General features: G+C 43.3%; 1 protein-coding gene and 1 non-coding gene across 4 annotated transcripts; both read left to right on the top strand.

Annotated features, from left to right (window-relative positions):
- Positions 1-9,869: 9,869 nt before the first annotated feature.
- On the top strand, positions 9,870-78,730 carry DPY19L3 (dpy-19 like C-mannosyltransferase 3). Of its 3 annotated transcripts, XM_047710937.1 has the most exons (19): positions 9,870-10,089; positions 11,812-11,953; positions 15,101-15,234; positions 36,261-36,351; positions 39,690-39,811; positions 40,735-40,880; positions 43,020-43,143; positions 43,686-43,820; positions 52,724-52,855; positions 54,456-54,557; positions 56,708-56,781; positions 56,959-57,117; positions 59,995-60,117; positions 60,492-60,603; positions 61,461-61,517; positions 65,689-65,771; positions 73,336-73,468; positions 75,746-75,904; positions 77,344-78,730. In XM_047710937.1, the coding sequence occupies exons 2-19, from the start codon at positions 11,833-11,835 to the stop codon at positions 77,503-77,505; spliced, it is 2,169 nt and encodes a 722-aa protein (XP_047566893.1). In that variant the 5' UTR covers positions 9,870-10,089; positions 11,812-11,832; the 3' UTR covers positions 77,506-78,730. The 3 variants fall into 3 exon arrangements, with proteins under 3 accessions (XP_047566893.1, XP_047566895.1, XP_047566894.1); XM_047710939.1 differs by lacking the exon at positions 36,261-36,351; XM_047710938.1 differs by lacking the exons at positions 60,492-60,603; positions 61,461-61,517; positions 65,689-65,771.
- LOC125090120 (U6 spliceosomal RNA) lies at positions 13,978-14,084 on the top strand. Its single transcript, XR_007124204.1, has one exon. It is a non-coding gene; the product is annotated as a U6 spliceosomal RNA (small nuclear RNA).
- Positions 78,731-144,179: the final 65,449 nt, after the last annotated feature.

Consider the following 144,179-nt stretch of genomic DNA (forward strand, 5'->3'; position numbering starts at 1 on the left):
GAGACGAGACTAATGACACAGCACAGTTCAACCTCACCCCTCGGAAGAAAGTACCTCCCGCATGAGCTGCGGCAGACGCTCCCACGTGTTCCCCAACACCTGCTCTCTCCCATGGCGGGAGGATTTCTAGAAGGGCGCACGGGGCTAGCCAGCTTCCCAATCTTCCTTGTGGCTTAGGCAAGGCCGTGTGACCAAAGGAAGGCTAATGGGGTATGAGCAGAAGTGACATGGAACTACCGGGTTGAGCTCCCTCCCCTTCCCTTCAGTTTCCTGCTGTCTGTCTTGTGACCGTGGTGAAGAGCTGACTACAGGAACAAGTGTGACATCCTGGGGAGAGCAGAACGCTGACACAGACCCAGGGTCCCTGAGACTGTGGAGCTGGGCTGCCTCCGTGACAGAAATAAACGTCTTCCGGAAGCCACTGTTTTTGAGGTGAGGCTTCAGCCAGCTAAGCCATACTGATTAATACTGAATCCTCAGCCAGGCTTCTAGATAAATGACCTGGTTGGCAATCATTGCCGGGAGAGTAGGATACCATTGCCGGGAGAGTAGGATACCACTGCAAGCGCTTTTCTGGTATCCAGACTGAAAATTCAAAAGGTCCTCAAGAGATTTTGAGTAAAAACCTCTCCGAGGTGGCTGCATCTGCTCCCTCATCGTGCGGGGATCCCTAAAGTGCTGAATACACCCAGTTCACACTCCACATGGCTGCGGGGGTCCGGTGAGCCCTGGCTGGCAGGGCTGGAGAGCTTCGGCCATACCTGCGAATTTTCCACAGAAGGAGTCCCTCCGGCTGGCTTACTGAGATTCATGGGTGGACTCAGGAGGGCTGCAGAGGAACACTTAGCATTAGTGAAAAATCCAGCCCCATGCTAGATTAGCCATAATTGAAGGCAGGATAAAATAACTTAGTTTGAGAGTGTTAGAAACATATATATTTCTGGCTCAAAGTCCTACTTCTTCCTACGGAAAAACTCCCAAGCCAGACAATACGCTTTGGCATCCGTTGGTAGGAAATGTGTACTTCTAGGAGTTCCGACACCTGTTGTGTTGTGCCTGTTGCAGGGAGTGACATTTGAGCAGTCCAAAGGAACAAACTGGGAAGGCCAGCCAGGGCCACTGGTTTGTGGACCAGAACAGTCAACATCGAGGAATCGTCACATTTGGCAAAAAGCTTATATGATAAAGAACCACCATCTGCTTTAATTGAATAACTTGACTATTCATGTCCTCATTTGAAATAGAGAAGTACAACAGTTCTTCTAACCATGGAAATGGAAAAAGAAGGTGTAGGTGGGAAGAAGAGACAAGGAGACGTAGGAGTAGCAGGTATGAAGAAGGATAATGAAACAAAATCGGTAATGCTGAAGTACTGTTAACGTTAAGAGTCAGTAATTGTGGGCGCTCAGTGGGTTAAGCCTCTGCCTTCAGCTCAGGTCATGGTCTCAGGACCCTGGGATCAAGCCCCGCATTGGGGTCTCTGTTCAGAGGGGCGCTGCTTCACCGCTCCCTCCCCCTCCTGCCTCTCTGCCTACTTGTGATCTCTCTGTTAAATAAATAAATTAAATCTTAAAAAAAAAGTCAGTAATTGTGCACCAATGCTGATCTGCCTGTGAGTTTCTCTATTTTATTTTATTTTATTTTTTATTTTAGGGAGGTTCCATATCCAACATGGGGCCTGAACTCACAACCCCGAGATCAAGAATCCCATGCTCTACCAACTGAGCCAGTCAGGTGCCCCTGAATTTCACTGTTTAAACCACTACAAATCTAGTTATTACAAAGTTGATCAAAGGGAGAAAAAAAAAATCAATACTAACAATATTTCATAATGCTTTTCTAAAGAATCTCACAGGGAAGGAACCATATACTGACAAATACCTTTTTTTTTTAGAGAGAGAGAGTGCCCTATGAGTGCAGAGCAGGGGTAGGAGTAAGGAAGAGGGAAAGAAGAGAGAATCATAAGCAGGTTCCAGGTCCAGCAAGGCATCTGTCCTGGGGCTTGATCCCATGACCCTGAGATCACAACCTGAGCCGAAATCAAGAGTCGGAGACTTAACCAACCTAGCCACCCAGGCGCCCTTCTGTGGACAAATGTCTTAAAAGAGGGAAGGCCTTGAGTGTAAGGTCAATTCTGTGCAGCTCTGTAATGATTTGTAAGCACTGAGGAAGCGTTCCCTTGGACTTGGCACAGCTTCCCTAAAAGGAAGCACGCCGAGCCGTGCTCAGAGGAGGGCTTCAGGCATGGCCCGTCGCCGCAGTCTCGTGTATGGGTCTTACACAAGGAATGTATAGAACAATCCGTTGGCATGCAGGCAGAAAATACTAGGATTTCCATTTATATTTACTTTAGCTAAATATATGTATGTGTCTATAATTTTTATCCGATAAAGGTCTGAGAGCAAAAAGTCTGCTCTTTTATCAAGACACCTGAAAAGTCAACCCTTATAGAAAAACAGGAATTGGGGGCGCCTGGGTGGCTCAGTGGGTTAAGCCGCTGCCTTCGGCTCAGGTCATGATCCCAGGTCCTGGGTTCGAGCCCCACGTCGGGCTTTCTGCTCAGCAGGGAGCCTGCTTCCTCCTCTCTCTCTGCCTGCCTCTCTGCCTACTTGTGATTTCTCTCTGTCAAATAAATAAATAAAATCTTTAAAAAAAAAAAAAAAAAGAAAAACAGGAATTGGATGAAAGCACGGTTAGAAGAACACAGGTGGCTGGCCAAACTGTCCTCGCCTGAATACACGTTCCTATAAAAGTATACCCAGCATCAGAAAGATCTCACTTCGCCCAAACGTTTCTATGCATTTTATACGATGCCAGTAAAAACCTCCATGGATTCTTTGTTGAAAATTGGTAAATAACCAGTAAGGAAGCAGCAGCAGAAGAAACCAAGGGAATGTTCCCATGTACAACCGCACCCAAACCAGGGAGATACTAGGAATAAACCGAACCAAAGAGGTAAAAGATCTGTACTCTGAAAACTACAGAACATGAAAGAAAAGCAAGAGGACCCAAAGGAATGGAAAAACATTCCATGCTCATGGATTGGAAGAACAAACACTGTTAAAATTTTAGTCTGTGCTATGCAAAGCAATCTACACATTTAATACAATCCCTACCAAAATACCAGCTGCGTTTTTGACAGAACAAACAATCCTAAAATTTGCGTGGAACTACAAAAAAACCCAGAATAGCCAAAGCAATTCTGAATAAGAAAAGCAAACCAGGAGGCATCATGATTCAGGACTTCAAGCCCTATTACAAAGCTGTCGTCATCAAGACAGTATGGTACTGGCATAAAAACAGACACACAGATCGATGGAACAGAATAATGGACCCACAACTCTATGGTCAGCTAATCTTCGACAAAGCAGGAACGAATGTCCAGGGGAAGAAAAGATAAGTTTTTGCAACAAACAGTGCTGGGAAAACTGGAAGAAGTGCAGAATGAAACTGGGCTGTTCTCATACACTATACACAAAAATAAACTCAAAAGGGATGAAAGACCTAAATATGACACAGGAAACCATCAAAATCTGAGAATACAGGCAGCCTCCTCTCTGACTTTGGCCATAGGAACTTCTTACTAGACACGCTGCCTGAGGCAAGGGAAACAAAAGCAAAAATGAACTACTGGAACTTCATCAAGATAAGAAGCTTCCGCAAAGCAAAGGAAACAATCAACAAAACTAAAAGGGGGCCCACGGAATAGGAGCAGTATTTGCAAATGACATATCTGATAAAGGGTACTTCCAGTATCTGACTTCATACTTCCAAAATCTATGAAGGACTTATCAAACTCAACACCCAAAAAAAACAAATAATCCAGGGGCACCTGGGTGGTTCAGTTGGTTAAGCATCTGCCTTCAGCTCAGGTCATGATCCTGGAGTCCTGGGATTGAGTCCTACATCCGGCTTCTTGCTCGGCAAGGAGTCTGCTTCTCCCTCTGTCCGCTGCTCCCCCTGCTTGTGCTTGCTCACATTCTCTCTCTCTGACAAATAAATATACAAAATCTTTACTTTTTTTTTTAAAGAAAGAAAAACAAATAATCTAGTTAAGAAATGGGCAGAAGACATGAACAGAGATTTTCCCAAAAAAGACATCCAGATGGCCAACGGGCACATGAAAAGATGCTCAACATCACTCATCATCAGGGAAATGCAAATCAAAACCACAGTGAGACACCACCTCACACCAGTCAGAATGGCTAAAATTAACAAGTCAGGAAATGACAGGTGTTGGCGAGGATGCGGAGAAAGGGGAACCCTCCTACATGTTGGTAGGAATGCAAACTGGTGCAGCCACTGTGGAAAACGGTATGGAGGTTCCTCAAGAAGTTAAAAATAGAGCTACCCTGTGATCCAGTGATTACATTGCTAGGTAATTACCAAAGGATACAAAAATACAGATTCAAAGAGGTACATGCACTGTGATGTTTACAGCAGCATTAACAACAGCCAAATTATGGAAGGAGCCCAAGTGTCCACTGACTGATGAATGGATAAAGAAGATGTGATACACACACACACACACACACACACACACACACACACAGTAAAATAACACTCAGCCATCAAAAAGAATGAAATCTTGCCATTTGCAACAACGTGGTTGGATCTAGATGGTATTGTGCTTAGTGAAATAAGTCAGAGAGAGACAAATATCACATGACTTCACTCACAGGTGGAATTAAAAAAAAAAAAACACATGAACATAGGAGTGAGGAAAAAAGAGAGAGATACACACAAACCAGAAAACAGACTCTTAACTATGGAGAACAAACTTGAGGGCTGCTGGAGGGGAAGGGGTTGGGGACATGGGCTAAGTAGGTAATGGGTATTTTTTTGTCTTTTTTTTTTTTTTAAAGATTTTATTTATTTATTTGACAGAGAGATCACAAGCAGGCAGAGAGGCAGGCAGAGAGAGAGGAGGAAGCAGGCTCCCTGCTGAGCAGAGAGCCCAATGCGGGGCTCGATGCGGGGCTCGAATGCGGGGCTCGATCCCAGGACCCTGAGATCATGACCTGAGCCGAAGGCAGAGGCTTAACCCACTGAGCCACCCAGGTGCCCCATAGGTGATGGGTATTAAGGAAGACACTTAGGATGAGCACCGGGTGTTGTATAGAAGTGATAAATCACTCAATTCTACTCCTGAAACCAATATTACACTATACGTTAACTAGAATTTAAATAAAAATTTGGAAGGGGGAAAAAAATGAACAAGCCAAAAAAAAAAAAAAAAAAGACAGAAAAAACTGGTAAATGATTATAAAGTTCATCTGAGCGAGTAAATACGAAAAACTTACCAAGACATGTTTAAAAGAAGTATAATAAAGGGGCACTTGTTCTCGCAAGTATCAAAGCTTTCTATAAAGAAACAGTAATTGCGAATATGTTGAACTGTTCGACAGAATTCCTTTTTTAAGTCACTTAAACATAGTGAAGTGAGTTAACAAACAGGCCATAGACATACGGGATTAGGAGGTGACAAGGTAATTCAAAGCAGTAGATTAAGAATAATGGTGAAGCAGCCAACCAACCAGCTAGAAAGAAATTATGTCAGATCCCCATCTCACCCCATGTATTAAAAAGATGCCACATTTCTAAAAATTAGAAGAAAGTATTTTTAAAATTTTACCATCTTGCAACGGGAAAAGTTTTCCTAAGCATGATGGGAAAACCCAGAAACTATAAAGGAAAGGTGACAGATTTGACAACATAAAAATGGAAAATTGCTACGTAGCGAGACACCTGGCGAGGCATTCGAGAATGAGGAAACATCTGCGGGGCATAAAACTAAAGGCGGATATCCGAAATCTGGGAATAATCCCTTGTGTCAACATTAAATCAATGACCGGTCAAAGAACACAAAAAAGACAAATCCTAGAAAAAGAAACGCAAACAGCCAATAAACCCCTAACCCCACTGTCTCCGCCTCACACAGAGCATTTTAAGTGATCCCTCACCTGTCGAATAAGATTGGCCAAGATTCAAAGTATCCATTGTTGGCAAGGGTGTGAAGAAATCAGCACTGTGATACACATCCATGGAAGTGTAGAGTAAGTAGAGTCATTAACCTTTTTGGAATGTCGTTTGCCAGTGTTTATCATCATTTAAAATAGGACGTCTAGCAATTCTGTTTCCTGAAATATGTCCTAAAGAATTACAAAACTATAGTCTCTACAGCATTGCTTGTAATAGGATAATGCTAGAAATCACCTAAATGTCCAGAGGGGAAGAGTTAAACAAAACCACACAGAGGAATACTAATGGACTGATTACCTATCATTGTGTAACAAAATTACCCCCAAACTCAAAACCACAATAAACATGGATGATCCCATGGGACGCCTGGGTGGCTCAGTTGGTTAAGCAGCTGCCTTCGGCTCAGGTCGTGATCGCAGCGTCCTGGAATCGAGTCCCACATCAGGCTCCTTGCTCGGCGGGGAGCCTGCTTCTCCCTCTGCCTCTGCTGCCACTCGGCCTGCCTGTGCTCACTCGCATGCTCTCTCTCTCTCTCTCTCTCTGGCAAATAAATAAATAAAATCTAAAAAAACAAACAAAAAAACCATGTATGATCCTTATTGTTTCCGGTGAGGTATTTGGGAGTGGCACAGATGGGCATTTCCAGCTCGGGATCTCTCATGAGGCTGCAGTTATCTGAAGGCTGACCTGGAGTTGGCTGACCTCCCTCCAAGCTGGCGCTGGGCCAGAGGCCAGCTGCTGCCCAGGTGGCCTTCTCCACTGGCTGTTTGAGTGTCCTTGCAACATGGTGGTTGAGGGCCCTGAAGTGAGCAATCCAAGAGAGGCTAAGGCTGAAATTGGGATGTCTTTTAAGCCCTACAACGTCATTTCCACCATACCCTAGAACAGCTACGGTTCAGTATGAAGGGAGTCTACAGAGGGTATAAATACCGGGCAGCAAGGATCATTGAAGCTGAAATTCAAAGACTGAATAGCAGGGAAGTCAGACAAAGAGAGTGCAAGGAGACACCCGCAAAAACCTTGAAGTTTACAAAAAGGAAGTAGGGGTGAGGCTGGATAGGTAAATGGAAACTGATTCATGGCCATCATTCTAACTGTGTTTAAGAAGCTTGATTTTTATATAAAGCCACAAAGTCACCAGCAGAGCTCTGTTTTAGTAAGACCACTCTGGTCTTACTACATGGTCTTATTACATGGAGGGTGGACTGAGTATACAAGGACACAGGGCAGGGATGGAGGTTGGGGCGGGGATGCAGGTTAAGCCATCAGCTAAGAGGCCATTAAAATGATCCTGACAAGGAAATGGTAACTTGGCAATAGAAGGGGAAAAAAGTCAGGCAAGTTCAGAGATATTTAGGGTCAAGTCCAAAGGACTCAGTATTTAGACATATGGATTACATGACAGGGGAGAAACCACGTTTGGCTCCTAGGGCTTTGACTTAAACAATTAGGTGATTAGGCACAAGGGATGAAAAACAGGTTTGGGGGTTAGAAAAAGTTTTTTTTTAGCAAGTTGGGTTGGAGATGCTTGCACACATGGAAATGTCGAATAGGCATTGGCCACATGGGACCTGGAGGTCAGGAGCTATGCCTGGGCATTAAAAACTCATGAGCCATCAGGATATCAGTGGAAACTGGGAGCCATGAGCCAGAGAACCGTTGCTTTTAAAAGGAAGAGTTTACAAGAGACTGAAAATTTCAAGAAGGCCAGAAAGGTAGATGGGAGAACACCAGGAGAGGCTACTGACATGAAGATAGCGGTGATCAAGAGTGGTCGCACTACTAAGCCGAGCAATTTAAAACTGAACAAACATTGTACAGCAACTAAGAAAAAGACCATAGAGACAGAGAGCTTCCTCCCTTTCTGGGAATGATGCGATCAGCATTGATGACTTCTGGTTTGATGCTTCTCAAAGTGTGACGTACATATAAATAACCTGGGGATTATATGAAAACACAGATTCTGGCTCAGTAGGTGTTGGAGAGGGCCTGAGATCCTGTTTCTAAGAAAGTCCCGGGTGATACTCCCCGACCACAGACAATTGGGATAGCAAGGCTCTGCTGTGGCTCTCCAACTTGACTCACACAAAGTTCTTAAAAACAGATTATTGGGCCTCACCCCTACAGATTATGATTCAGTAGGTCTGGGGTAGGATCTAATTTGCATTTCTAACAACCTCCCTGGCAACGGTGATAGTGATGCCATGGGTCCCCAAAGATCACAGTTTGAACTGCACCCTTCTAGAGGACCACCACTTACCTACTGCTGGCCACAACACAGCGAAATCCATTTGGATCTCAAAACAATGCAAACAAGAGATATCCCTGTGCACCACTGCAGTCAGTCCGTAACCAGAACTCACCGAGGGCAGAGCCTACTACTTGCTATCCATCACTCTCATGGTTACTGTATCCCAGCGAGGACGCCTTCTGATTTGAAGTATCATCATTCTGAAGATTTAACTCTCAGCAGTGGGTGCCTACTTTTTACAGGTCTCAAGGTTTTATCTTGCTGGTAAAGCCATTTCCTGGTATTAAACCAAGCAGCTGCTCATGAGCACTACTTCCTTTACTCGGGATGTACATTGCACCACAGACACATTCTTCCCCAGAGGGACACAGTTTTAGACAAAACCCTACGCACAAAAAGGGAAAAATTTTATTTAAGGAGGACTCAATTCCCCTATGTATTTATTAAGCACCCAGATGTGTTTTATGTAAGGCACCTAAACACGAAAGAGATGGATTACAAATATAAGCCCTGCTCTCAAATCCCTAACATCAAAGCCACCAACGGTCAAGTTAAAACATGACAAAGGCCATCTGAAAAGAGAGCTGACACATTTTTATTCAAGCCACCCAGCAGATACCTCAATCCATTTGCACAGAATGTGCGCTTGTTATTAAAAGCAACAGACACAGGGAAGAGATAATACCCAACAGGGGTGACCAGGAAAGGCTTCCTGGATGAAGTAATTTCGTACTGGAAGGAGACAGATGGACAGTCTTTTCACAGGTGCAGAACCCAGAAGACCAGACCATTCCTTAAGAAAAATCAATTAAACATGTGGCTTGAGCATCTGCTGAGAAAAGGCTTCATCTACCACTCCTCGCAGGGTGAGCCACAAGAAAGATACCCAGGAAAAAGCACAGTACCTGCCCTCAAAAAAGGCTTACGCTCTAGTTTGGAGAGCAAGGCAAGCATATCCTTCCTTGAAGGCGAAATTAAGGATCGAGCGCGCCGCTCCCACCCCAACACTAGGGGGGAGTCTAGGGCGAGGCGAAGCCATCTCCAGGAGGCCTCATTGGCAGTCAGGAGACGCGGTCCCAGCACACGCCAGCGGCCTCCGGGGCCTGGGCGGGGCGGCGAGACCGGGGGTAGGGGGGCGGCCGAGACCCACGGAGGGGGAGCACGGGGCCCACCGACGCGGATGGCGGGGAGAGGCTCGAGGGGTCGCCCTGCTTCGGTCCGCTCGGCCCTTAGCGCGCCCCCCGCACCCATCAGCACTGGGTAGGGGACAGGCGGCCACGGGCGCCAGCAAGAGGTTTCCGCGGCCCCAAGGCGCGCCCCACTCTCAGCCCTGGGGCCACCCTTCCTCGGAGCCGGGCTCCTCCTCTCCCTGAGCCGCTGCATCTCCCTCTGCCCCGGGGCCGACAGGAGTCTGTGGGGCCGAAAGCAACCTCAGAGCCTCAATGTCGCCAACCCCGGGTCGCAGCGTCGTGAGGACACGGGGGCGGGGCCGGAGCGGCGAGCGGAAATGCGCTGCTTCCTTCCGGCCGGCGGCGCACGAGACGGGGCGGGGCGCCCCGGGTAGGGGCGGGGGCTCACGCTGACGGACGGCTCCCGGGACCTATGGGTGCGGCCGCGGCGGCCCGGCCTCCCTGGCGCGCCCCTTCCTCGCGGCCGCGGACGCCCCCCCGGTCCCCCATTTCTCGGGTGTCGCGCAAAGCTCCGCCGCTGCCCCGGTGGCCGCTGCCCGGTCCTCTCTGTCCCCACGACGCGTTGCGGGCTGTTGTGAGGCCCCGCCCCCGCGGCCCTAGACGCCCCCCGGCCGGCCGGCCTCCTTCCCCGCCCGGAGCCGCGCGCCAGGACGGCTGAGGCCGCAGGTCTGTGACTGCGTGTCGGGCCGCGGGCGGCGCGAGGCTTGGCGGCGGGCCGCGGGGAGTCCGGCGTCCCGCCGAATGCGCCGCGACCACCGGGAGCTCGCGGGCCGTCCAGCCGCGCTGTGCAGTCGGGGGGGCGCGGCCCGGGCCGCGGGGCGTCTGGGGGCGCCCGGCTAGGGGACGCGGCGCCCGCTGGTCCGCGCGAACTGCGGAGCCGGGGGCGGCAGGTCAGGAGTGAGGAAGTTTGCCGAGGGCGGGGCCGCGTTCGCGGGCCACTTCTCGCTCCGGCCGCGCCGGCCTGGTCGGTGCCGGCGGCCGCGCCACGGTGCCCAGCCGGAGCGAGTCCCCGAACTTGGGCGGCCACCGCCGGCCCCTCGGCGTCCGCTGGGGACACCCGGTGCTGTGGGGCTAGGGTGCGGCGGGAAGCTGGGGGACGTGCCCTGCAGCGCCCGGGACGCTCCCTGCGCGCCGGCCCTGCGGAGTGGAGGGCAAGCGTCGCTTTCTCTCCCTTCCCGTGTTTGAGATGGCATTCCCTTTCCTTTGGTGGGGAAACTTTTGTTTCGTAGTTCGTACGGTTATCGCGGTTGCCCGACCCCGAGTTGGCGCGTCAGTGTTTGTGGCCCTTCTGTCTTAACTTGTTAGAGTGTATCGGCTCTGGGATATTTACAACTCCTTCCCGAGCCCTTAGAAAGGGCATGATTCCAGAATAGAGTGATTGGGAAACGAGCCCATCGACCCCAGTACGACTTTCTGCCTACACTCTTTTTTCCTCCCTCGCTGCTCCAGGTTCTCCATTTTCATTGTTTGTACTTAACTGTTTTTGCGTCTCACTTTTTTTTTTTTTTTTGTATGAATGAACGAACGAATAAATTGTATAATTTTGGTTGGTTGGTTGGTTGGTTGGTTCCTTCTATAAAGCAAGTTGTTTACCTTTAGGAATTGGTAAACTGCCCAAACAATGGTGCCCGGCATCTGGTCATATTTCGTAGTAATTAGTAAAACGCTGTTCATTATTCAGAGGAGGGAAGCAAGATGTTCCGGAGGACTGTAGCCAGCTTACTCACTGCCACCACTCCCTCGCCTCCCACTCGCTGCTTCCAAACCAGGCTTCTGCACCCTGCCTTTACTCCCACTTTTGCTCCCTGGGATAGCAGCTGCCCTGATTGGCACACCCCCGCTGCCATCACCACTGAGGCGTGTTCCTAAAGCTTCCAGTGTGAATTGTTTTTAAAGAACACCAGTATTAAAATTCAGGTACCTGAGACCAAACAGTATGTCACTTCTTCGGAATCCGGCTCTCAACAATTTACTACTGAATGCCTCCTCCCGTGGTAGGGAACTGTAGGACATAATCTAAAACTGCATAATGAGGTGACCAATTGCAAGGTAACTGCAGTGGCTCAGGAAGGAGAAAGCACCAGCAGCAGCTGGCACAGGCACAGACAGGAAGCCTTCTTGCAAGAAGGGGAGGGTCTGGTCTGGGATGCCCACCTGTATTCTTAACTCTTGACAGCGTGTATTAAGTAAATATTGGTGTTGTGTCTTGACAGTAACCTTGAAGGCTGGTTAAGATTTGATGGGAAAGTGGGAGGGCATGCTAAGCCAGGGACAAGGCTTCAAGTCACTTAAGCACAGATGCGCACAGGGTGTGTTGGGGAGAGGGTACTGGCATACGGACAGGCAGTTTACTTTTCTGTAGGCAGTTTACTTTTCTGTCGTTTGTAGGAGTGGTTGGAAGAACAATGCATGTATGTCTTTGACACCATGATATCCATCAGGCAAAGAAAAGGAGTGAAAACCACAGAAGTTTCTGAGGATTATGCAGCACAAGAAGCAAATGTGAAGTTGGGAAATAAATTGCCATCTGGTAGGTGATTTAAATTAAAGCACCATTTGGGATTGCTTTTATTTTCTGCATATTAAAATATCACTCTCCAATAGAATAAGAATTTGGTGAGACCTGACAGTTGGGGAGACTTGTTCTAATACCCTGATGTTTTAGTTCCACAAATGATTTGATTGTACTTTGATAATACTGGCTTTATAGTTATTATCAGATAGAAGGTGAAAGAGCTCTGATTAGAACCCATTGTTTCTCAGCTTTCTGTTCAGTAGGTTCTGGTTTTGCCAATCTTTGACTTCCTAAAGTAATGCTTTCCCCCACGGTTCAGATTTTAGTCTGTTTCTAAATTTTCTGGTTTGTGTGTGCTGTTCACTCTGCACAGCCTTACCTTGGGAGATTTTCTCATTTCATGAAGGTATTGAAAATGAATCAAACTTCTTTTTATTCTTTATATGAATTCCTGAAATTTTCTCCTTTGGTTTGGGGAGGGAGGACGGTCAAAATTGGGTGAGTTGTTTATATAATGCTGAAGATTCTTGCTAAGCTGTACATCAAGTGATATTAATTACCAACTTCCTGACTCCATATTTGCTTTCTTAACTAAGCATGCTCAAGGTTTTTAAAAATAAGCATGAAGAGGGGCGCCTGGGTGGCTCAGTGGGTTAAAGCCTCTGCCTTCGGCTCGGGTCATGATCTCAGGGTCTTGGGATCAAGCCCCGCATCGGGCTCTCTGCTCAGCGGGGAGCCTGCTTCCCTCTCTCTCTCTCTGCCTGCCTCTCTGCCTACTTGTGATCTCTGTCAAATAAATAAAATATTAAAAAAAAAAAAAAAGCATGAAGAATTCCATGTCTGTCAACCACTTTGGATATCTACAGAATTTACATTAATGGCAGCTATGTTAATTCTTATCAGCCAGAACTAGTAAAGTAATTTGGGGAAACAGTTTTATAAAATAAAATTAATCTATATCAAGAAGTCATTCCATCCAACTCTGCTATCAGCAATTTTGGACAAGACAGCATACTTTCTTAAGGCTTAACCAATGTAACTTCAAGTTTGCTTTTTTGTTTATTATTTTATTTATTTTTTAAAGTATTTTTTTAAAATTTATTTGCACGCACGCAAGAGAGAGAATGAGCAGGGAGGAGAGGGAAAAGCAGGCCTTCTGCTGAGCAGGGAGTCCACTCAGGTCTAGATACCAGAACTCTGGAATCACGACCTGAGCTGAAGGCAGATGCTTAACCGACTGCCCCAAGTTCTCTTTTTTATATTAAAACATAATTTTGAGGGGCGCCTGGGTGGCTCAGTGGGTTAAAGCCTCTGCTTTGGCTCGGATCATGATCCCATGGTCCTGGGATCGAGCCCCACATCCGGCTCTCTGCTCAGCAGGGAGCCTGCTTCCTCCTCTCTCTGACTGTCTCTCTGCCTGCTTGTAATCTCTGTCTGTCAAATAAATAAATAAAATCTTTAAAAAAAATAAAAACACAATTTTGAGGATTCTTCATTTTGCTGAAGCAGTATTTATTTGTGTCAGGAAAAAAAACCTGAAAACTAAAGAAAAGAAAAAAGAAAATCCTTCCACAAACAAATCGATCCTGAGAATACCACCCATGAAATTTGATCTTGCTGTCTGAATGTCTCTGCAGGGATATAAATGCAAGCATTCATATGTAGTTTTACAAAATTGAGATCCTAGCTGTTTTATAACTTGCTACATTTCTTCTTTTATGTTAGGAACATATCTTAAGTCAGTCAATGTAGTTTAAAATGTTACCAACATAGTCATTGTGTGGCCATAGCATAGTTTATTTGACTCATTCCTTGTTGAGTGTTTAGATGGTTTTAATCTTTTACTTAGATAAACAGAACTATGAGAAATATACTGTGGCCAAACATTTGTATACAAACATTGCATATGCCTGGATTTTGAATTATTGGTCAAATTGTATGCTCATTTTGGTAGTTTATTTTTACTAGTTATTGCCTTGTTGTGTTCCAGAGAGTTACCAAGTTACTTTCCCACCAGCAATGTTTGAAAAATACTTTTGGTGCTCGCTTCGGCAGCACGTATATTAAAATTGGAACAATACAGAGAAGATTAGCATGGCCCCTGCACAAGGATGACTCGCAAATTTGTGAAGCGTTCCATATTGGAAAAAAAAAAAGAAGAAGAAGAAGAAGAAAAATACTGTTTTGTACCCTTATTAAAAAAGGGTTAGCATTTTTAAGTTATCAAATTGGCCAGCATCTAAAAAGTTACAGCTTATCGTTTTGATTTGCATTTCTTTCTTTTTCTTTTTCTTTTTTTTTTTTAGAGAGAGAATGTAGGCCAGGAAGTGAGGGGGGCAGAGGGAGAGGGGGAAAGAGAAGCAGGCTCAAGGGCCAGCACAGAGCCCAACGCAGGGCTCAGTCTCAAAACCCTAGGATTATAACCTGAGTTGAAGATCAGAGGCTCAACCGATGAGCCACTCAGGTGCCCCAATTTGCATTTCTTTAATACTGAAGAACATGAATATTTTTTTCTATTATTGGCCATTTTTTCTTTTGTGCTTTGCCTACTCATAAGTTTAATCTGTTTCCAACTGAAATATTCATTTTTTAAATCCTGAAAGTGTTCATCCTGTATTAAGGTTACTTAAACTTTCTTATATGTGCTATAAATATTTTTTCCTAGTTTAAGTGTCCTGTAACTTGAGTTGTGATGAATTTTTCTCCCCTGATGGGTTTTTGGATTTTAAGTTGTCAAGGTTTTTGGTAGCTTTTAATGAATAAGCCACAAATTATCTGTAGACCATCTCAAAGACTTTTTATATCCTAGACATGTAACCCATTTACTCCTCCAAATTTCATAGGTAAATTATAGTTACTAAGCTATGCCAGACACAGACCCTAGTTATTAAGATGAATAAGGTAAGGTGCTTGTCCTCTGAAAGCTCATGCTGTCTCGCAAAATGGACAAGTGAACAGTTAGATAGAGTTAGGTAAAAACCGTGATAAAGTATGAAAACAGGTCTCCCAAATCACAGAAAGGAACCCCTAAGTGCCTGCCTGGAATAGGGGACGCTTCGACAGCGGCAGGCAGCGGAGCTTAGCATACCTGCTAGGCTGAAGTAGAACTAGTCAATGCTGCATTCTTTACTGACTTTGCTGTTTGTTTTGTTTTTCTAAAAGGTTATACCACTAGAAGGTTGTGGAAGCTTCTGTCATTCGCAGTTGGTGGAACCATTGCCCTTTGCATCGGACTTCTAACATCTGTCTACCTGGCCACTTTACATGAGAACGATTTGTGGTTTTCTAATATTAAGGTATGAAGTTCCTGTGACCCCATGTGGTTTACTCGTCAGTGTCTCCAGTAGTTTACCATGTACATGAGTGACCAAGATAACGCAGCTTTGCCATAAAGAATCTAATCTCTTAAAAAGCTTGACTCTAGCGTAAAGAGACTTCATTAGTTTAAAAGGGCATCAGAGTTTTTGTCATCAGTGAGTTTTCTCAGTTTCTTTCTTTTTTTTTTTTTTTTGTAAACATTTTATTTATTTATTTGAGAGAGAGACAGTGAGAGAGAGCATGAGCGAGGAGAAGGTCAGAGGGAGAAGCAGACTCCCCATGGAGCTGGGAGCCTGATGCGGGACTCGATCCAGGGACTCCAGGATCATGACCTGAGCCGAAGGCAGTCGCTTAACCAACTGAGCCACCCAGGCGCCCAGTTTTCTCAGTTTCATTAACTTTCTCCAGTTACACGGTGGTTACTCTAAACCAGTGTTTTTCAACCTATACATTGTGAAATTGGCCCAGTCAAATCATGAGTGACGTTTTTCTAGTTAAAGAAAGATGCAAGAAAGTATTATGACAAATACACTAGGGCTGAGAGTTATTTGTGTAACTATTAATTGTATATTGTTATATAATTAATAGATATATATAATATTAAATCTGTTATATATATATGTATGTACAAACCGGGTCACAGTAGAAACTTTTTTTTTCTATTGGGTACAGTAAAATAGAAGAGAAATCAAAAGCCAGTGCTCCAAACCATAGGGCCATAGATGACCTCAGTGTTTCATACCTTTCTAAGTGTAGATGCAGAGGTGAGAGGACAGGGGAACCCATATTTTTCTGAGGAAAGGAGCCGTAATTTTCATCGCGTTCTCAGGAGGGTCTGTGCCATCTTAAACACCAATCCTTGTTCTCTTTCTTTCCCTTTTTAAACATTTCTAAATATCTTTTAATTTGCCATTGTTTTCAGAACTAGTGTATCACTTATGCAAGGAAATTTACACATTGCCAGTATTTTTCATCTAGTATATGTGCTGCCGAAGCGAGCACAGTATTTTTCATCTAAATATCCTTTGTTTTTGATCCAAAATGTTGTGCCCTTTGACCTTTTTTACTATGGCTTCTAATGACTAGTTGTTGATAAAGGTAAAATTCACTTTGAAAAGGTCAAGTATTTATCATCTGTCTGAATATTCAAAAAAGTCTTTGCAGAATCTAAAGTAGTTCTCAAAGAGCTTTCTTTCTTTTTTTTTTTTTTTTTTTTTTAATTTATTTGACAGACAGAGATCACAAGTAGGCAGAGAGGCAGGCAGAGAGAGAGGAAGGAAAGCAGGCTCCCTGCTGAGCAGAGAGCCCGATGCGGGGCTCGATCCCAGGACCCTGAGATCATGACCTGAGCCGAAGGCAGAGGCTTTAACCCACTGAGCCACCCAGGTGCCCCTCAAAGAGCTTTCTAAAATATGTTGAGCTTTGATTCCATTGTTGGAATGAGTCTCCAAAGGAGACTACTTTGAATGACAAATTTAATTTATAGGAATAACTTCTAATATGTTTATTTTTAAAACTTGTCATATTACTGTATAGGTGTAGTGTGTGTGTGCATGTATACCTTCATACAAATTATCATGGTACAAAAAATAATTCTCCTTCTGGGACAGTGGGGAGTTTTTCTTGTGAAGAAATATTTTACTCACCTTTATTTCTTTAAAATGGAGGGCTTACAAGTAGATTTCTTAGAACTACACAATATAATACTTTTTTATCCACACAAGTATTTTGAATAAAGACTGAAATATCCTTGTGTGGGCATATGGCTGAAGTTAAGTGCTAGTAACTCTGTAGTAGGGACGAGATGCTGAAAGGGATCACATAACTTATTTTCAAATTGTAATTTTAGCTCCTCAGAGTTTTTAAGTGGCCTTGCTAATAACCTTAAGTAAATACACCCCCATCATTACGAAACTTGAGCACCCTTGATCTGTCTCTGAAATCTCGCCAGGTTAAAGAAGGCATTACACTTTGACCTAGTATTTTTTTTTTTTAAGATTTTATTTATTTATTTGACAGAGAGAGATCACAAGTAGACCGAGAGGCAGGCAGAGAGAGAGAGAGAGGGAAGCAGGCTTCTTGCTGAGCAGAGAGCCCGATGTGGGACTCGATCCCAGGACCCTGAGATCATGACCTGAGCCGAAGGCAGCGGCTTAACCCACTGAGCCACCCAGGCGCCCCTGACCTAGTATTTTTTGAGCACCTCTTCTGTAGTAGCACTGATCTAAACGCAGTGGGGAACATGGCAAGAGTAACAAAGACTAATGAATTTGCCAGCAGATGCTCCAGTGTAACATGTTAATTCTGTAAGTATGTGTTGAGCACCTATGGTATGCCAGCCAGCACCGTGCTCAGCTGTAGCAATACTGCCAACTGAAACCAGGCCCCTGCCTTCAGAGCGTTTACGCTCTTGAGGGTATAGGCAAGTACACAGACCGAGACAGCCCATCCAAAATCAATACGTTGTTGGAGTAGGATAGAGTATTGTGGGAGCACAGAGCAGGGGTAGCCTGTCCCAGTTGTGGAAGGTCAGGGAAGTAATGGTTAAGGAGATCTGAAGGATGAGAAGGGTTAACCAGACAAACTGGGGAGGAAAGACGAAAGTCCTAGGGAAGGGACACGTACAGGAACTTCGGGAGGCAAGAGCATTGAGAGCGTTCAGGGGCTGGCAGCAGTTCAGCCTGGCCAGGGGGCAGATGGGGAGAGAATGTACTGGGATGGTGAACAGAGGCCAGGTCACAAAGGAACAGCAATGTCATCATCTTGTTTGGGAAAGATGGCTCCGGCTACAGTATGGAGAGTGGGTTTGAGAAGGATAGCACTAAAGTGAGAGGAAACCACCAAGAAAATCCAATTCAGTGGATTCATTACTATCTGAATGTCAATAAATGCATGTTTTCTGTGCGCTAGACATGGAACTAGGCCCTGAGAGTACAGCCTTTGAATCCGATGCGGAACCTAATTCTGATGGGGAGGGGAGAAAAAAGAAACTAACAAAAAATTATTATAGGGGAAACCAGACAGTGTGGTGACATAGTTATTGGGAGTGGGTGTTATTGGGAGTTATTGGGTGCGTGTTAGTGGGAGTTATTGGGAGTGGGTGACATAGTTATGTGGGGACATAGTTATGAAACTGGGAGGGAAAGCAGATAATTTTGAAGACAAGACCTACATCAACACTTAAATCCTAGGAGCCAGTCAAAAGCCGAGGGAACAACAAGTGAAAAGGCCCTCGGATAGGATGAAACTGGTCAAGTTGAGTAGCAGAGAGAAGGCACATGGGGCCAGAATTTTATGAGCAAAGAGGAGAATGGAACCAGAGAAGCAAAGACCAGATCCTGTTGGAGAGAAGTGGACAGAGTCAGAACTCAGAAAGGATGTAGCGATTCATCATTTGTGTGGTTGGTGATTGAGAAGGAAGAATCATCGGTAATCATCTGCTTTCTGCCATTAGCAGCTGAATAGATGGGTGGGTACGCCGTTCACTGTGATAATGAACCCTGTGGGAAGAACAGATCTGGAGTGCAAAAGAACTTCTGTCACCACCTACCTAGAGTTAAGCCGAACTTGACAAGTGAAGGGCGTAGAGTCTGCCACAAAACTCCCCTCACTTTTGACCACCACTGAAAGGTTTGGGGGTCCTCAGACTACCCTCACTTCTGACCACAAGTAGACTATTAACTTGGGGATACCCACCCCCCTCAGGTTCAGTAATTCACTAGAATGCCTCACAGAACTCAAGAGAGCCTTATACTTACGATTACAGTTTTATTTTGATGGATATAAATCAGAACCAGCCAAAGGCAGAGACTCATTGAAAAAGGATCCCAAACTCGGGCTTTCCATTGTCCTTTCCCTGTGGGGTTAGGACACATTGTCTTCCTGGCACATTGAGAGGTGATAATGTGTTGAGTTTTGCCAACCAAGGAGGTTTACCTGAGCTCCTGTGTCCAGAGCTTTGACTGGACTTCCATTATGTAGGTATGATTGATGGAGTCCTTGGCCACAGTGTTGAATTCAAGCTCCAATCCCCCTCTCCTCCCTGGGGGTTGGGCCAATATCAGCTGGCTCCAAGCCCCAACCCTCTAATCACACAGCTGGTCTTTCTGGCTTGGTCAGCCCCCATCCTGAGTCATCTCCTTAGAACAGAGTATCAGATGTCATCCTGAGGAACCCACCATGAACAAAGACACTGTTCTCACTTGGGAAATTCGCGGATTTACTGGCTACCTCCCAAGAACTGGGGACAGAGGCCAGCCAAATTCTTTGCAGGGGACAGCGAGACAGCAAATGATACATCCTTGTTTGGATACGTTATGAGTCACTTTTGAAACAGTCCAAGGAGAGAGATGGAGTAAAGGGAGCTGGATTCATGGATCTGGAGGCAGGAGACCCATCTGTGTTGGAAATGGACATTTTCGTATTACCAGCTTGTAGATGTGTGGGCAAGAATGTTTGAGGAGTGTTCAGAGTGAGAAAGAGACCCGAGGCTAGTTTCTGTCTGTGCCTCAGATACCATCTGGGAGCAGCTATAAAACAGGAACATCCTCGAATCTAACAGGTTTCTTTCCACCAACACCCCCGTCCCCTGAAACGTACAATTGAGCTCAGTCTTGTGGCATTTTTTTCTCTTTATTCAAGCAATAGCTTGTAGCACAGAATTTTCCCCCCTCTCCATCATAAGAGGAATCCTCAGATGTTTCAACTACTTCTCAAACCTGACGATACCTCTGCATAGGCACTTGGTTTATCTTTCCTCTTAGATTATATAAACCCAGTGCTGTCCAAGAAACTTTCTGCAGTGAAGGAAATGATCTATTTCGGCACTGTTCAGTGCAGCAACCACTAGCCAAATGTAGCTGTTAAACACTTGAAATGTGGCTACTGCAGCTGAGGAACTAAATTTTACATTTTATTTAGTTTTAAAATGTGTATACATTTTCTGTGAATAAACCAATGAAAATGATAGCCATTAGCGATCAGAGACATTACTCAGCCAAAGGAAAAGCTCGTTTTCAGAGTTTATACGCCTTCAGAAATTTACTCCTTAATTTATACCATTTTCATATTGGGGGATTATGGGAATATTTGAGAAGTGTAAAGCTGTTTTCTTTTTATACTTATGGGTTATAACTTACCAAAATTGCTAGGCTATTTTTTATGAAGATACTTTGATCCTTTCTGAACACTTTGAATTAGTTGTAATTATTCAGAGAGTAAAAACATTGTTTCTAAAACAAATCACACATTGAGTTTATGCATTCAGAACAATGCTTTAAATGTTAGTTGCTAATCTTAACAATGTTAGTATTTGAATGTGGGAACTCTGGACCAGAGAGCAACTGGAAAGTTGAAGATGTTGGTTTAAATGGTCGTGGAAAATGTATATATACTATCCTTTCTTAGAATATTTTTTAGTTTATTTTTAGTTTTTATTTAAATTCCAGTTGACATACAGTGTAATACTAGTTTCAGGTGTACAGTCGAGCGATTCATCACTTTTATACGTCACCCAGTGCTCGTCACAGTAAGCGCCCTCCTTAATCCCTGCCGCCTACTTCTCCCAGCCCCCGCCAGTTTGTTCTCTACAGTTAATAGTCCGTTCCTTGGTTTGCCTCTTTCCCCCCATGATCATTTGTTTTGTTTCTTAAATTCCACATATGACTGAAATCATAGGGCATTTGTCTTTCTCTGACTGACTTATTTTGCTCACCATTATACTCTCTAGCTCCATCCACGTCATTGCAAATGTCGAGATTTCATTATTTCTTTTATAATTTTATTATCTTTTTAAGATTTATTTTTATTTGAGAGCGAGAGAGAGCAAGAGACAGAGCATGAGGTAGGGTTAAGGGCAAAGGAAGAGGGAGAAGCGATTCCCTGCTGAGCAGGAAGCCTGATGTGGGGCTCCATCCCAGGACCCCAAAATCATGACCTGAGCAGACACTTAACTGACTGAGCCACTCAGGTGCCCTCCCCCGCTTACTGAATGTCTACTGTGTGCTTAGCACTGTTTTAGGTACAATTTAAACATTTTATTTAATCTGGCTGTCTGCAAAGCCCAAACCTTTTAACTCTAAATTGACTTTTAAATGCAACATGCTTTTCTGCTGCCCTTTCTTACTAACAAAACACACTAAAAGGGTTCAAAGCCAATGCTCTTACTTGCTGTCTACCCTTACGGTGCCCAGCCCATCATCAGCGCTGAGCAACAGTGATCTGTTTAGACTGGGCTTGACCTGTACAGGTGAGGGAAGCGTTATAAGGAGGAGAGAGGGGAGATGGGGACAACAGCTGCTATAAAAGATCTGGGCTGGAACTAGAGCAGAGGGACACAGCTTTTGGAGCTTGCCTTCAGAGATAGGATATAGTTAGTCCTGGCAAGTAGGGAGCTAGTCAGTGCTTTTTTAGTGACTTGTGTTTAGTAGATGCTAGCGTAAAAATATATATAGTGTGACTCTTTTTATTTTTTGAACACGTGTTGTGTTACTTCTTACAAACTATACCGTGACAACAAAAACTTTAAATCAAAAACATTACTCAGTATTCATAACCCTTAACAAAACCCAGTTTTTGTATTTCTCTTCCATGCTTCATCCTGTATGTGCATATATTTCACATACTTATGACTCATGACCCTGAGATCAAAACCTGAGCTGAAATAAGTCAGATGCTTAATCAACTGAGCCACCCAGATGCCCCTCCAATATACTTCTAATAAACAGATTTATCTGATGTTACATCATATGCTTTTCCCATATATAAGGTTACATATGTAAATGAACTTGCACAATTATTATGTAAATGATTATGTTTTTGTAATTTAATATTTTTTGATATTTAATACTCTTAGTTATTTCATTATTTCTATGCTTCCTGATTTGGGATAGATTGTTCCTAATGGTGTAGTTAAACCCCTCAAATTGCTCATTACTTCTTGTTTCAAAGTGGTAGTGTAAAGATGTCGGTTCCTTCATCTTTTTAGAATTACCTCAAAGCAGTTAAGGAAACTGAAAAGCAGATAGGCATTTTCCATCCTTGATGAAACTAAGAAAGGCCTATGATCTAGACCGGTGTGTGAGGGAGGGCCACCAAACCCAGTGAAACTCGGAGGAGCATGGAAAGGTACCGGGAGAGGACTCTCAGAGCTGCAGGTGTCAGAGGAAGTCGCCAAAGCCCACTTCTCCGAGGCTGCCGGCACACCCTGAGGGCTGAGACTGAGGTCCCCCAAGGAGAACCATGGGACAGGATGCGCGCGGTAATGGCGGGAGCTTTCCTGGAGACCTTCCGGTACGAAAGAGAAGTAAGCTAGGCAGGCCGAAGGCAGTAATCACAGGGACAAGCCATTTTTGTAAAAGTACTATTTAAGAAAACCAGGATAAAGGGAGAAAACTGTGTGTTGAACAGCTCTGAGGCTGCCAATCTTGATTGGCTAAAATGAGGAAAAGAATAAAGGACTCGCTCTTGTAAACTACGCCGTATCACAAGGAGAATTCTTGCTGGCCTGACCGGTGGCCCTGGCCTGTCCCCCACATAAACTTCCTGCTGGTTTGGTAAGAACTGGCCAAGTTAAGAAATGGCTCACAACCAGAAAGGAACTAGCACAGGATCTGTATAGTGAAAATGCAAGAAGAGAAGGAAGAGAAAAACAGGAACAGATGATAAGATGAAGAATAGTCACCAGAAACAATTCCTAGCAAAGACCTGAAAATTGTGACTGAATTAAAAAACGTACTCACATTAAAAACTAGCATAATAAGCATTTACCACCGTGGAAGATGAATTCAAAGCAGGGCTGTAAGAAGGTATAGACCGTCCTCAAGGACTTACAGGAAGGTAACAAGAGGAAATGAAAGATGAGCTGGCAGAACTTAGGCAAGAAGTCGAATTAAAAGATAAAACCATAACAGAAATCACAACGATCTTGGAAGCAACACATAGAAGACTAGAGTCTGTAGAAGGCACAGAATAAGAAGTGTTGCCCTGATAAAAGAAAACAAAATGGGGATGCCTGGGTGGCTCAGTGGGTTAAGCCTCTGCCTTTGGCGCAGGTCATGATCTCCGGGTCCTGGGATCGAGCCCCACATCGGGCTCTCTGCTCAGCAGGGAGCCTGCTTCCTCCTCTCTCTCCGCCTGCCTCTCTGCCTACTTGCGATCTCTGTCTGTCAAATAAATAAAAATAATCTTTAAAAAAAAAAGAAAATACCGTTAAAATAGTGGAGAGAATCTGACAGATGAGTAAGACAACAGCAAACATGCATAATTTGTCCCAACAGAAGAGAACCAAAGCAGTGAAACAAGGGAGAATCGTGTTTAAAGACTTAATTCAAGAAAACCTTTGAAAAATGAAAGATGATTTGAATCTACAAATTGACAGGGCACAATGGGCCCCAGGAAAACTTGGCCTAGAAAAGTCATTAGCAGGATATAGTTCTGTGAAATTGCTGGGCTTCAATAGTAAGAAACCCCTGGACATCCTAACAAAAGATCCCTTTACCTGTAAGAGAAGTCAGTGTGGCTTCCAACTTTTCCATGGTAACGTTTAATGCTTAAAGGCCTGGAATGATCCTGCACAAGACTCACATGAGCTAATGTGCTTTGTATATTTTAATCCAGTCATTCTATCATGTATAAAAGCACTACACAAATTGTCCTGATGCTGAGGAAATATATTTTTTTAAGAACAGCTGAAGAAACTGGTAGAGGGAAAACTTTATCCAGCTGAGAGAGAAAAGGCAAAACCATGGCAGAAAGACTGCCTTGAGGTGCAAACATATTTAACTGTGGAACTAGCACTAAATAGTTATAGAACAAAATAATATGATGGAAACAACGTGGTAACACCTAGCAGTGTTAGAACTATGAAATAATAACAGAATAACAATGTAAAAATGAGTTAGAAGAGGAAAGAAAAGAAAAGGTAGAAGATGGTGGAGGAATCCATTTTTTTTTTTTATAGACAGAAGTCAGGTTTCATTTCAAAATGAGAAGTCCAGAGGCATGTGGGTGGCTCAGGCAGCTAAATGTTCAGCTCTTGATCTCATCTCGGGTCCTGATCTCAGGGTGGCGAGTTCAAGCCCCATGTTGGGCTCCATGCTGGGTGTGGAGCCTACTTTAAATAGTCAAGAGACAGATGTATAGTGTTTGTAAAAGAAAATTCCAAGAAAAATATCAAGTAAAATGGGCAGGGAAAAACTATAAATTTCATGATTATCATTACTTGTTATATAGAAACTCAATAGATCCTGTCCGTAGAAATAGAGAATTAAGTTATCCTTCAAAGTTATAAAGGTAGCTCCTAGAACAAAAACAAACCTTCCAAATTAAAAGACACACATACACCTCAGACACAGACCATACCATAAAGGATTTGTTCTAAAGAGTAAGAAAAAAATCTGATACAACATGTATTAACAGAAATATGCCAAAATATTTTTATATAAATAAGTCTGTCTGCTTTACTCACTTGATAAAAACCGTATCATAAAGCAAAATCCAAATCACGTACTATATGTGTAAGACTCTCACAGAACAGAGTTCCTTAGAAGGATTAGACCAAAGGTAGATAAGGATTTGTTGAACTATTTCCCCATAAGGGGGAAAGAAAGTCTTAGACAGAAAGTGTTAAATGAAGTGAAGAAGGGCAGTTCTTCAGTGATAAAGATGCCAGCCACAGATAGGACTATCCATGTGTCAGATAACTTACAAAATTTATAAAGCAAAAAGCACTGGAAATACAAGAAGAAACAGAGAAACACATTAATGCTGGGTTTTAATTCTTTCTCAGTTCATAAAAAAAAAAAAAGCAAGTGGTCAAAAATAAGAATATAGAAGGCCTAGGGAAAATAATAAGGGTTTTAATCTATAAATATCTAAAGACAGAACGTATGTTGTTTTTTTTTTTCAAATATCCACAGAGCATTAACTAAAATGTTGATATGTTAAGCCGTAGAGAAAATCTCAGATCCAAAACTACAGGCGTTATTTCCTTATTGCAGTATGATAGTGCATAGTCTTGGCTTGTTCTTGACTCTGGGGATAATGGTCACAGACTCAACATTATACTCTTTTCATTCATTCATTCATTTAAATTAAAAACTGAAGATAACTAAAAAGAAAAAGTCACTTTCTAGAAATCTAAAAATATTTCCTAACTTTTTGGTCACAGGAAATTAAAACTGAATTTACAGAAATTATAAATGAAATCTAGAAGGAGATGAAAACCGTATTTCAGGACTAGGAAATACAGCTAAAGCAGTATTCAGAAGAATTTGTAGCTTTAAGTATTATATTAGGAAATAAAAATGAATAAACAAACAAAAGTATTCCACTTATGAAGTTGGAAAGTAAAAATTTAGAAATGGAAGGATAAAGGTAAAAGGAGAAATTGATCAATTGGAAAATAGGAAAATAATTAATGGTTATTTGGGGAGTGAAAAATAAGGATAAGGATGAGGTAGGAAGTATAAGTACCCAAATTAAGAAATAACAGAGAAGGGGCGCCTGGGTGGCTCAGTGGGTTAAAGCCTCTGCCTTCGGCTCAGGTCATGATCCCAGGGTCCTGGGATCGAGCCCCGCATCAGGCTCTCTGCTCTGCAGGGAGCCTGCTTCCTCCCCTCTCTCTCTCTGCCTGCCTCTCTGCCTACCTGTGATCTCTGTCAAATAAATAAATAAAAAAAATCTTAAAAAAAAAAAAAAGAAATAACAGAGAAGTAATTACAGAGATCATGAAATGTGGTAGCAGAGAAATAACCATAGACCATGAAATAGGAAAGCACCAAACAAAGCACCAAAAATTCTGTTTGATTCAGTGCAAATTAGATGAGTGGATGAAACATGATTTTCTGGAATATAAATTACCAAAAAAGGCCCCAAAACATTATTATTTTTGCAGGTGTAGCAGAGAAAACTTGGTAAAGAGCTACCCGTCCTACACCTCCCCAAACAGCCAACCCCATTGATTTTATGGAGGAATTTTACCAAATAAAATATTCCAGTACTATTTCAGCTATTTTAGAACACCAAAGAGAAAGAAAACTTCCAAATTATTTTTATAAATCAGATGTAACACACTGAGACTGAGAATCAGAATATGAGCACAGTCAGCTTTCCTTAATCCCCAGCAGTTACGTTCTAAGAGTCACTGAGAACGCTGAGTAAGAGAATACCGAACCATTGCTCCTGGGGAAGTGTGTGTGTGTGTGTGTGTGTGTGTGTGTGTGTGTGTGTGCGCGCGCGCGCGAGAGAGAGAGAGAGAGAGAGAGAGAGAGAGAGAGAGAGAGAGACACACATAGGTCTTAAATTCTAAAAGCACTTCCTGGTAGTTTCTATTTTCTTTATTTTATAAAAGAGAAAATGAGGTTCTGGAGGGTCAAATGACTTGCCAGGGCTGCCTCACTAACAGGTACCAGAGTTGGATTCCGACTCCATCCATGGAGGCTCAGAGCTGCGGTCTCTGTTTGCACTCACTGCTCCTTACTGTATTCCTCTTGTGATCGTTTCTGTCTGAGAGCCGGAGCAAGAGGCAGAGCACACGTTCAGGTCTGCGCTTTGCTGCAAAAACACAGCAAGTGTTAATGCTGTCAATTTGGTGGTTACAAATTTTAGCTAGTAGGCAGATTGGCGAACTAGAAATCTGCAAATAGTGAGAATCAATTGTATATAATCTAGATAAAAAAAAAAACAAAGCTCAGAAACTAATCCCACTTACATATCTTGAACCAAAAATTCTAGTTAATATCAAGAGAATCTAGTTGCATATCAGAAATATAATGCACCATGAAAAAGTCATTTTTATGCCAGGAAACTAAAGGAAATTGTTGGGAAATCTAGTAATATACTTGTTTGCTATCTCAGTACTTGAAAAGATGCAAAAAAAAAGGGGGGGGGTATTTGAAAAAATCTATTATTTCCTTGTAACATATGTAACTTCAAATTAAGAATAGACCAGATGAGCCCATTACATCACTGGAATAAAAGACAAAAATCACATGATTGTCTCAAAAGACACAGAAAAAGCATTTGGTAGAATTCAACAACTCTCCACAATAAAAAACACTCAACAGACTAGAAATAGAAGAGAACTTCAGGGGCACCTGGGTGGCTCCAGTGGGTTAAAGCCTCTGCCTTTGGCTCAGGTCCTGGGATCGAGCCCCACATCGGGCTCTCTGCTTGGCAGGGAGCCTGCTTCCTCCTCTCTCTCTGCCTGCCTTTCTGCTGCTTGTGATCTCTGTCTGTCAAATAAATGAATAAAATCTTTGAAAAAAAAAAAGATTTAAATAAAAAAAAGAGAGAGAGAGAACTTCAACCTCCTAAAGGGCATCTGCCAAAAATCACACAACTAACATCATATTTAGTGGTGATAAATTGAAAGCTTTCCCCTCAGATTAGGAACAAGACAAAGATGTCTGTTCTAGCTACTTCTATTCAACATTATACTAGAAGTCCTTGTCAGGGAAATTAGGCAATAAAATGAAACAGAAGGCCTCCGAATTGGAAAGGAAGAAGGAAAACGGTCTCTGTTTATAATAACATGATCTTCTACATAGAATTCACCAAAAAGAACTATTAGAACTAATAAGTCAGTTTATCAGGGTTGCAGGATACAAGATTGATATACAAAAACTGATTGTATTCGTATGCAGTAGCAATGAGCAGGCCAAAAATGAAATTAAGAAAATAGCATCATCTCAAGTAAAACCTCTTTAAAAATAAGGAAAATAGTTTCATTTACAATAGCAACAAAAGAATAAGGTACTTAAGAATAAATTATGCAAAACAAGTCTAAAGCTAAAATCATGTTCATGAATTGGAAGACAGTCTGGTTAAGATGGCGTTGGTGTCCAGATTCAAAATTATCCCTCTCAAAATCCCAGGTGGATGTTTTTGCAGAAATTGACAAGCTGACCCTAAAATTTATATGGAAACTGAAAGGACCCAGAATAGCCAAGGCAGTTTTGAAAAAGAAGAACAAAGTTGAAGGACTCACACTCCCTGATTTCAAAACTTACTCTTAAGAGTACAGTAATCGAGACAGTGAGCACTGGGAGGAGGAGAGATGAAACAGAATTAAGAGTTCAGAAATAAACCCTTACATTTCTGGTCAGTTGATTTTCAACAAAGATACCAAGACAATTAAATGAAGAAAGAATAGTCTGCAACAAATGACCTGGGGACAATTGGATATTCATGAGCAAAACAAGGGAATTGGGCCTCTTCCTCCTACATACACACAGATTAACTCAAAGTGGATCAGAGACTTAAAAGTAACTATGAAACTTCTAAAAAAAGAAAAAAAGCATGAATAAATTATCATGGCCTTGGGTTAGGCTAAGCCATCCTGGATACAACACCCAAAGCTCGTGCTAGAGGAAAAATAGTTATATTGGACCTCTTCAAAATTAGAAAGTTTCGTACTCCAGGGGATACAGCCAAGAAAACAAAAAGACGCCACTTAGAATAGGAGAAAATACTTACAAATCATATTCCTGGTAAGAGATTTGAGTCTGTAATCTACAAAAAACCATAATAACTCAATAATAAAAATAGAGTTCAATTTTTTTAATGAGCATAGAACTTGAATAGACATTTTTCCAGAGATGATCTGCAAATGGGCAAAAAGCTCATGAGAAGATTCTCAACATCATTAGCCTGTCAGGAAAATTCTAATCAAAGCCACAATGAGGTAACACTTCACATCCACTAGCAGGGCTCTAATAAGAAGACATGTAATAAGTGTTGACAAGGGCATGGAGAAATTGGAACCCTTCTACACTGCTGGGGGGAATGTAAAATGGTGCAAACGCTTTGGTAAAGGGTCTGGCAGGCCCTCAGACAGTGAAACGTAGTTATCGTACGATCTTAGCAATTCTACTCCAAAGAAAATACCCAAGAAAAATGAAAATACATCCCCACAAAAACTGGTACACGAGTATTCATAGCAGCATTTTTCATAATAGCCAAAAAGAGGGCACAAATCTAATGGATGAATGGATAAGTAAAATGTGGCATATTCATGGAATGGAATATTGTTTGGCAATTTTTTAGTGAATTAATGATACATTAGAGGAGCCTTGAAAACATGCTAAATGAAAGAAATCAGGCACAAGGCACGTATTGTATCATTTCATTAAAACGAAATGTCCAGGATAGCCAATCTAAAGAGACAGAAATTAGATTAGGAAGGCATGAGGGATTTGCAGAGTGACAGCCAGGGGTTTGGTGTTTCTTTCTAGGGGCAGTGAAATAGTCTAAAATTGATGCTAGGGACACGCGTCCAACTTGTGAATACAGTCAAAGCCGTTGAATTGTATACTGTAAATGGTGACGTGTATAGTATTCGAATTCTAGCTCAATAAAACTTAAGAAATAGATGCATCTTTTTTTTTTTTTTTTTTAAATATAGCATGCATACTTCTCAGACCAAATGCTAAGACCTTACCCATTAGGGAAACTCTAGAACAGTGCTATCTAGTAGAACTTCGTATAATGATGAAAAGTTCTTTGTGCTGAATTAATACTCTAGCCATTAGCCAAGTGTGTTCAGGAACGGAGAAACGAAATTTTTCATTTTAATTAAGTCAGCACGTGTGTCTGGTGGCATCATGGCATTAGAAGCATATTCCAAGCCAAAGCGATCTGTTCATACTGTTTAACATTGCTTTGGAGGGGCCAGCAACATAAACATGAGAAATAAAAAATACCAACAGGTGGGAAGAAGAAGGTGACATTATTTGCAGATTGTGTCATTATATACCTGGAAACCACAAGAGAATAATCTTTAAAAAAATTTTTTTTAAGATTTTATTTATTTATTTGACAGACAGAGATCACAAGTAGGCAGAGAGGCAGGCAGAGAGAGGGGGAAGCAGGCTCCCCGCCGAGCAGAGAGCCCGATGTGGGGCTCGATCCCAAGACCCTGGGATCATGACCTGAGCCGAAGGCAGAGGCTTAACCCACTGAGCCACGCAGGCGCCCCAATCTGAAAAATTATTACAAGCAGTAGGAAAACTCAGTAAGTAGCAGGGAGTAAATCTGAAATTAAATATAGAGATGCCAAAATATTTTTTAAATTTCTCAAATTGAAATTAATAAGGAAGGAAAACCTCAAATGTGCCTTTTTAAAAAGTTTCCTGGCAGTCCTCTTCCACTTCCTTTGTCCATGTACTCCCCACCCCCAAGCTCTCCTGGGATGATGAACTTTTTCTTCCCTCCTTTCTCCCCCAGTACTTGACTGTCATCTGTTGCACTGCTTCCTGTTTCGCTGTAGAGGGGTCCCCCTGCCCTCCTAGGTCCTCTGGCTGGGGTCCTATTCACTGAACTGACAAAAGACAGACTAACAAGAGAAGAGCATCCAGATTTACTTAATACAAGTTCTACGTGACACTAGCACCTTCATAAGGAAATGAAGACCTGAAGAAAGGGTTAAACCTGAGCATTTTTATGCTCGATTTGACTAAGAGTAGGAAGTCATGGAAAAGATATAATAGGACCAAAAGGTATGAGGTAGGGGTAGTGAACCGAGGTGAACTTAGCAAGGCCTGTTGGTTCAGACACCTGCCCTGTCCCTCCGTCTCTGGAGATAAGGATGTTCTTTCCTCCAGGGACGAGGGGTACAGCTTTCACAAGAGAGTCGGGGGAGAAGGGGGAGGTCAGGGAGTCCTTCAGCCGCAAACACCCAGTATGCCAGCCTGCATGTTCAGAGGTAGCGTGTTCCCAACTGAGAAAGGAGAGGCGAGCTGAAGAGACCTTCCACGTGCTTCCACCCCGCCTCTGCCCGGATGTCGTCCCTGGATGCCAACTTGTCCCCACACAGGTGTGAGGCCCTCTCCCTCGCCTCTCCCGAATTCCCTCACTCCAGCTGTCAGGTCTCTCCTGCCTTCTCCCATGCGGGGAGCGGGGGAGGCTGTTGGAGCCCCACTTTCTCTTTCAGCTGCTGTCCCACCGTTCCTGCTCATCTTCACACCCAGCCTCCCCCCAGAAGTCTGTGAGCCCGTGGTCTCTGTTCCTCTCCTCCCGCTGTCTCTCTTGAACCCACTCCAGTCAGGCTTCAGCCTTGGCCCTGCTCTTGAAAGATTCTGGTTCAAGCCACTGAGGCCCTCCGGGTTGTTCAGTTTAGTGGTCCTGTCTCAGTCCTCGTTTTCCTTGGGCTCTCAGCAGTTTTCTTGGCTCTGGGACACGGGTTCTCCCGGATCTCCTCCTACCTCTCCAGCTGATCGTTTGGCTCCTTGACAGGCTCCTCCTCAGCCTTCTGACTTCTTGTTGGCAGGGAACCCAGGACTTGGCTCTGTTTTTCTGTCCGCTCTCATTTCTAAGAACAGTCTTATCCATAGCTTTACATACCATCTCTGTGCTGATGGCGCCCAAACGTCTGTCCCTGCTCAGACCTCTCCCCTGAACTCCAGACTTGCATGTACATCTTCTGACTTGGCCACCTGAGTTTGGATGTCCGGTGGGCATTTCAGACTCAAAAGGTGCAACATCAACCACCTGACCGTCCCTGCCCTCACGTGTTTCTCCTGGTATCTCCATCTCTGTAAATTGCAGCTTCCTCCTTCAGTGGCTTGGCCTTCTGCCCTCACACAGTCCTGGTTCTCAAGTCCCACCTTACAGCCTCAGGAAGTCCTGTCAGGTTTCCTTTGACAGTATCTAGAATGCGATCACCTCCCACAACCTTTATCCCCACCTGGATTTATTACAGCAGGTCACTCCCCACTCAGAATCCTTCGCAGTCCAGCTCAGCATGTCTGAAACCCCCTTCCTGACCTCCCCCTTCCCCGGCTCCCCTCACACACACCTAGCTCAGAGTGCAAGCCTAGAGTCCTTGTCACCTGCCAGGACTGGGTGTCTGACCCCACGTTACCTCTCAGACCGCTCTGCACTGCCGCTCCTGACCTTCCTTCCTCCCTCCAACTCAGACCACGCTGCCTTCCTCATTATTCTTCAAGGTGTATTTGGCTGTCCTGTCTGGCTGGCAGGGTCTTCTGCACATGACTCACCGCCTCACCTCATCTCTGCAATTGTCCCTTCACGGGTGCGGCCTTCTTCACACATCTGCAAGACCACAGCACCACCCCACCCTCGCCACCCCCCTTCTCTGCTTTACTTCTTATACTGTACTTGTTTACTAAGCAAGGAAATTCTTCCCTCTGTTCTAGATTAAAAATCCTGTGAAGACAGAGATTTGTGTCCCCTTTTGTTCCCAGCTGAATTTCTCAGCCGGTGAATGCTTGTCACTTGTTGGTCAGTAGCTGTTTGTTGAATGAATGAATGAATGAGGAAGATAGAGCAAAAAAGAGACTGATGAGAAGCACAGAATGCGATTGGGGCTGGGTTAATAGTTCAGGCAAAAGGCTCTTCCTTCTCTCTAATTGATACCCTTCCTTGAGTTGTCATTTTCCTTTTTAAAAAATGCATTATTCTTTCTCATGGAAACATAAACCCCTCAGGATCAAGGACTGAGGTTTTATACCTTTGTTTCCCCCAGCAAATAAATGTTGAGTGATAAGGAAAGATCATTCTCATTTGGCTAAAAAAGCACTCCTGTCACTCAATTTTTGCCAAGTTTGTACAATCCTTTCTTAGGCTGGTATTTTCCACTCTTACTGTCATATTGGCTTGATATTACAGAATTTGCATATCTTCCCACCGAATGAACGCGCCTGCTCAGCAAGGGCTCTTTAGACTAACCAGGGCAAGTCCCGCAAAGCGGTGACTTCAGGTGCTCCCGAGGACTGGTGGTGGCTTCTGTGTGAGCCCCACGGGTGCCGGTCCCCACAGCAGCCGTCTAACCTCCCACACCCCGCTTGGCAGCGCTCGCACATCACGGCATTCATCAACTCCAGGGCAAGAACGGTTCGATTCCAACAGACGGACAGGAATCGAACCGGACCATCATCCATGTATGTGCCATAACTATATTCGCTAAGGGCATGATTCCCAGTGCAAAACGTCGAGAACAGCTGTCTTTATCCTGAGCTCCTGTTTCTTGGTGAGATGATTTGTGCCCTAATTCTGAAACAGATGACATGTATGAAGTTCATCTTTCCCTGGCTTCCCCTCTACCAGCGGCCTCATCATTTGGGGTGCAGTTTCTGTAAACAAAAGTTACTTTCACGAGATTTTAAAAAACTAACGAGAGGTTTCCTTTGGCAGATTTGGTGTCATTTGTCTGAAAGGGGTTGTTACATTTCGAGTGTTTCTAGGGGATGCAGATTAAGTGTGAGCATTTTTTAATGCTTTTTCCTTTGAGTACTTTTGTTAAATTACAATATAAACTACTACTTAAATGGTGTTAGCTATACGGCTCCTTAAAAATACAATGCCTTCGTCTTTATATTTCTTTCTGTCATTGTCTTCAGAAAAGATCCTTTCATTCTCCCGACATTGCTTTCCCTGTGGAACTGATGCAAATTAAAATATGAAGTATTTGTTCATTTTGCATTCTTCAGAGGGTAGCTTCTCTTGGTGTACATTTTCACTAGCACAATCCAGCAGGCAAAGTGTAAATTGCTATAAAACTGGAAAAGTGTTTGAATGAGTAAAGCAGATGTTCTCTTAGCATGAAGCAGATGTAAAACTTGCAAGTGTCTGTCTAATAAAGTCTAGCATTTGGTTCCATACAGCTGGTGCCGAGATTACCAATTAATCACGTTTGAATGCTTTTTTACTAATTAGGACCCCCTCAGTTCTTTATACATTCTGGGTATATTAAAAGAGCGGGGTGGAGCACAAAAGCTTTCTACCTTTGTACTGTGAGCAGTGGGTTCCCCCCCCCATCTTTATAAGGTCAGTCTTCTTTTATCCTTAGAACCGTGTTGGCTGTGAAGCCCCCTTCATGTAAATGATTGATCTGCCTCTCCAGTTTGATTTGGGGATATAGGTTTGACATTAGAATATTCCATTGAAGACAGCCGTACTCTGAACACATGAAGCAGCTGGGGAGAAGAAAAGGAATGTAATTAGACTTAATAGGTTTTTTTTCCCCTTACTTGCATGAACAAAAGCTAACATTAGCTCAGTTAACATTAATTCACAGCCTCGGTGGCTCCTTGACCAAGTAGGAGTGTGAATATTATAGAAACAAGTGATACCAGTCTAGTTTTCTGTTAAGAAAAGCAATAGAACAGTTTTTCTCAAAAATTAAAGATGAATGTTGATATGACTGCTAAGAATTGCCTTTACTGCTGTGAAAGAGACAACACAAAATCAGTAGCAAAGGCATAAGCTAAGAGAGCACCATCGTTGTATATTGTCCTCTTTATAGAGCAAGTGTGCTAATGAAAGTAAATTTCAGAATCTGACTGGGCCTTTTTTCCATGTTTGCTTTCCCTGAGATAAACCTGTTTTCTGTGGAAGGAAGCTCATTATATAAGATTGGCTACTCTGCCCCTCCCTCCTGGTTTTTTAAAAAAGAGTGAACAATGGTAAAACATAAGTTTGTTTCTCAAGGTCAGTAGTTGAATGTACTCAGGGAACTGAGTACTTCTTCAGTGCTTTATTCATGAATCAATTTATAATAGTTTTTTAAACAACAGGAGAAATATTTAAAGGGTAGAAGAGACACATGAAATAATTTCAGACCTGAAGATAAGTAGCATGAGTGGTTCTTTTCATGAAATGTTTATTACAGTTTGAAAAGTCGTTGGAGGTAGGGGAAAAAAAACCAAAGGTGTGTTCAGAGAAGCTGATTCATTAGAACATGCCATGTTTCATGTTTAGCATCCTCCCCCGTTAAGGTTGGGTTTGTGGAATAGGGATCTGCTATGGTAGGAAAAACAGAGATGGAAATATGCTTTAGACCCCGTGTGCCAGATTCTAGGACCTGACTTCTTAGACACTGGTGTAACGACAAATTACCATTTTCTTTCGTTTATACTATTATGTGTAGAGAAAGAGAGATAGATATCTAGATATATATGTATGTATGTGAAATACAGTATCTAAGAATATTAATATGATTATTCCAGGATGTCTTCCCCATCCCATCCTCACCACCAGTTGCCTCCAGAGTTTATTAATGATTTAAATTTTACATTTTATAAAAGCATCTTACAATCAAATTGACTAATAGCTGTCACTTTCAATTTTCAGTTCTTCTAAAATTGAATACTTATTTAAAAGCGGTTTACTGGGCGCCTGGGTGGCTCAGTGGGTTAAGCCGCTGCCTTCGGCTCAGGTCATGATCTCGGGGTCCTGGGATCGAGTCCCACATCGGGCTCTCTGCTCAGCAGGGAGCCTGCTTCCCTCTCTCTCTCTGCCTGCCTCTCTGTCAAATAAATAAATAAAAATCTTTAAAAGGTCAGTTCCTAGTTATCCTACCCCAAAATATTTCCCTTACTGAGCTAACATTAAAAAAAATAAATAAATAAATAAATAAAAGCGGTTTACTATTGTATCCATTTGCCGACATGAGCATCTTTCCACCAGGGTGACACTTGGCAAACTAAAATTCACATGTAAAAGGTCTGCCCCTTTTCATTCAGGCTATCTTACATTCTGAGAATAAATGGGAAGTTATTAATCTTATATAATACTGTTAGTTTTTAGGTAAGTATCTAATGCAATTATAGTTCTTTTCATTTGGGAGGTTTTTTATTCTGTGCCTATTTTGATTCTCCCTAGTATTCCATAAAATTGGTGGTGTGTGTTTTTTTTTAAGTTTTAATTTGTGTGAAATAAAAGAGAAATGGTAACTGTGACACGTCAGTGTAAATGGAATTAGTTGTCTCTATTTTGTAAAATGGTTTGTTAATGGAAAGTTTAAACAGTCACAAAAGTAGAAAGACTCATATAATAAACTCCTGTAACTCCCACCCAGCTTCAACATTTACCAGCCTTCTATTGTTTTGGTTTGCCAAGATTTCTTAAGACTATATTTTGAAAGCGTTTTTTTTTTTCCTTTTAAGTTGTAGTTTTGGATCCTGTTTCTGCCGTGACAATAGATATTTAAGCAAAAAACAAAAAACTAGGTCATGTAAACCCAGTAGACCTAACTTTATTTCAGGAAGTGGAGCGAGAAATCTCATTCAGAACAGAATGTGGGCTGTATTACTCCTACTACAAGCAAATGCTACAGGCTCCAACCCTCATGCAAGGTAATTACAACTAATAGCTTTATGGGGATCTCCTTCTTCCTTTGCAATATTTCAGCCAAACCTACTTGTGCACTAAAGCATTTTATAAATGCTTTCTAGAACTTGCGTGCCTTTTTTTTTTTTTTCTTTTTTTTTTCTTAAACTCGTGTACATTTTCCCTGCTCAAGTAACCAGTGTTTGGCTCTGGAAGGAGTTCTGTAATACCTAACATAACTCTCCTCTCCTTAGCTCTACTCCATCCCAAAACTCATCTGTTTGCAATTTCTTGGTTTTGCTGCTGTTTTTTTTTTTTTCCCCCATAATCATTTTGGAAGAGGTCTTTGCAAGTGAAAGGAGTATTGTCTAAAAACAGGAGGCATTTTGGTGAGAAGACAAGAAGTACAGTGGTCCTTCTTGTCCCCGGTGTCCCCATTTGGTCCTTTATTTTGCAATTACCATTTTCCCACATTTCCGCTGTTGGTGAGTGGTTTAGAGCTCAGCCGCTATTACTCATCTAAGCCCCGGAAGGGAACTCTCCTACTTACTGTGTCCTTTACTGGGCTTTGCTTGGATTTGGATACATTTTTGGCAAAAATCCTTCATGGGTGATGTTTTGCACTTCTGGTTCTGTCACAGTAGGAGATATGAAACGTTGGTTATCTTTCCTTTTGCGCTCGAAGTATCAGTCAGTTGGTTCCCGTGTAGATAGCCAGGTTCCCCCATAATAAGGTTACTACCCATCAGCCTTTCACTTAGTGGTTTTAGCAGCCATTGATGCTTATTGCCTATATCTGTCATTTCAGTAGTTACAAATGTGACCTTCAGCATTCCCCTTGTGTTTGTTAGCTGGAACTCTGTTATTTAAGAAGCCTTTTTCTCATCAACTGTTTGATGACCCTGAGGTCCAGTTTATACGACAAAGGCAGGTTAGGTGTTGATTTTCTTTCCCTCTGCAGTTGATCCTTGTTATTCATGGAGTCCATATGTGCAAATTCACTTACTCAAACCTCTTTGTAACCCCAGAATCCGCACTCATGGGGCTCTGCCAGGCATTCACGGGCTTGTGCAGAGCAGCGAGAATGCTTAGTCACCTGGCTTGCATGTTCCCAGCCGAGGTGGAATGAGGTGATGACTGCCGTCTCCTTTCAGCTCTCCTTCTACAGTGTCCTTTTCATAGTCTACCTAGGGCCATGCTTTTTGTATTTTTCTGCTTTTTTTGGTGATTCTGTGGTTTGAAATGGCCCCCAGCATAGTGCTAACGTGCTGTCTGGAGTTCCCAAGTGCACGCAGGCCGTGAAGAAGGCATACAGAGAAAACACGCGTGTTAGATAAGCTCTGTAGAGGCATGCGTTAGTGTTACTGGCATGTGTTCAGCGTTAATGAATCGCTCATATATACTGAAGAAGGTGTCTTTAAACAGAAACACATAAATCAAGGTCATGTGTTGATCAGTTGATGAAAATGCATGACCAGAGGCTCATAAGAACATAACCCTGCTAATTCAGTGTTCACTGCAACTTTCTGGAACATAACTACTGAGAATAGTGAGTCCGTGAATTCTCAAATTTGTGATTTGCTTCTCTAGCATCCTCTAAAGCAGTGGGTCTTACTGAGGGACACTTGTCTCTCTCGGGGACACTGGAAACATCGAGATGCGCTGTGGGTCGTCCCAGCTGGGGTGGGTTGGGGACAATTGTGCTGCTGGAATGGGCAGAGGGGAGGGATGTTGCTAACCATCCTACAATGTCTCAACAAGGAATTATCAAGCCTCAAATGTCAAAATACCAGTAGTGTTAAAGTTGAGAAACTCTGCTCTTAAAGATGAGAAATCTCATTCGGGTATTTTCTTACGAATTATCACCATTATTATCTCAGTGGTTCATCTGTTTCATTTCCTCTAAGTCATTTGTTAAGATCTTCCTTCTAGAAAATTTCAAACATATAAAAGGGTAAAGAGAATCCTCTGGACATTTTCGTATGTCTGTCACCAGCTTCCAGAGTTACCAACTCATAACCTATCTTGTCCCCTCTCTATACCCCATTTTCAAACCGGATGATTTTGGAGAAACTCCAAGACAGCATATTTCTGCATTTGTAGACATATCAGTATATTTATGTAAAAGATGGCAACCCCTTTTCTAAATATAACCACATTGCTATTATCACACTTAAAGCATAATTAGGAGATTTCTGTCAAATATCTAGTCAGTGTTCCTCATTTTTATGATTGTCTTCCAGAGTTTTAATATAGTTTTTGAGATCCAAATAAAGTCCAAGCATTGCAATCATTTGCTCTGTCTCTCTCTTTTTTTTTTTTAGATTTTATTTTTAAGTAATCTCTACACCCACATGGGGCTCGAATTCACAACTCCAAGATCAAGAGTTGCTTGCTGTACTGACTGAGCCAGCCAGAGCCCTCTCTCTGTTTCTTTTAATCTATAGATTTCCTTCTATCTTCTATTCTTGTAATTTTTTTTGTTGAAAACATGATTCATTTGTCCAATAGAGGTGGGGGCACTTGACGGGCGCAATCTCTTGTAGGGTTGAGACTGGTCTGTTAATAAGTTCTCAGTTAGCCTTGCACCTAATGGGTTAGCACCATCGGTGATCATTACCTGAATCTGTTAACTTCATAAGGACTATAAAATAGAGGATGTTGTCAGACTTCTTAATTTTCTTCCAAGCTGGTAGGTGAGAAATGGTATAGTTCTAATTTGTACTTTCCGTAGGCGCAAGGTTGAGCATCTTTTCATATGTATCGGGACTGTATGCATGTTCTCTTCTGTGAACCATCTCTTCGAACCTTCTGTGAATCAGTTAGCTTGGTTATAGCAGCAGATAACCTCAGTGTAGCCACGGAACTCTATAACAACAGGTTTATTTCTTACTTTTATTATCCCGCCCTTATTTGGAACCTGCTGTTGTCATGACAAAGGTAAATAGCCACATTGCTGGTGGAGACACGTGTCATCTTTTCTGAAAAAGAAAAAAAAAAAAAAAAAAGAAAACCCATAGGCTGCTTACAGCCCCCAAAGAAGTACAGGTCTCATGGCAGGAAGGGCAGAGTGAGGGTATAAAATCCTCTTGGCCTGAATTTCTGTAAAAGAACATATGGGTTTTTTGTTGTTGTTGTTGTCCTCACACAAATTATAATTTACCTGTATTCATGTAAACATGTGAATGTCCATCTAATATACAGTAAGCTGCTTGAGGGTGGGATGGTGTTTTTTGTTTACTATCACATCCCCAACGCCTAGCACATTCTCTGGCACACACTAAAGAATCTAGGAAAAGTCTTGAATAATTGATAATTTATAATTGTAATTCTTTTTTCCTGATCTTTCAAATACCAACCTTAGGTTTTCATGGCTTAATATATGATAACAAAACTGAGTCTATGAGGACAATTAACCTTCTTCAACGAATGAATATTTACCAAGAAGTTTTTCTCAGTATTTTATATAGAGTCCTACCAATACAGGTATGTTGTGTTCTGTGACATTGAATTGTTAATATCACACAAAAGTCAAAATCTGCTGTGGTTTTTTTTTTTAAAGATTTTATTTATTTATTTGACAGAGATCGCAAGTAGGCAGAGAGGCAGGCAGAGAGAGAGGAGGAAGCAGGCTCCCTGCTGAGCAGAGAGCCCGATGTGGGGCTCGATCCCAGAACCCTGGGATCATGACCTGAGCCGAAGGCAGAGGCTTTAACCCACTGAGCCACCCAGGCGCCCCAAAATCTGCTGTTTTAAGTTGCGACTTCCACATATGTTATTCTGATCTTCCACTGGCTTGGTAGGAAAGCAACAAAAATCCTAATTTTCTCCGGATATGGTGAACTTTGCTCTTCATATATGTTTTTATAAGTTTTTTTTTTTTTACACATAGATGCACCCTGGCTAATAATACATGCATGCAGTCTAGAAGCTGATATATATTTTCATTGAGAAGCATGTAATCACTTGTCCCTTATCTTTAAATTAAAAAATTGGAAATTAGCCAATCACAGTGACCACTTCATGTGGACACAGTTAGATGTGAAGCTTGTCTAAAGAATGAAGCCAGAGTCCAGGCCTTCCTTCCCTTTCCCACTCCGCTAGTGAGAAGAAAGGCCGCCAGCACACTTTTGCCCAGAAAGGCTTAGTGCTTGTAATCAATACCCAGTTGCTGATTATTAAATTTCCACTCTCATATTTTTTGTTTTTTTTTTTTTTTGTTTGTTTGTTTGTTTGGGTAAGTAGGCCCCACATCCAAGGTGGGGCTTTAACTCTCGACCCTGGGTTAAGAGTCACACCTTCTTAGTGACTGAGCCAGCCAGCTGCCCCTCATTGTCATATTTTTTAAGTAACAATGAAAAGCTAATGAGGGTTCCATAACAAATATTTTTTATTGTTCTTTTTTCCAGAAATATTTAGAGCCAGTTTATTTTTATATTTACACCTTGTTTGGACTGCAGGCGATCTATGTCACGGCCCTGTACACAACCAGCTGGCTCCTTAGTGGGACATGGCTGTCGGGGCTTCTAGCAGCGTTCTGGTACATCACCAATAGGTGAGTTGCAATCAGTATCCCTTCTCCCTTCCTAAGATGGAAGTGAAAACAAAGGTACTTGATTTCCAGGTCAGAGGAAGTTACTCAGCCACACTGGTTTGTATGGGAGTATTTTCTCTTTGGTTTCCCTAGTGGTATTTACTTGTCTTATCTAGCAAGGTGGAAAGTCCTGCTTACATATATATTTCCAGCTGAGGAAGAGAACATTAAATGACAGACCAAGAGAATCATCGTGATAAATCTAGTTCTGTTCCCAGTTGGATGTGTGATCATTATTTCTCTGGCTACATACCTCCTCTCTTAAAGACATTTAACAGTATCTTTACTATCAATCTTGATAGGTTGTGTGTGGCTTATAATTAGCAAAGCATAAAGCACTGTACAAATATAAGGAAGTTCTTATATTATTTAGTTAATATCTTTATTGTAGATACTAGAGCATGAAAGCATTTTTTATTTTTGTTTTTTTTTTTTTAAGATTTTTTAGAAATTTATTTATTTGACAGACAGAGATCACAAGAAGGCAGAGAGGCAGGCAGAGAGAGAAGGGGGAAGCAGGCTCCCTGCTGAGCAGAGAACCCGACTCGGGCTTGATCCCAGGACCCTGAGACCACGACCTGAGCTGAAGGCAGAGGCTTCAACCCACTGAGCCACCCAGGCACCCCATGAAAGCATTTTTTAAAAAGACTTTATTGATTTATTTGAGAGAGAGAGAGCACGAGATGGGGGAAGGGCAGCGGGAGGAGAAGCAGGCTGCCCACTGAGCAAAGAGCTCAACACAGGGCTTGACCCCAGAACCCTGGGATTGTGACCTGAGCCAAAGGCAGACGTTTAACCAACTGAAACACCCAGACACCTGAAATAGCATTTTTTAAAAAAACATAGTCAAGATACACGAATTATTGCTTGACCTACAGTAGCAACACCAGTATTCAGTAGGAGTCTTCAAACTTCAGCGCCAAGTTCTAATATTGATTTTATTTTATAATCCTAAGCAAATTACTTCTTTTTATAATCTTATTGAGTGCTTATTTTATGTTAACCACTTCACAAAATGCTTTATCTATATTCTTTTAACCATCCTACAGGATAGATATTATGACCATTTTAGAGATGATGAATTTTTTTTAATACAAGTTTTTATTTATTTATTTGAGAGAAAGCAAATGTAAACAGCAGGGAGGGGCAAGGGGAGAGGGAGAAACAGACTCCTCGCTGAGCAGGGAGTCCGCTAAGGGGCTCCATCCCAGGACCCTGAGATCATGACCTGAGCTTAACCCACTGAGCCACCCAGCTGCTCCAGAGGGATGAGGAAATTAAAGCTTAGTAGGTTAAGTTATGTATGTGTGTGTGTGTATGTATATACACGTATATACATACACATACGTGTATACACACACACCTACACACACTATTACTTAAAAAGTAAAGGTGTGTGTATGTACACACACACACACACACACACACACTCTCCAGCTTATTCTCCATCAGAATTCAAACACAGTTTGAAAACACTGTTATGCTACCTCTTAACATTTTAACATAGTATTCTTGCTAGGGGTAAATGAAAAGTCCAATTTGTTGTTCTATCAGGAGGAGAGAGAAGACATTTGCTGGATGCCTAGTCCGTGCAGGGATGCTTGTTGGTTCTGGGTGTACAGAGGTGGAAACTTAGCTATATACAGAGGTGGAAACTACCGTCTGGTAGTTCACATTCCAGAGGGACGAGAAACTTTTACAAATTATTCCCACTGACAAATTTAAGATTCAGATTTACACACCAAAGAAATAGAGGGAGAATGAGACACACTGCCAGTTTGCACTAACGAACTTCGAGGGAAATAAAAGTTCAAAGCAGTGAGGCATGAGTGCACATTTCTGGGTTTTGGCATCACCCTGCCATGGCTTGGAGCCCAGTTCTACCCCTTAGCTAGCTGCGTACCTGTGAACGGTTTCCTTAAATTTTCTCAGTGCCACTTGATGGTACAGGGACGTTGACGGTAAGGACAAATCATTATAGCTGAGAAGTAACAACCAGAATCTTAAGTGTTTAATGCCCTACGTCTTTCACTCTAGGAAATCTTTCAGGTAATTACAGTAAAAATTATTCCTGTGGCCATTTGTGTTTTCTCTGTGCAGAATAGATACCACAAGAGTCGAGTTTACCATCCCGCTGAGGGAGAATTGGGCTCTGCCATTCTTTGCAATTCAGATAGCAGCAATCACGTATTTCCTGCGACCAAACTTACAGCCTCTCTCTGAGGTAAGTTTTTATGATACTTTATATATTTTTTAAATTTCTCCAGTTTTGTTGAAGAAGCTTCAGAGAATGTGATGTACGTGGTGTCTCGTCGCGTGTGAGTAGTTCTTATTCCATGACCAGTTTTTTTAAACTTGAGTTAAGTTTTCCCTTTCTGAGCCCTTTCCCACTTTGCAAAGAAAATGTTTTCATTTTTGATGTTAAAAACGTACTCTACATTAACTGTCCTCAAATAGTTGCAGTAAAGCCACATATAATTTCTGCAGAACTGTCAGAATCCTTAAGCCACGGCCCTGGAGATGTGACTTGGCGCATGGCCGGCTCCCAGGTGCTGCGGAGCACACACACCTTACGTGCATATTTATGTGCCCGGTGTCACCTGTGGATAGTTAGAGCTTCAGTAACAAATGCAGGGGTTTTCGGAGCAGCAGTTCATGGTCTCTCTGTTTGGGTTGTAGAGATATTGGCTGCCCTTGAGGGAACTTGTCTGCAGGGTTCTTTACGACTAGAGACATGGAAATTACACGAAGGTTTTCTTTTTACAGAGGCTGACCCTTCTTGCCATTTTCATATCAACTTTTCTCTTTAGTCTGACATGGCAATTTAATCAATTTATGATGCTGATGCAGGCATTAGTGCTGTTCACGCTGGACTCCTTGGACATGCTGCCGGCCGTGAAGGTAAGCCGCGCCCTCTCCTCTCGTTTGACGCAGCGCTCTTTAGCGGTTTCCGTCACACAGTGGGGCAGGGGGTTCAGAATGTGCACGTGCTTAACAGTCAGGTCGAAGCTGCTTCTGAGTTACAGCGTACATACACTGGGGTCGATTGAAGTCGAGTAACCTGTGCAGCCTAGTTTGGCCATCTTAACTTTTATTCTGTTTATTCTACATTAAAAGATGGGTTTATCTGAAGCACAAATGTCTTAGATCAGTTGTCCTTTACAGAGCTGTCTTAAATTTTAAAATACAAGATAGCTGTTGTAAAATGTCGTACTGTGTACTGCCTTTGTCCCCCAAGGAAATCAGTGGGTATAGAACACCTTTCTTTGGTACTTCATAAAATTTTCATAGTAACATCTATCAGGCTTGAGATGGCAATCCCTATTGCTTGTCCAGATGCCACACATGGGACGGTGCCATATTAAGGAAGCTGTTGTTTGTCTCACAGTGTGTGCTGTGTGTCACTTTGTGGCAAGGTGTTTCTCATGTGCAGAAATGTTTTTTAATGTATTGTGGATGTTTTAAAAGCTCTTCATCGTTACTATTTTAAAGTAACAGTAACAAGTATTTCCCAGTATCATAAAATATTATTTCTAATTCTAAGGGGGCAAGATAGTGTAATATTGAAGAGTCGCATACATTTATTCCTTGTTAAAATTGATGCAGCAGGGGCGCCTGCGTGGCTCAGTGGGTTAAAGCCTCTGCCTTCGGCTCAGGTCGTGATCCCAGGGTCCTGGGATCGAGCCCCGCATCGGGCTCTCTGCTCAGCAGGGAGCCTGCTTCCCTTCCTCTCTCTCTGCTGCCTCCCTGCCTACTTGTGATCTCTGTCTGTCAAATAAATAAATAAAAATCTTTATTTAAAAAAAGAGAGAGAGATGCAGCAATCTTTAGAGACTGGCTGAGTCTGAATTAGGAAACATGAAAGTCTGCCAGCAAGTATTCCTTGTCCCTCTTCCCAGGGACTGGAGAGGCATGACAGACTCGCCACCTGTAGGAGATGTCGTGTGTGTGCTATGATGGGAAGTAAACATTTGAGCAGCTAACAGTTAAAGGTCTGTATGTCTAGAGAGGTTAATCTGTAGTAATAAGAAGCGCTAGAAGATGAAGAAGGTTCTTTGTAGGCTAGAAAGGTTTCACAAAGGTGGGAGACTTGAGCTGGGCCACAAATGAGAAGAGTAGAATTTGGATGGCGTGTCGGGGGAGGCTATGACGGTAAAATACAGGGAAGAAAGCAAGTAGAAGAAAGCAAGTAGAGCAGAGGAAAGGGGTGTGTGTGTGTGTGTGTGTGTGTGTGTGTGTGTGTGTGTGTGTAGGGCATATATATAATACTAAATAATGGTAACCGAGCTCCGGGTGCCTCAGAAAGCCTCATGCACAAATGAAGTGGAGTCTGTTCATATTGGCTTTTCCTGTTTTGTAACCCTTTGGACTTTGGTCATGGTGACGTGGAAGCTGCCTTTCTCCACGGCCTGCTCTCCTGAGCCAGTTGGTCTCCCTTTCTCTCTTTGTATGTAATAGCGCATTTCCCCCCTTTCTAGCAAGCACTTTCAAAGGAACTCTGTATGTTGTCACATAAAAAAAAAATATGTTGTGCCATTTTGAAAACAACTGTATAAAGTTTTTCTGCAGTGTAATTTCACAGAAAAGCCTAGAAATGTGTTTTCCCTTTCACGGACACTCTCACCTCTAGAGATTTAGCCTAAGGAAGTAATCAAACATGTTCATTTTAGTTGTACTGTAATAAGAAAAAGCTGGCTGGAAACAACCTAAGTCAGTAGCAGTGGAGTATTGTTAAGTAAATATGGTATAGCAGTGTAACAGTATCATGTGACCATTATTTTCCCCCTCTCTTTTTTAAAAATGAAATACGTATGGGGCACCTGGGTGGCTCTGTTGGTTAAGTGGCCAACTCTTGATTTCGGCTCAGGCCATGATCTCGGGGTCGTGGGATCAGGCCTTGCACTGGGCTCTGCCCTCAGCATGGAGTCTGCTTGTCCTTCTCCCTCTGCTCCTTCCCTGCTTGTGCTCTCTCTCTACCTCTCAAATAAACAAATAAAATCTTTTAAAAAAATAATAAAAATAAAACACATACAGGAAAAGTGAGAAAGGTTTCCGAGAAGATAGACATCAAAGTATTAGCAGTCAGCTGACCGTGATTGATGAGCTTGATGTTCTAAGTTCTTGTCCTTCAAATCTTTTGACTTTTTTTCATGGATTACTTTTTCTGTTTTCTTTTAAAATAGAAAACAATAAAAGATACTGTTTTGGCACACACACCACAAACCTAAAGAAGAGTACAGGTAATTTACATCATATTCAGTTCTTTACTTCGTTAAACTTTCATAGTTGAAACTATGTTGATGTTAGTGGTAGTAGCTGTAGGCATCAGAATTGGAGGAGGAGCAGCACAGTAATGAAAGAATCCTGAGTTGTACAACCAAGCTGCCGCCACTGAGTATGAAAACAGTTAGATTTTTAAAGTGATGTAACTTCTTGGGGCCTTTGTTTCTTCATAAACTGGAGTCACTGACCTCTGATCACGTCAGATGGGAGAGTCAGAGTAGTTGGTACAGAGGAAAGCAATGCAGATTCAGAGTCCAATGTGCTGACAAGAAGCCGTATCCTCTTCGGTACATTTCCTCTTTTCCTGGGTAATGGCAAATTTCTTACCATCAAAAGCTCAGGCTTCACTCAGGAATGTGTCTAGGCCTTTTAAATATAGAGCAGAGTAGTAGATGGTAGAAGGCATATACTTTGGCTCCGTTAAAGAATATGAAGGCTAATGAAGTTTTATTAACCTGTTGTGAAAACAGCAAGACACATGAATGATCACTACGTAAAAGGAAATTTTAGAGTACCCCGTTTGGTTCCAGACCAGATGGAGGGAATGCACTTGTCCTTGTTCCTCCCACTTAGTGCAACTAAAAGCCCTGGACAGTGTATATAAAACGCACAGAAGATGATTTCGGGTGGGGAAGGAATGAAAATAGGCTGCTTAGAGCCCTGGCAGCCACAGGAAGGATGCGGCAGTGAGGCCCTTGGATTTTCTTTCCACCTCACATATCCCAGAGTAGGTGCTGGAAAAGTCAGCAACCAGGAGACACCAATGGAGCCAGGCAGAAGCCCCAAGAAAAGCCAAAAGGATCAGGAAAAGGGAGGCAGTGTATCTCTAGCAAGAAAGGAAACATTTGGTCATAACTGCAGTACTTCAGCCAAACAGCACAGAAAGAGCTGCAGCTTCACTCCCACGTCCATCAGCAGAGGGCCGGTGGGGAAGCCACACTTCCACCCTCACCAGCTGCAGCAGGCCACTCGCTTTCTGCCAGGGCTGTGTCCGAAGGCCGCCGTCTCCCAGAAGCATCAGTGAAGGCCGCATGGAGAACCTTTGGCCCTCATCCAGGGTCGTGAGATATCCCCTCCCCTTCCGGACAGGATGGTGTCAGAAGAGATCAACAGGGAAGCCGGGCTTTTAACCACCATTCAGAAGTAACAAGCCTCCCTCTCTCCCTTCACCCTCCCCCTCCACACACAGTGTCACTGAAGGCCACGGGGAAGTGCAGTTTAATGAGGCGTCCCTTCCCTTCTCAGAGCCTCGTAGGGAGCCTGAACTTTCCCCATGTCCCGGCAGTGGGACCCCCTTCTCTCCTCTCTCCCAAAAGTCAGTGGAGGCCAAGAAGAAAACCTAGACATCTAACCCCATCTGGAAATAAGGAAGCAGCATCCTTCTTCCCCCACTGGCATAGCACTAGTGTGGGGTCAGAGGAGACCTGCCGACACAGAGATTTTAAAAAGATCCAGAGTCCCATGACATAGTACAATGCAACTGAAGATTACTTCTTATACTAAGAACAAGCAAAATCTCTCTTGAGTGAAAAGAGACAGTCAACAGATGCCAACACCTGACACACACAGAACTTGCATTACCTGATGAGGTATTTAAAGCAGCCATAACAAATTTTCATCGAGCAATTACAGACACACTTGAAACAAAGGAAAAATAGAAAAATAAGGAGCAAATGGAAATTTGAGAGCTGAAAATCTCTAATAATGACAATTAAAAACCCAGTAGATGGGCTCAGCAGGAGAATGGAGTGGCCAGAAAAAAGAACCAGTGAACTGGAAGCTAGAACAAGTTAGAAATTACCTCATTTGGGGCGCCTGGGTGGCTCAGTTGGTTGGACGACTGCCTTCAGCTCGGGTCATGATCCCAGAGTCCCTGGATCGAGTCCCGCATCAGGCTCCCAGCTCCACGGGGAGTCTGCTTCTCCCTCTAACCTTCTCCTAGCTCATGCTCTCTCTCACTGCCTCTCTCTCAATAAATAAATAAAAATCTTAAAAAAAAAAAAAAAGAAATTACCTCATTTGACAAGAGAAAATAGCCAGTGGTCGGGGGCGGGGGGGGAGAACAGAGCCTCAGGGACCTGTGGTACTAAACAAAAACTCTAATATTCTTACAATCAGAATCCCTAAAGGAGAGAAAGAGCATGAGGCTGAAAAATGTATTTGAAAAAGTACTTTTCAAAGGAATGTTTGAAAACGTCCCAGATTTCACAAAAGATAGGAACTTAGAGAATCAAGAAGCTGAGCTACTGTCAAACATCGGATCTACCACTGATAATCTAGACTTTCTAATACACAGTACTGCTCAATTTTACATTCTGGCCATTTACCAACAATGTTTCTTACGAACCTAGGATATCATTACATTTATAAGAATTATGTGATCTTGTTGTGACTTAACTGTTCTTTTCTCTAGAATTATGCCTACTTGATATAAAAAGAACTGGCACACCAAGAAACACCATCCTTCAGGAAGGCAGACAAAAAATTGTTTTATCTTTTTAAGATGTATTCATGAGTGATTTGTTATCCTTAAAGAGGTCCTACAAATCAGTAAGAAAAATATTTACCCCCCAATAGGAAAGGGAGCAAAAGATAGTTCCTAGAAGGAAAAACATTGAAAAGAATCAAACACTTAGGTATAAACTGAACAAAAGAAGTGCTTATGCTTATACTCTGTAAACTACAAAACACTGAAAGTTTTAAAGACCCACATAAATTGGAAAGATATTGCATGTTTATGGATTGGAAGGCTCACTGTAGTTTAAGATGGCCGTACTCCCTAAATTATTGTACAGATTCAACACAATTCCTCTCAGAATCCCAGGTGAATTTCTTGCAGAACTTGACAAGCTGATCTTAAAATTCATGTGGAAACTCAAGGGACCCAGAATAGCTGAAACAATCATGGAAAAGAGGAATAAAGTTGGAAGACTCCCACTTTCCAACTTCAGAACTTACTTCCAAGCTATAGTAATCAAGACAGTGTGATACTAGTAGAAGGATGGACACAAATCAATGGAATAAAATTGAGAGACCAGAAATAAATCTTCAGAAATAAACAGTCAATTTGATTTTCAACAAGGGTGCCAAGATAATTATGGAGAAAGAATAATCTTTTCAACAAATGGTGCTGGGATAACTAGATATCTACATGTGAAAGAATGAAGTTGGACTCCTCTCTCTCACCATACACAATAATTAACTCAAAATAGATTGTAGATCTAGTTGTAAGAGCTAAAACTATAAAACATTAATTTTTTAACTATAAAACATTTAGAAGACAGGAATAATTTTTCATGACCTTGGAGTAGACCAATCCTTTTTATAAGGCTCCAGAACCAAAAGCACAAATGACTAAATTAAAAATAGATGAGTTGGACTTCATCAAAATTTAAAACTTTTGTGCTTCAGAATATACCATCAAAGTGAAAAGACAACTCACAAAATTGGAGAGAATATTTGCAAATCCTATATCTGATAAGGCAGTTCCAGAATATATAAAGAACTCTTACAACTCTCTCAACAATAAAATACAGGCAGACGATTGGACAGGCATGTCTCCAGAGAACAAATGCAAATGTCCAACAAGCACATGAAAACATGCTCAGCCTCGTTACTCATTAGGGAAACACAAATCAAAACCAAAATAAGATACCATTACCTCCCCCCACACCCCCCATCCCGAACTCAGATGGCTAAACTCTAAAAACAACAGCAAAGACAGATGATAACAAATGTTGGCAAGGAGGTGAAGACTTTGGAGCGCTCATATATTGCTGGTGGGACTACAGAATGGCGCAGCCATTTTGGAAAACAATTTAGCATCTCCTCGCATGTTAAACATAGAGTTACCATGTGATCCAGCAATTCCACTGCCACGTCCATACCCACGAAAAATGAAAACATAGCCATGTAAGAATTTGTACATGGATGTTTGTAGCAGCATGATTCATAGTGGCCAGAAAGTGGAACCCACCCAGTGCCTGTCAGCCGGTGGGATGTTGCAGAGATGACGAGGATAGCTTAAAATTAGATTCTGGTGATATTTGCACAACTCTGTTAATACTAAAATCATTAATTTTAATAGGTGAATTTTGTGCTATATGAATTATATCTCAATGAATGTATTAAAAAAGAAAAGCAGTTTCTTCACTAACCAGTAATTGTACTTCTAGGAATCTGTCATTTGTTCCTCCCATATTTATCAGGTGACACTGTTCTAGTGGATGTTGTCTTGGGTGCTAGGGTACAACAAGGAATGAGTTAAGGAGTGACAGTAGTCCCCACCCCACCCTCACCTCATCTGCGGTTCCAGTTCTGTGTAATCAACCCCAGTGAGCAGCAGATAATCCACCTTCTGACAGACGGTCAGTAGTAGCCCAACGCTGTGTCACCACGCCTCTCGCACTCACCTCCATCTCATCACCTGGCTCTTTTACCATGTCCCATCATCACAAGAAGGGTGGGTCCAGTATAAGAAGATATTTTGAGAGAGACCACCTTCACATAAACTTTGTACAGTATATGGCTATAATTGTTCTATTATTGGTTATTGTTGTTAGTCTCTTACCGTGCCTCACTTATAAATGAAACTGTGTCGTAGATACGTATGCTGTGTACAGGGCTCAGTACTCTCCACGGTTTCAGGCATCTACTGGGGCTCTGGGAACACATCCCTGGCAGATAAGGGTGGATGAATGTAACCAGATACCATGATCTGAGAATTTTTTTAAAAAGACGTTCATAACGGGCGCCTGGGTGGCTCAGTGGGTTAAGCCGCTGCCTGCGGCTCGGGTCATGATCTCAGGGTCCTGGGATCGAGTCCCACATCGGGCTCTCTGCTCAAGCAGGGAGTCTGCTTCCCTTCCTCTCTCTCTGCCTGCCTCTCTGCCTACTTGTGATCTCTGTCAAATAAATAAATATAATCTTTAAAAAAAAAAAAGACGTTCATAACATTAATTTCAACAATAATAAGCTGTAAACAAATGAGCCACGGGCAGACAAATCATGGCATCTGGTAGAATGTTATGTAACCATTTAAAATTAAGTTTTCACAGAATAGTCCTTGACATGAGAAAATGATACAATGTAATGTGAAATAAGTAAAATGTTACATGAAATAATCACACACCACTATGAAATCAATATTATTTCTGTAGCTAATGGTGTTAGATTTTGATTTTAGAGCCCACCTTTCCATCCATTACTATTTCTTTTTATGTTTTCCTGGATTTTCTAAATCTCCTACAATAAAATATTGTATCTTTAGAATCCTAAATTCCAAGTTTCTGTTAACACCAAGCAAAAGCACTGAACTGTGGCAGGCCAGGCCTTTAGATGCTAGAAAGAGGTTTGTTTCCTTTGAGGCGAAGAAAACAAAACTATGAGGGAAATCTGATTTGCTGCTGATAAGAGCAGAATATTTCATATGCCAATAAGAGTATGGAATTGTCCAATTTCAAAGAGGAGAGAAAGTATCAAGTCTTGGGGTGCCTGGGTGGCTCAGTCAGTTAGGTGTCCGACACTTGATTTCGGCTCAAGTCATGATCCCAGGGTCTTGGGATCGAGCCACCTCTGGCTCCGTGCTCAGTGGAGAGTCTGCCTGGGATTCTCTCTCTCCCTCACCCTCTCCCCGGGCCCCTCGCTTACACACTCCTGCATTTTCCCTCTCTCTCAAGTAAATATATAAATCTTTAAAAAGAAAAAAATGTATCAGCTCTTTATTAGAGGCTCTCATTTTTTCTTTGTGGCATATTTTCTGTGTTGAAGTTGGTTGAGTTTTGCATCTGTCAATATCAACCTGTTAGCACTTCTCCTACACCAAGAGCTGTCTTTAGTGAGAGCTCATTGTGTGCTAGGCATTTTAAAACCTCACCGCATCCAGTCCTTATACCAGGCCGTTACGGCAGCTCTGAAGAAGGTGTCATCACCCCTGTTCTGCATGAACCCCAGCCAACCTGTCAAGGCCCCACAGCTGGTTTGCATCAGAATCGGCGCTATAGCTAGTGCAGGTGCCGGTGACCTCAGGGCTCACGTTTTTGACGGCGGCGCGGGGAGTCAAAGGCCTCACCCTGGGAGGAGTTGTCTGTCTAATGGAAGTCAGCACACACACAGGAAATGCAGCTATAAAGGACCCAGGCCTGCAGTGCGGAACATTCAGAAATCACAGAATATGAGGAAATACTGTAGACAGTAACTATAAAAGAACTCTGGAGAAAATGGAAGGCTGCAGATCGCATTTGCCCATTTCCAGAATGTGTTTATGCCATTGTTCGCTACCTGTACTTCCTATTATCCATTTGTTCTCTTCTTAATTAATGTCACAAGGTTTCAAGTGCTGTATAATTCAAAGGTAAATACAGGACATAAATGATTCCGTTTGGGGGACTTGTTTTTAGACTGAACTGCTTGAAGCTCCCTGTGTTGTTTGTGATTCGAAATATATCCAGCCAGCGTGTCAGCGGGTGCTGGTCTCTTGATAAAACCCATTTATTTCACCATCTCATCTTTGCCTGTCGCAGGCGACGTGGCTGTATGGCATCCAGATGACAGGCTTGCTCCTGGTCTGCATCCTCCAGTTTTTTAATTCTATGATTCTCGGATCGCTGCTTATCAGTTTCAACCTTTCAGTATTAATTGCAAGAAAACTTCAGGTAGGACATATTTGTGTCCCCCTTTTTTTTTTTTTTTTTTTAAATTCTGTGGGTAGTTGGGCCTTATTTTCATACAGCACACAAAGGAAGATGTCTGACCACATTCCCTCTGAAAAGCACTGAGGTCATTATGTAGGTGTTTTTTAAACATGCATGGGAAAGCATTTCTGTTTCATAGCTTTCTGCTGTGCCATCCCTTCGTTTTGACATGTTTCTTTTCTTAGAGAATTAGAATCTTAGTTCACGGATTAGCCAAAGATGCTTATTTGAATGCCATTGATAGAAAGTTGAAATAAAAGAGCAAAACTCTTTAAATTTTATTGTGTATGAATTCAAGAGTAAGAAGAAGCTGCTGCTTGGGGGGTGTTCGTCGCAGTGTCTTTCAAGTTGGCAGACACCGTATTAGTGATGGAGCCGCGCGGCTCTTCACCCCATCCTTCCGTACCATGCTATTGGTTTGTAAGTGAATTAAAATTCACTCAGAATCTCGAGAATCACAGGACTTACATCAGGAGTATGGGGACCTTTCCTAGGGTGTCACGTTTGAAAACATTGGCCTGATCTTTTGGCTTTATTCAGTAATTCAGATTTCTTAAAGTTACATGGGATTTAATTAAGAGTCCGTTGTTTTTCTTCATATAGTGTCATAAAGCCTGTTTTCTTTCTCATGAGCATATGAGAAACATTTCTCATAACCACTTTTATATCAAGAAGCTGTTTTACTTTCTGCTTTGGGAAGAATAAATCCTTTCTCTTTGGAGTGAGAGCTGTCATGGACAAGCTGTCACAACGACTTTTAAACAGGCTTTAGTTGATTATCTAAAACAGTAGTTCTCATTCATCCTAACTTTAATTATAAATAAACATCATGCATATTTAACTCTTTAGATATTATATTTGATAATCTGTAAAGTTATCTAAGGGTTGTAAGAAAACTATTATATATCAAAGAGCACAATTTACCTTTTTTTATACAGATAGGTCTTTAATTGGGTTATGGCTGTGTCTGTGCTACATGAATTAATGGGTCAGTGATCTCAAGATTTGTTCATTCAATGTATCTTGAGTACCTTCTGGCAGACGTATGGCAGTATGCAACCATACTCTGGTTGCAAAGGTCTTAAAAAGAGAAAGAAAGACAAGGACAGTTTTCTGATCTTATTAATTTTTTAAGTGAAATAATTAAGGAGGCACTTTATTTTTTTTAAGATCTTATTTATTTATTTGAGAGACAGAAAGACAGAGATAGGGAGAGAAAGAGCTCAAGTGGAGAGGAGAGGGTGAAGTAGGCTCCCGGCTGAGCAAGGAGCCCATGCGGGGCTCAATCCCACAACCCTGGGATCATGACCTGGGCCAAAGGCAGCAGCTTAACTGATTGAGCCACCCAGGTGCCCCAGGAAGCTTATTATTAAGGAATTCATTTACTCTTATGTTAGAAATGTACAAATATTAAGACATTGTAACCTCATAAAAATTAGGTTGTATTTTCCACATATATTCTCTATGTTGCATGATCTAATGTTTTAAATCCTTAAGTAATCTCATCTTAAATGTTTATGAAGTAACTTAAGGATTAAAACTCAACTGTTTTAATTTCTAGAAAAATCTGAAGACTGGAAACTTCCTAAATAGGCTTGGGAAACTGTTGTTACATTTATTTGCAGTTTTATGTTTGACACTTTTCCTCAACAACATTATTAAGGTAGGTTAATAAAATGACCTTTAATTTATATTACTACAGAATTACCAGTTTTACTTGTAACAAGCTCAGCTTTAACTTTGTTTCAGTAACCGTTGTTTTCTTGATTTTAGTCACTGACTTCTCTTTACTCTTTGTTAAAGATTTTTTTTATCCATTTATTTAAGAGAGGGAGCATGAGTGGAGGGGGGTAGGAGCAGAGGGAGAGGGAGAAGCATTTTCCCCACTGAGCACAGAGCCTGACATGGGGCTCGATCCCATGACCCTGAGATCATGACCTGAGCCAAAGCTTAACAGACTGAGCCACAGGCACACCTGTTCACTCTTTAATATGTCCTAACTTGAACTCAGTTTCTGAGTTATTAAACTTTTGGTAAAGGCTCAACTTTAAAAGCATTAAGTGTTTCTCTAAATTTAAAAAATTCTGCTTTTGAAGAGAGCATTTTCTTGCACTGTGGTACCAAAAAAAGATGACGTGATTTTTATTGGATCAAGTTAAATAAACTGGCAGGGCATCTGGCTGGCTCAGTGGGCGAAGCATGCGACTTTTGGTCTCAGGGTCGTCAGTTAGAGCCCCACGTTGGGTGTGGAGCTTACTTTGAAAAAAGAGAGATAACTAACTGTACTTTCCGAAGCACAGTGATTTATTAAGATGATTCTGCCCCTCCTAGAAGGCTGGTTTCAGGACAGGAGACATCTGCATGTACATGACAGACTCCTTCTCTTCCATAAGAGAATAGCAGTCCTTCTTCCTGTCTGTTGACTATCAAAGACTCTCACTCATCCAGCCGCATTAAACACTTCCACTCCGGGTCCTTGTCACTATGTTCTTAAACCCCAGAGTTCAGTACTTATCAAAAGCTTATTTGTGCGGAGCAATCAGCAGTTCTGAAGGATTGGCTGAAAGATAAGCAGTTCATCCATTCCCCCACTCTAGATACTCAGTGATCTGTGCCTGGATTAAGTCAGGAGAGAGCTGCCTGCCCGGACCATTGATTCTTGACTTCCCGAAGAATAACATCTATTGAATTGTACTTGATGTCTTGCCAACTACATACAATGAGAGGAATTAGAAAAAATCTTCTTTGAGACTCCTGCTGTTTTTACTGTAGCCATGGGGAAAAATTTCTCTTGAGTCTCAGTTCTAGGAGTGTTAGGATCTCTTTTGAGTAACTGGTTTGTTTTAATCTTAGAACCTGTGCTTTTATCTCCATCTGCATTTGCTAGTTGAATGTGTAAGCCCAAATTTGTGGCTCATCTCTAACGAATATATTTTAGGTACTGACCTCACTTCCCGGATTCATCTTCTTTTCTTTTCTATCTTCATTTTCCTTCTGACAGAACTTCTTTACCCATTTATGTCCGATGGATTTTTATAAGCCATATAGTAAAAATAAAATTATGTGAGTTATAATCACTAATGATGTGCACTGGCATTTGTCAGTTCCCCCGGAGGGCCACCATGGGGGCCTCCATTGTCTTTGTGTGACTGAGTCTTCTGTCGGTTGGGTCTGCAGACAGAAACCCCAAAGCCAGACAGGCCCTGTGGGCTCTGTATTTGTTTGAGGTTTCAGATCATCATATCACTGGTTTTCTGATCAAAACATTTGTACTCTGCCAGGCTTCAGCCCTCTCCCTCTCCCTGAGACCAAAGAAACTCATCTTTTATCTATTTTACATGTTGAACTAACATGTAAGATGGTTTGAAAAAATGATTCTGCTTAAAAAAAAAAAGAAAAAAAGGAACAGAGGGAGCTTAAAAGTCCCCCTGTTAGAATTCCTCACTTCTGGGACACCTGGGTGGCTCAGTGGGTTAGGCCTCTGCCTTCAGCTCAGGTCATGATCCCAGGGTCCTGGGATAGAGCCCTGCATTGAGCTCTCTGCTCAGCAGGGAGCCTGCTTCTCCCTCTTCCACTCCCCCGCTTGTGTTCCCTCTCTCTTGCTGTGTCTCTCTGTCAAATAAATACAATCTTTAAAAAAAAAAAAAGTGTCCCTCACTTGTAACAACTATTGAGAATATTTGCTAATTTTATAAATACACGTGCACACAATCCTGTGAGACTGGACACTGAATGTGTGTACTCAGTGGGAAATTACCAGGAAACCATGCATAAGGCACTCATAACAATTTTCATTTTCTCCCTCCCTGATAGAAAATTCTTAATCTGAAGTCAGACGAACACATATTTAAGTTTCTGAAGGCAAAATTTGGGTTTGGAGCAACAAGGTATGACTGAATTTAAAATTTATGTTTGCTTTTTTATATTGAATCAGCAGGGACTTTAAAACTTAAGTTATCATTATGCCTTCAACTATAAAATCCAGGTTCATTTTGAGGAAAAAAGTGTATTTACATATCTTGTACTGAATTTAATACTTTGCTTTCTTTTCGTTTGTTCCCTAGAGATTTTGATGCAAATCTGTACCTGTGTGAAGAAGCGTTTGGCCTCTTACCTTTTAATACATTCGGAAGGCTTTCAGATACTCTCCTCTTTTATGCTTACATATTTGTTCTGTCCATCACAGTGATGGCAGCCTTAGCTGTCGCCTTCCATAATCTCAGGTACGGCATGTTTCAGAAATCTCTCCCGTGCTTTAATGAACTTGATCTGTGTTGCAGAAAAATGGCAGAAAAAAGTTGAAGTTCAAAATATCAGACCTCAGACAGGGTAGTATGGTTCAGCTCAAAGGGGATCATAATCAGATTAGAGTGGACCCCACACGGAGTATTTAAGGGTTGACCAGATAAGAGACAGCAAAAAGGCAATGCAGTAGAGACTGGTCTGGGAACAAGGTCCTCTTTGAGCCAGTTCTGCCTTGCTCTTATTATGGAATGGGGATACCCAAAGGACTTACTCTGCGGGGTTTTGTGGGGACTAAATAAATTAAAATAATAGTAGTTAGAATGCTGCCTCTCTCCTAGAATATTTTTGTAGATTTTAGCTGTCATTAGCTAGTGTTGTTACTGACTCAGAGTCTCTGTTTTGTTCTCGTTATTAATTTCCTGTTGTTTTTCTACCTTTCTTCTAGCTGCCTTTGTTATTGCTCATGAAAGATCAAGAGTTAACTCTTGTTTGTTTTGTTGCATCTTGGTCAGGGGCTTGTAAAAGGGGAGTGGACCGTAACTGTTAGCATCTGCCGAAGTCTTCAGTAATAATTGACTATGTCTAAAAGGCTGAACATGTTACTCATCTGCTAAAAGAAAGAGTGAGGGAGTATAAAGACTTTTTTAAAGCTTGTAGAATACCTGCCTACAAAGCTGATGGAGGTTTTTGCATTTACTATCCATGTTAAATCGAAAGAAAATTAAGTGTAAGAAATTGAAGCTACTGTCATTTGTGAAAACTTAATGAAGCTCAGAAGGAAGCCCTTTTCTCTGTAGTTATCTTGCCAATTAAGGTGCTGGTGAGCTGTGATTCGCAGCCACCAGAGAGCCGTGCTGGGAAAGGGCATTAGCACGAGTCCAGATCAGTTGAGATGTTTTATGATTATTAAGAGTGAAGCCACATTGAACCATGAAAATACTTCATTGACTATAACCTATTTTAGTATCTTTCAGAACTGTTCTTAGCCTGATATCTTGCCCAAGATAAAATTTAGCCCTGTGAAAATAGATGGAAATTATTCTAGACAGTGTAATTTAATATTATTCCAGACACGCCAGGTGTCGACAGGACTCTAGACTGCATGCAAAGCAGGAAGTTCAGTTGGCCTGCAGTCTTTTGTGAAAATGTCTGCGGTGCTCAGTGTGAATCTATGAGCCACCTCTGCAAGCCGACTTGCTGTATGATTGTAGGTAAAGATTTTAGAGCATTCTTATCTACCAGGTAGGGGTATCAGAACCTTATTACAAGAAAAGCATTAAAGTAAAGCTCATTAAAGTGATGTAAGAATTATAGTATCTTAATATTAAATAACTGTTAAGTCATTTGAAGGATATTTTATCAATGCCAAGTATCCAGAGTATTTCTATCATTTTAGTACTAGGAAGGATGATGCTACTATGTTTACCCGACACATCTGCATTCCTGTAAAGGGTAGGACAGTGAGGGGATTAACTCAGGGGCTCTGTGTTCACGGGACTGATTCGAGCTTTCCAGCTTGGCGGGGGAGATGGGGAGAGGTGTTGCGAAATTCTCTCAGGTATCAAGGGGAGATGAGAACATATGTTCTCCTTGTCTGGAGCACTCTTTCAGTAGCAACATAGAAGCCAGAGTTTGGGTTGTGATATAGAACATCTAAGTAAAGGTTATTACCAGTGGTGAAAATTCCCCGAGAATATCAGTTCGATTTTCATGGGAATGTAGGGTGGTGAAAGGATTTCTAGGAAAGAAGAGTTCTCTAGTTGCCTGGAAGCATCGTACATATCCAGGTCTATTGGATTTTATGAAGAAGTGGGGCCTTGTAAAGGTACTGGTTTTATCTTAAACTGGCAGCCCTTCCTGCTGTTTCCGTATCCCCTTGACAACAGAAGGTGCAACGGCCGAACTCACTCGCCCATCTCAGAGTCTCTAAGGTTCAGACAACAAGATAGGACAGTGCGCTCTTCCCCGGTGTGATGAGTTTAGAGTACAGCATATCCCCTGTGCAGTGTTCTTGCCACAATAAATGAACTTGGCTCTAATAATTGACCTCTAGATCTAATTTCAAGTTTATAAGGAGCATGGGAGTAGAGAAATGTATTCAACACCACCACAAGGAGACAATCAGCCAAATCCAGAAGGTGGGAGTAGTTACAGGACAAATGATACATTTCCTTCCGCCAATAGACGACCTCCAAGTGGAGGGCACTTGTATTGATTGAAAATAATTTAAAGAGACGTTGATGAAATGCAGCGTGAAAGCCATGGGTCCTAATTCAAAGAAATCACCTGAAAAAAGCAGTGGCATTAATGGAAAATAGAATATGAATTGAGTGTTGACATGATAAAGAATTATTATTCATTTTATGGGTTAATTATTCTAATGTAGCCAAATTTGATTAAAAAAATCATGTTAGACATCTTTAATGAGGTTTGGTTGGCTAAAATGTGATCATTTTTTCAGAAGGGAACTGATTTCCATGTTTATGGATTCGTTTTTCTCTTTTCTTATTTGTAAAAACTTGTAAAATGCTAGTAACTCATGAAATATCTCTAAAGAAATCTTATAATTTAAGTGATTCCAAAAGAATTTTTTCTACTTCCTCCTAATTTAAAGGGTTAAAGCATTCTAAATTTTTACTCAAAATGAAATTTGTTGTATTCTAGTTATTAATGCATTATAACAGTTTTATCCTCACAAATTCAGAATTTTGATTTATGTTGATTCGTTTTATCTTAGAGCAGTAACACATTTCTAAATACATGAAGGCATAAGTTTCTGGTATCTTTAAGAAAGATTTAACTAACTTAAAATGATGTATCCAGCTTCAATTTTGTATGTGTGCTGTTTTATTCAGTGATTCTACAAGCCAACAACCCCCGGGTCAGATGGCGAAGTGCACGATCCTCCTGAAACCAGAAACGGCTTACAACCTAATACATACCATTCTGTTTGGATTCTTGGCATTGAGTACAATGAGGTATTTTTCTTACCTGTTTGCTGGATTGATTTTTTTTGTTCGATCACTCCTTACCTGACATGTTTTAGCAATGCAGCTTAGGTACTCACAATCCTCTTCACTGATAATTATGGTTCCCATAAAAATGTCCTTGTTTACCATCTTCTCTAGTATAAAATATTATTAGTAACCAGTCTTTTCCTCATTACCAATATTCCTCCATTTTTACTTATATGATTTTCTCAAAAGGCAATGAAATTCATAACTAACCCTTTGGCAGACAGTCCCCACACAGCCTCAGTCAGACTTTCCTCCCACAGACGGCACAGCTGCGTCACACTGCGGATCTGTCCGCAGCTGGCACAGGTCCACCTCTCCTATCTCTGTCTTTCCAGAATGAAGTACCTCTGGACGTCGCACATGTGTGTGTTCGCGTCGTTCGGCTTATGCAGCCCCGAGATATGGGAGTTACTCCTGAGGTCGATCCGTCTTTATAACCCAAAGAGGGTCAGTGCTGTCCCTTTGCTATTTCATTTTCATTTTTATGAGTTTTAGGATTTCTTTCATGCCAGTTCCTATTGTTTTCAGTAGTTGCCTGTTCACCAGTCTGATGAAACAGAGACTGCTGAAAATAGATAACTGACACATTATGATTTTTTTTTTTAATTTTAGAGAGGGGGGGGGCCAGGGCGAACAGAGGAAGGGGGAGGGACAAAAGGAGAGAGAGAGAGAGAATCTTAAGCAGGCTCCATGCCCCGGGCAGAGCCCAATGCAGGGCTGAAGCTCACCGCCCTGAGATCATGACCTGAGCCAAAATCAAGAATCTGACACTTAACCGACCAAGCCACCCAGATGTCCTGACACATTATGATTTTATAAGGAGTTATTTTTTAAATAATTTTATTCTGAATCTTAATTTTATTTTTTAAATCATTGGTTTTTTTTCCCAAACCATAAGTTTGAGCCAAAATAAGATATGCTCATTATATTGAATTTGGAAGTACTGTAAGCATACAAGGAAAAATTAAAAATCACCAATAACCCCATTATCCAGAGTTATCACTATTATTATCATTATAAATTATACTTAGAGCAAATTTAAGTGTACGGTTATGACAATAAGCCTATAAATGCAGTTTTGAGTTGTTCTCCCCTAAATATTCACAAGGTGGCAATATGGTAGAAGCTATGAGTATCTCATGAGTGATCGGACCCTAACATTGACTTAGTTGTTGGGCAAATTGGAGACTCATGCTCCATTAAAGGACATTTCTGTTGTTTTAAAAAGAAAAAAGTCATGTGTTTACAAAGCAAAACTGTAAGGCAAAAATATCTGTGACCTAAATAATGTCTTTCTTATATAGATATGTATAATGCGATATTCAGTACCGATATTAATACTGCTGTATCTGTGCTACAAGGTAAGACTGATTTTCCTCATTCTTTCCATCATTAATCTAGCAAAATAATTGCTTTACTCAATGTACTCTGTCTGTTATTGGCAAATAGAATGGTTTGCAGAGGTTACAAACATCTCCTTCGCTTCTCATGAAGGCACTTGGCATTGATAAGAAAACTGATCTGTTTCCCAAATAGTATTTAACAAGTAAAAATATTATAGCAAAAACAACTACAGTTTAATTTTTCTAATTAATTTTGATTCTGACTTACTATTCAGCTGATGCAAATTCTGAAAAGAAAGGTGTTTTCAGACTTATACTGAGGTGAATAAAGTAGAAAAATAATTTTTCCCTATTACCTGCCTTATAGAGAGTAAGAGATCCTAAAATGCATCTTACTTTAACCTACATATTTCATTAGATGCTTAAAATCATCTTTGGGAGAGGCTGGGTATATACAGTCCCAGATTAGCCTCATGAGCTGTCCTTCAGTTTCAGTAGGAAATCATGAATTTCGTATTCTCAGGTGACTGATTTCTGAAATAGCTTTAACTGTGCTTCGTTCTGAGAATGCTCCTCAGGAGACAAGGAGTCGCCAGTCAGGCTGATTATTTGGTGACCCTTTTGTCACATCTTTGAAATTTAGAGGCTTGAATCTGTACCAGGGCAAGGAGCCCAGACTCTTGCTATCCAGTTGAGCTTTTACCCTCTTTTTTAAAAATCTGACGTATTTTTTTTTAAGTTCAGATTTTTTCCTTCAAATTTGGTTTTATGTTAGAACAATAGATGTCCTACTCTACTGTGTATAGCCCCCCACTTGGGCGGGGGGTTGCTACGGGGGGTCACCCAAGGAGAGGGTCAGCTAGAGCAGCTCAGCGTTTGGTTTTATTTGCTTATACTTTCACATAAGATTTTATCTGAAGCCAAACGTTTTAGGCTAAAAATCATGTTTGCTAATCACTATATTGGGTGATTCTACTGTAAATATTTCAAAAATTTATGCTCTATTGTGTTTCTATCTATCAAAGCATCTACTGTTGCAGGCAGAGCGCTGTGCTAACTCCGATACTGGAAAACATAGAAATAGGTTATTTCTTCCACCCGGCCTCTGGGAATTTTATAGCTCTCATGTAAATAAATGAAACTTCTTCAAAAGCTCTGGAAAGCAATGACTAAAGACTAAACAGAGTGTATGTTTAATAACGAAGGAGGTAACTTGACCTCTCCACATTGGCTCTGAGTGACAAAACACCCTCCTCACAGAAAAGATTGCGCTCACTGTGCTTCTTGGCTCCTGCTAACGATGTACGCACACTACGACGGTCTCTCTTACAGTCGCTCTGTGCGTAGGCTGAGTTCTTAAGCGTCAGCTATGTGTTTGGAATTTTACTGATTTTTTTTTTTAAAGATTTTATTTATTTATTTGACAGAGAGAGATCACAAGTAGACAGAGAGGCAGGCAGAGAGAGAGAGAGAGAGAGAGGGAAGCAGGCTCCCTGCTGAGCAGAGAGCCCGATGCGGGGCTCGATCCCAGGACCCTGAGATCATGACCTGAGCCGAAGGCAGCGGCTTAACCCACTGAGCCACCCAGGCGCCCTTACTGATTTTTTTTACAGCTATTTGAGGACTTAAGTCTATTGTTCTTGGTAAAATTGAGGAAGGAGAGTATAGGAGAAATAAACCACACGGTACAGCACCGGTTCCCAAAGTGTGGTCCCCAGAGAAGCAGCGTCAGCATCACTTGGGAACTTGTCATAAACACAGATATTTAGGTCCCACTGCAAACCAGACCTCCTGAATCAGAAACTCTGGGAGTGGAGTCCAGAAATGTGTGTGTCCTTGGCCCTCTAGGTGGGGCTAATGTAGAGAACTGGACTTCTCCGCCTTGGCGCTGTTGACACTCTGGCTAGGTAATTCCTTGTCGTAGCTGACCTGTGTGTTGCAGGATGTTTAGCAACATCCCTGCTTTCTACCCCCTCGGTGCCAACAGCACCTCCCTCCAGTCCTGGCAATCAAAAATCTCCAGACATTGGGAAGCCTCCCTTTGGCATGGAGCCAAATCCCTCCACCTATCCCTCTTGAAAATCATTACTATTTAAAAAAAAAAAAGTGATAGCACCAAAAGAACCCATCATTTCCAGGAAATCTACACAGACATTCTTTGAGTAAGAGAGTAACTCAGAAGATTCCCTCTAAAGATTAGCCTAGCATCAGTGTAGCTCTTCTCAGCCCTTCTCCGTCCTTCTCAGGCCTGGACTTTAGGGGAAAGTCCAGCTTTCACTACACAAAACAATCTAGATATTCCAGCCTCTCAAAATGTGAAATCACACAGACAATAGAGATGTTATGTATATTAAGAAGTACCCTGAAACTGAGGCTGTTTCCATCTGTTGAAGATTTACCTATAAGTAAAATAAACTGGATTTCAAAGCCTGACTTTGAGGTTCATGGAGCAATTGTAATGAGGAGTTCAGATTTTCTCGTTCCTAGCAGTTTTGCTATATGTCTCTTTAGAACAATCCTTTTTAAAAGAGAAAAGCATCCACTTCACTCTAAAACCAGGAGTTTAATAAAATCACTACCCTCGTGTTGATGAACTTACTGGCATTGCTGAAATACCATTTAGAAGGAACAGTTAGTGATCCAACACTTATTTTCACATTTATGTTTAAAAAGTTTATCACAAGACAGTGTTACTAGATTTGAACATTTTCAGAATTAACAGCAGCAACTTCCAAGCTAGCAAAATATCTAATACCCATTGAATTCATAGATTTTGATATGTGTTTTATACCAAAGGAATGAGGACATATCATTAAAAAGTTGGCATTCTGGTGCTTGCTTCGGCAGCACATATACTAAAAAGTTGGCATTCTGTTGATTATGGAAATTAATAGGGACAACTGAAATATTACACAGGTATCATGGAATCACTATGATTACATCTCTTCTAAAACTTGGAACCAGTAGTGCTGATACCTGGTTTTCTGTCACCAGCAGTTTTCCTTGTTCACATACCCCGGGGACAAGATGAGAAGGAGCACTAAAAATGGCTGAAGATGAGATGAGATAAAGTGACAGGGCTGACGCCCAGCCACCAGCCAGTCGGGTGCCACTCTGGTTCCAGTTAGTGGTTCTGAAGTACAGTTACTACATTTTCCACATTAATGAAGCACAGACCCATTGTCAGTGGCCTTCTTCCAACATAGGAATTCTGCTGTTCACCTTAGGGTGTATATAGATGATCAAGGCTTCCTAGCCGATCAACATTTGGTACAGCAGTAAACATGTAATTAACTGTTGAATTAAACAGGCAATTATGTTAGAAAAGCCATGGACTCGGGGTGGGACATTGACACTTTCTCTGCATCACCTTAACTAACTCAAGTTGAGTAGGAGGCCACGGTGGCATAAATAGAATATTCAGGTACACCAGATTTTCCTGGAGAGTCCTGCTTTCCAATACTCTTCTCTCCCATTGTACCCGCAGTTACATTAAAACCCATCAGGGCATTTGTCCAAATTTCCAGTGCAGATGCTGTAATCACAGTGAGGAGGGGGCTGGATGTGGAGTCAGGTTTCTAGCGGTAGCTCTGCCCCTTTGTGACCTGGTCAAGTCATCTCTCCGAGCCAGCATCTGCAGACGAGTAAAATAAAAAGTGAACAGCAGGAGAGATGGCACCTTCTGGGTCCACTTTCTCCCTGGGTAGCTGCAGGGGTGAAGGAGATTCTGTGTTCCAGAGCATGTTTGCAGCTCCACAACCGTGCTGTTGTGGGAGGGCACTTTCTGTCTCAAAGGGTAGATGGCATGACACAAGTTAGAGTGTCTGACACCCTGTGAGCTTCCTGGTGGCTGCCATTCCTGTCCTCTCCAAATTAGCGTTTGCCTAGATATTAACGTAACATACGGCAGCATTTTCGCTAGAGTAAAATAAAAGCTCTTTTTAAAAAGTTGACCCTCCCACCCTGATCAGCTTGGGCTCAAGACAGTTTGGGGAACTGGCATCAGACTTTGGCTTGCCTGATGCCAGGAGGGCGGATGGGGGAAGTGAGGTCGTTCTCCTGCTGCTGTCGTCCTGTCCACGTAGCTCACAAGTTCTATGCAGTTTCTTCTCTTTCGTTTGAATCTTAGCGATAGTTGTGGGTGCGGGGGTGGATTTTGTTTTTGTTTTTGTTTTGTTTTTAATTTCAGTTCTGGCCAGGAATGATGGATGAACTCTCCGAGTTGAGAGAATTCTATGATCCAGACACAGTGGAGCTGATGAACTGGATTAAGTAAGAGGATTTTTTTTAACCTTTAAAATGTAAAGTGCCTTTTAAGAGTCACTGTAGACCTCACCTGGTGTTTCCTTTTTTTCTGAATCTAATTGTGAAGATACATTCATTTTCAAGTTTTTCTTTAAAACTCTGTATTTGGAAATAATTCCTTTCCATCCAAGAAATATTCTCTCTAACCACAATCTCACAAAGAAGGGGGAAAAACCCACACAGAGAGGAAAACAGAGCTGGAGGATAATGGAAGGAAAGCTTTATACTCTCAGCCAATTTCACCTTGATCATTTCTTTCATTTTAATACCATCCTGATTTTCTGTGACTCCTAACACAGGGAAGTATTCCTTCCTTGCTAATCATGTAAAAATGACACTGTAAACCACTGTTAGAGTCCTACTAGCTCCTTGCACATTGCATTTTAACTAAGCATACTACCCAAGCCTAGAGCTAAAGGAAACCGAAACTACAAAGGCTTCTCTCTGGAACATCGTGGTGTTTGGAATTGTATCAGGTCTTACCAGTGCCTGTGCTCTGCTGCTTCGCCTCAGCATTCGGCGTCAGGATGAACTCTGTTTAGGGAGACCGGCCTCCCACCAGCACTAAGAAACTTTTCTACCCAGAGCAGTATTCCTGTGCCCCGTACTGCTGTACTTCCCTGCTTTATAACCAAAAAGCAGCAGTGTAATTCCTCACATGTAAATAGATGTCGCAAATCTTGTGTGACGTACTCTGAAGGCACCGGCTGTACCGTCTCCCTCCCTTAGAATTTTAGCAGCCATATTGGCACTTGCTCGTGACTGATGTTGACTAACCAGTACAGTTTAGCACCACTTGTGTATTAAGAGATGGTAAATGTTTGATAGCGTGGGTCTCTTGAGTGCAATACGTGGCTTTTATAGAGATTTATGTCTAAAATATATATGTGGATTTGGTCCCAATGTCGGACTGGCTCTGACTAGATGCAGGGAGTATAATTTTTCATATATTTCCAGTGCTGAGATTTCAAAGCAGGCTTTGTCTTTATATATTTATTTAACTTTAAATCATGGCAAACAATTATAGAGTAAATAATTCCTTCAGTATTTATTGTGTATGGGGAAAGAGGGTTATTCGTATAAAGAAAAGCTAATTACTTTTGCATTAACTATAGTCAGCTGGAAATTTATGACACGTACATCTGAAGGTGAGGCTGGTATTTTCTGTTTTTGAAATTGCACTCTCGATACGAATGTGCAGGGCACCTGCTTTCTGGTAGAATCCCGAAGCCGGCGGCTCTGGCGGATCTACCTCAGTCGTTGCTGTAAGCAGCCCACCTCCACTCCCCGGTCGTAGGGGAATGAGTCGTAGCGTCAGTCAGCATACATCCTAGCAGATCCCGGGTTGCGTTTGGCAGTGTCGGCCTGGGTGTACTCACCGGTGAGCCTCTATTTCCATGCCTGTCCTCACAGAAGATTATTTAAAGTGACATTTCTGGTTCTGAAAAATTGTGGATGAGAGATTATATCCCAGGTATAAAGAAGACTGTCTGCTAACCTGCTATTTCTCTCATTTGGGAAAGCGATCTTTGTTCCGTGCTTTCTCCTCTCATTAACGTGGTCCTCCCCCTGTGTGGAGACATATTCTTTTTACTTTTTAAAAAATCCTCAGCAACTGGAAAGCTTGTATTGTTCCAGAATGTTGGTTCTGTTGTGATCTACTCCTGCTTGTTTTCCTCTTAAAATTCTTCAGATCCAAATTATTGTTTTTGCAAAAAATAGCTGCTGGGCATGTTCGCGAAATAAGCTAAGTGATGATGAATATATGCCAGGATAGGGTCTATTTAGACACAAAATGTATTTGTTTAAATCAACATTTAAATCTGCTCTGGTCTGTTGCCTTCCATTCCAAACACAAGGGAATACACTTAATACTCTTTTTACTAGCCTTGATTTCTTTGGCTTTTGAAATATAAAATATGACCTTCAGCTTTCATCTTAGTACTTTGGTGGGTCACATGTGCCTGTGACACGAGTAGGGCGGAGCTGGGCTGGAGGATACGTGGGGTGTGTCTGAAAGTCTCACATTGTCTCAGGGCAGCCCCCAGGCCTCCCGTGGGGACCCAGCCGTGTCCGTGAGGCAGGAATGCCTCCCCCTCTCCGCCCGGTGTGCGGCTGTTCTCCAGCCGCCGCGGTACCTGCCGCGTCCCTCTTCGCCAACGCGTACGGGGGCAGGGAGGCACCCTCCATCGCAGGATGGCTGCCCTTGAAGATGAGTCAGGATGAGAAACAGTGACCTGCAGAAACGGTAGGCGAACCTCCAGTGACCCAAGGAAGCTCACCAGCTATGTCCCGGCCTCTGCTTCGCGTGCTTAGCGCTGGGGCAGACCCACGGTGACGCCTGCCTCAGACATCGCTCTTGTGCTCCAGGGACCCTGAACATCCATTGGGAGATTAGGTCTTGCCCACTGTTCACTTGGGCTTCTCGGGGTTGGAGGGTAAATTGAAAGATTCCATCATCTCAGCAAGACTTTGTTCTTTTCTTTTGGAGGGGCTCGGGTATGACCTTCTACTGGCTAACCAGATGTCCTCCACGGAAGATAAATGGCATTCGGATAGCACTTCTTAGGATACCACTTCTTAACAGCAGAGGGGCCATCCCGGAGGGATTTGATTTCTGTGAAAATATTGAATGCCTTGATACATGGAGTTCTCTCTGAACTCGTATACTTATGAGTACAATTGAGCAGCTCGTTACTGAGCACCAGCTATATATATAGGACATGATGATGAATGTGCAAATGGGGTGGGCTTTTTTTTTTTTTTTTTTTAAGATGGAAAGAAAGAGGTGGAAAGAGGGGCAGAAGGAGAGAGAGAATCCTAGGCTCCATGCTGGGTGTGTGACACTGGGCTCCATCTCTTGATCCTGAGATCATGACCTGAACCGAAATCAGGAGTCAGACACTCAACCGACTAAGCCACCCCAGCACCCCTAGAGTAGAGATTTAAATTTAAGTATAAAATTAAGAACACTTTGAGATTCAGTCCCTCGTTAATCAGCGAGGACATGTTGTCTCAGCCAGCCCCAGAACCTTCCCTGGAAGAACTGGGAGGCCGCTCCCCCCATCCCTTCCATCGGTGGGGCACCTGTTGCTCCCCTGAGATTTGAGTGCCCATGTTCATATTAACTCCTTTTTGCTGATGTTTCCCAAATACAAAGACTAAAAACCTGATATGTTGACTTTTTGGTTTTTTGAGGGTTTTTTTTTTTTTTTCACATTCTGGTATCTTTCAGTGAGCCCGGAGACTTGTTGGGCTTTCTGTGTGACTAGGAAGCACATGGGGCCAAACGCCACAATGGCGGGCTTCATACCTCTTTCCTTTGTGACCTCTGAGTGTTTCAGTCTTGGTTCCTGAAATTCTTCTCTGACGTTGTGCAATTAAGACACTTCTAACAGATTTGAATATTTTGAGGTGTGACATTTTAACTAAAGGGCTTTAGAAGATTTTTCACTAGCAGCAGTCTCTTTTCAGTGATGAAGCCCACATATACAATATTTTCTCAATGGGATGAAGAAAATGGCCCAAACTTCCTTAGCATTTTATCAAAGCAGAAGGAATTACCAGATATTTTAAATATGATGAAGGTTAAGTTCAGGCCTTAAATGCCTATAAGCCTCTTTTATATTTAATGAATCATTTTGTGGTATTTGCATAATTCTATAAATTTTCGAAGTGTAGATAAAGCAAATGTTCACACATTATATTATAATGCTCAGTTTACCCATTAGTTCAACAGTAATTAACTTGTTGAAGCTTAGAGCTTCAAAAATAAATGAGATTATTTGTTCAAAATGCCATCAGGTCTTCCTGGAATGACATTTAAATTATGTAATGTAAATCCATTTGACCTATGAGTCCTTGTCATTATTTAGTGACATTTCTTACAGAATAAATTGTTTGCAGGTTGGGCAGCCTGCTATAGAGCTTGGCAGAGAGCTATAAAAACAAATTATCCTTTCATTTTATACATCATTTGTTCAAACATTGGTAAAAATTGCTTTGTTTTTCTATAATAGAGAAGTGTCATTCAGTGGTTAAAAGCACATTAGCTATTTTAGACACAGACCACAGACCGTGTGAGCAGAAGTATCTGAGAAGGAAGACTGGCCAGCATTATACCTGCCATACTGCATATTTTAAGTTAAGGACAAAGGATGCCTTTCCCCTTGGCCGGCTAAGTTTACCACAGAAAATACAAAACACAGTGAATCTAGGGTTTTCTTAAAGTTCAGAAAATGTGTGATTGTTTTTCATTTTGTTCCACTTCGCTTGTTTGTTTTACTTTGCGTTTGCTTTACGGGTAAACTTAAATATTTAAAGTAGCAGTGAAATGTCCCAGATTTAGCACGGGGCTAGCATATAAAACGAAGTCAGCAGAAGAAAGCGAATAAACATCATCTCTGCTATGCTTGGAAGTCAGTAGTTTTCAAAGAAGTATTCTTTCTGGTTCATTTTATAGGCATTAAGATACTTGTATTTTGCTACTTTAAAATGAAACCAAGGACCTTAGGGAAAGACTGTTAACAATCCAGAAGATTGTTGTACCAACAGTTGAAACAGATCCCATTACTTTTAAACTTTCTCTTTTAATGAACCCAAACATGAAAACACGTCACAAATGAGTGCGGCTTATTTCATTTTTCCCTCAAGGCCTCTCAGCAGCCATGGGACCCATCACCCTGCTCTCCCGGGGTCTCCACCCGCTGTCGGGGAGGGGACACTCAGGTGCTCTTAGAGCACCCAGAGAAGAGAGGCAAGATTTGCCATGCTTGGACCTTGTCTGGTGTGTCTTGTTTCCAGGATAGCTAAAGGCCCACAGAAAGCACTAGTAGATGCATGCCAGACAAACCCTTCTTTATTCAGAAGTGCTTGCCCATAGTGGGAGCTGCATCAGGCTCTGCTTGCTTATTAGCTAGTGAGCTGCCTTTTTTTTTTTTTTTTTAAGATTTTATTTATTTATTTATTTATTTGACAGACAGAAATCACAAGTAGGCAGAGAGGCAGGTAGGGAGAGAGGGGAAAGCAGGCTCCTGCTGAGCAGAGAGCCCGATGTGGGGTTCGATCCCAGGACCCTGGGATCATGACTTGAGCCAAAGGCAGAGGCTTTAACCCACTGAGCCACCCAGGCTCGCCACTAGTGAGCCCAGCACACAGTAGTCCGTCAGTGCTATGGTTTGACTAAATAAAGAATAATTTTGTGACTCCCCAGCAAGCAGTTCGGGACTCCGGACATTTGAAACCTTTGTGAACTGTGTGAGTCATCTAAGTGGTATGATCAGAGTCAGGGAGGAAGATGAGACCTTGGTCTTGAACCCTGAATAGACAGTAGTCATCTGTGTCCGCCGCAGTTATAAAATAGGTACATGCTAGCAACAGCTCCGTGCATCGCCCTGGTGGGGACTCCGATTCTAATCCAAAATGGGGATGCGAAGGCAGTCTGAAGATCTGAATGGCTGCTCTCAGTTCAGCCGCCGGGTTTGTCATTTGTGCAGAAAGGCCAGCTGGGGACCCTCTAGGCAGATAGACCGTAGAAACTAGGATAGCTCAGCCACGGTTAGCTTTCGCCACTACCGCATGCTCCGCCAGATGGGTTCACCAGGCTTCACTCCTTCCTGCATTCTACATCTGTTCAGGCCAGTGGGCCCCAAAGCCAGCCACTTTGGGGCATTATTTAGTATGTGGCATTATTGCATTATTTATTGTGGTAGAATCGTTTAAGCCAGTTAGGAGCATACAAAACGAAGGACTATGGGTGGGAGTAGGGAAAACATTGACATTTTCTTGAATTAGTATTTGCCCACGCTAACTCTCCTTGGCAGTTCTGGCGTGCTGGGGTGAGGGTGGCCCAGACCAAGTGTTTAGGAAGTGCCAGTTGAATTAAACTAAGTATTTGTAAAACCTCCCGCTAAGGAGCACTACACCTTCACATGTTGTCATTGAAACCCTCGTGTCCCCCTGACTCCATGGGGCAGATGTCAAGAATTCCCTGTAAAATTGCCAGTTCAAGGGGACAGAGTAAATATCCGTTTGCTCTTGAGCTCTCCTGGGTCTGCTAGTTAGAATGCTCACAACCTACCCAGCACGGCCAACAGCACTGGAAACTGTTTTCTCTCAGAATCCACACCTCAGGCTTTGGCGTGAGTAATGTGTCATCATTGAGAAAGCTCCTTGAAATCCAACTGACTGAGAGTGTCATTGTTAGAAAAACGATCCTGAGATCTTCAAGTAAATTATTTGTGACTTGAACTGTAGGGTATCTTACCCATAGGCACCCTAAGGCCTTTGTTGGATGACATTCGTACCATAGTCTTAGCGTTAACGCTGATGTACATGGCCGTCCTTCTGCCACAGGGAGTTTGATGGCGGCCTCTCTTAGAAACGTAGCACCACAGTAAGTTTCTGCCCTAATCTCCAAAAATGCTGAGGAGGACGGCCTTTCTACAGAGCATGTTGGGTTTTAGTAAGTTCAGTTAGACTCCTCAAAACTCTCTCCATCTTTTAACTCTCCCTGGCAGACCAAGGATCCTCTTAGCACTGGAAGGGCACGTGTGGCCCATGGTGTTCTCAGTGGGCCTCTGAGGACACGCCACATCGAGGAGGGTCTGTAGAAGGGCACACATGTCCTTCACAATAAACTGACACCTTGTCGATTTGCAAAGGGACTCCCAGGTTCCCAAAAATATGGAATTAAAATCAACTACTAAGACTCTTCTTTTTCAGGGGGGAAAGGAAAAATGCTCTTACTGTAGCCAGGGAGTCTTTTCCTTCGATCTCCACCCTTGTCCCTCACATCCCACAGGGAGGCCGAGAGCTGCAGCTCGGTGGCACATGGGGAGTGAGGTCATGATTTAATAATGTGAGAGTGCCTGCGTTCCTTAGACATTCATAACTGGGACTAAGGAAATACTTGTGTTTCCACATCAGAAATTGTGCATATCCCCGTATTGAGTAATAAATTACTAGTTTTTTCAGAATCCTCTGTGTTCTTTTCTTTTTATGAATTCTTTTTTTTTTTTCCTGGAAAGTAATTTATCATAATATCTGTGATCTTTTTTCTGGTCTTAAACAAAAACAAGTTGGAATTGACTTACGATCAGCTGTAGTTTCTGGCCTTCTAATTTGTTTCACTCTAGGCAGCCCTTTCCTTAAGTTTAATACAAAACACGAAGTTTTCTAAGTTCTTTTTTGTCAGAATCTGCCCCTCGGGGGCCAGAGCAGGACAAGATCATGGGATTTAACCTGGAAGATTTCCAGCCAGGAGATGCCCACATCCTAAGACCATTCATTTTAAGAGTAAAGCCAGTGAAACAGTGAATGAGAAGTCTCCCAACTGTTGTCAAAAACAGATAGGAGAAATTCCGTAAAACAGTTTGAGTGCAAATGCCAAGGAGCCTCCTGCATTTTCCCTGAAGTCTCAGCCCTTTTTGAAGCAGCAGCCCCGTGGTTCTGGGAGTGTGATGTTGTGTTTGTTGTTGTCTGTGAGGAGGTCTTAGCCGGGAGGTTAATTCAGACTCTTGAAATCTTCCAGCTCTAACACTCCCCGGAAGGCCGTGTTTGCTGGGAGCATGCAGCTGCTGGCGGGAGTCAAGCTGTGCACCGGAAGGACCCTGACCAACCACCCGCACTACGAAGACAACAGCCTGAGGGAGCGGACCAAAGCGGTGAGGGCCTGGCCGGCCTTTCCTCCCTCATAGCTGCTCAGGGCGAGTCGGGCCTGAAGCCCCCGGGGCTGGCGGCTCTGGAGTCTAGGCTTTGCCCTGCCCCACGTCCACTAGAGGCATCCAGATATGTTCCTCTTGGTTAGAGGAATCACAGAAGAAAAACAGCTTGCGAAGTACCAGAAAAAATATTTGAGAGCAAAGCTCTCAGCTCTTGACCCAGTGAGGGAAGAAAAAGGAATAGGGGCACCCTGGTCACTTATTTTATGGACCGTTTTATGTGTGTGTGTGTGTGTGTGTGTGTGCGCGCACGCGTGTTAATTGGTAACACAGCTGCACAGTTCAACTTCAGAATAAACCAAAGTGTTCTTGGTGAAAAGTCTACACCCCAGCCCTCCACCAGCTGCCTGCTCCCCTCACAGGAGATGATAGTGTTACCAGTTTGTTGTATATCTTTCCATGGGGATTTTATGCGTATACAAATGTGTGTGTGTGCGTGCGCAAATGTGTGTGTGTGCATGCGCGCGCACACACACACACACACCCCATATTCATATTCTTCCCCCACTTTATGGACAAGTCACACATAGCATCTTGGTTTCTTTGGCCCTTGTATTTTACACTCCTTCCAGATCAGTACATTAATAACTTTCTTGTTTTTAAACCTACAGAAATTGTGTTATGCAGATGTAGCATATTTTATTTAACAGTTGGTGTTGTTTGCCTGTCTTTGGCAGTTTTATAAATAATGTTCCTGATGGTAAACATGCGTACGTATCGCTCTGCACATCAGGTTCTCAGAGGTGGACGCGCCGGGGCGGAGAGCATGGGCGTCCGTCTCTGAGTGAGACAGATGGTCCTAAGTCACTGTCTGGACAGACGGCACCAGTCACGTTCCAGTCAGCGCTGCAGGAGGCCACCTGTTTCCCTCAGTCTTCCCAGCGGTGGCTTCCAACTTTTTAATGTTTTTTATCTGTCACTTCTATCTTAGTAGCTGAAAATTTGCTGAAAAGTCTTGTTTTGGCCCGAGATTTAGCCAGTCTAAAAGCTCATGATTTTTACTAAATCCCCTGGATTTTATGAGAATATCTGAACCTAGACTCCTACTAAAATGGGAATTTTTCAGTTGGTGCAAGTGTTCGAGATCACCCCAGGTTAGTTGGAGGAAGCAGGGAGGGTCCCTGGCTCCCCAAACCCAGAGTTCAGCGGGGAAGTAGCCTGTGTGGCTGGGCCTCAGGGGAGGGGCAGAGAAGCCGGGGCAGGTCACGGGGCTCCTGCGTGCCACCACCTCCAGGACCCCGCCCGTGTCTGGGGACCCAGGGTTGTGCTCTCACAAAACTGACATCCTGAAGGTCCTGGTGCCCTTCTGCGGTTGTGACCTTCAAGTCCCAGGAACACGGTCAGCATGAGGCCGCTGCTGGACTCTGGCAAGGATGGCCCCGCGGTGTCGGCAGCAGAGGCAGACCCCTCCCGAGCAGAGCGGAGCGCCCGTCCGTGCCGCTCCCTGGCCCTCGGCGCCCGGTCTCTTCAGTCACAGACAGTCATTAGAAATCAGTGTGTGGGAAGGGAGTCGGCAGCCTTACCTCGCACACACGCAAGACACCTAGCCTCTTCCCGATGCCAAGTCGCAGAACGCGGGGCACACGCCATCTGTGTCTTCGCACGAGGGACGTGACGCTGGTGAGGAGCAGGAAGGATGTGCTCCCGCTGAACCGCCGCTGCGTGCCGCAAGTTGCTTTCGCTCCAGGAAGGACAAGAGAGAAGTGTGGGGCCTCCTGCTGCTCAAGCGGGGAGCAGCCTGGCCCCGGACCTCTGGTGGTCCTTCTCCACAGCTGCGGTGGTCGGAAGCCGGCGCTCCTTACAGGCGCAGTTACCCCAGCCCGTGCCATCATGTCCAGTCGCCCCTCTCGTCCAAAAATCTTTTCAAAGGTAGAGAGTGTGTCTTACTCCACCGCGTGCTTTATCTCCGGGAAGCAGCCTTCGAGTTGGCACCTGCGATCGGTAACTCCCAGTGACACGTTCTAGATCCCTGTCTTTTGAGTGTTTAAATCCAGATGTATTCAGCATGACGCGCTCTTCCTTTTCGCAAGGCTGAGTAATGGCCGTGTTCTTCCGGCAGTCCCACGCTGCAGGCCTGCGGACGAGTGAGCTGCCGCGTGGGAGGAGTGTCTGGGTCTTCGACTCAAGCCCTGTGGGACGCTACCACGTCAGATCCCCTCCAGCAGCTTCCTGGCAGTTGAGCGGTATTTCTTCCTCTTCCCCTCTTGTCTCGTCTTGCAGGTTTATCAGATTTATGCGAAGAGGTCCCCGGAGGACGTGCATGCCCTCCTGAGGTCCTTTGGCACTGACTACGTCATTCTGGAAGACAGCATCTGCTACGAGCGAAGGCATCAGCGGGGCTGCCGGCTGCGGGACCTGCTGGACATCGCCAACGGGCATGTAAGCCTGTCCCCTCGTCCTGGGCAGGGCTTCTGGAGACGGGGGTCCACTCCGCACCTCTGTACGTGACAAAACGAGGTCACGAACTGAGTACCCAGCTCCATCACGCCCTGTGGGACTCCAGGCTCTGGCACTTCAGTGACGGCCGTGAGGGCTGGTGAGGGGACAGATGAGGGGGCTTCAGGCCCCAACCTCCTGTCAAATAGAGCAGCTCTGTCTTTAGCTGATTTGTGACCCGAGGTTCTGCAGAAAGCCCATTTTTTAAGGCTTTGCTGTTAAAATGAAAAACAAAACCTCAACCTTTTAAAACCTACGCTCCGAAGCAGCGTTTTGGCTGGCACGTGCGTGTGACTGTGACAGCAGGGCTCCCTTCCAGCCGCTGCTCCTGTCATTGTCTCCTTTGTCCACGGGCACAATGCCACAAAGATGGCTTTCTGTAGCCAAGCCTCCACTCCAGAGCAGAGCAAGCTATTTCTCCCTCCTCCTCCTGAGGAAAATGTTCTTGGAGCTATGCCAGCTCTCAGATTAGCACAAGCAGATTTCCCCCCTTTAAGAGGTGACGTGTGCTGTAACTATTTGGTATAAAAGCTGACAGATACTTTAAAAAAGTGAATGGGAAAAAAATTATATATCTGGCCCAAATCTCAAAAAAATAAAAACAAAAACAGTTGATTGTACAGAATTGGAGATTCAGAACACCTGAGATCTACTCACAGGGCCAGTTTCAAGCGTGTGGTTCTACTGCTCTTAGCTGTCGTCCCGTGCTGTACGTTAAAGGCGCAGGACTCAGGTGGCTAATAAGTGCCGGTGTGTCCTTTGACCAGTGCGGCTGTGTTCCTCAACTTGACTGTGGCGATCATCTCCCCATGTATCCGTGTACCAGACCATCAGGTTGTATCTCTTAACTGTGCACAGTCTGATTCGCCAGTTATGCCTCAGTAAACCTGGAGGAAAGAGAACGTGAGATTCAAATTTTTGCCCAAGGAAAGTAACTGTCCCTAATGATCTTGAATTCAGAGTATAACAGACCAAAGACATGCATTTAAATTTTGATCCATGTATAATTTTTTCCAACTAGGCCATCTAATGAGTTGGAGGACTTCCTCTGGTCATAGTCTTTCTTCTCTGTACTCCATTTTTGTGAGAGCAACAGTGTGGTACGTTCCTAAGAACAAGGAGATCCAGGTTCTACTTCTAGCTTTGCCATTAAAGGTGATCATTGTGTGATACCCAGCTCCCCTCCTGAGCCTTGATTTATACTTCCGAAGGGGAAGAGGTGGACCCGATAATCTTTCAGTAGCCACTGACATTGAAATGATAGAATTTACGTTCTCCTAACATATCACTCTCAAAGAAACCCAACACCTATTCCTACTTCTCTTGTCTCCTATAAATATGATTTTTGCCCCCAATTGTATTTGGTTTTGTTTTGGCTTTAGATGATGGATGGCCCAGGAGAGAACGATCCTGATTTGAAACTTGCAGGTCACCCTCGCTTCTGTGAAGAGATAAAGAGGAACCTGCCGCCCTACACAGCATACTTCACCAGAGTGTTCCAGAACAAAACATTCCACGTTTACAAGCTATCGAGAAACAAGTAACCAAGCTCTCTGTTCCGCCTCTATTTTTGATATGTGAAAGTCCATCCTAATGAAACTCAGCAGTAACATTTCATATGTCGTTAGATAGCCTGTAGCCTGTACCACAAAGCTGTGATATGAGTAAGTTGTAGAGATGTTTACACAAGCGTTACCGTCCTTGAAAGTTACTTACACAAGCTTCTTTCTTTTTTATCTTGTTTCATTAATGTTCTTTAGCCTAAACGTTCTCAGCTTCCTAGGAGTGGTCTAGAATCTCATTGCTAGGGAGAACACTAAGTGGGCCGCGGTGGCCTGAACAGCCACACATCATGGTAGAAATCCAGAAGCTGTTCAGGATTGAAATACTGTTAATTGACTTCAGACAGTTAGGGTACAATTGAATTAAGGGGATGCATAATTAAATTCTTTAGTGTTGTTTCACTAGTGAAGACCAATGGATGGCTTTTTAAAAAGCTCCTTATCGTCCTATTTCACCTAAAAATTTTATAATGTTTTCCAACTGTCATGCTTTTAATATTTTTTTTAAATCATGTTAGGTCTTTGTATATATCTAAAACTTTTCGTCGTGCACTGTCTGAAATGTAAAGTTTAGCGCTTCAGTATATGTGGTGTGTGTGTGTGTGTGTGTGTGTGTGTGTGTGTGTGTGTGTACGTACGTGCATGCGGGTGCATGTTTTAATGCTGGATATAGAAAAGTGTGACAAATTCCTTATTGTAAGTCATGAAAGGAGCAGAAATGTGATGTAGCCATGCAGGTTTTGTTACTGTTTAGTGTTATTTTAAAATCTATTGATACTATCCAGCCTATCCTGCAAGTAAGAAAATTTTTCTTCATTTCTTACTCATTTAAATTTACTGGGTTTGCAATATTTTCTAAACTTTTTGTTTTTAGCCTTTGTATTTTTTACAGCCTAGAACCTTGCAAAGTCTGAATATTTTTAAAATGTTCTATCTTACTAATTCACTAATACAGTATTTTTAGCAGAGAGCATTTTCATACCAATTTGATTTGTGGTCTCCAATCTTACTGTGAGGACCTGGGTAGTGTTACTCCTTTTCTTACTAAAAGGTAACCAAGTGCCTCTAAGTCATGCTTATTTGTAAACAAGAAAGAGGATCATGTATACCTGTTCAAAAATTTTTTGATAATTGCTTTTATAATTAATTTCTAATGAGGGGGACATGTAAAAGTTGCTGATAAAAGCATACTGCACGTTTAATTAAATCAAGGTGGCTAATGAAATTAACTTTCTCCCCTGTTCTTGCCAGTTGGAAATGATGTAAAGGTTTCTCCTTGCAGTTGTAGGGAAGTCTATTACCCTAGACATCAAAATAGATATATCATGTGTTCAAATTATTTCACATTCAGTTACTACTTAATAAACAGTATTCAAAAAGAAATGTTACACTGTCATGTTGGACTCCAGGATACTCGGCTTTTTTATCAAAACTTATTTAAATTAAAAAAAAAAATTGACACTGGCTGGGTTACTAGATTATGCAGCTGAAACTCCTGAATTATGTCTTTCCTGTATCCTGTAATAAGGTTGGAGACCACTGCAGTTTAGGATAACACAATAATAAAACACTTTAATCAGTACTAAAACTGTAATTAAGCCAGTAATGATGCATGCCTGGTGTGGCTGACAGCATGGGTCAGCTCATCCTTCAGCCAGTGCCTTACTCTTAGTTGAAATGAAGCACATGTAAGGTACATGTTAGACCACGTAGTTTTGTTTTTCAAGTCCTCTATTACCTTCTTGATAGATTTCCGTTTTATTTCAACTATTTCTAGATGCACTAGTCTAAGCATTTGACTATATGGAGCCTCAGTATAAGAAACATGTACTTAAATTTGTATGCTGATCATCTCCGCCTTGATGGCACACAGGAATCTTTTTCTCCTAGTTTAGGTGCCACTGTTGCCAAGACATTGGGTGTTGAGTCTTCAGTGAAAAATATAAAGTGCCAAAAAAAAAAAAAAAATCTTGCAAGACAGAATCCATGCATACACTCTTTCCAAGACACTGTGACCATGTAGAGCATTTTTCTTTTCTGATGACCAAGTCTGTCAACAAACCATGTTAAACATTCTTCGTGCTCATCAGTTTCTCTTTTATGACCTTCTTGTTGGAGTCCACGGGAGGAAAGAGGAAGAGTGACTGACTCCTGGCCTGCCACCAAGCCAGAGCGCACCACCCGCGGCCTTTGCTCCCCACCACACAGATCTCTGCGGCTGTGGTCATATTTGCTAATAGCCTCAAATTGTGGCTGGTTTTTTTTTATGGATAGAATAACCACTTGATTTTGCTTCCGAGTTAGCATTCAGAAGAACCTCGAAGTACAATAAGTGCTCTTAACAGTCCTCTGCTTACGTGACTCACCACATTCCCCAGCAGTCTCCATCCCTCCTGTGAGCTGACTGACCAGGCCGCTCCCTGTGTCCCCTCCTGCCCGTGCTCCCTCCTGTGTGCTCTGTGCCCGTGCCAACTGCTCTGTGCCAGTTCCCCTTGTTGTGAGGACACAGTTCAACACAAACCTAGGAAATAGGGGTGCAAAAGCGGTTTCTGTGAACATTAACTGGAATGCTTTGGTCAGGTTTGATAAAGGTTGAGTGGCTAGTAAAAACTGCTTTCAAATAAATTAGGAGTGGTTGGGAAAATTCTAAAATACCAGGAAAACATAAAATTCGAGAAAATTTCTGAGCTTTGATTGCTTCATAGATTAAAGTACTCACTCCACCTTTAAAAATATCTAGATTGACCAGAGGTATTAAAATGTACCATCATATTACTAGTACGATTTATGCAAGCATAGAACTGGAACCATTGAACCCTTATTGCAAAGGAAAGACCTTCACAGCAGAAGATTAACAAATGAATGGACAATTATATATTTAAAGTTATGATTCCTTACTTGAATCTACTTACTTCATTAAATGATTTCATTAAATGACTGATAGTGATCACAGTGGCTAATAGAGGTTCTAGTACAGTTGAAAGGTTTCAGTTAGTCTTTTATTACAGACTTAAGAAATGGGGATTCATTTCAGATATATGAGCCAGGAGCATAATTAGGTGTTATCTAGGCCATCTGTTGTCCACTTAGAGATTATTTTCTTGAACTTTGTGAGGTCAGCTAGGGGTGTGTGTGTGGATGTGCATGCATGTGCGCGTGTGTGCGTGTGTGTGGGGTAGGGCAAGGATAGATGTAGATACTTCCTCTGGTCTGCATCTTTTCTTCACAATTAACTAAAAATGTGTATTCTGATTCCGCGGGAACTTTGTCTAAGATGTACCAATTTTAGCTCATCTTTGGCAAAAACCTACCTGAGTTAACATAGAAATACTCCATTTTTAAAATGTCATTTAAACCTTGGAATTAATAGGAAGACATTAAAACATTCTCAGATCATGTATCTTGGTTAATATGCTCCCAAATGCTTTACATATGACAACCTTTTGGCCCAGAAGAGAGTGCTTATCTGTTGTTGGAAAAGACTTCCAAGATGAGAGCGGCTTGCTTTCTTGTGGCAACTGGCAATTGACTTTCTGTATTTAACATCCTCTGGGTAAAATCTTACAAAGAGCTTTTATAGTATGTTGTACTGAACTGTACGGAGATTATATACTAAATAAAGCTCTTTTAAAGTACACAAGATGAGTGTCTTTCCTTTCTTTGAAGGTCAGAAACCAAGGAACCAGTTCCTGAAGTGTATTAAATACATGCTCCGTGGAGTCTAGTCCTTCAAGATACATAGGCCAAGCTGGACTTGCTAATGGCATAGGAGTTTATTTTTTCATGGAATTTGGTTTGATAGCTCATTACTTGTTTCACTTGAACCTCAGATTATAGTTTGTATCTCTAAAGAGAAGGCTGCTATCAGCAGAATTTATCCTCAAAGAGGTAAATGCTATTTGTTTTCACCTTCGGAGTTGTTTCTACTTGTTGATTAATTCTCAGTCTCCAGTAATTCAAGAAGATGCGTGGTAGTCCATATTTTGGTAAGAGCTTGTACATAAGTGTATTTGACTGTTACATTGTTCAAAGCAGATATTGAAATTCCAAGCAGAAATAGAGAGACCAGTGTACTTCCAAATAGAAGAAACTGGCTGTGGGTTCTCAGATATTTCGTGCTCTTAGAAAGCTCTTAAGCTTGAGCTGAAATGGTCTCTAGCATAGGAAGAGTTACAAACAGTACAGATAAATGAAAGGTTCAGGATAGGAATGAACTGAACAGGGAATGGTTTGGCATGTGACACCAGGCACACAGAAGATGAAATGCTGTTTCTCTGCCCCTTCTTTCAAAAGTGGCGTCAAGGGGCGCCAGGGTGGCTCAGTGGGTTGAAGCCTCTGCCTTCGGCTCGGGTCATGATCTCAGGGTCCTGGGATCGAGCCCCGCATCGGGCTCTCTGCTCCGCAGGGAGCCTGCTTCCTCCCCTCTCTCTCTGCCTCTCTGCCTACTTGTGATCTCTCTCTCTCTGTCAAATAAATAAAAAATCTTAAAAAAAAAAAATGGCGTCAAAACTCATCTCAGACCTTTTCAGCTAATTTAATACTCAGAAATTGGCTTTATAGTATTGTTTTTGAAGTGCAAATAATAGAACTATAGTGTAATGTGAAATCAGTGTAGTGGGTTGCAGCCAACATCAGAAGACTGAGAGAAAGAAAGGGAAAGGGGAAGGGGACAGCCCATATGGGGCACGTAAGTATTGTTTTGTGCAGTAGTTGTTTGTCATACATGTAGGCATGATTGAACTGAGGTGCCATATAAAATGTATTTCTTAGTGTTTGAAAACCAAACCATGACAGCAAGGAGTATTCTGGGAGGATGGCATCTTGAACTTGGCTCTGGCCTGTCCCCCAGCTCTACTCTAGTAAACCCTTTGAACAGTGATAATATTGAAGAATTATTACACATTTTTAGGTGTGATATAGACTTGTTATTTTTTTAAAGTCCTCCTGTTTTAGAATTTATACAGGCATACCTTGGAGATATTGTAGACTGGGTTCCAAACCACCACAATAAAGCAGACATTGCAATAAAGTAAGTTAAATGATTTTGTTAGTTTCCTAATGCGTGTAAATGTTAACATCATGCTGTAGTCTATTAAGTGTGCAAAAGTATTATGTCAAAAAAAAAGCAATGTACATCTGAGCTTTCAGCAAGTCTTAATCACTGATCACAGATTATCGTAAGAAATATAATAAGGCCATTGGGTGGCTCAGTCAGTTAAGCATCTGCCTTCAGCTCAGGTCATGATCCCAGGGTCCTGGGATCAAGCCCCAAGTCAGGGTCTCTGCTCAGCAGGGAGCCTGCTTCCCTTCCTCTCTTTCTGCCTCTCTGCCTACGTGTGATCTCTGTCAAATAAATAAGTAAAATCTTAAAAAAAAAAAAACCTATAATAAGGCCACTGGGTGGCTCAGTCAGTTAAGCGTCTGCCTTCAGCTCGGGTCGTGATCCCAGGGTCTGGGATGAAGTCCAGTGTTAGGCTCCCTGTTCACTGGGGTGCGGGTGGGGGATGCCTGGGTGGCATGCTTCTCCCTCCGCCCCTGTGCTCATGCCTGCTTTCTCAAATAAAATCTTGAAAAAATATATATGTAATAAAAGTTTAATATTGCAAGAATTATCAAAATGTGACATAGAGACACAAAGTGAGCAAATGCTGTTGAAAAAATTGTGCCAAAAGAATTGCTCAGTGCAGGCTCACCACAAACCTTCGATTTGTTTAAAAAAAAAAAAAAAAAAGGCAGTATCTGCAAAGTGCAATAAAATGAGGTATGCCTCTATTCAAATATTTGCAGATGGAATTATAACGACAGGGTTTATTTACATCAAAATGAGTTTATGGAGGCATACAGGCCAAACAAGATTGAGTTGCTGTGGTTTAAGCTAGTTTGGAATTTTTCATCATGAAAAAGAAATTAGAATCAACAAATCAGGAAACTAGGAAGAGTAAAATTTAAAAGAACTGAGATCAACCAACTAGGGAAATAGTAGAAAGGACAAATCCCAGAAAGAGCTGGTGTTTTAAAGCTAGTTCTTTTTAAAATAAACACCTGGAAAAATCTGACTTAGGGCGAAAATACATCATTTAAGGCTGTAAAAGAAGACATAGTACAGAACCGGTAAAAGAATTATATGAACTAATGTACACAATTCTGTGGCAAACAATAAATCAGTCACAGAATCAAATTACTCGTGGCCGCAGAAGCCCATTATCTCCTGGAAGTCGCTCATCTCCACTCACACTTCACAACGTGTCCGTTTGCCTCTGCAAGGCCAGCAGGAGAGCATCTCCCCAGGAAGGTCCAGTTCCTCTTTTAAGGCTTTTCACTTGAGTGAGTCAGGCCCCTCCATGATAATCTCCATTTTCATTAACTCAAAATAACCTACTGACTTAGGACCTGAATTATATCATCCACAAAGTCCCTTCACCTTTTCCACAGAGGGTAATGTAATCATCATTACATTATGATGATCATAACCATCCGACGCACAGGGCCCCTTGACACCGAGTGGAGAGGATTATACAGAGCATGTTCACCAGTGGGTGGCATAGTTGGGGGCCATCTTAGGATATTGCCTACCACTGATAGGTTAAAAAGAAAACCAGAGTCTAGCCAAAACTATTGGGTAGCACTTAACCCAGGACTATAAACCTTAAGAGAAGGGAAGCACACGAGGAGAGTCCCAATCTCACCCTGCCCTTCCTCCTTGGAGTCTTCGAAACCATGGCACAGGGAAATGTTGCTCACACGGTGGCAGACTTACTGAAAGAAATGGATTGGAATTCATAGCTAGGGTGGCTAGGATTTGGTAGGAGTTGGAGGGATAGGGCACCAGAGAGGAGGGTGTTGCAGAGAAAGAAACCTGAGAAGTTCCCTTTGGGTCTTGACTAAGCACATGTGTGTGGCTTACCAGAGGATATCCGGTAAATGGCAGAGAGCTGAACAGGGACTTCAGAGGTTACATGGTGCTGAGGAGACACTGGAGTTGTGGCCAGCCAACATGGAGAGATTATGGTGAACCTCCCTAGCCACTGAACTGAGACACAAGAAAGGCTATACCTTAATCTGAGGAGGAGAGGCTGTTATCCTAACTGCCTGTCCAAAGCAAATGTAAATCTGCTATGAAGGATGATAACTTAATCCATGGCCTCAAAGTATCTCTACATTTCCAAATATATAATGTATAGCACTCAATCAAAAAAAAAAAAAAGACTGAAACAGAATTAAAATAGAAATAGCCACAGTCCAATCAGATAATAGAGTGTAAAACATAGACTTTAGAGTAACTGTGCTTATTTATATTTAAGACATTAAATGACAAGATGGAGAATTTAGGTGAACTGAAGACTATGAAAAAGAACAACACGGAAATAACTAGAACCAAAAAGTGTAATAAATGAAGTACTCAGTAACTCAGGTTAAATCACAAATTAGACACAACTGAAGAGAGAATTGATCAACTGGACAATAGATTAGAAGGTATCCAGACTAAGACCTGGGGGGAACAGATGAAAACATGTCCCTTTATCCTAGAAGTGTAACTCAAGTCCCACAAGGGAAGGAAAGACAATGGATCTACATGTGACTTTGGGCAAGCTACTTACCCTCTTAGCTTCAGTTTCTTGTTTTGTAAATGGAAGCGCAATAATAATCTATGGAGTCACTGAGGGGATTTTTTTTTTAAGATTTCTTATTTATTTATTTGACAGAGAGACATGGCACAAGTAAGCAGAGTGGCAGGCAGAGGGAAAGGGAGAAGCAGGCTCTCCACTGAGCAGGGAGCCCAACTCAGGGCTCTATCGCAGGACCCTGGGATCATGACCCAAGCAGAAGGCAGACACTTAATGACTGAGCCACCCAGGCGCCCCCATTGAGGGGATTAAACAAGAGAACATTTAAAACACGAGGCCCAGTACTTTGCACATGGTAAGTACAATAGGTGGAAGTCGTAAGATATTATCATCATTGCCATCAATCGTCATCAAAATTAGAATGTCAAGGAGAATATTCTGAAGAACAAAGTTATATGAGTCAGATACTGAAGAGCCCTTAGTAATTTTATGGGAACTGTTCTTGCTTTAAAAAATAATTAAAACCCTGTATGGGTTTAGAAGGATTTTTTTTTTTAAGATTTTATTTATTTATTTGACAGAGAGAGATCACAAGTAGATGGAGAGGCAGGGAGAGAGAGAGAGAGAGGGAAGCAGGCTTCCTGCTGAGCAAAGAGCCCAATGTGGGACTCGATCCCAGGACCCCGAGATCATGACCTGAGCCGAAGGCAGCGGCTTAACCCACTGAGCCACCCAGGCGCCCTGGGTTTAGAAGGATATTAACAAGAGCAGTTCATAAGGAAACCAGCTTCTTAGTAATCTTTCAGGTATATATTTACATCACAAGGAGAGGTGTGTCTATCTCTGCGTGTATGTATAGGAGAGAGGTAAAAAAGTCGTGGACACAGTCTAAGAAAGGCTGCTGATTGCATGTTTTTTGGAAGACATTATCGTTGGTGAAGATAAATGTCAAAGCTTTGCCAAGATAAACATATACAGAAAGTAGAAGTGTCTGACTGTGTATGGATCTGCTTAAGAGAGAAAAGAATAAAGAAAATGATTTCAGGACTAACACAGCACTTAGAGCAGCAGTGTGCTAATTAGGGCTCATACATTTAATGAAACTAGTAGCACTTTCTCCTGCAAGAAGAGGTGGATTTTCTTCCCCAGGAAATGACACCTGTAAACAATTACCTCTCTTATCATGGCTATTAAGATTATTTACATAAATTGTGCTCATTTAGATTCACTCCCATTAATTATTTTTTTACAACACCTGCTCTCACACTAGATTCTCCCTAGCTGGGGAGGTACTTTGGGATTATTGATAATTAATGGTATAGCACAAATAGACAAGACCATTATAGGGGACCTGCTGCCCAGTTACTTTGCTTTGTGGGCAGGGTTTTTGTTTCTTTAATGCAGTATATTTCAGAATCTGAGTATCCGGGGGCGCCTGGGAGGCTCAGTCTGTTAAGCATCAGACTCTCGATTTCGACTCAGGTCATGATCTCAGGGTGGTGAGACTGGCCTCTGTGTCAGGCTCCACACTCTGTAGGGAGTCTCCTTAAGATTCTCTCAAATAAATAAATAAACCTTAAAAAAAAAAAAAAGAATCTGAGTATCTGTAAGAGCATGTAAGAGCCTGGTGGATTAACTTTATGAACACAGCCTTCCCTGTGTCATCACTGGGTTCAGTGATTCCTTCTGTGATAACTTACTGAACACGTAAGGATAGGATACAAGGCTATAGGCCTCAGATATAAATACAGATTTATCATTATCTTGAATAAAAATATTATGATGACATGCTTTAGAGCTTAAAAAAAAACCTATAAGAGAAAACAAGGGATGTATCCATTAAGAATTTTCATGTTGGGAGTTGCAAAATACCTTAGACCGCTCGGCCACGCTACCCGCGTGGGAGTTGCAAAATACCTAACTCAAACTGGTAAGTCATAAAAGGATCTGGTAGTGCATTTCACCATTTTTTTAGGCCTTTGGGTGAGGCTTAATCTCACACCCCACCAACTGAATCCATTCACTCGCTATCTCCTAAGACCTATAGGCACTGGTCTATCAGTGTACCAGACAGACAAGGTCCTTAGTCTCATTGAACTTATATTGTAGCGGAGGATACAGACAACAGATCAACATGTAAGAAAATGCCGAATGTTTGAAGAGAATTAAAATAACAGGCTGTGATGGAGTATAACCGCGTGGTTATTTGGTTTTGAGGGGTCAGAAAGGCATTTAGGCTCTGATTTGACTGACAGGACACATCTGGGCTAAGATTGGAGGGAAGAGGGGTTGCTGGTGGGTGGGAGGAGCTTGGCGTAACTGAGGGTCAGAAATAAGAACATGGGGCCTATACCCCTGAAACAAAGAATACATTATATGTTAATTTAAAAAAAAAAGAAGAAGAAGAACATGCAGAAGAGAAAGAACAGGCCAGACCACATGTGCCTCAGTAAACAGGTTGAATTTTACTCCAAATGTGATTTAAAAAAAAAACAAAAAACAAAACACTAGAGGATTTTGAGCAGAGTAATGACATTATCTAATTCATGTTTCCAAAAATGTGTCTATGATCCTGTGTTTGTTTTCTAATGCCGCCTTATCAAATACTAAAAACCCCTGTGCTTAAAACATTATTGTTTCTCTGTCTTGTACTCAGAAGTCAGCACAGCTCAGCTCTTTCTCTGCCCAGAGTCTCAGGAGGAGGAAAGCCAGCAGCGCCACCCTCCTCCCCACCCCACCCCACGTCCTCCCCACACCCTACCCCCCTCCCCCGCCCCGAGGGCTCTAGGGATGAGTCCACTTCCAGCCTGATTCATGCTGTGGGCAGAATTCAGTTCTATGTGTTTGTGGAATGAAAGTTCTCATGTCTTTGCCGGCTCCCAGCCAGGAACCCCCCTCTTAGCTCCTAGAAGCCTCCCTGGGATCCTTGTGCACAGCCCCCTCCATCTCAAACCAGCAACAGCACACGGCGTCCCCACCCTACTGCATCTCTTTCCACTTCCTCTCCACCACGTCTTCATGACTATGCCTGGGAAACGTTCTCCACTTTGAAGGGCGTGCAGCATTAGACTGGAACCACCAGCCAACACGGGATGATCTCCCCGTCTCAAGGTTTGTAGCCTTCCTCAGATCTGCAAAGACCCTTCTCCCAAGTAGCATGACGTATCCACAAGTTTTGGAGATTAGGAAGTGGATACTGGGTTGGGGGCCAGATTCAGCCTACCACAGATGCAGTGTGGAAATGAGACTTGGGTGTGCAGAGGGTAAGATCAGAGGTGGGAAGACCGGCGTCAAGTGTATTTTAGTCGTCCCGGTGAAAGGTTATGGCCTGGTGAGCAGAATGGTAGTGGTGGAAAATGAAGAGAAATAGGGTTGATAGAACTTGCTAGTGGATTATACATCGGGAATAAGGGAAAGGGAGATAAAGGGTAACACTTAGATTTTCTTTAAACTCGGGTAGCAGGGTATGTGATGGTAGTGCTTTTTCTTGAGATAAAGAAGACTGACTGGTGTGGTAGTCATTATTGGTGTTCAGCAAATATTTCTGGTTTTCCCTTCCTCCTGTCCTCCTTTGGTTGAGTGTGGCCTTATGACTAACTAGTGGCCAATGAGATGTGTCCCTTCTGGGTCAGAGCATTTAACTGCCAGCCCCAAATCCTGAAGATTCTTTCTCTCCCCGGGTCCTGGAATAAGGGCAGCATGGAACCAAGCTTCCTCTGACTTGCATCCGACACGCAGTTCAAAAATTAGCCTCTGTTGCTTTAAGTCACTGAGATTCAGGACTGTGTGTTGTCATGCCACAATCTCGCTTCTCCTGACCTCACACACTGAGGAGGAGCTGGCCTTTTACAGGAACAGGAGTACAGTGTCATGGAGCGGCCATGGTAAATTTGAGATGCATGATCAATGGCGTGTCCCGGAAGTGGGCCTCTCTGCCCACGTCGCTACTCCACTGCAGTTAGTATTAACATACTACCTGACTCACTCTTCTTGGATTTCCATGACGCACCCCCGTTACCTTTCCAATACGTTACTTCTTTGACTTGAGCTAGAGTGTGCGTCCATTCTTCATAACCAAATGATCCCTGATGAAGACACTTTAGTGAAGGCAGGGAGTTCTCCTGAGTCTGGATTTCCTAAGGCAGACATCTTTTTAAAATGGTCTTTATTCACATAACACCTTATCCACAGGGTTCCCATGGCACTTGTCACCCCAAATTCTAGTTAATGATCGATGTTTCTCACTGTGCTGTGACCTTCGTTAAGGGTAGGGGCTATTTACTTTTCATCTTCAAGTTCCCAATGGACGCTCAGCGTGTGTCATAAAGGCTCAGTGCTTTGTGGAGTGTGCAGTTGAGATCAGGCTCACCGGATGAAATAACATTGAGTGAACTACAGTCAGTCGACTCCCAGAGAGAGAAACGGGATGGGACCATGGACCATGATGCCTGGCAAGCTAACTTTCCTTTCCTGCTGGCAGCTGAAGAAACTGACCCACTGCACATTCCAAGAAGGTTGTAGGACCATGAATACTCCACTCCAAAACTGTCCAGGCATTCAAGTCAACAGAAAAAAAAAAAAAACTGCTAGTAACAGCCTATATACCCACTTCATAGTAGTCGATATCAATATAGATATAAGTAGAATATCTACTATGTCATTATTGGGGGGCACTGCCCCAATATTTATTAATTAAGCCACGTTTAATTTTGTTCATATTTTTGACATATATAATTATTTCTTTATGACTTCTTGTCAGTTATTGAGAAACATATTAGAATCTTCCATTGTGATTGTGGATTCATATATTTCTTGGTTTGGTCCTGTTCGATTGCTTTCTATGTCTTGAAAAAATGCTATTGGATACATTTAGATTTAGAATTGCTGTAACTTAACATTACTGCATTAAGAGACGAATCTCTTTAGAGATGAATTTAGAGAGTCTTTTAAAGAGACGAATCTCTTTAACATTGTGAAATGCCCCCCTTAATGTCTTCGTAGTGCTTATAGCCCTAGCTTGCTTTGTCTGATAATAGCAGAGCCATACCAGTAGTGTGCATGGTATATATATTCCTACCCTTCTTGAAACTTTTTTATATTCCTATAGTTACGATGTGTTTCTTATAAACATAGAGTTGGAGGGAATCTCCATTCTGACCATTTTTTTTCCTTCTAATAGGAGTGTTCAGTCTGTTTAGATGTTAATATAGTCATGGATAGATACATTGGGGTAGATCCATTGCTAATACACAGTGATGTTGTCCTTCTCAGGTTATCTATCCCATCTGGAGTCATGTGAAATCTATTTTTTCCCTTTTTAGTGATACTGATTTTGATCACTTAGTTAAGGTGTTGCCCAATTACTTACTATATAGTTATTAATTACAAAAGGATCAGTAGTAAGTGGTGTGTGGAAGGATATTTTGAGATCAAAAACCCTGTTCTTCATCAGTCCTAGTCCTCCTACTAAATCTACCACCCATCACCGATCTTTTTATTTCAATGTTCCTGTTCTTCCAGATTTGAATAGTGGGAGTCTGTCAAGCTGGCTCCTTTGTGTGTGTGTGTGTGTGTGTGTGTGTGTGTGTGTGTGTGTGTGTGTTTTATATGCCCCCTCATTTCTGGTACAACAAGTCCTCCCATGCTTATTTTGTATATTCCCTCCCCAGCCCTGAAATCAACCATTTCTCCAAGGAGCCCTGGTCATTTTAGTGGGAAATACTATTCAGACACCAGAATCTGGATGCTAGATGTGCTCATTGCTATTAAGTGTCATGGGCTTCTTGGATTTTTTGGTGGGCTATTGGGGGAAATTCACACACACACATACACATGTGAGCACAAGAAAATTCATATATATCTGTCTACATGGATACATACATGCATGTACACATACACATATGCACACACATAAGTTTGTGCTGATACAGCCAATTCCAATCCAACTCCACAATGTTCTTCCTTGCCTTCTCTCAATAAAAAGTCCATCTTTATATCACCCTATTTTCACACTGAGAACTATGGCTCTCAATACTATCAATTCAAAGTTACACAAAACAGGGACTCAGGTGGGAGGGCATACAACTCTCCATCTCAGGGTCATGAGTTTGAGCCCCACATTAGGTGTAGAGATTACTTTAAAAACTTTTTTTAAGGGGCGCCTGGGTGGCTCAGTGGGTTAAGCCGCTGCCTTCGGCTCAGGTCATGATCTCAGGGTCCTGGGATCGAGTCCCGCATCGGGCTCTCTGCTCAGCAGGGAGCCTGCTTCTCTCTCTCTCTCTCTCTCTCTGCCTGCCTCTCTGTCTACTTGTGATCTCTCTCTCTGTCAAATAAATAAATTAAAAAAAATCTTAAAAAAAAAACTTTTTTTAAAAGAAAGTCACACAAAATAGTTTCAGAACTGCTATACTTCTAAATCACTGTGAAAATCAAACCTACTCAAAAGAGTTCAGTATTTGCATTTCTTCTATTATATCTTCTTTCTTTCTTTCTTTCTTTCTTTCTTTCTTTCTTTCTTTCTTTCTTTTTTTTGGTGTGGGGGTATGTACTCAAAGTACCATGTTTAAATGTCACTTGAATTAATTCTACCCCCACCACTTCATTGTGGTTGTCATTCTAATTATTCAGTATTTAGAACAGTAATGTGATTCCAAAAGTCAAAACAATCAAATCGGTCCCTCCATTATCCCTTCCATCCCACTCTGCCCGCCTTGTACATAATCCATTTTATTAGTTTCTGGTTTACCCTTTCTTTGCTGCTTTTCTCATAAATAAGCAGATGTGTGTATGTTTTCTCACTGTCCATTTTTCCTTACACAAAATGAATATATATTCTTTTGCACTTTGCTTTTTTGCTTAACAGTATAGCCTAGAAGTCATTCCATATCTTCTCAGAGAAATTTTATTCATTCTTTTTAACAGCTGTTTACTCAAATTAAGCTAATTAACATTTATTGATTGATATGTTTGCCTCTCCTGTTGTGTTACAATTACGGTGTGTATCATATTTACTGTGTTTTGTTATGTGGTATGTCAACTTCTCTCTAAAATTATTTTTTAATATTTAGGAAAACTCATGTTTGGTTCCACCGGTTACATTTGTATGTGTACATTTGGTGCTCTATATTAGGCAGAAATGAGAAAAACTCATTGAACTTTCACTGTGTGGTGCCTCAGTTTTAAAGATAGATATTGGTGGGGCGCCTGGGTGGCTCAGTGGGTTAAAGCCGCTGCCTTCGGCTCAGGTCATGATCCCAGGGTCCTGGGATCAAGCCCCGCATCAGGCTCTCTGCTCGGCGGGGTGCCTGCTTCCCTTCCTCTCTCTCTCTGTCTGCCTCTCTGCCTACTTGTGATCTCTGTCTGTCAAATAAATAAATAAAATCTTAAAAAAAAAAAGATAGATATTGGTTCTCACCTGTCGTCTGGCCAACAATCAGTGATCATATTTGACTTTTTCTTTTCTTCCCCTTCTTGTTATGTTTAGTTGTAGTCCTCCTATACTGTCAGAACATGTTCTCTCTCCTGCTCTTTCTCATGGTCTCCTCATGGAGACCCATGTCTCCATCTGTTGTAAGGTTTTTCTATTTCACCTGAAGTGACATGGTATTATTTGAAGGTATAAAGATGCATATTGTAAACCTTAAAGCAATTTCTCTTTTCCCTCTCAATAGATAATTGATAGATTAGATAGATAGATATAGAGATACAAAGATATTTACCATACTTTAAGAATTAGGGGTTTTTTAAAAGATTTTATTTATTTATTTGACACACACAGAGAGAGAGAGAGAGAGAGAGCACAAGGAGGGGGATGGGCAGAGAGAGAGAGCAGCAGACTGGGAATCATGACGAGTTGAAGGCAGACACTTAATCAACTGAGCCACCCAGGTGCCCCAAGAATTAATGTCTCGATATACTTGAATTTATTATTAAAAGCCTCTCCAGAGAGTCCCACTCCCACAGTGGCAGCATGAGGAATTCTGCAGACCTGCTCCTCAGCGAAACAAGCTTGCACCACCGGCAAAATTGTTTTTTTTAATACCAACCACGTAAAGTCTGATCTCTATCTTAAGGAAATTACCTTAAGGGCACATTTCTTTGAGAAAATGTATTAAAACTTGGCATTGGAGCCACAGCCTGTTCCCCGCTCCTTGCCTCCCCGGTCAGCAAGACCAAGGCCACTGCAGGCAGATGCGGCCAAGAACAAGGGGCTCCTGCTCCCCCGCTCCCCGCTCCCCTTAGCTGCTGCAGGGTCTCTCTGGGAGAGGGCAGCTTCCCAGCAAGCCTCGCCCTCCAGCCCCAGCTGCCTGCTGTGGAAGCCAAGTTCCAGGCAAGCGTGGCCAAGAGGGCGGAGGCTCTGCCTCGGGATGGCAGGCAAACCACCCAGGCCCTGCTGAAGCGGCAGAGGTTCCACCCCAGGGAAGGCAGGGGTGTCCCTCAGAAGTGGGCCTCGCTCTCTATGTCACAGTCCATGTGACCCTGCGAACATGCTCCCCGGGGGTTACCCAGAGGTGCTGACCACGGATGCCCACGCAAAACCCCGCCCAGGGATGTCTGGAGCAGCATGATTCATCATTGCCAAAACCTGGAAGCAGGCAAGAGAAATACAGTATGGTCCACCCAGGTAACAGAATCTTATTCAGCGCTAGAAAGCACTGGGCTGTGGAGTCTGCAGAAGACATGGAGGGATGTGGAGGAACTGCCCAGCATCTGACTCAGGGAAGGAAACCAGCCTGAAAAGACCACCCGATGTAGGATTCCAACCATGTGACATTCTGGGAAAGGTGGAACTATGGAAACAGTAAAAGGACTGGTGTTTGCCAGAAAGTAGGCAGGGAGGAAGGGTGCGTTGGCAGAACGCAGAGGATGTTCTCTGCGGGCACCTTACGGTGGCTGCTTGTCATCCCACATTTGTCAAAACTCACAGATGCGCAACCCCAAGACTGAACCCTGATGCAAACGGTGGACTCGGGGTGAGGATGACGTGTGCTGTGGGCTCACCGGTTGTACCAAATGTGGGGGACGCTGACAGTGGAGGAAGCTAGGGTGGGGGCCACCAGGCACCCCGGTGGGGGGGCATGTGGGAAATCTCTGTGCTTTCTGTTCAATTTCACTGTGAACCTAAAACCACTCTAAAAAGTAAAGCCTGTTTTTTAAAGGTTCATTACACGAAAATCAGTCATGAACAGACTGATCTCAAAACTAACAAAGAGAATAAGATGCAGAGAATTTGAGAGATAATAGCAAAAACTATAAAACATAAAGAATTACCACCACCCGTGCCCCATTTGAGTTTTTCCAGATTGGCAATATTTTCGAGGATTCAGCATATTAGCATCTGAGGTTTCAGCATAAATCCTTAGCCTGTTAATAACCCAATATTTTAGGTTAATATGCAAACTCGGTGTATGTGGTATTTTAGGAATTCTAACCCAAAACACGCAGTGAGTTGTCTATAAAACTGAAGCTGCTTTCTTTTCTGACTGCCAAGAACCTAATGGTACTTGTTACATAAGGATATTTGAAATTAATTTTCCCTTCACATCTATCATGCACTCCATTAAACTTAAGTTATAATGCACATTATTTGCTAATATTTTCTAATGTTATTCCAAGAGACTTGGAGGAAGGCAGCACAGTGATGAAGGTTTCTGCAAGGTGTCATCTCTTACCAGCAGTGTGACCTTGGGCCCATCATCTGTGTCTCAGTTTCCTGCACTGCAAACAGATTAACTCCATAGTCTCATCCCATAAGGTTTTGGAAAGGATTAAATTAGTTAATAATTTAAAGCTCCTAGAATAGTGCCAGACACGGACTAAGCACCTAATAAATATTTATGGCTGTGATTAACGCAATTTTGACACTTCTTAAAAGGGAGTTTGGCTCGTGTGATTATTCTTTTTACACCACGGCATACAGTGTTTACCGCCGATGTGGCCGAACCATCTATGATGATTATTATTACTATTATTATTACTATTATTAATAGACACTCCCCCTCCCCCGCCCTGCCCTCTTACTTCATGACCGCTTCGAAGCACTTTGAAGCCGTTAGCACAAAGCAAACCTAACTTCCCCGAGCACTGGCCACTCCTGGAACATTGCATGCACACTCCCATCCGAGAGCATTTCCACGTGCCAGACCCTTCACCCTCACCCGCACGACTCCTTCCTTCCCCGCACCCAACTCTGCTCAGACAGCGCCTGCTCACCAGACGACGCGGGCCTCCTGCCGGGGTCAGCACCTGCGAGTCCTTTAGCAGGTTCTATTTCCTGTTTCCTCCTCTAGAATGTAAGTTTCAGCAGGACAACAACTCCCAATTGTTCACTGCTCTGTTGTCTTCTTCCAGATCCCTCTGGCCACCCCCATACGCCAGAGCACCCCATCACTCCATCCCGTATTCTCCTCTGCTTTTCTTTTGAGTATGCATTACCATCCCGTTTACTCATTTATTTTCTGTGCCCCACGTGCTGGAATGGTGTCTGGAATGCCTGGCAGAGTTAGACCCTCAACCATACTTGTTGAGGGATAAAGAGGGTCTGGCACATAATAGGTTCTCAGCGAATGTGCGGAATGAAGAAATGCCCCTGAAGATGTCATGAAAGATTAAGGAGGGGAGCTATACTTCCCACGACCCGCCAGCACATAAGGAAAGTTTCTATTAGAAAAAAAATAATAGGGGCGCCTGGGTGGCTCAGTGGGTTAAGCCTTTGCCTTCAGCTCGGGTCGTGATCTCGGGGTTCTGGGATCGAGCCCCACATCGGGCTCTCTGCTCAGTGGGGGGCCTGCTTCCCCCTCTCTCTCTGCCTGCCTCTCTGCCTACTTGTGATCTCTGTCTGTCAAACAAATCAATAAAATCTTTTAAAAATAATAATAATAATAACCCATTATATCTGCCATATGGCAAGCTGGCTCTACCCTAAAGTCATAATTGCTAAGCTCATAGGGGCTCTCGCTACAGCCCAGAAATCCTATTGTGTTACACTCTGTCTCACTTTGCACCATGACCATTTCAAATGGTCTTTAAAAAATTTTATTTTAAGTAAACTCTACCCCCAACATGGGGCTTAAACTCACAACCTGAGATCAAGAGTCGCAAACTCTATTGACTGAGTCAGCTGGGCACCTTCCCAAATTTCCCCTTTTGAAACTTCTAGCCCTCCCCATCCTACACTCACTCTCAGGAGATAAAACTGTGTATTAGTTATTTATGGCTGTATCACAAATTGCCCCAAAACTGAGAGACTAACCCATAAAAAGCATCTATAATCTCCTAGTTTCTGTTCAGGAATCCAGGCCTGGATTAGTGGGATGCCCCTGGCTCGAGGTCTCTTTAGGTTTCAGCCAAGTGGTTGGGGTCCACAGTCGCCCACCTCTCCTGGAGTAGGGTCCTCGTCCACACTCAACCCCGTGGTTGTTGGCAATATTGTGCTCCTTGCTGGCGAGAGACCTCCCTCACTTCTTCACCTTGTGTGCCTTTCCACGGGACAGCTGGCAACATGGCCGCTGGCTTTCCTCAAGTGCACATGCAGGGGACAAAGTCCTCCAGGCCTCTTAAATTATCTAATGTCCCAAGTGGTCCTCGTTATCCGCCGTACTGTAGTTGGTGAGGGCAAGTCACTAGGTGCAGCCCACACTCAAGGGAGGAATTAGACAAGCACACGAATACCAGGAGACATCATGGGGGCCATCCTAGAGGCTGCCTCCCACACTGCCTTCCACTTCCAGTCCCACAAACGAGAAAATAGAATGTTCTCATCTTCCCTTCATTCATCGCACTAACCTCTGGTCCTCTCCTCCTGCAGCAGGAGCTGCCCTTCCTTCCCTGAAGTTTGGTTTCATTCTCGATCCTTCTTCTCGGGATGCTTGCATGATAGGTTCTCCCTTCTTCTTACACAGTCAGACTCTCCGTTCAACTGGACCTTCTCCATCAGCCTTTCTGTGTCCTCATAATTCTTCTCACAGAAACAAACTAACCAAAACTCAAATGAGGGTAAACCCTCCTTATCCTCTGTCGCCAACATTTATCTATTTCACTCCTTTATTTAATGGTCCAAGTGTTCCCCCCCCCCCCCACAAGAGGCTGCCAGTTGTCACTTTCCATCCACTCCAAGATGGCAGCCTTACTTGACTAAAAGAGCTCTTGCTGGTGTCACCAAGACTATCCTGGGGTCTAGTGAACACTTTTAATCCTATGTTCTCTTCATTTTAAACACTGGTACCACTGCATCCTTTCTGAAATGCCCTCTCCCCTTATTTTGTAAGACAGAGCAGGCCTGGCGCTTCTTACTCCCCTGGCCTCCCCTTCTCCAGCTCTTGTGCAGGCATATTTTCTGCTCCTCACCCCTTTAAATGTTGGAGTCCTTCAGGCCTTGGGAGCTTCCCAGGACATACCTTCTCACTCTGTGTTTTTCTATCCCTTGGTGATCTTCCACAGCCCCGCTTCCAGTACCATCTAAATGCACACGACTCACAAACCAACTCCTCCAGCCCAGACTTGTGCACCTACTGGCCCATTTGACATCGCTTCCATGATGCTCCGAAGGCAGTTCAAGTTCAACACTTCCAAGACCAAGCTCATTATTTCCTCTATCAACCTGTTCCTTGTTCAGTGTTCTCTAAACTGCCACAAACTTGGTAGCTTAAAACAATGGGAATTTATTTCCTCACAGCTTCAGAAAACAGAAGTCTGAAATCGAGCCTCCCTCTGGAGGCTAGATCCAGGAGAGAATTCTTCCTTGTATCTTCCCGCTGCACGTGGCCCCAGGTGTTCTTGGCTTGCCTCTGCATACCTTCTACTGTCACATGGCTTTCTGCTCTTCTCCGTACACATCTCAAATCTCCCTCTGTTTTTCTCTTAGAAGGACTTGGAAAAATCCAGGAGGACCTTGTCTCAAGGTCATAACTTGATTATATCTGCAAAGACCAAATATGGTCACACTCATGGGTCTCATGCAACTCACTACATCCAGCACCTCCCTCCATCCTGTTGGTCAAGTCCGACAACTTATGACTATCCTTGTTCCCAGGAGCCAATGCACCCAGAAGTCATTTTCCTGCCTCTGCATCTCTGGTGTCTGCCCACTTCTCCCTCTTTGCCACAACCGAATAATCCAAGCTATTATCACCTCTCCCCTAGAGTCCTACCACACCTACTCCTGGGCCGACCATCCATCCTCCACAATGTAGAGTCATTCCTAAATACGAGTCTGATCAGGCTGCCCTGATCTTCTCCCAACTTTCACTGCTCTTGGGAACTTGGGAATGCTGTCTTTATTAAAAATCAACATGAAATAAGAGCATCAATTTACACCATGAAGCCTTTAAGAAGGTGGTACATAGCAGGCAAAGGAACATTGTGGAGAGCAACTTAGAGGCATCATGATGAAAACTGATGACTTTGAACCTGGCCTGCTCCACACCCAACAATTGACTACACCATGACCTTCATGGGCTCCTTCTCTAGTCTCTAAGAAACCTGTCATTGGACACTGATGTAATGAGAGCATCTGTCCCCCTCCAACACTCATCACGTAAATACTGAGGTGGCTACGGTCCCCTCGGGGAGACACCAGCAGCATTTTAGTCTCATAACACCTGCTTTCCTTGCCCCCCTCCCCCAGCTCTTCTTGCGACTCTTCTGCTGGAATACCTGAATGGGAGCTGTCCAAATGTCTTCAAAATGCAGTGCCTCTAAGTTACCAGCTTTTACATTCCTGACACCACAAAGCCTTCTATCCAAATTTATGTTCTAATAATAGCTAAGCAGAGACCTTATAGGTTTAATGGAAGCAAATATCTAGCATAAAAAAATATGTCCACCAATCAATCATGACCCACCTTCTGGGTAATGCTCTGGCAAGAGTTTTGGCCCCAAAACAGGGAAATGGAGAGCAAGGTAATTTTATACAAGTTCAATGTCCCCTTCACAATTTCTGTGTCTGCAGGATAGAGTTGATTCTGCTGAAGAAGCAAACAACTCTACAATCTCAGGGACTTCAAGCAACGAATGGGTAGTTCCGCTTCTTGCTACATAACCAGCAGGTTGACTAGGGCTTTCCATCCTGCTGTCCTCCTTCCTACACCGTTGATGGAACACAGCCTGCACGGATGTGTCTGGTCACTTTGGCAGAAGGTTGAGATGGCTTTTGGGGGGGCTTGCACCCATCATTAAATGCTCTGGCCTGGGGGAACCTGGATGGCTCAGTCCTTAAGCGGCTGCCTTCAGCTCAAGTCATGATCCCAAGGTCCTGGGATCGAGCTCAGCATTGGGCTCCCAGCTCAGCAGGAAACCTGCTTCTCCCTCTTCTCCTCCCAGTGCTGGTGTTCCCTCTCTCGCTGTCTCTCTCTCTGTCAAATAAGTAAATTAATTAAAAAAATAATAATAAATGCTCTGGCTGTGAACAATACATGTTTCTTCTGCTCACAACTCAGTGGCCAGAATAGGCGCATGGCCCCACTCAGCCACCAGGGGGCGCCAAATTGCACCCTTGCAGTGTACCTGGAAAGGGGGAGAAGAGGAAATATTGGCAAATGTCCTTAAAGATCCGCACAGTCTTTCTTGTCACTAAGTATTTAGACCGCCATTCTTCCCAACAAGCAATACGTATACCTACATGACTGCCCCCAACGGGAAGAATCCAAACGCTCCGTCCAATCATGGCATCACCAGGCTTAAAGTCCAGAACCTGTGCGTGGTGCACGGGAATTTCTAAATTGGGTCAAAGTACTCATTGTCTCCACCAAGAGAATCAGGAACTAAACACCAGGTTCTCTATCCAACCTGCAAAGTTATTGCTTCGCTCCCAGTATATAAAGATAGAACAGGAGCAGCTGGGTGGCTCAGTGGGTTGGAGCCTCAGCCTTCGGCTCTGGTCATGATCCCAGGATCCTGGGATCCAGCCCTGCACTGGGCTCTCTGCTCCGCAGAGAGCCTGCTTCCCTTCCTCTCTCTCTGCTTGCCTCTCTGCCTGCTTGTGATCTCTGTCTGTCAAATAAATAAATTAAATCTTTAAAAAAAAAAAAAAGATATAACAGTCACAGGCTAATGGCAACCAACACACCCTCCAGCAGGGGGGAAATGGAGGGCACTAGGGCCTTGACCCTCTTCCCTCCTCTCTAGTGTATTTACTGCATTTAACATTCACATGGCATCATTAATCTACCAGGAAGCCCTCAAAGCACTGTACACGGAGTCATTGATTTAATCCTCACTACAACCCTATGCCAAAGATACTGTTATAAATCCCAATATCCCATATAAATCCCAAAGATACTGTTATAAATCCCATTTTCAGATGAGAAAAATTCAACCCATTCATGTGTTCAAGGTCCCCCAGCAAGTACGTGCTGGAACGGGGTTCTGTGTCAAGCAGCCTGGCCCCAGAGTTTTCTCCCAACCATTATACTGTCCTGCCTTTGCAGGACGTCTTCACCTTTAAAGGTTCATTTACAGTAAAAATTCTAAGTTCAACTTGCAACCTAGAAGGGGGAAGATGTTTATTACGAGAAGCACATTTTAGCTTTAGAGGGAACAGATGTCACTGGAATCACCATTCATTCCCTACTGCTCCTTCCCGCTGTTGTTTTCACCCAGCATGAGCCAGTCGGACACTTGCACCTCTGGCAGAGGGGGTCTCACAGGCCGCTGGGGCGCCGCTGGAACATGCCCGCCCTTGGCTGTCAGAAACCCTCCACTCACGCAGGGAGCCCTGCCGCACTGCGGTGCTGCCCACAGGGGAAAATGCATGCACACACGTCGTACACCCTGGCGTGGGTAGACCTGGAAATGGAACTTCTGGATCCAAACCAGGAAGTATTTTTTTGAGGATGGGCCCCCACGTAGCCCTTCGTTGCTGGCTGAGCCCACATTCTCCTCCAAGGGAAGCAAGCCAGGAGAAGACAGAGCCAGCCTGCACCGAGGAGGAGGTGGGGTGAGGGAATCCTTGCAGTGTTCATACCCCATGTTCCAGCTCCTCCTAGGGATCCCCAGAGGCTGGAGAACCCTTTCCTTCTGGTTTCTTCAAGCTGGAATTCTGTCCCTTGCCATCTAAATGGTAGCTATACCACCATCTAGTTAACCAGTGCCCTACTGATGCTTTTCCGTTTTTCTAATGATTTTGCTAGTGCAGATAATGCTTGAAAACTTTGTTCTTTGAGTTTGATTGACTATGTCAAGAGGATGATCCTAAAAGTAAAATTGCTTTCTACTTTTAAAAAGTTACTGATGCTTTTAAAATATATAAGTACTTGGGGTACCTGGTGGCTCAGTCAGTTAAGCGTCTGCCTTCAGTTCAGGTTATGATCCTGGGGTCCTGGGATCGAGCCCCACATGGGGCTCCTCACTTCTCTCTCTGTCTGCCGCTCCCCCTGCTTGTGCTCTCACTCTCTCTCCCTCTGATAAATAAAATCTTTTTTTTTTAAGATTTATTTATTTATTTGACAGACAGAGATCACAAGTAGGCAGAGAGGCAGGCAGAGAGAGAGGAGGAAGCAAGCTCCCTGCTGAGCAGAGAGCCCGATGCGGGGCTCGATCCCAGAACCCTGGGACCATGACCCGAGCCGAAGACAGAGGCCCCAACCCACTGAGCCACCCAGGTGCCCCAAATAAAATATTTTAAAAAAATAAATAGGGGCACGGGTGGCTCAGTGGGTTAAAGCCTCTGCCTTTGGCTCAGGTCATGATCCCAGTGTCCTGGGATTGAGCCCCACATCGGGGTCTCTGCTCAGCAGGGAGCTTGCTTCCTCCTCTCTCTCTGCCTGCCTCTCTGCCTACTTGTGATCTCTGTCTGTCAAATAAATAAATAAATCTTTAAAAAATAAATAAATTAATAAATAAATAATAGAATACATCAGTACTTTAAAAAATGTATCTTAATACTAACCTTGAGCACGGTACCAAAGCACAAACCCCACAGCAGGACCCGAGGAGGCCAATTCCTTGTGTCCTTGCCAGCACTTGCTATAATAAGTCTTTTTATTCCTTGATAATTGGTTACAAATAAGTGATCTCCTTGCTCTCATTTGAATTTCTTTATTTTTTAAAGATTTTATTTATTTATTTGACAGAGATTACAAGTAGGCAGAGAGGCAGGCAGAGAGAGAGGAGGAAGCAGGGTCCCCACTGAGCAGAGAGCCCAAAGCGGGGCTTGATCCCAGGACCCTGAGATCATGACCTGAGCCGAAGGCAGAGGCTTAACCCACTGAGCCACCCAGGAGTCCCTGAATTTCTTTAACTTCTATAATTACACATCCTTTTATATTTACTGGCCATTCGTCAGTGCTTCTTACAATTTTTAAAAATCTGTCTGGAACTTATTTTGGCTTAGAAAAAAGGTGAGGATCCAATTTATTTTATTTTTTTTTTAAAGATTTTATTTATTTATTTGACAGAGAGAGATCACAAGTAGACGGAGAGGCAGGCAGAGAGAGAGAGAGAGAGAGGGAAGCAGGCTCCCTGCTGAGCAGAGAGCCCGATGCGGGACTCGATCCCAGGACCCTGAGATCATGACCTGAGCCGAAGGCAGCGGCTTAACCCACTGAGCCACCCAGGAGTCCCTGAATTTCTTTAACTTCTATAATTACACATCCTTTTATATTTACTGGCCATTCGTCAGTGCTTCTTACAATTTTTAAAAATCTGTCTGGAACTTATTTTGGCTTAGAAAAAAGGTGAGGATCCAATTTATTTTTTTATATACACAGCGGCTTTTCAACTGCATGGCCCTGAAAAGCTACCTTTATCATGCATTTGGTCCCAATTATGAGTCTGCTCTATATCATTACTTTGTCCCTCTAGTCTTGTTGATTCTTCTGATAAATGAAAAGGGAACAAATTAGTCTGGCAGGTGAAACAGATCCAAAATTGGGTCTAAAAACTAAATCCAGGGGCGCCTGAGTGGCTCAGTGGGTTAAGCATCTGCCTTCAGCTCAGGTCATGATCTCAGGGTCCTGGGATTGAGCCCTGCTCTCTGCTCAGTGGGGAGCCTGCTTCCCCCTCTCTCTCTGCCTGCCTCTCTGCCTACTTGTGATCTCTCTCTGTCAATAGATAAATAAAATCTTTAAAAAAGATTTTTTAGGGGCGCCTGGGTGGCTCAGTGGGTTAAGCCGCTGCCTTCGGCTCAGGTCATGATCTCAGGGTCCTGGGATCGAGTCCCGCGTCGGGCTCTCTGCTCAGCAAGGAGCCTGTTTCCCTCTCTCTCTCTCTCTGCCTGCCTCTCCGTCTGCTTGTGATCTCTCTCTGTCAAATAAATAAATAAATAAAATCTTTAAAAAAAAAAGATTTTTAAAAGTTTTTTTAAGTTTAGTTTTTAAAGTTAAAAAAAAAAAAAACTAAATCCAGCTCTATGCTGTTTGTATGAGACAACGTTCCAAAGAAAAGAATAGCACAGAGTTGAAAACAAACGGGCACATAAAAACATACGGGGTGGTGGGGGGCGGCGACATACAGGGCAAATGCAAACAAAAGAAAGCACAGGGGGCGCCTGGGTGGCTCAGTGGGTTGGGCCGCTGCCTTCGGCTCAGGTCATGATCTCAGAGTCCTGGGATCGAGCCCCGCATCGGGCTCTCCGCTCAGCAGGGAGCCTGCTTCCTCCTCTCTCTCTGCCTGCCTCTCTGCCTGTTTGTGATCTCTCTGTCAAATAAATAAATAAAATCTTAAAAAAAAAAAAAAAAAGAAAGCACAGGTGTGGCAAAAAGATTATCAGATATTTAACTCACAGGCAAAAAGCACTGAAGGAGTAAGAGGATCAAATTACAATGATAAGGATTATAGCCCACAATGAAGATAACCACCATGCACTTCTATGCACCAAATAACATAGCACTGAAATGTGTGAAGAAGACACGACAGGGAACACAGGAGAGAGGGGTGAGACAGCAGCAGAGAGGGGCAACTGACCCCTCTCAAGATCAGTCAGGCCACGTACAGAAATGCATATGAAGACGGAGAAGTGATTATGTTATATCATTTATGCCTACACGAAAAGGATTTCTTAAAGTCTGTGATCATCTAAAATGAGAGGTTGGTATGAACACATCAAAGCATATTTATTAGCTTTAAAAATCAACTATTATTGGGGGTGCCTGGTCGCTCAGAGGGTTAAGCCTCTGCCTTCAGCTCAGGGCATGATCTCAGGGTCCTGGGATCGAGCCCCATGTAGGGCCCTCTGCTCAGTGCTTCTTCCTTTCCCTCTGCCGCCCCCCATCCCTGCTTGTGCTTGCTGTCTCTATCTCCATGTCAAATAAATAAATAAAATCTTTTCAAAAAAATCAACTAATATCTCTCGATTTCCTGTGAAGGCATGATTGTACATGTCCTCCCTGGATTCATGTGGTTGCAATCTTAACCCCCGAGGGTCATGGTATTAGTAGATGAGAACTTTGGGAGGTGATTAGGTCAAGAAGGTGGAACCCAAAGAGTGGTATTAGGGTTCTTATCAAAGAACCTCCCCGAGAGCTCCCCAGCCCCTTCCACCATGTGAGGACATGGGAGAAGAGAGCCTTCACCCAATCTTGCTGGCACCCTCACCTTGATTTCCAGCCCCCAGAACTGTGACCAAAAAAAAAAAAAAAGAAAAAAATGTCTGTTGTTCCAAACCACCCGGTCTGTGGTATTTGCTCTAGCAGCCCTACAGACCAAGACATCCCCTTATAGAAAAGCGAAGAAGCCAGGATTCTTTCCCATTCTCTCCCCTTCCATTACTTCTGCGGGCACCAGCCAGGGAATTCTGTGATCTTTAGATTTCTTGCATAAGCCATCTAATGTAAAATAATAACATTTAATAAGTAGATGCTGGTTTATGGCCACGATTGCCAGTCATTTTAACCTAATAATTTGTTTATTTCTATTCGAGGCTCACTACAACCTTCATTCCTCATATCCATAACTCCTTTATTTTGATCCTTCTTCTAATATGTATTCTATCAACTCAAGCATGTAATTTAAGAAGCATTGGGAGTTCTGGCTCAGGGCTTCCCCCCCCCCCCCCACCCTCTGCAAATAACTGTTCCATTATCTTTTGGCAACTTGAGTTTGGGAGGAAAGTCTGAAGCCAAGCTGACCTTACCCTGCCCTGATGCTTGCAGTGTTTGTACTGGGCCTGATGGCTTTATCCTGATTTGTCTCATTACAGAGAGAGAATCCTTGTAGTGTATAAGACCTTCCATTTCATCCGCAAGGAAGCTTGGTCACATCTGTCCTGTTCTTTTCGGGAAAACCAGCGGTGTGTTGCATCATCAAACCAGCTTCACACCCACCATCCCCTCCCACTTTCCTCCACCTGAGCCCCCTGCTCTCACCAAGGTTTCCCCCACATCTCTGGGGTAGGGGCACCCATATCATTCCCACATGCTTCTCAGGTGGTTTCCATTTTCTAAAGCTTTTTCCCCTCCACTCATTCTCCGACACGCGCTTTCCTTCTCTTTCTGCTGTTTGACGCTCTTCTATTTTTCTGTCTCTTGTTCGAACTCGTGCTTCATGGGCATGTGTGCCTTGTGGGATTCCCTTGAGGGTCTGGGAAGTTTTATCTAATTGTTTCTTCAGTCGTCTGATCTAATTCCTGTTCAAGGGTGCAATCTTTTTTTCTTTAAGACTTTTTATTTATTGGGTGCCTGAGTGGCTCAGTGGGTTAAGCCTCTGCCTTCGGCTCGGGTCATGATCTCAGGGTCCTGGGATCGAGTCCTACATCGGGCTCTCTGCTCGGCAAGGAGCCTGCTTCCTCCTCTCTCTCTGTGCCTGCCTCTCTGCCTACTTGTGATCTCTGTCTGTCAAATAAATAAATAAATTTTTTTAAAAAAGACTTTTTTATTTATTTCTTTGAGAGAGAGAGCACGAGCAGGGGGTGGGGGGTGTGCAGAGAGATCATGACCTGAGCCAAAGGCAGATGCCTCACTGACTGAGCCACCTAGGTGCCCCTCAAGGATGCATTCTTTTTTTTTTTTTTTAAGATTTTATTTATTTATTTGACAGAGAGAGAGAAAGAGATCACAAGCAGGCAGACAGGCAAGTGCGGGGGGGGGAAGCAGGGTCCCCGCTGAGCCGAGAGCCTGATGTGGGGCTCAATCCCAGGACCCCGAGATCATGACCTGAGCTGAAGGCAGAGGCTTAACCCACTGAGCCACCAGGCATCCCTCAAAGATTCATTCTTAATCTGCACTCCCCATCCCCGATTTTGTAATATCGATATGTAACTGCGTGCTGGTTCCTTTCTGGTCCTCACTGAGCAGGTGACTCTAACTGCACCTGCCTGAGAAAGCAGAATGTCATCACCATTCTTTCCCGATAACCTGAGCACTGTTTTATTTTTTATTTTTAGCTTTTTAAACCTGAGCACTGTTTTAATTCTTCCCTGAGAAAGAGAGGGTAAGAACAAGCTATCGGCCCCAGACAAGGACCGATCTGCTCATTCCTCGCTGCTGGAGAACAGGTGAGGGGACGAGGAGTGGGCTGTAGGGACCGTCTGCCTTGACTTGGGAAGGCTGCCTGCAGATCTTTGCTACTATTCTCCGATATTTCAGCCTTTCTCTCCCTGGGAGAAGCAAAGCAACTTTGGGGGAAGCAGGAGTCCCCAGAACAAGGTGAAGTCTTGCAGCTCTGGCCTGGTTATCTGCGGCAGGCTTAAGAGCAAAGAACAACGATTATGATGACGTCTTCCAGTCCGAGGGCTGATGGAGCTCAGCTCAGGTTCTCCAGCCCCCGCTGCTGCAAGAAGGGATGTCCACAGCTGGCTCAGCGTGAGGGCTTCTGCACTCCCACATCTGGCCCCAGGCCAGGATGGCTGCAACAGCGAGGGGCTGGCGGGGAGCCTCTCCCTCCGAGGGCCCCTTCCACATGCCTGATTTGGGCTTTCCCACAGGTGGTCCCCGAGTTGCTGGACTTCTTACATGAACACCAGCTTCCCCCTGTGTCAGAGGTCTAAGAAGCGCACATTGGCTTAGACACAGAGTGACGGAGAGGGTCCTTGTCCGTGATGTGCCTGGGACTCAAACTGGGGGGTGATGGTGGCAGAGATCGGAGGGATGTGACAGCCGACTGCTGGGCAGAGCCACTCTCCCTTTGTCCTGGGGCCACAAAAGAGGAGCGAAGGGCCCTGAGGGTATGGTGATATGTCCCCCAATAATGGGTCCGTGATTAAAGGAGCGAGACTGATATAAAGCAAAGATCAAGCAAAGCTTTATTTCACTCCAAGCATCAAGAATCAAACCGAACCTCTTACAAGAGAGGGAGACCTTTCTCTGTTTCACAGACTAGCTTTTAAGGACAAAGGCCATGCGGTTGGGCCTGGTCACACACAGGTGTCCAATGAGTTTGTAACACACAGAGGAAACTTCACAGTCATGTTAGGTCACACATATGTGACCAATTGAATTATAATTTACCCTATAGTAGACATTTGAACTAGCCTATCACCTTGGTCAGAATTGGCGCCCAAAAGGCTCCCAAAGGGCGGTGCCCATACTCCTTAGTAGCCAGGGAGACAGTATGCATTCCCCCACTGATCGGATTTTGATCATGAGTGCATGTTAGATTTTGTCAAATGCTTTTTTTGCCTCAGCGAACATGATCACATGATTTTTTTTTCTTTAGACTGTTGATATGGTAGATAACATGGATTTACTTTCAAACACAGAACCAGCCTTGCATACCTAGAATAACCGCCCCCCTTGGTTGTGGTGTGTAATATTTTTTAATTTATCACTGAATTTGATTTGCTAGTATTTTTTTATGGATTTTTGCATCTCTAAGCATGAGAGCTGCTGGCCTTCATGTTTCCTGCATTGTGATGTCTCAACTGGTTTTGATATTAAGTTCATGCTGGCCTCACAGGACAAATTACGAAGTGTTCCCACTGCTTCCCTATTCTGAAAAAGACTGTTGAAAATTGGTATGATCTCTTTTTAAATGTTTGGTGAAATTTTAGACCATCTGAAAAATAGTGAATGCATTACTGGACAAAGATACTAATACACAGTTAAGTCTCAATTAACAAATTAACGTTCCTTATGGAAGGAGGAAATAAAAGTCGCCAAGAGGCGTAGCTCACGAGAGGGAACGACACGGATACTGGCGAATTTAGTAATTCTCTTGGAGCCCCAATACCCAGGAAGCCCAGACCACCATTTCCTTGGGAGCCCCCACCCCATCAAGGGAGAGGTTGTTGGCACCTTCTGCGAGGCTGTGATGCCCGGCATACAAAGTCATCTGTTGAGCAAGATCGTTACACCGAAGGCCTAAAGCGCTACAGAGACATCAGCCCCTGGCACAAAGCCCTCTGAAAGGTAAACCAAAAGTATGCATGCCCCTGTGCCCAGTTAGGTGAGTTCTGCTGCACTGAGGGTGACCCACTGGGGGCACCATCTGCCACATCCTCTGTTTCTAGACCAGGTTCAAGCTGTAAATCGCAGACGGTGCATGGAGCAAAGCCACCTCCCATCCTGCCTATAGAAATACCCAAGCCATCTGGAAAAAACTTCCACAAGGCTTTTTCCTAACACTTAGTGACACGGGGCCATTTTCTTCTTATCAAATCATGATTTAAAAACATACGGCAGGGGCGCCTGGATGGCTCAGTGGGTTAAAGCCTCTGCCTTCGGCTCCAGTCATGATCCCAGGGTCCTGGGATGAGCCCCGCATTGGGCTCTCTCCTCTGCAGGAAGCCTGCTTCCTCCTCTCTCTCTGCCTCTCTGCCTACTTGCGATCGCTGTCTGTCCAATAATAAATAAATAAACAAATCTTTTAAAAAAAATACAGCAAAAATTTTTTAAACATACGACAGTAAAACCTGAGATTTGTTAGACATAGAAATACTGGGCCTGATGTATCATAAAACCGTAGCACAATCATAAAGTGGCACAGAAAAGGGTAGCATGATGGGTTAATTTTATGTGTCAACTTTGAATTCCCAGTTTAGAAAAGGATTTATAGCTTATAATCACTAAAAGGGTGAAACAACACTTCTAGGAAGAAAAACTGACCTGGTAGATTTGAAATTGACTCCTTTTCTTTTGGCCAACATCCCAACATGGAACAATAAATGAAAAAAGTCCTTGATTGTAAGTTGGGTTTTTGTTTTTTTGGGTTTTTTGCATAAATTTCTCTTAAGTTCTTAGTCTGTATATAAGATGGGCAGAAATTGGCTCTATAGAATTTTAGCTGAATAATTAACAGAGAATTCAGTTTCCTATTTGTAGTAAGATGAAAAGATAAGTAAATCAGGCCTGTGACCATTTTACCCCAAAATGCAATTTCTTCATTATAAGGAACCAAACAGAAAAGAAGTTAAAGAACTTCCTTAATAAAAGCACTGAACTGCCACCAGTCTAATAGACTATTAGAGCCTAGATGAAGATGGAAAATTGCCTAATAAAAATTGCAATTTGCATAGATTTGCCCCATAATTACAAAACTTATTAAGCTCCATTTTGCAGATACTATAATGGAGTTCACCTTTCATTTAATGCGATTTGTGATCACTGACTAGTGCAGGCAGCAAACGCTGGGAAAATCAAATCCATAATTACATTTTTGGTTCATATGTGAAAGACTAAAATATTCATTAGCTGAGCTATATACTATTTGTTAAAATTAAGTAGAATGAAAAATTCCGCAAAGGGTTTTACCCACTCCTTTAAATACCTTTTGCAGGGCTTGTGGTCCATTGAGACAGTGAAAGGTAAGGTCCTGAAGGTTACAAAACAAAAAGAAACACTCACTTGGGGCCATTCATTCAGTCTGGTTCAGTACAGTCGATGTTTATTAAAATCCTCCCATATGTGTGGCCCTATCTGAATCAAGTAAGTAGCATAAGTGCCTAATGCCTGTTCCATTTTAAACCTTAGGAACAGCAATTTTACCTTGTGGTCTTAGAGTGGATGAGACAGGTAAGGCCCCCAGTGAATCCACCTGCCTCTCTGAGGTCACGCCTCCTTTTGAATATGCCTTTGTGGCTCCTCCTATCAAGAGGCGGGGCCTATTTTCTCACCCTTGAGATGTAGGCGGGCTTTGCAAATTTGGGTAATGGAATGCAGTCAGTTTGAGGCTTGGTGGGAAGATGTCTTGAAGTTTCCTCTTCCGACTCTTGGGAGGCTCCTTTTGCCAGGGGAGCAAGAAATTCCTAGGCCCCAAGTGACACGGGACTGGACTCTGACTAACAGAGGCCAAACGCTGAGGCCCCAGAGGCCTAAGAAGGCCGTCTGGAACCCCCAGCTGCCAGAGAACTCCCATCACGTGAGCATCCCCAAGAGAGACCAACGGAAGGATCCCCCAGCTGCACCCAGCCCACCCCTGAAATATGAGAAAGAATAAGTCATCATTGCTTTTAAGCACTGCATTTGGGGCTCGTTTGTTAAGCAGCTTTAATAACTGACACTGTCCCCGAATGCCCAGTTTCCCCGGAGACAGTGTCTGTGGTGCACGATGTCACCATACCGGCCATGATGGTCAGAGATAATCTCGGAAAACACAAATGCACCTTTTTCTCATTTGTTTTCCCAGCAATTGTTGCTCCTAGTTCGCAGATGGCATCCCTGTTCTCTCCGTAAGTCACAGTAACATCTGTGATTATGAAGATCTCTGGGACATGGTAACATCGCTACCGCCATATGTGCAGAACTCATTTCCGTGCGTGTGTTGGAGCTGGTGAGGTCTTGCAGGGCGGTCTTCGAGAGCACATGTACACAGTTGTCCCTTGACAACGAATACCATGGGTTGAACGCAGGGTCCACTTGGGCTCGGATTTTTTTCAATACAGTACTGTGAATGTATTTCTCTTCTCTATGATGTTCTTTTCTGCAGCTGACTTTATCGTCAGAATATAGTATATAATACATCTAACATACACGCTGTGTGTTAATCGGCTGTGTGTCATCAGTAAAGGCTTCCCGCCAACAGTAGGCAATTAGCAGTTCGGTTCTGGGGGGAGTCACAAGTTATACATGGATATTCACTTGCGTGAGGGTCAGAGCCCTTAACCCCCGTGTTGTTCAAGGGTCAACTATACTTCTGAGCCGGCTGTCATGACAAAGCCAACTTCAAAATACACAAGTCGAGGGATAATTTCTTTGGGTAATTTATAATGAACTAGAAACCACTGCTCTCTGTCCGAAAACCTTCCCACGGAGCTCCTTTGGCAGCCTGGGGGTTCAGGCTGGTCCCGGGTCACACAGTCTTCCGTGCCTGGCTGCCCCGACGGCTGGATCCCCTTCTGTCCTGCCAGACCTGTAGGCTCCCAGCACCCAAATTCCTCTCAGATAAGATTAAAGGGGGGATTTCTTTTTCAGCACCACAAAAGCTACCCCAGAGTTGAAAACGGATGAAAGGGGTTTGCTGGTCTGCTCGGTGCAGTGTGGTGCGAACACCTCTGACTGCATTTCTGTTGACCTTGGTGGGCAAGCTTTTTTTTATAGCTCTGCATGGGGCAGATGTGAACTTAGAGATGTTTCTCAGTTAGACACACAAATAATTACTGGCTGGTGGGGAAAAAAATCACTGCAGGTGGTCTGGGCATGGACCAGAAGGAAATTAACCAGGTAACTGTCTAAACCTGCAATCCCACCTTCATTCTTTTATTAAAATTTGCCTAAAATACCTGGTTCCTCAAATGCACCTGGAGCCACTTTTAGCATCTTCCTTGTTCTCACGTTAATTGGGAGTTAAAGAAAATCTTTTTTTTTTTTTTAAGATTTTATTCATTTATTTGACAGAGATCACAAGTAGGCAGAGAGGCAGGCAGAGAGAGAGAGAGAGAGAGAGGAGGAAGCAGGCTCCCCGCTGAGCAGAGAGCCCGATGTGGGGCTCGATCCCAGCACCCTTGGATCATGACCTGAGCCGAAGGCAGAGGCTTTAACCCACTGAGCCACCCAGGCACCCCAATCTTTGTTCTTTTTATTGTTGTTGTGCTATTGGATCTTTTGTAAATTATATCCTAACATAAGGTCAAAGTGGGTATCAGAGAGCCCAGGATGGGGAGGAACAGTTCTGCCTCTGGAAGTAGCCACTGACTGGGGTCGCTCTGAGCCACATCATGACCATCCGTCTGTTTCTGTCTCTCCCCCACGGTCTCCACACCTGGTGCAGTCTCCTCTGGGCAGAACGGCTCCCTCCACACCCTTCTGGAAAACGGCCATCCACAGCTCTCAAGTTTGCATGTTCTCAGTTTCTAGGATAGAGCGCAGACCGCGCTCTCTCTCCCTGCTGATGCCCCTGAGCAGGGCCTGCAGACAGAGCAGGGACAGGGGTGAAGACTGTGTGGAAACGCCATTCATCCCCCCACTTCCCCAATCACCAGCGTTTTCTCTTCTGTTTCTTGATTAGCATTGTCAAAATTTAAGTCCTTTTTATCTTCCTGGTGAACCATTCCCTGCATGGAAAATTCTACTCCAGTTCTTTAATCTGTGGCCCTTTCATTGGGTGTCCAGTAGCTCCCTTTGTGTTTTTCTTGACTTTCTTTTATTTTTTCCAGTTTTTGTTTGAATAGTTAGTTCATTTATTTCATCCTTCTTGCCTAATCACAAAACACTTCCTTCTCTTCCCCAGGTTTGGGGGCTCCATGCTTCTCATGTTCTTAACTTCTTAAGGAGCCCAGAACTGCTTGTTGGCAGAGGTTAACCCTTGATGGAAGACTTATTTGTTTCACTTACAGGCCCTGCATTTTAAAAATAAACTTTGTGTAATCACGGGTCCCGCCGTGTGGAACAGGGGAGTTCATAGGTCCTGAGGCGAGAATCTGATGTCCGCTGATTCCGAAGCTCTCTCTCTCTCTCTTTTTTTTTTTTTTTTTATTTGACAGAGAGAGACCACAAGTAGGCAGAGAGGCAGGCAGAGAGAGAGGGGGAAGCACGCTCCCTGCTGAGCAGAAAGCCTAATGCGGGGTTCGATCCCAGGACCCTGAGACCATGACCCGAGCCAAAGGCAGAGGCTTTAACCCACTGAGCCATCCAGGCGCCCCGAAGCTCTCTTTTGTCCATCCCATTTGAACCTGTCAAAGATGAGAACAGTGTGGTCCAGGGTCTCACTCTCATTTTCCTTAAGACAACGTATTCTTAAACTTCTTCCACTTTTGCTTTATGTATTTCAACTTCAGAATTTACTACATCTGTGGGGAGTGGCATGGACATCATCATGAATCAGACCTTCTGTATCATTCATACATGACCCAAATGCATATCACAGGTTAAGGACATAACCCCAGTTTTTTTAAAATCGCATCTGCCTGAGAGTCACTCATTCACATATTGAACACTGCCATATGCCAGGCACCAACCATCCCTGGTGCTGGGGACCAGGGTGTGAATGGAACCAACAGGGTCCCTGCTTCCAATGGAGGAGAGAGACCATGAGCAAATTCACTAGCGATTAGATTCACACTCTCACGCTCTCTCTCACATATCCACACGTGCTTCCACACTCACACATTCTCTCATACATCTTCAATCTGAAAGAGTATTTCTGCATTATTAGGATGGGGATTTGGAAGTTGACAGTCATGGGCATTTTAAATAGACACAAAATGCCGCATTTACCAATCCCCAATGATGGTAATTCTCTAGATTTTTATGTTAAGCTGACCTAAGAGGATGGTCATATTTTGCTAGTTTATTCATATTTGATTCATAATGTGAGTACTTTTACTTTATATTTGTCTTTTCTATGTTCAGAAGCCCTTCACACATTATGGATATTTTCATCCGAATGTTGTTAATTTTGCTATTTATGTTTAACTTTATGACGTGTTTGTGTATATAAGTTTTAAAATTTGGAATTGTCCTCTTTTTTTTCTCTCTTTTGTCTTTTCAAGATTTATTTAAGAGAGAGAGAGAGAGCAGGGGTAGAGGCAGAGGGAGAAAAACACAAGCAGACTCCCTAGTGAGTGGGGAGCCCTGATGTGGGGCTTCATCCCAGGACCCTAAGATCGTGACCTGAGCCAAAAATCAAGAGTTCCAACGCTCAACCGACTGAGCCACCCAGGTGCAATCCCCCTTGTTTTCTTCTATCACTTTTAGATTTCTTTTCTTTTCATCTCTCAGATTATAAAAACACGTGTCTGTATCTTTTTTGGCTACTTTAGTTCTTTTATGTTTAGATTTTTTATTTTTTGAGAAAGAGAGAGTATGTGTGTGTGCACGCATGCACACCACAGAGGGAGAGAGTGGTTGGTAGGGAGAAGGGCAGAGGGGAGAAGAGAATCTTAGCAGACTCTGTGCTCAGTGTGGAGCCCGGGGTGGGGCTTGATCTCACAACCCTGAGATCATGACCTGAGCCAAAATCAAGAGTCAGACCCTTAACCAACTGAGCCACCCAGGTGCCCCTATGTTTAGATTTTTAATCCATCCAGACTTTTGTGAATGGCATGAAAGCCAAGAAGTGACTTCTCCCCCAGTGGATAACCAGCTATCCTGGGAACAGCCGCTCAGTAACCAATGGACTGGTCCAACAAAAGAAGCAAAATATATTCTCAGAGAAAGGAGGAGAAGAGAAGGAGGCTGGAGAGAGAGAGAGAACAAGTGTCTGTTCCAGTGTCTTACATTTTCTTTCCAAATCTAAGTGTCTATATTCCAAGAGGAAGTGGTACCTACATGACGAGCCCTATCCAGCCAAGAGGAACTTGCTGTACGTTGGGACGAGGGAGCTTGTTTTCTAGAAGAGACCAGGCCTCTGGTGTGAGTCCAACATGCAAGGAGGCGGCCACCCAGTCAGGAGCTGAGACCCAGAATCTCAGGGTAAAAATACCCCATGAGCAGAGGGCGGCTGATAGAGTGCACACACAGTGATGAACACTGCCAGTGGGGACCAATTTAATACAAAGCCAACTCCTTTGTTTTGATAAAACTCAAATGCTTACCTTGAAGAGGGAGGTTGTCATGGTAACTCTTTCAAAGACAATGTCCTCACCATGGACCAGCTGTCTAAACTCTGGAGAATAACCATTCTCCTCTGTGATGACAATTAAAACCCAATGGGGAGGCTGAAGCTGGCAGCCCCCAGGGGTACCACAGAGAGCCTCACTGGTGTTCCAAACACTTCAAAAGTGGTACAACAAGAAAAAGTTATAGGACACCTTTTGAAAAACGCAAGTTGCTTAGATTAACTGTTTCACTATACAACAATGAAGTGGTTAATAGATAAAATTGCAAAATGAATAGTGTGATCATACCATTAGATCAAGGTTTTCTTTTTTCTTTTTATTATGGGGATGTTCAATACTAAGTGAAAATACGCGAACCTAAGCTCCCTCCATCCTCATCGTTGATGGCTTTTCAACTATTGTCTTCTTGTGTCTTCAATCTGTTTCTGGGTAACAGGCACGCAGAGCCTACCAGAAGCAAGCTGAATTGGAGCCCTGGCACTGCCCAGACGTGACCACATCTGTTGTGGTCCCTCTGGCAGTGCCAAGGGTTTAAGGCAAGCAGTTAATGAACTCTTTACAAGGGTATGGGTTAGGTTATGGGGAGCACCAGCAGACACTGGAAGCTGTTACTTCTGGGGCTTGAAGAGAGCACGGGAGGGACAGCGTGATCTTCCTGAAACCTGTGGTATCTGGGCTGTAGGAGAGGGGTCCTCACAGGAACTGGGGCCTTGAGTAGAAGGCTGCCAAGCTCGATATGGTGGTTCTGTGGTTCGGATCCTGCCTGGACAAGCTACAGACCCGGTCTCCTCCTCCATACCCTGTGCGTAATAATATCACAAACTTCACAGGACTAAGGATTAAATGTGATCTGCATCAAAACACTTGGAAAGCGGAAGTACTCAAATGCGAGCTCCAATGCATGGACTTTATCTGGAAACTGATTAGGACCAACGAGCTAAAAAAGCACTCGAATCATCTGAGCATGTGCTAATTAGATACTGATCTTAAGGAAACTGCAGAAGGGGATTAACGGAATCAGGGCTCTGCGAATTTTCCGACAAGTCCTTCTTTTTTAGAAATACATATTGAAATATTTACAGATGAAATTAAATGATGTCTGGGACCGCCCCCAAAACATCCAGTGAGAGGAGGGTACAGATGAAACCAAATCGCTACAAGCTGGTCGCTACTGAGCTGTGAGCTCCTCCTATTTTCTAAACTCATGCGTACATGTGAAATAATCCATGTTAAAGACAGACACAGAATAGGATTATACACTAAGCATCAGACACATCTGAACATTTTGTACCTTTTTTTTTTTTTTAAGATTTATTTATTTGAAAGAGTGTGTGTGTGCTGGGAGAGGGGCAGAGGGAGAGAGAGGGAGAGAAACAGACTCCCCACTGAGCTGGATCCAAAGTGGGGCTTGATCTCGCAACCCTGAGATCATGACCTCAGTGGAATTCAGAGTCTGACACTTTACTGACTGAGCCACCCAGGTGCCCCCATTTCATATTTTTAATAAAAATATAATGTTTGGGGACGCCTGGGTGGTTCAGTTGGTTAAGCAGCTGCCTTCGGCTCAGGTCATGATCCCAGCGTCCTGGGATCGAGTCCCGCATCGGGCTCCTTGCTCGGCAGGGAGCCTGCTTCTCCCTCTGCCTCTGCCTGCCATTCTGTCTGCCTGTGCTCGCTCTTTCTCCCTCTCTCTCTCTCTGATAAATAAATTTAAAAAAATCTTTAAAAATATATTTATAATGTTTGGTTTTAAGATGAACTCTGATTGGGGAAACCCCTCCCCCTGTCAAGGGATTTGAACATAAATTTCTGAAGACTTGGAGCGTGAGCTTCACTGGAAGTATTCCGGCTCTTGGATGATATGGAACAGAGACATCAAGTCTCCAAGGACCCTCCTGAAATAGCTCTAGTTCCCCAACCTCAGTCCCACTCCCGGGGTCCAGCCTGATTCATTTGGAGGGCTGGTTTGTTGTTGTGCAGAGCCGGGGTGCCTCCCTGGGTGAGGAGGGGTAGAAGAATAAAGTAGGAGAGGGTGAGGGGCATAATTTGGAAGCATGAACCAGGTTGTCAGCTGGAGCCATGCATACAGTAGGCACTTAATAAATGTTTGCCAGGAGGCATGGGAACCAAAGCATAGATACTGAAGAAAGGCAGTAACTTCTTCCCCAAAGGTGAAAGGAGAAGACAGTTGATAAAGGCCATAATAAAAATCTAATTTCTAGCAAAAAGCTAAGTATTCTCTGGCAGGAATGAGCATCAATATTCCAAATAATACTGGCCCTCCTCTGAGGGAATTTTCCTTAAAGGAATTTCTGGGGTTCTTGTTTAAACTCATTTCTCTCCACCCCCCCCCCCAAAGTTGTTTACCTTTTGGGATTTCCCATATTATTTTTCCACTGCATTTATTTTTTGGCTTGCACGATGTGGCCACAGCAAACTACCCAAGGTCATAAATATGCACCAGGCAGCCACAGTCATATTGCAGGAATTTAAGAAACGAAATAAAACGTCAAAAGTGTGACTTCTTAGACATAAATGAAAAAAAGGCATCGCAGACATGGCCCGATTCCATGTAAACTGCTTCAGCTGAATTTAGACGCTCAATTAGGCACTTACTTATCCTGACGCTTTACTGACGCCCTGGTACAAGGCCCCGCCTCCTTAGAATCAAACGGAAGGTCCAGGTGGGCTCCCTGGAGGAGCGGGGAGGCAGGGGTGCTGCGGGAAGGCGGGTAGCGTTCCAGCCGCCGCGCGCAGCCCCGCCCCTCCTGTGTACACGCGCCTTCTCCCCGAGAGACCCCCCCACCCCATCTAAGTTTTACAGGTGCGTCTCCTTCCAGGATTCCAAGCACACGCTGGCTCCGCGGCCCCGCCGGCTCTGAGGATGTCAGCCTTCAGCGGCGGCGAACTCTCAGACCTGGCCGGGCTCACCACCGAGCAGCTCCGCGAAGCGGTTCCGTGTGGGGTCTGCCTGATGGGGTCGCCAGGCGCCCACTCCACCTCTTGGTTCGTAACTTGCGACCGCAGGCAGCGGGCTGCAGGTCCCTGGCCCAGTACCACGTTCTAGGACAATTATGCTCAGATTAGTTTTTCATACCCTTTGGACAGAGACATGCTAATTCGGATTCTTAGACATTAAAATCTCACAAAGTGGGGCGCCTGGGTGGCTCAGTGGGTTAAAGCCTCTGTCTTCAGCTCAGGTCATGATCCCAGGATCCTGGGATCGGGTCCGCATCGGACTCTCTGCTCAGCAGGGAGCCTGCTTCCTCCTCGCTCTCTGCCTGCCTCTCTGCCTACTTGTGATCTCTGTCAAATAAGTAAATAAAATCTTTAAAAAAAAAAAATCTCACAAAGTTCTCGGGTGATTTCAAGTCCGGTTTCCTAATTCTGACTCCCTGATGGAGAGAGAAAGATGTGGCTATGGTGTTAATCAGAAGCTCCTGAGGGGGCGGGGATGAGGTGTCTCACACCCGGTTCAGCACCTTACTTTAAAATGTCTATAAGCTACTTCCTGTGTTACCAACTGCTCAACAGGCTTTTCATCTTCACAGCCCCAAATGCCGCCCAGCAGCCACAGGAACTGGAGAGCAATCAGCCGCCTCCTGGAATCGTTTCTTTTTTCTAACTCATCACGGTCAGAAAATCAACAGGGCTGTCAAAGGCATCCGCCAACCCCCCGCCCCCCTGCAAACTGCAGGACAAGGGCAACACTAGCCACAGCTCTTTGTCCAAAGCAGCTGCTCACAGCTCAGCCCCCTAAGCCTCAATACCAACTTCTGTCACCTGCTGTTCAACCTCTCTGGACTCTACTTCCTCATCTGTAAAATGGGACTGTGTGGGATTAAAGTCATAAAGGCCAGGGAATCTCACCACAGAGTACCTGGCCCACAGTGCCTTCGATAAATGTTAGTGATTTTCTAGGAAAACAGAAATAGAAAAAAATATATATGTATTAAATAGTTCTAAAGTGATAAAGTATAGGGATGCCTGGGTAGCTCAGTCGGTTCGGCATCTGCCTTCAGCTGGGGTCATGATTCTGGGGTCATAGGATCGATCCCCCCACCCCCAATAGGGCTCCTTGTTTGCTGGGGGAGGGCGGTCTGCTTCTCCCTCTGCTTCTGCTTACCCCTAGCTTGTGCTTTCTCTCTCTCTCTCAAATAAAGCCTTAGAAAAAAATTAAGTGGCAAAGTATATATTTTATAATGATAGTACATATACAATGTGGTATGTGTGGATATATTATGTATATGCTTTTTTCTTTTTCCTTTTTCTTTTCCCACTTGAGAATGATTCCACAGATAGGAGCACTTGAATAAATTATTTGCCTCGTGATATTCTTGTCGAATCTTGTTGCTTTCCCAACACTTGGTGGTATCTATCTGTATCTCCATCCTGTCTCTCACTCTCCCTTACCTGTTCTCTTCAGGAACTCCCAGAAACTGAGGTTATTCTGCCGAGAACAAGAGCTCATGGCATCTCTATCTCTCCGGCTCTTCCCTGAGCCTTCCCAAACTTACAGGCTCTGCTCTCTTCCCTACCAGGACGCCCACCCTGAAGCCCAGAGTTGGTCCTCTGAATTGGTCTCCCTCTGGCATCCTTAATGTCCTGTCTTAGTTCCACAGCCACCAGCCCCAGTCCCACACCTGCCAGGCTGCCACACTGCCCCCACAGGCTGGCATTTGCCAGAAGTCCATGGCCCCTGCCCTGGATGGTCTTTCAGGACACGCACTTGTCCTCCTGTCATTCAAAATGCCAGTGGTTCTTGGTATCTGTGATTAGTCAAAATTACTTCAGAATAACATTTTCTCATCAAAATGTCTAAGCCGTGCCTGGTGGCTCAGTCAGTTGGGAGTCTGCCTTCAGCTCAGGTCATGATCCCAGGGAACAGGGATCAAGCCCTGAGCATTGGGTTTCCTGCTCAGTGGGAAGTCTGAATCTCCTTCTCCCTCTGTTCCTCTCCCCAGCTCCTGCCGCTGCGCGCTCTCTCTCTCTCAAATAAACAAAATCTTTTTTAAAAATTCCTTTAAATGTTAACCTTGAAAGTCAAGTGAGGGTATAGGATCGCAATTTATGGAACTGCAAGGCATGTCAGCCTCACCACTTAGAGGGTATATTTCAAACAACCCAACAGATACAGAGACCAACGCCTTTTCGGCGAGAGTTCTGCACGTGATTTGTGATACATTTGGCCAACAAAATTCTTCTTAAAATATGTGAAGTTCTACAAAGTACCAGTCACAAAGCTAAGGAACCTTGGCACCCCACATTTCTGTGCTCAATAAAGATCTATGAGGACACAGCGTTCTATTCTAGAGCTCATTGTTTTTCCAGCAAAAAGTCATTCTTAGTCTCTTAGAACACAAAATTTTTCCAACAGATTTTTTTAAAGACTCTCGAGGAACACTAAGAAGTTAGGAATGCAGGAAGGGAATGGAGAGAGCATTTAGGAGGCTGTTATTTCAGTCCCAACACAAAGACAGGGGCTGGAAGAACCAGATTTGAGATGGTAGAATTTTCAGGACTTAGGCTTCCATCAGGAAGAAGGAAGGAGGAAAGGAACCTATGATACAGAGACCTCCCCTACCCCCATCAGGAGAAGGTGGATGTTATATTGTGATTCGTAATGAGGAATATATATTTGGTCTTCTTCCCATTCCTGCCGTGGAGCTCCTGAAACCCTTGGAATTTCCCAAGTGAAGAGAGAAATAAAGGTGTCTTTTGCTATGCTAATCAAGTGGTTTGGGGGAGCGCGGAAGGCTGGAAGCTGGTTGCCAAGGGAACCAACCCCAAGGTTGGAACTTTCAGAGCTACCAGCGACCTCAAATGGGGAGGTGAGGGGGGCTGAGTGTTCAATCATTAGCCGATGGCCAATGATTTAATCAATCTTGCCTATGTCATGAAGCCTCCATCAAAACCCTAAAAGGATGGCGTTCAGGAAGCCTCTGGGTTGGTGAACCAATGGAGTTTGGGGGAGAGTGGCACACTTGAAGAGAGCATGGGGAAGCTCCACACCCTATGGAGATATGCTCTATGCATCATCTCCATCTGGCTAATTCTGAGTTACATCCTTTTTAAAAAACTGGTAATCCAGTAAGTGAAATGCTTCTCTGCGTTCTGTGAGCCACTCTAGCAAGTTAATCAAACCCAAGGAAGGGGACTTGGGACCTCTGATCTACAGCCAGCCAGTCAGAAGCACAGGTCAGAAGCACATGAACTCTTTTTTTTTTTTTTTTTTTAAGATTTTATTTATTTATTTGACAGAGAGAAATCACAAGTAGGCAGAGAGGCAGGCAGAGAGAGAGGAGGAAGCAGGCTCCCTGCTGAGCAGAAAGCCCGATGTGGGGCTCGAACCCAGGACCTGGGATCATGACCTGAGCCGAAGGCAGCGGCTTAACCCACTGAGCCACCCAGGCGCCCCAGAAGCACATGAACTCTTGATTGGCATCTGAAGGGGGCAGGGGGCCACCTTATGGGACTGAGCCCTTAATGCAAAGGGTCTGATGCTGTGTCCAGGTACACACTGTCAGAATGGACTTGAATTTTAGGACTGTCAGCTGGTGTCCAGGAATTGCTTGGTGGTGTGGACAAAAACACATCAGAATTGATGCAAGAATCAGAACACATAAGGAGTGTGGTTTTAGCTTAAAGGCTTTGAGACACCTGCAGAAGATCCATGTAGGGAGAAGTCCCATAGGCAACTGGATCTTCAGCTGGGAGCTCAGTTGCAAGATAGGGCTAGAGACACATGTGTGGGAACCATCAAGGATCACAACTGGTATGTCATAGGTGGAACCCTGGGGAGAGATGGGATTATCCAAAACTGTGCGAAGACAGAAGGCAGCTAAGAACAGAGCCTGGGTGGGGATTCAGCCTAGGCATCCTACGCAAGTGGAGAAGAGCCCACCAAGAGACTGAGGAGAAACAGTGAAGGAGGAGGCCAGAGCTGCTGAACAGAAAGGGGAGTGGTCAGCAGAGTCACAGACCTCAGGTGTTAGGTAAGGTGGGAAAGGTCCCACTGCATCTGGGGTTCGAGTTATTGGTTAACCAAGAGTTATTGGTTGTGGCTCAGTCAGTCGGGTGTCCAACTCTTGATTTAGGGTCACGACCTCGGGGTTGTGAGATCCAGTCCCAAATAGGCCTCTGCACTCAGCAGGGAGTCTGCTTGAGATTCTCACCCCTCCCTCTGTCCCTCCCCATGTTGCTCTCTTTCTCACTCTCTATCTAAAAATCATAAATATATAAATCTCAAAAAAAAAGTTATTGGTGACCTCAATCTGAGCCATTTCTCAAGATCAAACTCAGAAATCATCCTTAATTCCTCTTTATCCTTTACATCCCACATTGCCACCGTCGGTTTTATTTCTAAAATGTAACTCACATTCATCTAGTTCTCCTATAACTGGACATCCTAGACTTAGCTCTCTTGAAGAAACTCTACAGCCAATATCAAATGGGAAATTGGTTTGAATTCTGTGAATAGATTTCTGATTATGTGGTTTGTTTTATATCATTGAACCTAAGGAGGAATCATGACCATTTCATAAAGGCTAAAAAGATACATTCAATGAATGCCATTCTTAATAAACACTGAGGTAAAGGGTAGTTATGTACTTCCAATGTGATTTTTTTTTAAAGATTTTATTTATTTATTTGTCAGAGAGAGAGAGAGAGAGAGAGCAAGCACAGGCAGACAGAGTGGCAGGCAGAGGCAGAGGGAGAAGCAGGCTCCCCACAGAACAAGGAGCCTGATGTGGGACTCAATCCCAGGACGCTGGGATCATGACCTGAGCCGAAGGCAGCGGCTTAACCAACTGAGCCACCCAGGCGTCCCTCCAATGTGATTTTTTGAAGTTATTTATTTGTTTGTTTGTTTGTTTCCAAGTCATCTGTACTCCCAACTGGCACTTGAACTCATGACCCTGAGATCAACTGTTGCATATTCTACCAACTGAGCCAGCCATGTGCCCCTCAATGTGTTTTTTTTTTTTAAATTTCAACCCAAAAGCTAGCATCAACATATTGGGGATACACTAGGGACATTCCCACTAGCTATGAGGAACACAAGGATGCCCCATCACCTCTATTACATAACACTGTCTTGGCCATACTAGCCAATGCAATTAGTAAACAGAAAGAAATTCTAAGTGGGGAGTCTGGGTGGCAGTCCCGAATGAGGCTCTGTGCTCAGCAGGGTGTCCATTTGCCATGTTCCCATCAATCTTGGAGCATGTCCTTCCATTTGGGAACAAGATGTTCCAGCTTTTATTCATACATTTTCTGCTCCAGACCTGGAATCCACTTGTTTCCTTTAGGTAGGGAATGGTATTTAGAGACCACAATCTGGGTGCTAGGGTTTTCATTGCTTCCAGGCCCTCCTTACCTACTCACTCTGATGAAGAACTTGATCTCTTCTCTACCTCACCTTCATTTTCTTTTCCCCTTTGTTTGGCATGAAATCCTTGACAAAACATGGGAAGCTCTAAAAACTAGCAGCCATGAACACAAATGGTAGAGTATCTGAAGGAAGACGACTTCTTCGCTTTTTCCACAGTGTGTCCCCCTCAAGCTGAATGGGTTATAACTGGACTATTTTAAGAACTACCTATAAAATAAGCAGCCACCAGCTGTAGTTTCCCATTCAAATATTTTTCTGCTTGGGGGCAAAGAAGTGGAGAAATTTCATCTATTACAAATATGATTTCAATTTTAAAAGACTATGTCTAATTACTACGTATGACTATAGTAAAAATTGATTTTATACACTGTAATTGCGTGGTTTGAATATGTAATCAGAAATGCAAAGCTTGATGCCTTTGATTTTAATTTCCATAACCAATGCCTCTCAGTTTACATATTTCAGTGGTTTCTGGCTTGATACACCTTTTTCTAATTAGCAATCAAGATGTGCACAGTAGTTCAAGACCTTCTCAGGGTTTGGACCACCCTGCATAATGCATTTTATTCCACATCATGATTATGCCTGGCCTTTTATTGAACTGGTCATTACCTTGACCATAGAAATATATCCCATGGGGAATTAGTTCTTGAATTCTTAAGTGGCCTAAGATTTTCATCTCTCTGGCAAGTAAATGGGTCAAAATGAACCATTAACTAGCAAATATTTTTGCAAGACAAAAAAAATGAATTACAGTTTGCCACAACTGAAGCAACACTCCAATGTTTTACTCATGAGGAGTCTGAGGACACCACAGAAATCACCACATGGTTCCAAAGGACCAAGGGCAAGCCTCCTGTGAAAACTAAACTCTGGCCACCCCACACCTCTATTCAAGATTAGGCTTTGTTGTTCTGTACATCAAAGCTCATAAGATATATCAGCAGCCACTAAAAACTCAAAGCAAAATGATTCCACCAAAAAATGGGAAACTTTTCATTCACCAGAAAGTCTAGTAGTGACTTGGACTTAACTGCTAATGTTCTTGAAGAACTCAAGGAACAATCCCTACCCCCACCCCAATCGCACCCTCAGGTCAGAGGAAACCCTGCTCAGGCTTCAGGAGAGCTCTGTAAGCCCAGAGCTACACATCCCAGCCCAGAGGCCCCCCCTCCTGATTCCCTTCCCAAGGTTCCCCTGGTCTCTGTCACTTTCCTTGCTCCATAATTTTTTGCCACTTTCCCTCGCTGTTTTGCTATATTACTCTGTCTCCCCAAGTCAATTCTACAACAAATAAGCACATCCTATAGTCTTCAGTATTGCTAATGACATTCTTTGGGAAGAACCCCTCCTGTTATACTGGTTGTGATCATTGTGGAAAGAACCCCTCCTCTTACACTGGTTGTGATCATTGTAAGAGTATGAAATACACATACCGCCTCCTTCTCCAGAATTTCCCAGTTGTCCCCACCCTAGTCAGCTGTGGTTATGATGAAAACCACTTCTTGATTTATTTCAGATCTTTGCCTACCCAACATAATGCTTCCCCAGCCTGCCTGCTACCAGATTCCTGTAGGAAGGCACCATGACACACTAGAGAGAGAGCTATAGGATGTAGAGAATATAGAATCTTTGAAAAATATAAAGTGATGGGGTACCTGCGTGGCTCAGTGGGTTAAGCCTCTGCCTTCAACTCAGGACATGATCTTTAAATATTTTATTTATTTATTTGACAGACAGAGATCACAAGTAGGCAGAAAGGCAGGCAGAGATAGAGAGAGGAGGAAGCAGGCTCCCCACGGAGCAGAGAGCCCGATGCGGGGCTCGATCCCAGGACCCCGGGGTCACTACCCAAGCCGAAGTCAGAGGCTTTAACCCACTGAGCCACCCAGGCGCCCTAAATAAATAAAATCTTTAAAAAAAAATACAAAGTGATAAATATATCAATTTCCATATCTTTTCAGAAATAACAAAAACCCACAATCTTTTCAGAAGTTTATGGTGCATATACAAAAAAATAATCACATACTGAGCTACAAAAATTAAACCCCTGAATTAATTACCAAAATAACAGGGGACATACTCTTACCACTCTGAAAAAAGGAAGAAAAGTAGCAAAATGATTGGTTAAACCAACAACAACAACAAACTAATAACTTGTAAACTGAAAGTCACTTTTCTGGTAAAACTGGAAATCAACAAAAATCACCAACTATAAACATATGAGAGAAAGAGCAATATATGTGAAATTTGGGAACATTGCTATGCTTAGAAAAAAAATAGCTGTCCAAACTAAAAACAAACCCATAACATTTTATACCTCCTCCCATGAAGAGGTAGAGTTTGTTTACTCAGCCCTTGAACCTGGACTATCCTCTGACTTACTTGGGATGACAGAATATATGGGAGGGACGTTACGTGATTCCCGAGCACAGGAGTTTCAGTATTTGCTCTCTTTGATTGTAGCTTCGACATGCCACCTAGTGAAGCCAAGCCACTGGGTCAAGCTACTGGAGGAGAACCAAGGGCACCAGAACTAACTCCCTGACACCTGCCGAAATACAGCCCCATCAACGATTTCAGGTGAAATCAGCAAAGGTACCACCCAGCCAACCTAAAAAATTGTAATACCTAATACACTATCAACATTTTAAGCTATAAGCTTTAGGGTGATCTGTTATACAGCAACCGTTAAACAGATAAGAACTGTCTGTTCTTATAAGAATTTATTATAAATTCTTATTTTATTATAAATAAATAAGAATTTATTATAAATTGTGGCATTTTCAACTAAGCATAAATAAAGCAATTAGAGTGGACATCTGCTGCTCTGTCAATTACAGACCCCAACAGAAGAACCTATCAAATGAATAAATAAGGGGGCGCCTGGGTGGCTCAGTGGGTTGAGCCGCTGCCTTCGGCTCAGGTCATGATCCCGGGTCCTGGGTTCGAGCCCCACATCGGGCTTTCTGCTCGGCGGGGAGCCTGCTTCCTCCTCTCTCTCTGCCTGCCTCTCTGCCTACTTGTGATTTCTCTCTGTCAAATAAATAAATAAAATCTTTAAAAAAAATGAATAAATAAAAATGCAATAAAATAGTCAGAAAAAAATAAAGTTACTAAAGAAGTTATTTTACCAGCAAAATATTCGGGAATTTATTCGGGAACAACAGAATCTCATTTTGGGACAAACAGGCTATGGTAAAATCATAGGTGAGTCCAAAAAAACAAAGCAGAAGAACCTTATTTTATGGAGAAGGAGGAGGAAGTTGGGAGGGAATTGTTTTGAACAAAAGATCATTGGAGAAAAGCATGGGTCCAGGGTGATGATGGTTTCTCGTTGGCTGGGTTGCCGGGTAATCCATTACTTGTAGGAGATGCAATCCACATCTTTCCCATATGGGGCTTAAAATTGATCATTCTTTCCTGTTGAGGATTCTTTTGCTGGGGTCTCTAAGTGACAACTCTTGCTATAATTGATGTTAAGCAGTAAGGCCCCCCTTCCAACCTCCTCTTCTAGCCTCCCTGCTCCATTTTAGTGATGTTTATTTAGGTTTATGAATTTTCACCATTATTATCTATATTGATCTTATTACCTGGAAACCACTTTGTTGGTCTTCTAGGAAACAAAGAGGTCTTCTTCACCTTGTCCCTGACTCTACCCTTCTGGGGGCTGGGACACAGGACTTTCTTGATGGATTACATCAGTCTATTTCTGCTAAAATGATTTCTAGACAAGTATCTGCTATCTACAAAATGCAGATTGACTGGGGGAAATGCTTTTGTCCTTTTCTTTTCTTTTTCCTTCTGAAAAGTATGTTGTGTAGCTATCAAGCAGCCAAATAATACTGCCTCTCTCCCAGCTTCCTCCCTGTCTGGGTCTCCTTATAGACAAGCCTGCACCCCATATGGCTGTGGGTCCTTCAAAGAGCAGGAAGATGCCAGATCCTCCCTGCTTGGAGCCGGGCTGTGGGAGGGGTGCACCCAGGGTCCAAGTGGGCCATCTCAGCTCCCCTTCTCCTGACCAGCTTTTGCTTGCCGACCACAGCAGGAGAAGCCCAGAGGAGAAGAAAGACTGGAGGGAGCCATGACTCTGAGGACAACCCAGAAAGAAGGGTTTAGCCAGTAGAAGGTCAACCCCAGTGTTGAAGGGAGACCTCTGGGTGTTTCTGTGCATTAAGGTCTTCAGCTCTCCTGCCTATTCCCAAAAGAACCATGAATGCTGTGCCCAGGACAGAATTGGGGTGGCGCCAACAGAGAGCTGGCTTCACGGCTTGGTGAGCTGGGGTTCCCAAAACAAGAAGGGAACACTGGGTGAACCCTGTGACCTGAACTCCGCAGCGGGGGGGACAACTGAACAGAGCGTCACTCCCATTCTTGGGATTCCATCCAGAGAGCTGCCATTGACCTTGGTTCATTTCAGCGCCCAGGTTAAGCAGTGGATCCTTCTGATCTTCTGATTCAGGAGACTGCTGGGTGCTGCATAAAAACCAATATGGTTTCTACTGTTCCAGTGCCTCTGTTGCAAAATTAATCCCATGAGTGGCTGATAAAGAGAAGTGCTGAGCACGTTTTCCAGATAAATGACACCAGCACCTTACATCACCATGCAAAGATGGGAGTGTCCACTTGTTCCCAGTCCGAGCTCCTTAGCCATATCTCCACAATCTCCAACACCTGGCCCACAGTCCTGGGCCCTTCCCTTTTCCAGGGCTTGCCAGGTTCCTAGACCACAGGCAGAGTCCAAGGAACCAACAGACACAGCCCCTGCCCAGTGCCTGCCCTGTGACTGCTAGGGGTCAGGGTTCTCACCACAAAGGGAAATCCTGATCCCCAGTAGGGTCTCTGGCCTGCCTCGTGCTGGACTCTTCTGTCCAGTAGCTGGAAAGCAGGAGAGCCAGGGATCTGAGAACTTTTGTCCCTCATCCAGCACTTGCTTCTCTGCCCTCTGTGAGGGGGAGGTACAAAGAGAAGAAGGGGCCTCCAGGCAGAGGCAGTGGGAAAGACTGTGGTGACCCCTCCCACCCCAACCCCTTCAGCTGTGTGACCTACCTCTTCCCTTTGGGGCCCTAGAGAGAGTGGGGCAGGCAGAAGACCCACACCAGAGGTCACCAGAACAGGGTCAGGCCAAGTTCTTGAACACCTGGGCATAGTGGATAAGGAGGTACCCTTCCACACTAATCTTCTTTGATTTTTAAATGAAAAATATAAAACCTGTAAAAACAGAAATAAGTTCATGCCTATTTCCAAACCACACAACTTTGGAGGCTTATCCTACCAATTAAAATGCAGATCATAAATAACTCATTTGTTTCCAGTGAAACAGGCCCTGTCTCTGTGCAGGCACCGTGCAGCTGGCCTCAGTGGGCTCTTCCCTATAGCTGTGTAATGGGAGGCTACCATCGCATCAGGTGAATTCCCACCACTACGGGAACTATTCCCATATTGCCGGTTATGTAAAGACTTCAACATGGAGGGCGCCTGGGTGGCTCAGTGGGTTAAGCCGCTGCCTTCGGCTCAGGTCATGATCTCGGGGTCCTGGGATCGAGTCCCGCATTGGGCTCTCTGCTCAGCGGGGAGCCTGCTTCCCTCTCTCTCTCTCTCTCTCTCTGCCTGCCTCTCCGTCTACTTGTGATCTCTCTCTGTCAAATAAATAAATAAAATCTTTAAAAAAAAAAAAAAAGACTTCAACATGGAAACCTGAGTTAACCAGCAGCACATTTCTAATACGCTTCAGTGATATCTTACCATTCCTTCCAGACTGCTGCCCAGAAAGCTTCCTGGCTCTCCCACCCCTTAATCTAAATTCTTATACTGGGATGCCTCTCCCCAGTGTCTTCCAGATGGGTATTCTGAGAACATGAGCTCACGGGGCACTGACCTTGCTGTCTACTGAAAACTGTAACCAAGGATCAGTGGAGCTCCTACTGTGGCAGACAGAAAAGTTTCCAGGTGATAGATGGGAGGAAAGTATCTCTCGTGAAAGATCTAATCACATCGCATGTTCAAATGGTAGGATATCCAATGACCTCAGGCAAGGGCCGGAGAAAGCCAGCTGAGAGCTGGCTGCCCTGCTAGGCTGAGTTCCTGGAATAAGACGCTGAGCCTATCAGAAAAATATAGCATCAAGAAAAGTCTGTGCATATTCCCAGTGCTCTGGTTCATCTGAGAATATCCTGGTTTTTCTTTGTAATGTTCCATTTGCATTCATGTTGCTCAGAAACAGATAAAGGGACAAAAGAATTGGATTCATCTAAGAATTTCTTGCCTTCAGGAAAGAGGGGGGATGAAAAGAGAGAGAACCTGCTTTCCTGGAAAGTCAGCACTTTATAATGTCTTACCAAACAAAATTCTAGAAATCAGAGAACTGTCTACACATGCATATACACAAGAAGACTTCAACTCGTTTTACAGATATTTTTGCCATCAGCTACAATGTTGTGCTTAATGGAAACACACAAAGGTGAACATGACTGTCAGTTTTCTTACCATTAGCAATGTCTCATTCCAGAACCTAGCAATGAATAATCGGAAAACAATATTTTAAAATACCATTTAAAATATCATCAAAGATAATCTGTAGTGACAGAAATCAGATCAAGGAAACATGAAATGCTTGGAAGTATGTCTAATGAAATTTGTGTCAGACATCTATAGTGAGAACTACAAAACTTTAAGAAGATCTGACTAAAAGGAAAAAACCCTACCTCTAATAGATTGGGAAACCCAACATTTGTTGAGATGTTCATTCTGCCCAAAGTGATTTACAGAGTCAATGCAATGGAAGTCAAAATTCCAAGAGGCTTTTATGTAGAAATTTACAAGCTGATTCAAAAATTTATGTGGAAATTCAAAGGATTTAGAAGAGCCAACATAATTTTGAAAAAGAACAAAGTTGGAGGATTTATGGCATAAAGATAGATGTATATAAAAATGGAACATAACAGAAATTCAGACACAGACCCACACACATATGGTTAACTGATAGTCTTTTCAACAAATGATGTTGATAAAACTGGATATGTGGACCTAATCCTTACCTCACACTGTACAGAAAGATTAGCTTGAACTGCATCAGAGACTTAAATGTAAAAGCTGAAACTATAAAGTTTCTAGAAGAAAACACAGAAAGAATCTTTGGGACCCTGGAATAGGGAAAGATTTCTGGGACACAAAACTAAAGGATTAAGTATAAAAGGAAAGAGTTGATAAATTGGTCTCTATAAAATTAAAGACTTCTGCTTTTCCAAAAAAAAAAAAAAAAAAAAAAAAAACCACTGACAAATTACTTGCATCCAGAATATAGAAAGAACTTCTACAAAGCCAGTGCATTGTAGTGCATAAAAAGACAACCTATATTTTTAATACAGGGTATATTCATATGCCCTACAATCCACCCATTTAAAATGTACAATTCAACAGCTTCTGGTATATTTACTACAAAAAGAAACACTTGTCGTCTTGGCTGTCACCCCTTTACCCCGTCCCTCCACCTTCCATCCCTAGGCTTAGGGAACCACTAATCTACCAGCTTTTTTTTTTTTTAGTAACATATAATGTATTATTTGTTTCAGGGGTACAGGTCTGTGATTTATCAGTCTTACACAATTCACAGTGCTCACCATAGCACATATGTCCATCTCCAATGTTCATCACCCAGCCACCCTATCCCTCCCACCCCCTCCACTCCAGCAATCCTCAGTTTGTTTCCTGAGATTAAGAGTCTCTTATGATTTGTCTTCCTCTCGGGCTTCATCTTGTTTCATTTTTCCCTCCCTTCCCCTATGATCCTCTGTCTTGTTTCTCAAATTCCTCATATCAGTGAGATCATATGATAATTGTCTTTCTTTGGTTGACTTAATTCACTTAGCATAATAACCTCTAGTTCCATCCACATTGTTGCAAAAGGCAAGATGTCATTTTTGATAGCTGCGTAATATTCCATCATATGTATATACCACATCTTCTTTATTCATTCACCTGTTCATAGACATCTAACTCTTTCCATAGTTTGGCTATTGTGGACATTACTGCTATAACCATTGGGGGTGTATGTGCCCCTTCAGATCACTACATTTGTATCTTTGGCATAAATATTTAGTAGTGCAATTGCTGAGCTATAGGGTAGTTCTATTTTCAACTTTCTGAGGAACCTCCATACTGTTTTCCAGACTGGCTCTACCAGCTTGCATTCCCCCCAACAGTGTAGGAGGGTTCCCCTTTCTCCACATCCTCGCCAACACCTGTTGTTTCCTGACTTGTTAATTTTAGCCATTCTGACTGGTGTGAGATGGTATCTGATCATGGTTTTGATTTGTATTTCCCTGATGATGAGTGAAGTTGAGCACTTTTTCTTATGTCCTTTGGCCTTTTGGATGTCTTCTTTGCAGAAATGTTTGTTCATGTCTCCTGCCCATTTCTTTTCTTTTTTTTTTTTTTTAAGATTTTGTTTATTTGACAGAGAAATCACAAGTAAGCAGAGAGACTGGCAGAGAGAGAGGGGGAAGCAGGCTCCCTGCTGAGCAGGGGCTTGATCCCAGGACCCTGAGATCATGACCTGAGCCAAAGGCAGGGTCTTAACCCACTGAGCCACCCAGATGCCCTTCTGTCCATTTCTTCTTTTTTTTTTTTTTAAGATTATTTATTTATTTATTTATTTGACAGACAGAGATCACAAGTAGGCAGAGAGGCAGGCAGAGAGAGGAGGAAGCAGGCTCGTTGCTGAGCAGAGAGCCCGATGCAGGGCTCGATCCCAGGACCCTGGGATCACGACCTGAGCCAAAGGCAGAGGCTTTAACCCACTGAGCCACCCAGGCGCCCCTCTGTCCATTTCTTGATTGGATTATTTGTTCTTTGGGTGTTGAGTTTGATAGGTTCTTTATAGATTTGGGATACTAGCCCTTCTGATATGTCATTTGCAAATACCTTCTCCCATTCTTTCAGGGAACCACTAATCGAATTACTATCTCCATAAATTTGCATATTCTGGATATTTCATGTAAATGGCATCATACAATAGGTGTCTGCCTTCTTTCGCTCAGCATGTTTTCAAGGTTCATCCATGTTGTAGCATGTATTAGTACTTCATTTTTTTTTATTACCAGATACTATCCCATTGTATGGATATATCATATTTTATTTATCCACTCATTAGTTGATGAACATTTGGGTTGTTTCTACAACTTGCTTTTTTAAAAACGTGCAAGAGACTTAAACAGACACTTCACCAAAGGAAATGTACAAACAGGGAATAAGCCTAAGAAAAGGTACCCAACAGCATTAGTCATTAGAGAAATGCAAGTTAAAACTACAATGAGAGGGGCACCTGGGTGGCTCAGTGGGTTAAAGCCTCTGCCTTTGGCTCAGGTCGTGATCCCAGGATCCTGGGATCAAGTCCCGCATCAGGCTCTCCGCTCGGCGGGGAGCCTGCTTCTCCCTCTCCCTCTGCCTGCCTCTCTGTCTACTTGTGATCTCTGTCTGTCAAATAAATAAATAAAATCTTTAAAAAAAAAAAAACTACAATGAGATACCTCTATGCACCTACTCAAATTGTTAAAAAATTAAGAGACTAACAATTCCAAGTGTTGGTGAAGACATGGAGCCATCAACCTGCCAGTGGGAATGTTGAACAGAGCAACCACTTTGGAAGACAACTTAGTTTTTATAAAGTGAAAGATATACTTGAAGTATGATCCAGCAATTCCATTCCTGAGTATTTGGCCAAGAGAAACAAAAACATGTCCACATAAATAACTGTACATAGATGTTCATCACACCTTTACTTGTAACAGCCAAAAAGTGGAAAGAACTCAAATGTCCATCAATAGGTGAATGGATAGATCAACTGCTATATCCGTCCAATAGAATACTTCTCAGCGATAAAAGGGAACAAATCACTGAATCATAATATTATGAAAACATTCTGCTAAACAAAATAATTCAGGCAAAAAGAAGTTTACGCTATATGATTCTATTTATATGAAGTTCAAGAACTAACAATACTACTAATCAATGGTTATGGAAATCAGATCAATGGTTGTCTAGAGCTGGGAGTGGAGGTGGGGATAGACAGAAAAGGACATAAAACAGCGGTGTACTGAGGACTCCTACTGGCTCCCAAAAGTCAATTAATTATACATATTCAGGAGTTGGGGAGCCAGTTGTTAAGTAGCCATTATTTAAAAACTGGCGGGGTGGGGGGCCCTGGGTGGTGCAGTTGGTTAAACGTCTACTCTTGGTTTCAGCTCAGGTCATGATCTCAGGTCAGGGCAGTGAGATCAAGCCCTGCATTGGACTCCACGCTCAGTGTGAAGTCTGCTAAAGCTTCTCTCTCCCTCCCCCTCTCTCACTCACTCACTCTCTAAAATAAATAAATCTTAAAAAAAATTAAACTTGCAGTTAAATAAATTATATTTAAAACAAAGATAATAAATATTCTTCCTGTCTCTTCTCAGTCATTTTACCATGTTTGACTATTATCTGTGCTCTTGAAGTTACATGCAGCCATTCTGTCTGTACGGGAGAAATGCTGGATAATGGTGCCCCTCTCTTCCCAAGTCTGCATTTGTGACACCATGTTGGTAACCTGAAATCAGCCATGGTGGGAGTGTTGGAAATTGGAAAACTTTACAAATCGTACCTTAATTTTTTTAATTATCTGGACCCAAGAGAGTGATGGGAAAGTGCTAATAATGCCACTTAAGCTTAAAAGTGAGTTAGTGTGTACAGCTGTTACAATGGGAAAAGCACACAAAAATTAAGAAAATATTCTTCCAGTATTCAAAAGCTATCACCTGATTCAGCAACAACACCAATGACCGTTGCTTCTGCCACTGACAAACAAGTGATGTCCCAGATCAAGTTATGTTTCACTTTTGACTCCTTAAAGTAAATGAAAGTAGCAACCAACAGGTCCGTCAGAACTACACCAGTGACGTCCAACCACTGGTTGGCTACAGATAAAACTCAGTGAAAACATTTTGTGATAATCAATTGACTAAACGGAATGTAAAATAAAGAATGCCATACAATTTTATGAATTATTTATAACTTGTGTAACAAACATCCTTTATATCAGTAAAGTTTACATTTTTAACATGTTAAATTATTTATATGCTAAATAAATAAATGTTAAAATACAATATTTTTTTTCCAGAGCCTGCTGTTAAATATTTACCAGTATACCACTGGATACAAGGAATACCTTAGGTGATGGGAGTGACCTGTATATTGATTAGAATGATGGTTTCATGGTACATACATTTGCCCAAACTCATACAACCATTATTTAAAATGTGTGCATTTTCAAACTGATGCAGCCATTCTGGAAAAACAATATAGAGGCTCCTCAAAAAGTAAAAAAGGGAACTACCTTACTATCTAGCAATTGCTCCTCTAGGTATTTACCCAAAGGAAACAAAAATACTCATTCCAAGGGATACATGCACCCCGATGTTTACAGCAACACTATCCACAACAGCCTAATTATGGAAACAGACCAAGTGTCCCTCTCCTGATCAATAGCTAAAGAAGTTGTGGTGTAAATATATATATAGGGCGCCTGGGTGGCACAGTGGGTTGGGCCGCTGCCTTCGGCTCAGGTCATGATCCCAGAGTCCTGGGATCGAGTCCCGCATCGGGCTCGCTACTCAGCAGGAAGCCTGCTTCCCTTCCTCTCTCTCTGCCTGCCTCTCTGCCTACTTGTGATCTCTCTCTGTCAAATAAATAAATAAAAAATCTTAAAAAAAATAATTTAAAAAAAATATATATATATACACAAGGGAATATTGCTCAACCATCTGAAAGAATGAAATCTTGCCATCTGCACTGATGTGGACAGAGCTAGAAAGTATAATGATAAGTGAAATAAGTCAGAGAAAGACAAATACCATATGATTTTGGTCATATGTGGAATTTAAGAAGCAAAACAAACGATCCTAAGTGGGGGGAAAAGAGAGAGAGAGGCAAACCAAGAAACAGACTTACAGTGAATGAGTTGATGGTTACCAGATGGGAGGTGCTGGGGGGGGGGGATGGGTGAAAGAGGTGGTGGGGATTAAGGAGGGCCCTCGTGATGAGCACTGGGTGTCATAATGGGAATGAGGAATACCGTATACTACACCTGAAAATAATATTACACTGTATGTTAACTAATTGGAATTTATTTTTTTTAAAGATTTTATTTATTTGACAGAGAGATCACAAGTAGATGGAGAGGCAGGCAGAGAGAGAGAGAGAGAGAGAGAGGGAAGCAGGCTCCCTGCTGAGCAGAGAGCCCGATGCGGGACTCGGTCCCAGGACTCTGAGATCATGACCTGAGCCGAAGGCAGCGGCTTAACCCACTGAGCCACCCAGGCGCCCTAACTAATTGGAATTTAAATTAAAAACTTTAAAAAGGGGGGGAGGGCATTTTACTGTATGTAAATTATACCTTAATAAATTTGATTTTTAAAAAAATAACATAAAATTGGGGACAATTAGTAAACTAACGAATCTCAATGAACTCCACAGTAGCTGGTTCTTTAGAAAACATTTTGGGTGTCATAGCACAGTTTGTTTGCTTTTTAACTTGAAATTCAGAAAAGACAAAGGAGGAAACTGTTCCTCTGACCACCTACTGGTTCCAAGGCCTACAAACGGGTGGTCCAGTCCCAAGCCAGCACATCTTTGCCTCATCCTCTGAAAATATTCAGGAACTCACTCTTCTATATAAGTAATACGATGGGGTGCTTGGGTGGCTCAGTTGGTTAAGTGTCAGTCTCTTGGTTTTGGCTCAGGTCATGATCTCAGGGTTGTGAGATAGAGCCCCGCCTCGGGCTCTGCGCTGAGCATGGAACCTTGCTTAGGAGTCTTTCTCCCTCTCCCTCTGCCCCTCCCCACCATGCAGACATACTCTCTATCTCCCTACAAATAAAATAAAATAAAATAAAACCTGAGATGAGTGGCCTTTGCAGGAATTATCAGCTGGGAGTAAAGGAAATGTGTGTTTTGTGCTTTCCAAAGCCTCTTGTAGCCAAGTGTTTATGAATCCCCCACAGAGCAGCCCTGTGGTCCCAGCACTTGATGCAAGGGGCAAGCAAGGAGCAAGTCTTGGCCACTGCACGGATAGGAAAGCCAAGTCTGAAAGTTAAAGTAACTAACTGGGGAAAGTCACGGATCTGGATGCTTGTCTTCATGAAGCAAAACGTTCACGGAGTGTTTGTCAAGAGCCAGTCGGCCTACTGAAGCTTCCAGCATTTCATCCAGATATTTCACTGCCTATAACCCTCCGTCCTGCACGTATGATTGTATATGACCTCTGTGCTACATTACATATGTACATAAGTATATATATGATCTACATCGTACATCCTAGCTTATATATCAAGATAAATGCTTGTTGGGAAAGAAGATAAATTGGTTTGCCTCCTCTCTTTGTGAATTAAAACCCCACCACTTGTCTGTCTCCAGCAGCCCAAGCTGAGAGGCTTAATGTCTAGTGTCAGTTAATCAATGAGCAGGGTTTACAGAGTGCAAACTACATGTTTATGACGCCTTCCTGGAAGGACGGGCATTTATTGCTTTGTGTTTCTTTAATTGACATGGGTAATCCCAGCCTATTGTTTCTACCATATTTCTGTTCTGGACGCAGCAGAAGTACATGTCTTGAAATTGTCGCTTTATGGCTATTAGTATGTACTGAGCAGGACTATTTTGTTGGAAAGAATTTAACTGCAAGCAGGTCTTTGGATTTTCCCTGTGAAATGATTCTATCACAAGGAGAATCTTTACATTTTTAATTAATAATGATTTAACAAATCTTAAATAATTGTAAATTTGGTGGTTTCATAATACTAGGCAATTTCAGTAAATGTACTGTTACATAAGAAATTAGGATTTCTCCCGAAAAAAGCATCTCAGCACAACCCCAGGAAGAAACAGATGTGGGTGAACTTCCGGGAGTCAATTCAGCCCAGACATTACCCTACTTTGCAGTATCACACAAGAGAGAGGTGTCCCCCTCCCCGACCCTGTTGTAGCTCCTCATTGATTCAAAACCAGTCCTGCTAGTGTCTAATGTGTTCCCTGGGCCAGGACACTTGTTTCAGCCCCAGAGAAAGCCCAGGCCATCCTACTGCTACCTGGATGGAGGTGTGCACCTGCAGAGCCCACCTAGAACCACTTGGGAACACATACCATCAGGGCACAGGGCTTAGGGCTGTCTAGGAACAAGGCTATGGCCATGGACTTGTTAGAAACACTGACTAGTTCATGGCCCTGGCACTCTGTTCACTCATTCCCACCTGAGGCTGCCAGATGGCTCATGTGTTCATTCAAAACCCACAGTTGTGGGTTTTCCAGACTGGGGTCATTTGCTCGCCATGCCGGCCCCTTTTGCTATATCTACATTTCATTCTATTCCACCTAGAGGACTGTTACCCTCGCTGTGTGCTGGGGCCAGCCCCCACTGGCTCATAAAGGTCGATTGTTAAACTTTTAGAAAATCTGCGAGCTGGTTGTAAAACATAGTCATTACTAAAAATTAAATTATATGAGCATACAATTAAGTAAATCGTATTAAAATACGAAGGTGAGAAATACCCCGGACATCGTCCCTAGTTATTTTATTATGTTTTACTAAGTTATTTCCTCTTGAGGTTACTTAGGACTATTGTATCTCAGTGGGAATATAATAATACTGGGCATCTGCTCCCAATTCAGCTCCCCGTTCAGCGACTTCACATCAGTAGCCTGAAATTGGCCATGATGGGTGCGTTGACACCATGAAAAGTGCCAAATGAGACAAATTGGGGTTTCTTTTCTTTTTTTGTAGCCCACTGGGTTTTGGGCCTATCTCCCATGGGACAGGAGTCCGATGAGCAGCAGACAGGCTGGTGAATGGCAGAAAATACTCGTAGCAGAGCAGACGGGCTGAACTCACATTTAGAGTATCAGGAGGTAACAGAGAGCAGAAGCCATTCTGCGAGCTTTGTAGGGCCAGCACACGAAGGAAATGAGAATAGAAAGTTCTCTGGAACCTTAGTTGCAATGGAGGGAAACCCCCTCCCTCAAGGAGTAACACACAGGAGTTCTAGAAAGAACTATCACTGCTGCTGCGGAGGAAAGGGTGCCCCAACCCTTCCTCCATCCCCAGCTAAATCCCCTCAGACACCACTAATCTGTCTGCCTACCCTTGGAGGAAGCAGACTGAGAAGAAATGAGGCTGAAGAAGTGGTGGGTAAGGGCACCTTGTGGGGTGGCCCTTTGGCAGAAGCTTCTACCAAATGGAAGGAGGGGCTGGCTGAGCATACCCTTTCTTCTCTTGAGAAAGACCCCAGGCTTCCCAGTGGGCCGGTATGTTAGGCTTCACGAAGCGCCACAGACTGGGTGGCTTCAACAACAGAAATTTACTTCTCACTGTTCTGAAGTCTACAAGTCTAAGATCAAGGAGTCCATGGGATTGGTTTCTTCTGAGGCCTCTCTCTTTGGTTTGTAGATGACCGTCTTCTCCCTATGTCTTCACACGGTCTTTCCTCTATATGTATCTGTGTCCTGATCTCTTTTTATAAGGACACAATTTATGTTGGGTTAGGGCCCACTGAATGACCTCATTTCACCAGAATTCCGTCTTCAAAGGCCCTATTTCCAAATACAGTCACATTCTGAGGTACTGGGGGTGAGGACTTCAACATTATCAATTTTTGGAGGATACAAATCAGCCAACAGCCAGGAGTATCCAAGGAGGCTCTGGAGGCAAAGGTGGGATCCTGGGGGCCAACTGAGCAGAGCCATCCCTGGGACAGAAGGACCAGGGGCTCTGGGTCCCTTAGGGCAGGCACTGTGCTATATTTGCCTTTGTTTCCTGAATGCCCAGCACTATAGCTAGCACTTGATGGCTTTTCACTAAATGTTTTTTGGATGAGCAAATGAACGAGCATGTTGTTAGAGAAGGAAAAGGAATCTCCTTCTCAGTACAATTTTTACGGATAGGTGAGACTCCTTCTGGTTTATTTAATGACAGGTAAGGGTCTTCTTCATTTCCTTTAAGGTTGGTTCTCTTGGGACGAGACAGGTGAGGCTTAAGCCCAAACTTCATCTTGACCTCCAACCACTCGGGCCCCACCATCTGCATCAAATCCCTACGAAGTAGGGCCCAGAACCCAGAGCTCTCCAGAGACCCAAGGGAGTACACACAGCCTGGGAAGAAATCATGTATTGGGGCAGAACCACAGAGAAAAGAATAGAAAGTCAAGATTAACACATTTAATGACACAAAATATCCACTAGTTTCCACGCCCATGTATTGTCACTTACACACTCCTACATTTTTATCTTACTGTAGGATAGCAGTGCATTTCTATATTTTTGATATTTCATGGAGTGGGCTCCCCAAGTCAAAGCCCTGGGCCCTGGGGGCTCTTAGATTGGTCCTGCACCTGTTAGTTTCCACCCACGGGGAAAGTCCTAGACAGGTGACCCAGCCAGGGCCTCTCCTTTTGGCACAGAGGTCTCCTCTTGAGAAGGACCCTGCCATCCCAGCAAATGGCCCCAAAAGCTTGAGGAGAGCTGCTTCTGAAGTCCCTGGCTCTAGAGTGGGCTCTAGATGAGAAACTCTCTTCTAGACGTTTCCTGTTGGCCCCCTTTCCTACCAGGCACGAGGAGAGCTGCTCTGTGGGCCAGGATACAGGAGCTGAGGGTTTTCCCTCCCGAGACTGGTTTCAGGATTTGGTCGGTCAGTCTGGGAAGGAGATGAAGTGATAGGAGTGTTTCAGGAAAAGGCCAACATTTTGCTCTTCCCGGGAAGAGCACAGCGTGAAGAACGCGTGCGGCATGGCTCTGCAGCAGGACCGGCCCCGAATCCTGGTATCTGACAGCAAGCCTAGCTGTAACAGCCCAGAAGCGCTTTGAAAAAATGCCATTCCGTGTACTGCATTGCAATAGGCCTGCGATGAGCAAAAAAGCATCAATACCTATTAGTTAGAAACAGGTGAGAAGGCAAATCAGCAGCTGCTAGGCAATCAGATGAAACCCCACTCCGTTGTGTTTTGTGCCTTCAGGTTTTGTTTTTGTTTTTTTTTTTTTTTTAATGGGCCAAACTTTCCTTCTGCCTCTGGCATCTTGTGATCATCAGCGGATTCAGTGGTACCTTCCCATGACATGACTTATCAACCGTAGGATCAAGGCTCATAAACTGGTATCAGAGAACTTATTAAGACATAACCCTTAAATGTGTAGGAGAACAACATGAGGCACGCACAGCTCCGGAGCCCAGGCTTGCCGTCAAGCTCGCTATGGCTTTCTCCGAGCGAATCCGGGCATATGGTGCCATAATGGAGCATGAATTTACAGCAACAGAGATGTACGAGGGAGATTAAAGCGTCATCTGTAAGGACATACTGCGTGGCAAAAAACAACAATTATTGTATTTTCTGCTTTGTAGTATGAGGAACTCGATTCCTTTCCATAGAGTGTGGGCTCCCTCTGCTGCTGGCAGGAGACACAGGGACTCCGGGCACGCAGGGCTCCTTGGGGACTTTGGCAGAGCAGGTGGCCTGTCCTGGGAGGGGAAAGGCAGGGCTAAATGTTGTCCCTGGAAACGGGCTGGTGTGGGGGTAGTGGACAAGACCCAGGGGTCAGGTCAGACATCCTACTCTTTGAAAGGAGGACCACACTTGCTCCTTTGAGAACCATCAACCATCTTAAGCAAAACAGCTCATTCTCTATTAGTTGGGTTATTTGCATGGTCGGTATCTCAGATTCTCTGATTTCCCTCTTAGAATTCTAATGGCCATGCTAATTTCCTTTCAGTGAGTCAAAAGAAATGCCATGTGTGTGTACTGACTTCCTGGTGATGCTAACATTATTTTACTGGGTTTAATTAGATGCTGGGTACCAGGGGAGTGGGGATACTTGCTACTTCTCTGGGGTATATATTCTGATATATGATCACCTGTTCTCACCTGCACCCTGCATAAAAAAGTGTTCAATTATGTTTCTGGTTATGTCCTCAGGAACATACATTTATATTTCGTATCCTTAATTTCAACAACTACAGCATTTGTTCATTTGTTCATTTAGCAAGGAAGCAGGCACAGTCATCCAGATGAGAGAAGAAGGTAGCCTGGCCAAGGCAGGTAGTGCAGGAGGTGAGGAGGGGGTCAGATCTTGGAGAGATTTTTAAAGTCAGAGAACACAGGATATTCAAGGGAGTTAGATGTGGGGTGAGACAGGAAGAGAGGAGTCAAGGTGACTCTGAGATCTTTGGTGTGCAATTATGAGGGGTACCCGTTTTTTTTTTTGTTTTTTTTTTTTTAAAGATTTTATTTATTTATTTGACAGAGAGAGATCACAAGTAGACAGAGAGGCAGGCAGAGAGAGAGAGAGGGAAGCAGGTTCCCCGCTGAGCAGAGAGCCCGATGCGGGACTCGATCCCAGGACCCTGAGATCATGACCTGAGCCGAAGGCAGCGGCTTAACCCACTGAGCCACCCAGGCGCCCAAGGGGGGTACCTGTTTTTTTGACCTGGTTGCAAGGTGGTGCCATTTACTGAGAGAGCGGAACAATGGCGGTGGCAGATCCGAAGACATCCTCGTGACGATGCTGAGTGGGCAGATGGATGTCCCGGCATTAAGTTCCAAAGGAGGGTGGGGCTGGAGACGGCGTCTGAGACTCACCAGTGTACAGCCCGCACTGAATGAGGTTGTCAAGGGCTGACTCATACCACGCCTGGGGCAGAGCCCTGGGGGATCTCACAGCAAAATCAGGAGGAGGAGCCAACCAGATCCAACATGGCAGAAGCAAGAAGAAAACCAGGAAGCCAAAGGGGCAAGTATTTTGAGGAGCAAGGGATCAAAAAAATTTGCTGATGATTTGGAATTATGTCAGTGACTCAGAACATAGCAGTTTCAGAAAATCCTGATTGGAATGGGTTTAAGAAAAAATAAGGTGTGAAGAAGCCGAGAAAGCAAATATAAACTACTCTCTCCAGGAGTTTTGCTCTAAAGCAGAGCAGAAAAGCAGTGCCCTTGTGGGAGGGGTTTGTAGCCTCAAGGGAGGCGTTTTGTTTTCACTATGGTAAAATATACATAAAATTTACCGCCTTAATCATTTTAAAGTGTACGTTTCTATAGTGTTAAGTACATTTACACTGTTGTGCAATCAATCCCCAGAACTCTTCCCATCTTGCAAAACTTAAACTTTATGCCCACTAAACAACTCCTGTATCCTTCTCCCCTCAGCCCCTGAAAACCACCATTCTACTTTCTGTCTGTATAAATTTGACTACTCCCGTGTATTAGTCTGCTAAGGCTGCCATAGCAAATTACCACGGGCTGGGGGGCTCAAACAACAGAAATTTATTCTCTCCTAGTTCTGAAGGCTACAAGTCCACAATACAGATGTTGGCAGTGCTGGTCTCTCCTGAGGTCTCTCCCTTGGCTTGGAGTTGGCGGCCTTCTTACTGGGTGTTCCATGGTCTTCCCTCCATGTGCATACATCCCTGGTGTCTCTTCTTATTCTTATAAGGACACAAGCCATCTGGATTAGGGACTGACCAATAAGACCTCATTTAACCTTAATTACCTCTCTGAAGAACCTATCTCCAAATGTGGCCACACTGGGGGCTACACTTCAACATAGGTATTTAAGGGGGACATAATTCAGTCCATAACACCTAAGTACTTTTTAATAAGCAGAATCATACTGTATTTACCTTTTGGTGATTTATTTTCTTCAAGGTTCATTCATATTGTAGCATGTGTCCAAACTCTCTTCTTTTTTATGGCTAAATATAGCCCATTGTGTACGTACCACATTTTGTTCACCCATTCATTCACCAGTGGACACTTGCATTGCATCAATCTTTTGGCTATTACGAATACTGTTCCTATTAACGTGCTGTCCAGGTATCTTTTTGAGAGTCTGCTTTTAATTCTTTTGGGTATATACATAAAAGCCAACTGCTGGTTCATATGTTTAATTTTTTGAGGAACAACAATACTGCTTTCCATCGCACCTACATCATTTTATATTACCATCAACAGTGCACAAGGATTCCAATTTTTCCACATTCTCATCACTTGTTATCTTCCGTTGTTTGTTGTTTCTATAGTAGCCTCCCCAGTGGGTGTGAGGTAGTATCTTATTGCAGTTTTGATCTGCATTTCCCTGATGATTGGTGATACTGAGCATCTTTCCATGTGTTTGTTGGCCATCTGTACGTCTTTGTGGAAATGTCTATTCAAGTCCTTTGCCCATTTTGGAACTGGGTTGTTGTTTTTTGTTTTGTTGCTGTTGAGTTATAGCTCTTCATAAAGTCTACATATCAACCCCTCATCTGATATACGATTTGTAAACATTTTCTCCCATTCTGCAGGCTGTCCTCATTCTTTTCACAGTGTCCTTTGATGCACAGAAGATTTTAATTTTGATCAAGTCCAGTATATCTATTTTTACTTTTGTTGGCTGTGCTTTTGGTGTCATATCTAAGAAGCCATTGTCGAATCTAACATCCTTATGCTTCCCCCCTAAGTCTTCTTCTAAAAGTTTTATAGCTTTAGCTCCTATGTTTGGGTCTTGGATGCATTTTGAGTTAATTTTGTTACTAGAGTAAGGTAAGGATAGACTTTGTTTCTGTGTTTTTAAGGAAGGAAGATATTGTAGAATGTCTCTGGGCTGACAGAAGCAATGTAGGAGAGAGACAAACTCTCTACAGGAGAAAGGGGGATAATTAAAGAAGCAAAGTTCCAGAGTGGGTGAGAGAGGCTGCCATGAGGTGTTTAATAGATACTCTCTCCCAGACCACACATCAGTCAGGATCCTTGGAGCCCTCTTTTTGCCTAGGTGTTGACTGTGGCCC

The sequence above is a fragment of the Lutra lutra genome, chromosome 17, assembly GCF_902655055.1.
Source record: "Lutra lutra chromosome 17, mLutLut1.2, whole genome shotgun sequence".
Classification (NCBI taxonomy): domain Eukaryota; kingdom Metazoa; phylum Chordata; class Mammalia; order Carnivora; family Mustelidae; genus Lutra; species Lutra lutra.

Bases quoted from the DNA above. Each gene is read 5' to 3' on its own strand.
- DPY19L3 (XM_047710937.1), top strand. From the start codon at position 11,833: ATGTATGTCTTTGACACCATGATATCCATCAGGCAAAGAAAAGGAGTG. The intron at 56,782-56,958 runs GTATGACTGAAT...TTTGTTCCCTAG, and splicing joins TTTGGGTTTGGAGCAACAAG to AGATTTTGATGCAAATCTGT. The intron at 60,604-61,460 runs GTCAGTGCTGTC...TTTCTTATATAG, and splicing joins GTCTTTATAACCCAAAGAGG to ATATGTATAATGCGATATTC.